Here is a 130,168-nt window from a genome sequence, read left to right as displayed (position 1 = left end):
CTGGAGGCACAGCTGTAACTTGCCTGCCTCAGGTGTGAGTCATTCCCTCTGAGTTCTGTCTGCAAGGTGTGCCCTCACCATCCCTCTCGCCGCCTACCTATGCCCTGGACCAGCCTGCCTCCAAGGCAGCTACGTCCCCTGTCCCTGGCCTCCCACACCCTCTGTCCTCGGTGTGTGTAAGCCACTCTCCCACTAAGAAGTTCCAGGCCTCCTGGTGTGGCCTCTTCGCCTGATGCACCTGTTCTGCCTCCCCAACTAGACTGGAAGTCCCTGAGGGAGCAGGAAGCTGCAGGTAGGGCAGGCACCACTGCCCGGGGGGCCGGGGCTGCCTCAAATGCCGGGTCTGCCTCTTCCCAGCTGTGTGACCTCGGACAGTTTCCTCAGCCCCTCTGGGTCTCAGTTTCCCCTGTGTAAACTGGGGATGGTGCACAGCTTACCCTCCCGTTGTCCACGCTGCCCTCCTTTTAAAGCTGCCTGTTCCTCAGAGGGCAGGGTGGGTTTTGTTCGGTGTGTTGCTCCATTCCTGGAGTGTTCCATAGTATTTTGTTGAAGGGATATTGTTTGAATGATCAAATGGATTCATTTCCCTTTCCTCGCCGCCCATCCCCATCCTGCCAGTTTGTAACAGGGACTCAGTTTTGCACCTCTTTCTGCTCAGACTTTGCCTTGGAGAGTCTCTAGAAAGATCTGCAGGCTCATCGGCAGGATTTCTGCTCTGTGGATTGCGCAGTCACAAAACTCACAGCGAAGACAAAGTCAGCCGACCCCAGGGCATGTCCCTGTGGCACAGAAGGGCATACGGTTCTGCCCTTAGCAACTCTGTGGCCAAGTGACTCACCTCACTGGGATGAGCGTTCCCAGCGACCTAAGGTCCCTTCTGGCTCTGATCCCCCCTCCGCCCCTCCCACCTCATGCCAAGTCAAAGCAGAGAAGGGGTCTTGTACAGGCAGGGCATAGGGTTGATCTGCTGCAGAGGCTCCGGGGCCCCGCCAAAGAGAGGGTGTGGAATTGGTTTCTGCCCTAAGGAAAGGAAGTCTCAACCCTGAGGTCCTTTTTGAGGGCATCAGGCAACTGGAAGAAGCTGAGATGGGGGATCAGGGACAGGCTAGCAGGTTCGTGAGGAATGGTCACTTCCATGGCATGGGCTGGGCCTGCCAACCTAGCAACAGACCATGGTGGGGACCGGGGTGGATGGAGAAGTGAAAGCAGGTCTTGTTCTTCAACCTGCTGTTTAACCAGCAGTGGAGCCTGGGCCGCACGCAGGCACGAGGAGCCTGCCAGGGACGGGCCACAGCCCTGTCATTCACAGGCCTCTCCCACCTGTCCTGATAGAATTAGCCACCCACCTGGGGTGCGGGTGCCCTAGGTGACAGGCCTAGATGACAGGATTGCCAGGAAGAATGTAAGAGAGGCCCAGCCCGGGGCCGCCCCAGGGACCTCACGCGTGACCTTTCTTCTCCAGGGCCTCTGGACAAGGACTGCGCGGGCATCTGGTAGACTGTGCAGAGAGGCAGCAACAGTCATCAGATCTGACTTCAGGTCTATAATGATGTGACCCAATTTCTCTGCCTCAGTCTCTCCTCCTGTAAAATGGACTCATAACCTGCCTGTTGGGATGCTTACATCAGATAACATGTGGGTAACACCGTATGCCCTGCTCATCTCCCAGCAGTGGCCAAGGAATGGAGCTTTTCTTCCCGATTAGAGCGGCCAGGCCCAGACTATGCCCCTACAGGAACCACCAAGCCCCAGAAGAGTCGCCTTGGCTAGCTGTGCCCCACCACTCCCAGCTTCCTGCCATCGATTGCTCAAAAACCCGAGCCCAGAAGAAGAAAGTCAACAAACACACGAGAACTTCGGTGTGGAAATGGAGCACACAGAAGGAAAACATTAGGAGCAGAACAAACAGGAATGCCATTTAGTTCAGCCACCCCACGGCAGCTCCAGAACCAAACAGCCCGCAAACAAGGCCACATTCAGCTCCCATCTCTGGTTTCTCCCCACAGTCAGGCCTTGCCCTCATCCCTGTGACGTTAGTTCTCTCAGCACTGCTTGCCAGACAGCTGCCCAACCCTTGGGGCTGCCCAGTCGTGCCTGACACCTGAGATCTTGAGAGATAATAATGGTTCTTGTGCAGCCTCCCGTTAAACACACACACACACACACACACACACACTCACTCACTCATTCACATCCCACCTGATTCCCTACATTAGAAAGAATTCCCATAACCCTAAGCAGGTGGCGCCCTCTCCCACCACAAAGGAAAAGGACAGGAAGGCAAGGTCCCTGATAGCCAGATTTATTTTACATTCTCTTCCACAGGGGACTTGGCGGGTGGGGGCCGCTGGGCAGGCAGGAGGACAGCACACATCAGTCCCCCTGGAATGCATCTGGGACAGGCCAGTCCTCGGAGGCCCCACCCTTCCTGGGCGCTACAGCAGCAGGAGGATGAGCAGGACCCAGGTCCAGGGCTCGGCAGCCTGTGGGAAGAGGGAGCCTTCGGGCAAGACCTCTTGCCAGGCCTCGAATGCTAAGGAAGTGCTGCATCCATCCTCCATCTCACTCCCAGGCCCAGCTGGAGGCAGGAAGACAAAGGGGATGGCAGGCAAGCTGGAGTGAAAGGGGAGGAATCCCTTCCAGGCGAAGACGGCCTTTGGTCTCTATTAGGTTAGGAAGCTGGTCCTTGTTAGAGGAACCCCATGGGCGTGAAGCTGCGAGCGGGCCCCTGTTAGAGGAAACGCCATAGCAGGGTGGGGTGGCGGACGCGGGGGTCTGGTCTCAATAAGGCCTGGAAATAGTCTCCACTTCAAAGCAGACCTCTATATTTGGGGAGTGGGGTAGGGGAGGAAATAAAAGGGCTGTTAGAGGAATGCTTGTGAATTGTGGGTGGGAATCAGTCCAGGGGGCTTCGAGGGAGGTTCCGTGGGAAAGGCTGCTGAGGTTGTCTGCAGATGCCAGCGGCTCAGGTCCTGGGGGAGGAGGATGGGGGGGCGTCCTCTCTCCCGCCCATAAGTGTTCTGCTCCCCATCCCATCCTGGCTGGGCTCCGAGTTGCCATGGAGACCACTCACACCGGGGCTACATAATTTCCAGGGAACGTCCCAAATTTCTGGGTCCTCCGGGAGACACCTGAAATAGGAAAGACAGAAAGAGCATTCCCCACGTTTTACAAGAGGAATGGGATTGGGGGAAGTGAGAGCCCTGCCCTCTGCTGGCAGAGCCCAGAACTGCAAGTGGAGTCCCGGTCCCAGGGAGGATTTGTTTTTTCTCGCTCCTGCCCCCTAGAGGCAGAAGCTTAGACGGGACAAGCCACACTTCATGATTTCGATAATGATGGACGAAACCTGAGCACTCAACAACTGTGTACAACTCTGCACACAGCACTGAATAACCCCACCCGTCCTTGGGAAAGCAAGGACACAGGAAGATGAATCACAGAACTTAAGCTGGGAGGAATCTCACTGGTCTAGTATGACACCCTAATTTTAGAGATGGGGCAGGTAAGGCCACATGAATTCCCCCAAAGCATTCAGCTGCTTAGAGGCTAAGGCGGGACTAAAATCCAGGCCTCTGTCTGCTACAACCCCAAAGAAACCTGTGTGCTGGGGTAGAGGAGGGGAAATGCTAGAAGACACAGGAATATAAAATGAAATTAAAGTCCTGGACCTTCCCTTCCCGGCAGGCAGCCATTCCATCCTCTCTTCTGAGCAGCCCGGGCCCATCTTGCCCACAGGCCTCGCTGATGCTCCTCCCCTGCCCGGAGTGCCTCCCCTCTCCCCTCTCCTCTCTCCTCCCCAAATCTTTCCCCTGTTCCCCTGCTTCCTCCAGAAAGCCTTCCCTGACCTGCACTGTCCAAAATGATACCCACTAGCCACCCATCCAAGTAAGGACTGTTGACAAGGTGGTGCTTCATAATCACTGGTGTGTCCGCAGCTTAGTCAGCAATGAGGTGCTGGGACTCAGATGAGAAAGGGGGGTGCTGCCAGGTCAAGGGGCCACCCCTCCTCAGGCAGCCAGCCCTCCAACCCCTCAGGCCCTGCAGCCTGCTGAGTGGGAGCTTCGCCAGGATGTCCACTGCTCTCTGAGGACAGCCTCATCCTCTGAAGCTGAGGCCTGGACAGGGCCTGCCCACTCTGGGAAAAAGCCTGCTGGGTTGGTCACCTTGAACCAGGCCAAGGCCAACCTGAGGCTTCCTGCGTTAGTCCTTTGCCTGAGCTGCCCCTGGGAGCCGGGATCTTTCTCCTCTCTCTCCTCTTGGGGGTGGGAGGAGCTAGCTGCTAGCTGGGGGTGGGGATACACAGGTGTGAGACTTGCTCCTTCCCATCGGGGGCTTAGTGTCTCAGGAGATAGGACCCTTCCCCTGCAAGGACTGCTCCAGAGACAGAGGTGTATGATGAAAGGAGCAGGGGCCTGGGGGTTGGGAACCGTGCTGCCCTGAGTCCAGCTGGCTTCGCCAATGACCCTGAGCTGGTCTGCTTTCCTCCCAGGCCTCACCCGTCTTCAGGGAACGAAGGCAGGCAACAGAAGTGCTGGCTTTGGGAAAGCAGCCAGTGCCCGGCCGGAAGGGTGGGGGATGGTCAGTCCGTGAACCTTTGCTGAACCAGCACTGGCTGCCAGTAGCAGCCACCCCAATCCCCCCAGGGACCCTGAGATACCCTTTCTGAACTGCCCTCAGCCCATCCCCCACAGGACCTGGAGACATCCCTTCTGGCCTGTCCCCCAACGCAGCCCCCTAGCACCCTGAGATACACCTGGCCCCAGCCCACATACCTACAAACCAGCCGTCGTCACACTGCTGCATGACATCCACCCAATCCCCCTCCCGCAGCTCCAGCTCATCCTCATTCTGGGGCCTGTACTGGTACATCGCCCGGTACCTGCGGGAAACATCGCCATGGCAACCGCCAGAGCCCTCACCCCTTCCCCAGACCAGGCCTGGAGTGTCTTAAGACCAAGGTAGACACATCCTCTGAATTTCCCAGCGTCTCTCCAGGCTCCCATTAGCCCCTGGCCCAGTTCCAGGGATGGCGACTGTGTCTGGCTTTAGTGCATTCTTCCCCAGGCCTGCTCCCTGCTCCCCGAGCCCTAATCACCCAAACCCCACCTCCTCTGAGTTCCCAGTGCCTTCAAATCTGTCCTACCACTTCCCACACTTTGCGCACACACGCGCTGACCTCAGGGCTGGAAACGCAGTGAGGAGACGGAGGTCAGGGGACCCAGTGTGGGAGGCTTGCTTTAAGGCCCAGGGCTGGCAGGGACAGGTCAGGAACACCGCAGACAAGCACCCTCCCGCCCCCGCACCCCCCCCAACCCACCAAAATCACCCGTAAGCACTGTAAGGACAAGCACTCTTCAGTAGGAATTTACCAACTCCATCCTGGGATGGGGGGAAGAGCAGGTTAGGGGGTCCGTGTGCTCAACACTCCCTGCGGGGCCGCCCCCCCACCCTGACCAAGCACCCCAGACAGTACTCACAGGGTCCAGTGTATCTGAGTGGTGTTGGGGGGTGAGGTCCCCAGCTCCAGGGTACGGCTGGAGCCTCCAGGATGGGACAGAGCTGACCCAAGGGTGCTGAGACTCTGGGGTCCACGGGAAGGCAGGCAGACACATGCAAGCATGAAGGAGGAGAAGTGAACGGGCCTGCCCACCTCACCAGGAGCAGCTTCCCACGATGCCTCATCTTATCTCGCAATCCCCACAGCACAGGGAGATCTGTCTGACTGTTTCCCTTCACAAGTGCTGGGAAGTTGGGCCCAGCAGGGTAGATGGCTGATTTGAACACGTGCACGGACAAAGCCGGGAGCAGGAGAAGTCCTATGCGCTGGCTCTGTCTGCCCATAACAGTTTGCTGAGTGAGTGGATGAACCCAGGAGCAGATGCACTTGTCTGTGGGCTATGTCAGCACGAGGACCAATGGCTATCATTTACCCATCAGCTACTACCTACCAACTACCCTCTGCACCTCTGCAGTGGGGATGACTATCCCCATTCTACAGGCGAGGAAACCCAGAACCAGAGAGGGCAAGTCATCTGCCCAAGGTCACACAGCAGGTGAATGGCAGACCCCCGACTCATGGCACACCCTGTCCCAGAGGCTGATTATAGGGAAATCCCAAGAGTGGATTCTGGAAGGTCAGGAGGTTGGTGCTGCCTTTGGGTCCTACCTAGAAACTCCTGCCTCCCTGGGCTGCAGCTCAAGGACAGAACCAAGGGTCTGAGGTCCTCAAGGCCAGGATGGGGCTGCAACACAAGGTTCTGCCCAGTCACCCCACTAGTCTGTCCTGAGCAGTCTGGGAGGGATTCCGAAGCACAGACCATCACAGGAATGGGAGATACAGTGCGCGGAGCAGGGCTCAGCTCTCCGGTCTAAGGCAGGTCACCTTACCTGGGTCTGGGGTCTGGGCTCCTGGGTGGGGAAGGAGAAGCCAGTGCGGCGGGGGGAGGTCCGGCCCCCCCAGTCGGTGGGGTCAAATGGGCTGCGCGGCATTAATGGGGAGCTGGGGTGATGGGCCAGGCGGGCAGTGGTCAGGCGGGGAGATGCAGGGAGCTGGGGGCTGTCGTCGCAGACCCGAATCCGGGGCTCCCGGGTCACTTGCACGTAGCTGGCAGGGAAGATGCCCTGGCGCCCGGTGCCTGAGATGCGGCCCTCGTACCAGTGCTCGTTCACCTTGCGGATCAGGCAGATGCGCTCCCCCTGGTCGCAGAGAGGGAGTTAGCACCTGCAGGGCCCTCCCGGGTGCCACGTACCAGAGGGAGCCTACGTGGAACAGTGTTATTTAAACCTAACACCTTGCACGAAGGGATCAGGTTCAGAGTGTGTCAGCAGGTTATACAGAGGTCACACAGCTCAATGCCAGGCTGGTAAGAAGCACTGGGCAGGCATTAGCCACCCCTGCCGTGACTGGGTCCTTCCCTGCCTCCGCCCTGGGTTATCCGGTCACCACTGCATAAAGCAACAAACTCTCTGAGGGCAGCTGGTGCGTCCTCAAGCCCCCATGCTGACTAGTGTTAGTGGGGCTGCCCTGGGAAGGATGGTCTCTGGCCTCCACCTGCCCCCACCTCTCTCCATCCAGCCACCTCCTTCCCCCTCTCTCCCTGGGCCAGCTCTTCTGGGGAAACATTCGCTAGTGGCAGTCATAGCCTCTGCCCCCAAAATCAGCCAAGGGAGACCCGTTCCCTGCTTTCCAGGACAACATTTTTCAAGGTTTCTGAACCATGATCTATAGTAAAAAATATGTCGCAACAACAATCTAGTACACACGCAAACATATATACATAACTGTCCAAAAGTCTGTAAAACACCTTTCTACATGCAAGGCATTCTAAGATTTCCATTCTATTAAACATGCTGAGGAAATTCCCTGGCAGTCCAGTGGTTAGAACTTGATGCTCTCACTGCCATGGGCCCAGGTTCGATCCCTGGTTGGGGAACTGTGAGGATCCCGCAAGCTATGAGGATCCCACCACCAGAAAAAAAAAAAAAAAAAAAAAAAAAAGCTGACTGTGATCCTCACAGCCTATCAAACTGCAATTTGAACAAAGCACAACTCCTCTAGAAGTTTTGAACATTTAAAAAATGGGCAAAATTAAGGGAAATATATCCAAAGAGACTGAGGAAAAAAATCTGAAATACTACTGAAGATGGGCACACCTGATTTTTTTTTTAATGTTTTTACTGCACATACTTACCTGTGTCTTCACCTGCCCCCGCCCTGCACCCACACTCCCTGCCTGGCCGCACCTTTCGGAAGGAAAGCTCCACCTCCAGATCCCCCTTGAAGTTGTACTGGGCCACGGCTTCTCCATACTCCAGCACCTGGTAGGTCGGAGGCTTGATGGGCTTGGGGATCTCATCTGCAGGCAGCACCTGTGGGAAGACAGGGCATGAGAAAGAGTCACCTTGGGTGTCAACTGGGCACCGACCTGGGGCTCCTGGGAGGGTGAGGCAATATGGGCAAGATCTGTCCCCAGCCCAGAGAGGAGACAGACACCAGACACAAGACTGAGGGTGGCCAGGGGTGAGCACAGGCAAGGGGGTGGTCGGTCCCAGAGCGCTCCTGGAGGAAGAATTTCCATCGGAGGTATGTGGAGTGGGCATTATTAGAGTGGACCACAGCAGTGCAAATAGGAGACAGTTTACATTGGAGCACAGAAGGACATGAGGAGTTCCAAGGAGCAGGGAACTCCTGGTTACCTAAAAGTGAGGCTCTACCATTTCACCGCTGCTGAGAACCAAGTGTCCCTCCTCCTCCTCCTCCTCCCCTTCTACCCCACCAGGTGCCCTGAGTCCCCACACTCTCTCTGCTTCACCCTACCCAGGAAATCAAGACACTAATAAACTAGTTCCTACTAAGATATAAATGACTGATGACATAGAATACTATATATGCTTTGTGGAACTTCAGAATCAGGGACATCGTTCTGAGGATACGGGAGGTCTACTGATGCCTATGAGATGAAGAGCCTGAATTAGATGACCCAATCCATGAGTCAAAAAGGAAGCCACAGGGCTTCCCTGGTGGCGCAGTGGTTGAGAGTCCGCCTGCCGAGGCAGGGGACACAGGTCCGTGCCCTGGTCCGGGAAGATCCCACATGCCGCGGAGCGGCTGGGCCCGTGAGCCATAGCCGCTGAGCCTGCGCGTCCGGAGCCTGTGCTCCGCAACGGGAGAGGCCACAGCAGTGAGAGGCCGGCGTACCGCAAAAAAAAAAAAAAATAGAAAACCAATGAGTTGAAGTATTTCCAGCAGTAAGAGGCCTGTGTACCGTGGGGAAAAGAAAAAAAAAAAGAAGCCACAAAGGAAATGAGAATAGTTTGAGTTGAGTGAAAAAAACAAAATATCAAAATCTGTGGGATGTAGTTAAAGCAGTGCTTAGAGGAAAATTTATAGCATTACATGTTTCCATTAGGGGAAAAAGGTTTCAAATCAATAATCTGAACTACCACCCTAAAAAACTAGAAAAAGAACCTAATGCAAGCTGAAGGAAGGAAATAACGAAGTGGCAGAAATCAATGAAACTGAAAACAAAAATAGAGAAAAATCAGTGAAATCAAAAGTTGGTTCTTTGAAAAGATCAATAAAGTTAACAAATCTCTAGCCAGGATAAGGAAAGATACAGATTACCAATATCGTGAATGAAAGAAAGGACATCACTCTGCATTTTACTGACATTAAAAGGATAATTAGGGGACTTCCCTGGTGGCACAGTGGTTAAGAATCCGCCTGCCAATGCAGGGGACACAGGTTCGATCCCTGGTCCAGGAAGATCCCACATGCCGCGGAACAACTAAGCCAGTGTGCCACAACTACAGAGCCTGTCCTTTAGAGCCCATGTGCCACAACTACTGGAGCTCGTGCTCCACAACAAGAGAAGCCACTGCAATGAAGACGGAATGCAGCCAAAAATAAATAAATTTTTTTAGAAAAAGGATAATCAGAAAACATTATGAACAACTTTATGCCAATAAATTAGATAATTTAAAATTCCTTAAAAGATGCAAATACCAGAGATAACCTGTAGCCCTATATTTATCAAATCCAGAACCTGTCTCTGGATTCAGATTCTAGATCTTCTACTTAACGACTTGTCTCTGAACCTTAGCAAGTGCATCTGCAAAATGGGGATGATTTATCACTTTCCCACGTTAATGAGGGGAACAAGGGAAGTAATAACACGTGAAGAAGGTGATGCAAGTATATGTGATTTGTGAACTGTCACACGATTCGTACTCTTGCCAGTTGCAATTAGAATTCTTCCCAAAGATAGCTTGAGAGAGGTAGACTCTGAGTGGTGAAAGTGGGGGAGGCCGACAGGGCTGGTGGCCTCTGGTACAGGAACTGAGTTGTTTGGTTCTTCCCCCCTGGGCTGGGCTCCACCTTTAGCCCTCATTTAACAAACATTTCCTGAGGGCATGAATGAGGCTGAGACTTGGCCCCTGCCCGGAGCTCACAGTTTTACGGAGCTCACAGTTTTACGTCTTAGGAAACTTGCCATTTGTGAGGGAGCAGCCAGCTCCAGAGAGAGGGGCCCTGGATGGTTAAAGGGGTCTTCACTCTCTGCAAGCCCATCTGCCCGCCCAGCCAGGCCCCTGCTTGTTGTTGCCCTGCTCACCTCCACGTAATTAGCAGGGAAGATGCCCAGCCGGCCGTGGTGCTCCCCCTCCAGCCAGTTCTTGTCCACCTCCTTGTGGATGTAGACAATGTCACCCTTCTTTAGAGTCAGCTCCCTGAAGGCCAGAGCAAGGACATCTAGCAACCTGAGGGCCTCCGGGTCCTCCTTCCGTTCGGACCCTGCGCAGGGCACCCAGAGTCCCCTCCGCCCTCTGGGGGGCCCACTGCAGCTCTGTCCTCCCAGAGACTGCCCCAGAGGGAAGGGGAGGGAAGAGAAGGGCACTTACTTCGGGGACTGTGCCTGGAAGTCAAACTTGAGCCGCGCGGCCTTCCTCTGGGCAGGGGGAGAGGACAGAGGGACTGACCTCAGTCAAGCAGCTGGCAGGTCGGGAAGAGCAGCCACCGGGACCCACCCCAGGCCCTCCTTGCACCCTGACCCTAACGCTCCCACCCCCCTTACCTTCTTCTCTTCCTTCCTGGCAGGGCTGCCCCCTGGTTCAGAGGCACTAGGGTCTGTGGAGAAGCACTACCTCAGCTTGGGAAGGCCATGTCTGGGGGGCAGGGTTGGGATGGGGTTCTGCTCCCCCTCCCCGCCCAGGACAGGAACCAGTGGAAGCAGGGGGCTCCATGACCTTCCTGCCACCTCCCCCTGGGCCCCAGCATATCTGGTGCCTGGTGGTGGTGGTGGGCGTCTGCCTGGGTGACAACAAGAGCAAGATCTGGTTCTTACCTCGGGTTGAGGAAGGGTACTCGAAGTCCCTCCGACCTAGGAACGGGCTTCCTCCGTCCGCCATCCTGTGGGCGCTCAGGGAGGAACCCTGGTAAAGTGCATTCGGGGAACTGGAGCTCCAGGCGGAGGCCGGGCTGCGCGGGGGCACACGAGTGAGCCACCTGTCTGGAGCTTCACAGCCTACCCGGCTCACCCCTGACCACCCAGATGTCCCACCCACCCCCTTCTCCCATCTCCCGCCGCCTCCTCCCAAGGCGTCTCCCAGATCCCGGGCTCTCAGCAGGATGTCCTACTTCCCGAGCGGTAAAGGCCTGGAAAGGGTGCGGCCCGGGGTGGGGAGGCGGGAGTGCGCGGCAGGATCCCCTCGCCGCCACTACCCGAGTCCCGAGCTGGGGTTAGGCTTCCCTCTGCGGGCCAGGGACGGCCCCCCTGGCGGCGAGCGGTGGATCGGGCCCCCGCCGGCCACTTTCCGCGCTCCGGGCCCCTCCTCCCGCCGTCAGTGTCCCGGGCTCGCCCCCTCCCCGCGCCACGTCCCCGCCGGCGGCCCTCCCGCCCCGCCCCGCTCCGCCGCCACTCACCGCGCGGGGGGCCGCGGCTCCCGGGACCGTCGGGGCGCCTGCGAGCTCTGTGCGGGAGACGGGCGCGGTCAGGGCCCGGGACGCCGGTGCGCGACACAGCCGAGGCCGCCGCCTCCGGAAAAGTTTGCGGCTCGTAGGAGAGCGGGAGGGGGAGGAGAGGGGCGGGAGGGGGAGGGGTCCTAGAGTCGCCTGCGCGGGCGGCGGGCTGGGAACTGGAGGAGCGAGGAGCCGGGGGAGGAACCGCGGGTGCGGAAGGGGGAGGGAGGCCGGGAAATCGGGGCCTGGTTGGGGTTGGGGTCCCAGCGGGCTGAGGTCTAGGGGGCGGGGCGAGGCGGGGGACCCCTCCGGCTCCCGTACGGCAGGCTGCCGTGGAGTCGGCCTGGGAGGGTTCTTAGGGGTCACTAGGAACAGTGAACGCCCTGCATTTTAGGAAGGAGAGAGCAAACAGGGATGAAGTCTCCCAAGGTCGCGAGTGCAGCTGGAGGCGACGCCTCTCGTCGGCCTGCGCCTCCCACCCAAGCCCGGCAGCCGCGGCTCCGGGTTCCTGCGTACCCACCCCCCCGGGAGGGGCCTGGGAGGCCGGTACCTTGGGGGATGGCTGCCCGGTCTCAATGGCACGCAGGTCCTTGTCCAGCTCGGCGCTCAGCTTGGCCAGCTCTCTCTCCAGCAGGACCTGGCGGCGGGTTATGGGGGGAGACTTGGACAGCGGGGAGGGGCGGGGGGCAGTGCACCGTGGGGGCCACTGGTCAAAGGTCAGATGTGCGAAGCCCAGTGGGCAGCGGGACAAAGCACACGGTGCTTGGGTAAAGGGCACAGGGCCAGGCCAGGCTGCCTACTTTTGGGCCTGCCAGGAGGTGCGTCTCAGGGTGTCAGGAGGGCCCTGCCCGCTGACCAAGCTCACCCATCCCCTACTCCCATAGTAATACTTTAGTACTTCCTGATGTGCCTCAGTACCATTTTCTGTTGTATTAGTTCTCTGTTCAAGAGCCTACAGGACTCCCTACTTCCTCGCCCATCAAGTCTTCTACGGCTTTCCACAGCCTGGCTTCACTCTACGCAACCTGCTTTCCCTCCCACTGCCCGTCCAGCAGGCTGTTACACACACACACACACACACACACACAGACACACACACACAGACACACACACACACACACACACACACGCCCCTCCAGCCTTTGCCTGTGTCTCCCCCATCCTGAGCCCCTCTCTCTGCCTGTCCTCCAAGCTCCACCTCCAAGAACATTTCCTGACAATTCCAGTCCACACTAATCACTCCCTTCTCAGCTCCTGCTTTGATCAACACACAGTTTTCAACACACGTTTACTGAGCGCCTACTGTACGCCAGGCACTGTCCTGGGTGCTGGGGGTATAGAGGTAAACTGTATGGGACTGGAGAGGGTCAGAGTTTTGGGTCCGTGGCCTTTGCCCACGGTCACTGGGACCAACACCACCCATGATCTCCCTCGTTGTTCCCCCAACATGCTGTCTCCCCTCCTGCCCACCTGCCCGCAACACTCACCTCGATGGGCTGGGAAGGCTTCTCAACAGGGTCATCTACCAGTGGTTTCTTGGGCTAAGAGTGGGACGAGTGAGTCAGAGGGGGTGAACTTGCTCCCCAAATGCACTAGCTGAGGGTGCATCCTATTCCAGAGAACCAGGCCCACACTCACCTTCTTCCCAGTCTCTAGTTCTTGCAGAAACTGGTTCCAAGATTCTTCCGTCCAGACATTGTCTGCTTTGTCTCGGTGTCTGGACACCTGCATAGGGGTGGGTAGGCATCAGCCTGAGTAGAGAGGTACTGGGACACTGGCCAGGCTCAAAAAGCAGGCTTTCAGGCCACTGTCCCACCCCATCAGTGCCCTCCTAAGGATTCTGGGCTCTTCTGGCTGCACAGCCCCCAAGCTGAAAAAAAAGCCTTATCTGTGCTATTGCAGCCGAGGGCCTGGCCAAAGAGTGTGGTGGCCGGAGAAGTGGGGAGGCGGGGGACGAGGGGGGGGATGGAGGGGACGGGGAGGGCGGTGGGGGGGATGCTGGGCGAGCTACCTGATTTGGGGTCTGGTGCAGGGAGGAGGATGCTCCAGCATTGCAATTGAAGGTGTTTCTAAGAAACTCTTCGGAGATATCCCAGCTTCTTCTAAAAGAAGGGAAGGACATCTCTTCAGTTTCCTTTTAGGGAAACTGAGGCATGCGTGAGCACACAATCCTGGGGAGGGAGCTGCACCCCCTCCCCACCTGCCTCCGGGCTGTGGAAGCAGTGTTAAATAGTAAAACGTTATAAGCTCTGAGTTCGAATCCCAGCTGGCCCCACCACTTAGCTGTGTCACCTTTTGGCAAGTTAATGAATTCTCAGAGTCTCTGATTCAACACCTATAATATGAGAATGATTCCCACCTTCGTAAGGGTGTGGTAAAGCTTAGGTGGGGGAACATAATGTGAGACACCCAGGAGAAGGGCTGACACACACATCTGCTCCAGGAGTGGCCAGTCCCTTTCCTGCTGGCCTTGGAATACCCCGCATTTGTGTTCCGTCTGGCCCCGTGACTGTGGGTGTGTATGTTTGGGCAGCTTCGATGAAGCTGGTCGCCATGACTAAGTGCCTTGCACCAATGCCCAACGGTGTGGGACTATGTCTTAGCCCCAGGAAAACCCAGGACAGGGCAGAGAGCCTGCAGGCCTGACCCTGGAGCTCTGAGCAAGTTACTTCTGATCCGTGGGCCTCAGTTCCCTGAGGTGCTGGATCAGCGATGTCATCTGTCACATTTGCCTTAGTTCCCCTCCAGGGCTTCCTTCTTGGCTGGCTGAAATGTTCTAGCCTCTGCTGCGTTTAAATGTTTCCACCAAGTAGAACCATTGTACCAAGGTTATCAAATGATGGAATGTCTGATGGGAGGGTCAGTATTTGTTGGCTGTAACTATGACTCGATTCTCTATTTTAGAAAGAACATCAGTCATAACCCTGATAATGAGAATGGAATACATTGTTCCTAATTTAAGGAAGCTCTAGTCATAACTAAGCCTGTATAATAATGTTTGTGGAGACTTGCAATGTACCTTGATCTTCACGACCACCCTCTGATGCCCACTTAACAGATGGGGCTAGTGAGGCGTAGACTGGTTACCTCGGTCAAGGTCACATGGCTAGTGGCCGCACACCGGCTTTAATCCAGAACTCTGGGTCCAAATCTTGAGCAAATCTTAGTCTCTACCTTATCGATGATGCCAAGAGCCACAGCCCAGTTAAGACCGTGCTGATGAGGTCACCCCCTCCCCATAAAGGAATCAGAAACTCATTGATTACACTGTGACAGACAAGCTCCTGATTCTTAAGCTTGGGCCAAGCTCCTATAGGGCCCTGCAGCCCGGGCTGGGCTCAGGTGGTTTGCACAGAGAAAAGGAACTCCGTCCTTGACCTATCTGGAGGGTTCCTCTCTCAGCGGCATCTGGGAGAAAGCTTGGGATCCTCTGTGCCCCTTGTTTTCTTCCAGGCTTCCGAGTGGATGGCCACAGGTCCCAGGTCCACGCCTAGTCATGGGCTGCCCCACTCTCCACCCCATATGATGAGTGGATCTTTGGGGTGATGAGTTCCTGCTGCCAACCACAAAGGCATCACAGGCGGTCCTGACCAGGAATGGCGCAAAGTCCATCCCTGCCCGCCATTCCCCTTTGGCTCTGGCGGGGAGGGGAGCATCTGGAGCCGTGGGGACCCCCGAGAAGGGGCAGAGCCATGGAGGGGAGCCAGCCGCCCTGCTCCAAGACTGTGCCAGCTGTGGCCACCAGGGGGCGCCAATCCCCACAAGGAAGCCAGCGCCCCTCTGCAGCTCCTCCCCACGTTGGCTCACCCGCTCAGAGACGACGTCTGGCCTGGCCTGGCAGCAGGTCTTTGCTGGGGCCCTGGATGCCTTGAATCTGCTGAGGTGGCACAAGAAGAAGCCACTGAAAGTGGGAGAAAACAAGCAGGGGTGGCGGCAGGTGACAGCTGGGGTTGAGGGCACCTGGGTGACCCTTGAAGGTTCTGGCCCACACCCACCCGTGCTCCTGGATGGCTGATGGGAATGGGGGTGATAGTCTGGACCACGAAATATGGGCTTGGGGCCAAGAGCTTTACATTCTTCACTGAACCTTCCAAACATCTCTGGGGTGTTCCCGTTTTACACGTGAGGAAAGAGAGGCCCAGAGAAATCACGGCCAGGGCTAGGCGTCCGCTGGACAGTGAAGCAGAGGCTCTTAATTACCATCTACCAGGGCATTTGGAGCTCGTGGAAATGGGCTATATAAACTTCTCAAGCTGAGCTCAGCCAACTGGGGAGCCCCAAAGCCAGGTGTGGCTGCAGGGAGGGGCAGATGCAGGCGCCAGGCTGGGGTGGGACACCCGCACCCCCTCACCTTTGGGGGCTTCCTTGAAGGTCCGGTCCAGCTGCAGGTCTGTGGGAGCAGAAAGGACCAGGTCAGGGCTGGGGTAACAAGCGAGGATGGTGAGCCCCATGAGGCTGCCCCAGAGGCTCCCAGCACCCCTCCTGCCTAGAGCAGGGGCCAAGGGGCTGAGTCAGAGCCTGAAGAATGTCCCGAGGGAGGGAAGGAATTAGGTTTCTGGGAGGGCTTGAAATGCCTCTGGCCGACTTAGGGCCTGAGCGAGCCAACAGGGGCAGTGGCCTCGCCCAAACCCTCCTGCCCCTCCCTCCCGGCGTTCCCACACACACCCTCTCCCTGACCTTTGCTGACCTGCCCTCACCAGGTCAGTTTGGGGAATCCCACTTCCCCTTCGCCCTCTTTCCCTTTCTGCACCCTCTTCTAAACACCTGTCCTTCCCCCTTTGCCCAGACCCACTCCTCAAGGTGCTCAGGACTTTCTGGGGCCTCCTAGGAAGAGCTACTGACCAGGCAACCCACTTGATCCCCTTGGCACGCAGACACACGACCACAGTTCTGACCTTAAACGCAAACCAAAATGCCCCTCTCCGGATCCCACACCTTCCTCCAGCTCCCGCAGTTTTCTGCTTTCCTTTGCAGCAAACTGCTGGCCGTAGGGAACTCAGTGTCTCCAGTTCCCCTTCCCGTTAAGCAGGCTTTCAGCCTGAGCTACCCTCCTCAAGTACCCCAGTGACCTCCGCCTTACCAGGTCAAAGGGCAGTCCCGCCTGACCATCAGCAGCATCTGTCACAGTGGATCACTTCCTCCTTTTGAAATTCCTTTTCACTTGGCTTCAGGGAGACCACTCTGGTTTTCCTCCTGCCTCCCCCCGGGCTGCCCCTTCCCAGGCTGCATAGCTGATGCCTGCCCATCTCTCAAACCAAGTGCGTCAGGGCTCAGTCCCTGGGCCTCTGTCTCTCTGTCTCCCTGGGTGCTCTGGTCTAGTCTTCTACCTTAAAGATCACTGTCTATTCCAGGGACTCATAACCTTAGCTGCGCATCGGAGTTACTTGGGGGAACCTTTAAATCAAAATCTCTTTGAGTGGGTCCCGGGTATTAACATCTGCAGCTGAAGCCTCGCCTCTGAACTGCAGACTTGTATGTCAGTTGCCACTTTGGGTGAACCTTATCGAAAACTGAACGCCCCTTAGACCCGCACCTCTCGCAGCCTCCCCTGTGTGTGTACATGCATTTACAAAGGGCAACTCCATCAACTCACTCAGGTTTAAAGTCACCCCTGACTCACCTCTTTGAATCCATCAGCAAATTCCCATGACTCTGTCTCCGGAATCCCACCAGGCCCGCTGCTACTGCCCTGGTCCGAGACTCTTTACTGGTCCCCCACCTCCGCCCAGCCCCACCTCTTCGCCGCCTGGCAGCCAGAGGGAGCCTCTTCAGCCATCCCTTGTCAGAGCCTGTCACTCACTCTTCCGCTCAGAGCCTCTGGGTGGCTCCTCAGTTCTCACAGAGTAAAAGCCAAAGGCTCTGGGCCACCAGATCCCAGCACCTCTGTGACCCATCTCCTGACACATGCCCCTCTCACTGTGGTCCAGCCCCTCCCTGCGGCTCCAGAACATGCCGGCCTGCTCTGCCTCTGGGTGTCTGGTGCTCCCCAAGCGGCAACGCTCCTCCCCCAGCCCTGCAGGCCAACTCCTTCACACCCTTAGCTCTCCGCTCAGATGCCGCTTCTCAGGGGCCTTTCCCGACCAACCTGCGTGAGGTGGCAGCCTCCCTGCACTGGGCACTCCCCCGGCTTTTTTTCCCTAGCCCTTCCCACCACCTGCCATGTTAAATACTTATCTGTTTATTCTGTGACCCCCCCCCCACCCCGCCTTAAGCTTCGCTGGGCAGAGACATTCTCTTTTGCTCCCTGTTTTGTCCTCAGCACCTAGAATAGTGCTTAGCACACAGCAAGTGCTCAACAGTTGGTTAAGGGACTGACTGAACAAACGTGTGACCTCATGGCTTCCCAGGTCCTCAGAGGACACCAGGAACAGTGTCTGGTCATTGTACCCCGAGTACAGAGAGGAGATTGGCGGCTCCTTCCTTGGGCCTGTTTTAGCAACCACTCAACACAGAGCCTGGGGTGGGTGGAGAGACTTCCCTGGGCAGGTAAGTTCCCTTTTCTTCCCCTTACTCCCCAAGCCCCAGGGGTCCGAGCCCATGTAGGCAGAGAGAGGGCTCTGGAAGGGTGTCTCACCCGGCATTTTCCGGTGAATCTGCTGGAACATTCTCCGGTACCAGTCCCTGGGGCTGTCAACACTCTGGGATGAGAGAAGGCGAAGTCAGGCTACCCTCCCAATATCAAACCACAGAAGTTTTCTCCTCCCTGAGTCCTTTCTCTGGCCACCCTTGAAGCCCCAGTGGGTGGGCTGCGGTGACATCTTTAACAACCATAACTTCGTGTAGCGTGTTACGTTTGAACAAGATATATGGAAGGATCTCCACCAGTGATGGTCCCTAAGCTGTGAGATTTGGGTAGTTTCCATTTTTTTCTCTTAGCTTTTCTGTATTTCTGATGATTCCACACAGAACATGTGTTTCTATGTAATGAAAAATAAATGCAACAGTATCGGTGGGGGGATGGGGTGGGAATGGTATTTCACATCCTCTGCCTCACCTGTGACGCAAAAGAACCCTGGGAGGCAGAAGGGTATGTTACCAACTTGAGTTTCACTTGAGGGCGAGGAGGTGGAGAACTAGAGGAGGCGACTGGCTCAGGACAGGCCTGGGGGTGGAGGAAGGGCAGGTCCCCCACGCCTGGACCCCACCCCCGGATCCTCCCACGCCTGCCACCCCTTGAGGCCTTCTCAATCAGGACTCTCCCGTTCATCCCTTCAGCCGGTAACTTACTCAGCACCTGTTTCACGAGTGCCGTGCCAGGTCCTGGGGCCGTGAAAATGGGGGTTCCTGCCAGGGTCAACCCTTACACTAGTGGCGCTCTACCACTGAGAACCTGGTGGGCAGTCTAGAACCCCCCCAAAAAAACCACTGTGCAACTCAGACGTGCAAGAGTGCCTGTAATTTTATGGGGCTCATGATCCCCCAAACCCATCATGGTTGAACCCCTGCTTTAGTCGGGCACGGCTTGGGTACAGCCTTTGTTGTCAGAGGTGGAGCTCAGCGTGGGTCCCTGGGCCCCATCGATCAGTGGCCCCAACCCTGGACTCACAGATCGGGGTGCAATAGGCATGCCGCTCTCATCCACAGGCCCGATTCCCTCATACTTGACCCAGCGCTTGTTCAGACGTTTGCTATCCTTGGTCCACGTGGCTGACCAGTTCTGGAGATGCTGGGAGGCAGGGGTCTTCTGGTTCCCAGAAGGCCGGCTCCCAGGACCTGGCCAGGTCTGATACCAGGCAGGGTCTGTGGGGCATGTACAGGGGAGCTTTAGCAAAGAGCAGGGGTCCCACCTGGGCTTGTTTGTCCCTTAGCTTCTCAGAACGCTGATCCCTGTGGGTTCAAAAGTTTCAACATCTCCTTGTCTGTCTGAGTTGACGACACAGATTGTCCAAATGTCCCCATCCCCAGCAGGACCACAGGCCTCTGTTTATTTTTTAGTAGTTAAAGTGAATGAAAATGGATTTTATCTTGAGAAATCTGTGCCCGTCCCCACTCCACCCTGCTTTGCTGGGGATGTCCTAAAAGTTTTCAGAATGAGAGCCAGGATCGTCACTTGCAGAGGATGCTGGGGGGAGACAGTCCAGGTGAGGAGGCAGCGGGGTGTGGCAGAAAAGGCCCTGGGGCCGGGGGCGAAGACTGAAACCGGACCTGGGCTCTGCCACCTACCGGCTGTGTGACCATGGGCACAGCAGTCAACCTCTCAGTGCCTGTTTCCACTTCTGTAAAATGAGGGTAGTCATGGCAGAGATGCAGGGAGAGCTAGTGCGTATGACTGTATTCAGGACAGTGCCTGACACACAGTCAACGGGCAAGGGACAGAAACTCATTCACCAGAACTTTCAGCCCCCAGGTGTAAAAACGTAAGGGCTTCAGGGCAGGATGGACGAGGGTTTGAATCTCAGTTCAGCCTCTGTGACTGAACATCCCTGAGACTCAGGTTCTTCAACGGGGAAGATGTTGATAATCACACCTTACCTTGTCAGGATATCAAGGGATGACGTGAGATAAGGCCTGTAGAGTGCCTGTACAGTGTCACAGAATTCTCTACGTGCTTAACAGCTATTTGTTAAATGAATGAACTACTTGACACAGGGCCTGCCTCAAGGGAATGCTCAGTAAAGGTTGCCACCCGCCTCAGGAGAGGGGCCCTTGGGATGGGCCTGCACCCAGGAGGCCCCAGGATCTCCCAGACCCCGTGGCCCAGGCGGGGCTGACTCACAGGATCCCGGGAGCTGGCAGGCTCCCAGAGCTGCTTCTCCGGCCTTCTGCTGGGCCAACGAGTACAGACCGGAGCAGCCCTTAGGGGGCCTGTCTTGAGTTCAGCCCCCTCCCCTTCTATTGGCAACACACACTCCCATTCCTTCACCCTCCATCCCCAGTCCAAGCTATCTCCTGGCCATCTAGAGGTCCGCCGGACCCCTGAGGCTATGTCCCCTGCACAGGGCCTTCCCCTGGCACTGGGTGGGGCAGGCAGGGGAAGGGATGTGTCAGCCGGGTCTCTCCCACAGCAGTTTCCCTCTCACAGGCCAGCAGGCTCACACGGGAGGGGCAGCTGGCTGAGCTAACTGGCCCCAGGCCCTCGAGAGGCCTCCATCCACCTCCTGCCCCTCCAGCCTGACCCAGGGTGGATCCGTAAGGCAGGGCCCAGGAAGCTCTGACCCCCACCTCCACGGCGCTCCTGGAGCACGTTTTCCTGAGCAGACCCACCTGGGTGCCTGGAAGCATCTCTCCTTGGTGGGAAGTACCCATTGCACACGGTCCTGGGCGCAGGGTCATGGAACTGGAAATTAAGGGTGTTGGAGCCACCATTCCGGATCACGGGCACCTGTGGGGAGGGGCCGGGAGCAGCAGGCAGCTCAGGCCCAGAGGGCTCTGCAGAGGGGTGGGAGGGATGGCTACCAGGGCACAGCCATACCCCATGGGGACGGCTTGACCCTCTCCAGGAAACCAGCGAGGCTCTCTAGAGCGATCACCCACCTCCTTCCCTCCCTCCATCCCTTTAATCCTCCCTCTGCTCCCCAACCTGTCCTGAGAGCCCTCCACCAACTACAGGCCCCCAGTAACGCTCTCTCTCTCTGTTTCACTCACCCGTGTCCCCCGGGGGGATGACCCTACATGGGCCCGGAGGTGGCTGGGGATGAAGTCATCCAGGCTGAGCGCAGCTGGGAGGCTGCGGGCTGAGGCCTGCATGCTTGGGTCAAGGCGGGGGGACCCCGGGGGTACCAGCTGCTCCTCTGCGTGTCCTGTGTGGGGAAGGGAGGGGGAAGGGAGAGCCCTGCTGGATCCAGGCTGCCCGTGCCCTCTGGGCCCGACCTCGGGGTCGGGCCAGCTGGGTGGGAGCTCACGGACCCGGGAGAAAGGCCAGTGCGGGCACCCGCCTGCAGGCTTCCCGGGCCGGCTCCCAAAGGCACAATGGACCGCTTGTTAGGCCGCGGGCAGGAGCTCCGGGTGGGAGTGGGGGAGGGGAGGCCGGGCCGGTAGGAGGGGAGGCTGGCTGGGAGCGCGCCTGCTGGCCAGCCTCTCTGGGGCTCTCAGTGCACAGCGGGGCCCTCTCCCCCGGAGCGAAGGCACAGGGAACTGGGGCAGCTGGCAGGGAAGGGCCTGGGCACTGGGACTTTGTTTCAGTTCCCTCTGCCACCCCCAGGCCCTGTGTGGGCATCTGCTTGTCAATGGGCACAAGGGGCTACTCAGGCGGGGAGGGGGCGGAGAGGCCCCGGGCCACGGTGAGGCCATCCGCGCACTGCCCAACAGGGCCAAGGTTCCGGGGCGGCGGAGCGCGCCGAGCATTTCCAGGCCGCGGGAACCATTCCTTCTGAGCTCAGTGGAGTATCAGCTCTCTTCTTTGGCCTCTTTGCTCGGGCGGAAGCCTCAGAGGGCTCAGGGTGCCCGTGAGGGGTGGGGCGGGAGCAGAGCAGCGGGGGAGCAGGAAGGTGGACCTGCTCACGCGCAGGCGGTACTGAGTGTCACGCACATGCACGCACACGCACAGATGTGCGCACACGACCCTCTTTCTCCTACACCTCCAGGCTGGTTTTTGAACAGAGGGTCTTCCTGGGAGTACCATGCCTGACTGGTCAGCTGGGTTCTTCTGCCCCGGGCAAAGGTTAGGTCAGGGGAAAGGGCTCCCAGCAGCCGGGAGAGGAGCCGGTGGGGTTTTCCACCAGAGAGCTCAGCTGTCCCGCCTCACCTGTCCTATTGGACATGGCCAAAGGCTGAGCCAACCTCTGCCACCTTCCGGCGCTGGACCAATTCTGGCACTTTTGTTCAGAGTTAAGGCTTGCGCGTGCCTGTGTGGTCTGGGGACTCACAGGAGGGCGGCGAGGGCCTTGTGAGGTGCTGTGTGTGCGGGGTGGAGTGTAAGCACAGTGCTCCGAATGTGACTTGTGCAGGGGGTACCATGAGGGGGGTGATGTGAGCAGCATGGGCATTGTGGGTACAGAGGGGGGTCAGCTGAATAGTAGGCGGGGGGGTGCAGTGGAGGTGTGTGTGTGCAGTGGAGGTGTGTGTGTGTGTAGTGGGGTGTGTGTGTGCAGTGCAGGGGTGTGTGTGCCGTGGAGGTGTGTGTGTGTAGTGGGGTGTGTGTGTGCGGTGCAGGGGTGTGTGTGCCGTGGAGGTGTGTGTGTGCAGTGGAGGTGTGTGTGTGTTGTAGTGGGGTGTGTGTGTGCAGTGCAGGAGTGTGTGTGCCGTGGAGGTGTGTGTGTGCAGTGGGGGTGTGTGCAGTGGAGGTGTGCAGTGGAGATGTGTGTGCAGTGCAGGTGTGTGTGCAATGGGGGTGTGTGTGCAGTGGAGATGTGTGCGCATTGCAGGTGTGTGTGTGCAGTGTGTGTGTGTGCAGTGCAGGTGTGTTGTGCAGTGGGGGTGTATGTGTGCAGTGCAGGTGTGTGTGCAGTGGGGGTGCAGTGGAGATGTGTGTGTGCAGTGAAGGTGTGTGCAGTGCGGGTGTGTGTGCAGTGGGGGTACGTGTGTGCAGTGGGGGTATATGTGTGCAGTGCAGGTGTGTGTGCAAAGTGTGTGCGCAGTGTGGGTGTGTGTGTGCAGTGTGGGTGTATGTGTGCAGTGCAGGTGCATGTGCAGTGTGGGTGGGTGTGCAGTGCAGGTGTGTGTGTGCAGTGGAGATGTGTGTGTGCAGTGCAGGTGTGTGTGTGCAGTGGGTGTATGTGTGTGCAGTGGGGGGCTCATATGAGCAGCACAAGTGTTGTGGAGGCCAGAGAGGATGAAGGTGCAATGGGGGCTGTGATTACTGCTGTACCCAGTTCCTGCTCAGCCATGGTAGGGGGGCGGTGCTGCAGGGTACACACTAGGCTGGGGGCAGCTCCCTGACTCTAGTCTGAGTGGGGATTCCCTCTGACATTCGAAAAGACCTGCTGGGACCCAGCTTCTCCGGGCCCACCTCTAGCTGTGAGGGGAGTAGAGGGCTGAGGCTGGAGGAGGGGCCTTTCACCAGCTGGATCCAATTAGGACTCCTACCAAAACCGAAACAGGCAGACACACCCCTGTTCCTGCTGCTCTCCCTCCCTTTGCGGGGGAAATTGAGGCGGGGGAGAGCGGGAGATCCGAGGGCTGGGGCAGGCTGGTTCCTAGCCGCAACCCCTCCCCCGCCAGCTGACCACCGGAGGCCAAGTTGCGAGGTCAGCACTGGCAGTCCTGCCCATCAGCTGACCCAGCCTGCTTCCCTCTCCCTGAGGCCCACCCTGCTGTGCTCACTGAGAAGGGCCCTCCAGTAAGGAAGGGGCGGGCAGGAGCTCTGCCCACACCACCTGATTTTCCAGGGTCTGCTGATCCTTGGTGGCCCAGCCTGACCCTCCCCAACACAGCTCCCGGGGACGCACGTCTCAGGATATGCAGGGGTGGGTGGGGAAGGGTGGGCTGAGTTTTCCTCCTGGCGGCTGCACCAGGAGACGATAAGGAGGACTTCTCGCAGGGAAGATGGAGGCACGGGGGTCAATGGGTCCAGCATCTGGCAGGGGACAGGGGTGCCAGGAAATTCCTGGGGTCCTCCCAGGATTCAGGCAGCCTTTCACCCCGGCAGCCAGCTCCAAAGGGCTAGAAGAGGTGAAGTAGCCCTGCTGTAGCTGGCAGACGCCTTCCTCCCTCTAAGTACTGCCCTGACCTTGGGGGCCTGGCCCTAGGCGCATTCCGGGGTATTTTCCAGCTACAAGTCCACGTGGACAAGGACAGGTTTTCTCGAATTTCACCTTATCTGGATTGAGGGGGGGACTTCTCACCTCTCTCCTCCCCGGAGTTTGGGACCAGGACCCCGGGGGGAGGGGCTCCTTGCCTTCCCCTCGTGTTGGATGCGGGTCCCTCCTCGACTGCGCCCCCCCGCCGCGTCTCCTCTCCACCGCCTCTCCTTCCCGGCACCTACCTTCCCAGGCGAGCAGGTGGCGGGGACTGAGGACGCCCGAGAAGACAGGAGCATCTCTGCGCGGCTCCTGCCTGGCGCAGCCGCGACGGGCCCTCGGGGAGGGAGGGCGGGCAGGGAGAAGTCCGGGCTGTGCCGTCCGCCCTCGTGACCGGGTCAGGACAGGCTCCGCTAGGCCGGCCCCAGAGGAGGAAGAGGGGAATCGACGGAGCCGGAGTTGGGGGAGGGGGGCGAGGGCCAGCGCTGGGAGGAAGGACCGTGAGAGGCGCGCGCGCGGCGTAATGTGTCTCCCTGCAATCTGGTCCGTGGGCCGGGCTGGAGTGGAGGGCGGGGGCTCGGGCCGGTCGGCCCGGAGCGGGCGAGTGCTCCCCGTCGGGCCGCGGGCGGGCGGGCGGGCAGCGAGGACGGCGTGGGCCCTGCCGGGGGCCGGGCCGGCCGCGAGGCGGCGCCGGGAGGAACCGCCCAGGGTCCCCGGGGAGCCCGCTCCGGTTTCCCAGCTGCTTCCCCGGCCCCCACCGCAGGGCGGGGGCCAGCGAGCGCCACTCAGAGTTTCCAGCGACATTTCCAGCGAGTGGGAAGGGAGCCGCTGCACGGCGGAGCCAGGACAGAGGGCAGGAATGATTAAAGAACCCGGGTCAGCCAGCAACTGATACGGAGCCGGCGGCCTCGGAAACGGGACCGGCATGCAGACAGGCTGGGTCCGTGATAAAGGCGCCGCACAGGCAGAGTGGCCTAGCGGGCCGAGTTTAGGCCCTGCCGCCTCTCTGCCCACTTGGGGAGAGAGTTTGTGATTGCGTGAGCGCGCGTCCGGGCGAGTGCAAACACACACACATGCGCGCATGCACTGGCAAACGGGCGGATGCTCACACACGTGCAAGGCCCGCGGAGGACAGCGCGGGAGGAAATCGGCCTAAAACAGCGACTCGCTGGGCGTGCCGCGCCCCTGAAGAGGACGAGGGCGGGGTCCCCTTGGCGGGGATGGGGTTACCAGGGTCCTGGTGTTCCCATACACCGTCCTTGTTTTGATCTTGCTGCTTTTCCGCTGTTCCTGCTGCTCTGACAACAGGTCCCAAGAGCCCACGCGCGCCAGTTGGCTCCCAACCCCTCTGGCCATCCCATCTTCCCCTTCTCCCCCAAGCCTCTGTGCCGGCATAGGGCCTGTTACAGCGAGGGTACTTAATGAATGCTTAACTGCTAGTGGACAGACTCTGGGGTACCACTTCTTAGCCCCTGGCTTGGCTCTGGGACCCCAAGCCCACCAGATAGCAAATACCTGCTGGACAATCTCAGATCTATTTTGGGAGTGATCAATTATAGATTATGAAAATATGAAAATGTTTATCGCAGACCTACTGGGAGTTAGATTGGTGCCCTAAGGTCACCATGCACTTCAGAGTGTTTCCCAAGCACATCGTTCAACTCAAAAGTTGAGAAAAAAGGGAATGGAGAAAGATGAAACCGTATTTTTAAATCCCTACCATCACTGATGCTATCAGCTATATCTTTTCCCAGTTCAGGTAAAAGAGCTATCCGGGTTGTGGGGAACCAGCTCGAAACAGTCTCACGTGTGAAAAGCGGAAGGAGAGGCTTAGGTTGAGAAGAGGCTTGAGAGAGAGAGGCATGCCACCTAGCTTCCAGTGTCTGCAGGGCTGTCAGTGTGGCAACAGACTGGCTGCACTAGCAGACTGGCTGCATGCTCCGAAGCAGATCCAAGGTCTCCAAGAAAGAGATTTCAGAGGTTCCAAGTCTGCCACTTGCGGGGCATCTTCATAAAGGCAACTATTGCACTGAATAAGGGAACTGAACCAGATCCCCCTTTAAGGCCCCTTCCAAGAATCTCTGATTCACCAGGAAAGCTGAAGGGATGGGGGTGGGATGGGTAGCCCCTGCCCACAGAAGTCAGCTTCAGAAAGGAGGGAGGAGATCTGGGACTACCTGAGGGCAGGCAGCAGTGCATCTCCCCTCTCCTAAAGCTTGGATACCTGCCCACCCTTAGGCGCCATCCTCTTCCCTCCCTCAGGGACAAAGTATGTGCCTGCCTAGCCCGTCACCAGTTTTTTTCCCCACCTGTCAGGATCCTTGTGATTAAGGGCCACATCTCTTTCATGTTCTTCCTTTTCTCCAAAGATGGTGAAGCTGAAATCTTCCAACTCCAGGAATCCTGGCCATACCCCCTCTCACCAGCAGTGAGCTTCTCTTATTCTCTAGGGCTCTGACCTGGACTCCAAGATAAATATTTAATGTAGAGGGTGCAGCTGAGCCGACAAAGGTCCCAACTTCCTGTTTCTCACAAGGGGAGGTGGCAGCCATGGGCGAAGAGCTGGGGACTGGCTACCAGCCTCATCTCTATGGGGGTGGGGAGTCCGGTAAACAGCTTTGTAGGAGGAGGTGTGGTAGGCCCCGCTGGAGCCTTCCTCCTAAGCTGCTTTGACTTCTTCCCGTCCGCTTAGGCCCTGCTGGGCTCATCACCTTCTCTCTCAGGTCAGAACCTGCTTTGCCCTGGCACCACTGGAAATAACTCTCCCTCTCAGGAGTCACAGGCTGTGTGCTTGGACCAAGGAGGAGCTCTAACAGGATCCCTCCCACACACAGCCTCACAGGAGACAGGATGAGAGACCGGTGGGAGCACAGAGCCTAAGGAACCTGGACCGACGACTCCTTTTCTGCCCATGTTTAGGGAGAAGAATCCCTCCTCTTTGAAAAGTGGGAGATTAAAGGAAAAAGAGGAGTGAAATCCGGAGATTCAGCCAAAAACCAGGTGTCTGATTTCTCTGCTCCTCCCCCCAGCCTCAGCTCTGCTTGCGGCTGGCCTGACCGGGCAGAGAGCTGGCATGGCTTAGGGAGAAGCTGAAGATAGGGAAGGCCGTGCTAGGTGACCTAGCTGTTGTCAACAACAGAGCAGATTCCTTTCATCCCAATGCACTATCTCCTCTGGCCAACTCGCTTATCGCCTGACAGGGACCTCTGTTCCTGTGAGTCTTCCCCATCTCTGGCACGGCCTTTTGTCAGGGGACTGCCTCTGCCTTCTCAGGGCCACCTGAGCCATAGTAAACACTGTTACATAACCGCTGTGTTTTTTCTAGCTATCTGATCCTGGTCGCAGCGGGCCCTACCCTCACCCTGCTCCTTGAGGCCGCCACCTTTTGTTCCACGGATTATCCCCCAGGGGCCCCCGTGTCAACTCAGGTCCGTCCACGCCCACCACACTACAGGATGATTAGCCAAGGGACTAGCAATAGATGTGGTGGCTCTTCACACGGAGGGGGAGAGGCGTGCTGGCTGTTCATACAGGAATGTGGGTCGCTCTGAACACCAGCCTCCGTCACCAAGAGGAAGGATGAATGGAAAGAGCACTTAGGTAGCTTTTTATTTAAGTGAGTAGGGTGAGCAGAGAATTCAGTTTCATTTCTCCAATGGGAAAAAGGAAGCCAGGGATCCCAGAAGACGCAAACCTGAACTCTCAGTTCTTGAGAAGTGTCTGTGTCTGGTGCTGGGGGTCTGGCATTTGAATGTCACACTCAGATGGACCCTGAGCAGGCAAGTGGCTCCCCGGCTCTGTGCCTCAGTCCCCCCCACGTTAGACAAAGGAAGAGCATCTGCTATTCCTTCTTTTCTCCTCCACAGGAATGAACGAACTCTCGTATATTCTTTAGTTAGGCTATGAGCGGGTGTTTAATTTGTGCTCTCAGAAGAGTGTTTTCTCCCCACCAGGGATACTGAGCAAAGTCCACCCGAATGGACTAGCAAAGAAAGCACTGTCCCATTTGAGGATTTTGGACTTCTCTACAGGGGGAGACCACAGTGACCCATTAGTGAGGAACTGAAACCAAGTCCCATCAGAGACAGGAGTACAGATCTGGACTGTTTCATCCCCTGGGCTCCATCCCTTTTTCCTGGGTCCACTCCTGATTCCAGCTCTTGCTAATGTTGCCAGCCAAGTTCTACCCAAGGTCCTCATCAGGCCAAACACTCATGGGAACAGGAGCAACAGAAGGGGAACACAAGTGACCCACTGTGGGTCTTGGAAGACCCTCTGAAGCTGACAATGGCATGGCCTAACCCAAGTGTTTTGGTGTAGTTGCTGTAAAGCAAGGGATCTCTGTGAGTGAAAAAATACCCATTACAGGTCAGGGATAGTCAGTGTTGGAGGCTGGCAGCCAGGGTGAGTGGATCCCCATGGGATACAGAATGAGGCCTTCAGGCCTGCCTGGCACAGATCTCTCCATAGCACACACATGATGTAACAGCAGTCTATTCAAGGTTCTCAGAGTCAGCCGCATCCAAACCCCGAAGACTGGGAGAGAACTCAGCCTTTTGACCAACTATCTAGTCTATCTTCAAGGAGGCCTTTACACTGACATCACACCAGCCACTGTTCTCTCTCCCCCTCCTTTTATAGATGAGCAAACAAGCACAATGTGCAGATGGGGTGTCTTTGAGAAGAACTGGGCTACAGATGAACCTCTTTTAGTTCTCAGGAGAGAAAGAAAGAGCAAGTGGCTGTCAGCTCTTCAGAAAGCAGATTTTATAAGGGAAAGATAAATAAGCAATGACCTCAGAGGGAAAACCCAGCCAAGTTAACTCAGCCACAAAGAAGGGCACACAGACCAAGAGCTGGAAAACTAGGTCTGCATCACCCTTTCCTAGCAGGTAAACTGAGATAAGGAAGATAAGACGGCTTGATTTGCTAGCCAGTGGACACCACGAGGTCTGGCCTCCAAACAAAGAATGACCTTGTCTTCCCACCTCCTTGAATTCTAAAATGAACCTTCTCCTGAACTGCAGCAACGTTAAAAAGGATAATTTACCATTATTAATCCACTGTATCAAAATTGAACCGACTTTCTAAAACCTGAAAGTTGTGATAGAAAAACAAAAAGACCAGGCGATTACACATAGCAGGCAAGAAAGTAGGGATTGGATCTAGATGTAGTGAGAGGTAAATATGACTTTGCATTTGAGTTCTTAATTTCCAGGCTTAAATTTTTTTTTTTCACAACTCTGAAATAAGGGCAAATATGACCTCGTTTTACTGAAGCTTTAGCTGAGGTATAAGGACATTGCTAAGTTAGGATGCTATTGGGATAAACAAAGATCCCAAAATGCACACTTAACCATTTGGAATGAGAAATCTGGGCTCGTTTTTGAGCCTGTATGTGGCCCTTGGTGTGTCTGTACCGATGGTGAAATTGCCTTACTTAGGCCTGGCTGCTCCTGATTTAGACTTTCTGCCTCTACTGCCATAGCTCATAGAATCCCCTCACTGATGCATTTTCCTCTCTGAAGAGCCTATCCCCTAACCCCCACCTGCCCAGAGGAGTTATTTTTCCTTGTGAGTCCACAGCATCTCATGGTATTTCGACTTTCCAGAGGAATCAAGGCTGGTCTGACACTTCCTTTCTTGGGGGGTTCAACTCCACATTCAATTCCTCTCTGGCTTCTTCTTCTTCAACTTCTCCCAAGATGGAATTTATCTGTGTCTATTATTAGGACCATGTGCAGAGTTATTAAATTGCTCTAATAAAAATTATTTTTATCTTTTGTAAAGACTGTACATTTTCTGGGATGTCTTTCTTCCTTTTCTTCAAGTAGCGGCCTCTGCCGGAGAAACCACAGAAGGAGCTAGGACTTGAGTGTGATTTCGTGGTGGGCAAAGTGCCAGGAATGAGGCCAGGGCAAGGGAACGGGTTCTGAGTGGGAAAAATAGAACCACCACCGCAGCCAGCAAAGCAGATTGAAAACTAGGGAGCTGAAGACGTGAAGAAAAGAGGTTCCTTTTATTGTGATGGGATTCCTTTCCTTGAGGGGAGAATTCCTTGGCATTGTCAGGGACCAGACCAGACATCAAACATCAGGCTTTCCCTTGACTTCCAGAATTACTGAATGGGTAAGAGCCAAATACAAGTGTGCTCCACAAGGAAATAAAGACACAGGGAGCCAATAAAGTTATCATTTAATTTCTTCTTTTTTTCAAGATGACTTCTAATGTACAGTAAGAAAGTTTTAACAAATTCATTTCTTGTTCACAAAAAAGACTTATGATTTCTGCCAATAAATAACATTTCCACCATTTGCCTTAACATAACTGAAACAAGAAAAAGCCAGTAACCTCTAAGCACAAGCAAATAATTCATCATTCAGAAACGCCTTAAAAAATTTACACCACTAGCTAGTCTCATGTGTCTGACCCCCTCATTTAGGAAGCAAAACCAGGATCCTTTCTTGGAAAATGCCTGCTGACATTTCTGTTAGGAAACAGAGCTATTGGTCACAGTACACTGAGAAAGGAAAAGTGGGGCATTCATGATGGTATCTTCAAAAAGTTTCTTTGACAGACAAAACCCACATCTTTATTGCCACAAATCAAAATGTACAGTAGAGCTCCTTCTTATTACATGCACTTCACTTTAACATGAACACACACACACACACACACACAAGTTATTTGGAGACAGCTATGTTAAGGGAGTGAAGGGAATTTGGGCAAGAACTTACAAGAAGGCAGCGTACGTGGCCCTCCTTTAGAGCTGCTCAGAGGGACGATCCACATCCACTCCTCACTTCTTGATCTTAAACCACCTCGGCTTGTCATGGGGGTGTAGAAGACGAGAAGATGCATAACCCCGTCTTGGACAAAGGTGTTATTTAGCAAGTCTTGCCAAGGTTGATGGGGCGTGAGGCCACGGCCGCCCGGGAGGGAATATAGTCTCCAGTATCATCTTTACCTTTGTGACTGCATAGATGAAGGCAGCTAACCCTGACCCCATTCACTTTGGCTGGCTAGACATAGGCAGGTCAGGTCACAAGTCTCAGAGTAATATAGGTTTCCTCTTTCACACTCTATCAGTGGCACAAAGCTCTACTGTGAATGCAGTTCTCTGCTGGACTCAAGATAAGAGTAACAACCACGTTTTTCGACTACACAACTTGCTCTATGCGCGTCTGCCCTTTCTTATGGCTTTCCTCTGAGTGTTTGATCACAGCAGTGCTGAAGAGGGACTGTGGCATTACAATGCTTCGGAGGTGTCCTCCAGGTAATCCAAACCCTCCTCCAGCTATTGTTGGGCTCCCTAGACTGCCCTTTACTCTCTGCTATAGCAGATTTCAGAAAAGATATGGACCTGGGTGCCAGACAAGGTGGTATCCATGTTTATAACCACAAGTGATTTAGGAAATTGGAGCCTCATTCCCACAACTGGGGCTCTGGGTTCACGCTCCCTCTGAAGTCTTTTCTCCCAGGGTAGGGAAAGCTGAATAATGCTTTGAAAAACACTTGGGTTCCACTGTTACTATAACAACTATAATAAATATCGGAGATTCTAGAATGATATCTCAACAAGTCTTTCTGGGTACGAAAGTAATTTTCAATACAAAAACTGGAGGAAAAACCCTGAAAATTAATACAAAGAAAAACTATGAATCAGTCAATCTGGTACAAGCTCTTCCTAAACCATTTTAACTAACTGGTCACCCAGATTGGTCAGGATGAACGTAACTCTCAAGAGCTTGAGTTTTGTATTTCTAGATATGGTACAGTCAAAACTTCTGGAGATCAGCTACAATATTTACATAAAACAAGGGAGGGTAGAGGGAACAGATTTCAGCCTTACTTACTCCAAGAGGCTAGAGGGACTATTGAGTAATGACCATGAGCAGTAAGTCTGGCTGTATCTCATGTAGGCATGGTTTGCAATATTTTTCTTACAGAGAGCAGCTGCCTCAAACTTTGTTTTGTTTTTTAATCTTTTGGCCGCACCCCAAGGCATGTGGGATCTTAGTTCCCCGACCAGGGATCGAACCCACGTCCCCTGTGTTGGAAGTGTGGAGTCTTAACCACTGGACCACCAGGGAAGTCCCAAACTTTGTGTTTTAAAATTACTCAGAAGAGGATCTAAGGGACAATGCCAAGGCCCCAAGTTATCCAATTTGAAGAAATCCCACCCTTGCTCCATAATGACATTAAATAATAATAATCTGTTTACAAAACAATTAAGAGCTTTCCTTTTCCTATTCTGAATAGTGTCACGAAGTCAGTTATCCTGTTATCAGGATAAGAAAGCAAATCTTTGCTATTGAGAAAAACTTGATTCATGGAACTGCAAATGTTCTGTAGGAACAGAAAAGGCAAGGTAAATATAGATAAAAGGGTATGAAAAATACTGATATTCCTGGAGAGTCTGATTCTTCTATCCCTAGGCAAGAAGCCACATCATACCCATCCATAAGCCATTTTCACCCTGCTGGTCAATATCTAGTCAAAAAAGGCCAGCGAATCAGCAATGTCTGTACCCATAACCTAAGTGTTACCTTGAGGTTTTAAAGAAAACAGGCTGCTTTTGTTTTAGCATTCCGTCTCTCTCTCTCTCTCTCACACACACTACACACACACGCACATGCACACACACGCGGCTTATTCTTTTACTTTTTCTCTAAATATTCAGAACACAGAGATTAAAAAAAGATGTATGTTTTGAACTTGTATTAGATGAGTTCTAAAATTTTTATTAACAAGAACTGTCATCTGATCAATTTGTAACTTCATATGACGTGGATGTAAACAAAATTGGGAAAACTGGTCTTCGGGAAGTGTCATTTCTAAACTGGTATTTCAGAAAAGTTTACAAAGGAGCCCTCTGATGCGTCCCCCCAACCCCCATGAGAGAAGTTGAATAACGTCTCTGTGGACTTTAAAGTGAAGGAGAACAAGAGAAAAGTATTTTTAGTATCTTTAGAACATTCAAGGGGGAAGATTTAGTAAAAACAGAAGAGGCTTTGAAAACAGCAACACCACAGAGCGCTGACAGCAGTCAAAATGTTTGTTTGAAATGATGGCCCCAGTCAGACTATCAGGCCCCAGGCAGTTTTATGGCAAACTCAGGGCAGGCCACCAGCCATCTCGGGAGCTACTATTCAGATTAAAACATTAAAAAATGTTAAAACCCTCCAATGAAGTCTAAAGGGAAGAACAAGTGCTGTTATATCAATATATTCCTAAGGTTCACGCCTTCTATTATTATCTATTTATTTTTACCTTTTAAAAAAATTTATCTATTTTAATTATTTATTTTTGGCTGCATTGGGTCTTCGTTGCTGCGCACAGGCTTTCTCTAGTTGCAGCGAGCGGGGGCTACTCTTCATTGTGGTGCGCGGGCTTCTCTCATTGTGGTGGCTTCTCTTGTTGCGGAGCACAGGCTCTAGGTGCGCAGGCTTCAGTCGTTGTGGCACGTGGGCTCAGTAGTTGTGGCTCATGGGCTGTAGAGTGCAGGCTCGGTAGTTGTGGCGCACGGGCTTAGTTGCTCCGCGGCATGTGGGATCTTCCTGGACCAGGGCTCAAACGCGTGTCCCCTGCATTGGCAGGAGGATTCTTAACCACTGCGCCACCAGGGAAGCACCGGTTTATGCCTTCTAAACTGTCTTGAATCACAGGTACAAATGCATATATAGGTGCACTGCCTGCTGGTCTGGCTTTAAGAAGCTACTTGTAGGACTTCCCTGGTGGGGCAGTGGATAAGAATCTGCCTGCCAATACAGGGGACACGCGTTCGAGCCCTGGTCCGGGAATATCCCACATGACGTGGAGCAACTAAGCATGTGAGCCACAACTACTGAGCCTGCGCTCTAGAGCCCGCGTGCCACAACTACTGAGCCTGCGTGCCACAAATACTGAAGCCCGCGCGCCTAGAGCCCGTGCTCCACAACAAGAGAAGCCACCGCAGTGAGAAGCCTGCGCACCGCAACGAAGAGTGGCCCCCGCTCACCGCAACTAGAGAGAGCCCAGGCGCAGCAACCAAGACCCAACGCAGCCAAAAATAAATAAATAAATAAATAAATTAAAAAAAAAAAAAGCTACTTATACCAGACAGACACACTCACCACACAACTTTCTAAAGTGCTGAAATACACACCCCAGCTTTCTACAGAACATAAGAAATGCCTTTACCTTTAGAATTCAACAGGATCTTCAAACCTAACTTCCTTCCAGAGCTGCTGCTATGCTCTTTTAAACCCCCTCCAATTTTCTTGAATCGTGACCACTTAACTCTCTACTCCGGCTGAACCTTCAACAGCTCAAAAGTTACCTGTAAAATACATCTTTTCACATGGCTCTGTCAAGGAAAATTGCTTTATCGTACTACTTCATTTTGGGAAGAAAATGAAGACCTTCCTAAGTAATTGTCTTTTTTTTTTTTTTCCTAATACTATTTTTTGCTTATAAGGATTTGTAGTAACTATTTCACTACTTGCCTGCTGATTGAAGTCCTTAAGATTGAAGTCCACGGTTTCTACCTGTGGACTGTGTGTGTATAACAATAGCCTCAATGGAAAAGAGAAAGGAATCAGGGACTCCCATCTATCAAACCTGTCCTGTGAACTGACTGTCACATTAGGTGAGATTTCCAAAACAGTGGCTCTTTCCCTATTGGGATTGGGGGAGGGAGGAGTATGAGGATATCCAGGTGATGAATTCCTCTTTGATTATAAAGAAATGATGATCAGTAAAGACAGCTACTGGAGACTCTTTCTCTCCTCTTTCAAAGATTTTACTCACAACCCAGTAAGAGATCTTTTATCTCCTTCCCAATATCCTTCCTATCTTTTTTGTTAACAGAGCACTCTACGCCACCAGATTCCAATCTCCAAAGTGCTTTGATCTCTGTCATAAACAAATTGGGAACTGTTAGCAAGGCATAGGAAAAACAGATAGATGGGCTAAATCCTCATTCTTCTAATGAAATTATGTTTTGTTTTGAACCGTGCCACACGGCTTGTGGGATCCTAGTTCCCCGACCAGGGACTGAACCTGGGCCCTCAGCAGTGAAAGCCTAGAGTCCTAACCACTGGACTGCCAGGGAATTCCCTGAAATTATGTTTTTTGAAAAAAGGTTTCTGGTGTTCTTGAAGCTCCAAACATAAAGTACTACTGTCTGGGATACTTGCTTTAATGCTGGACTCCTATATCCCAAATGACATTAAGGAATTCCACAAATATGCAGTTTGATGTAGTGTGGCCCAGACATGCACTTTCACTACAGGCTGACCAATGAGTATTATGACATGGCACCTGTCATCAGGCTAAACCAAAAATGGGAGCCTAAGGATCCCTGAAATTTCCTTCACTAGTTGGCTGTGACTTGAAAAACTAAGGAAAGATTATTCAAACCTTGTATTTGATCACTTGTTTTTGTATTCCAAAATACGCTGACAGAGACCGACACACAGTTCAATATAATGAGTGTTGAAACATGGAGGAACATTCCAGTAATTGATAGACAGGAAATCCTCACTCATCCAATGCCCTTTAGCAAGACTTCCAGTTCACAGGGGGACCATTTTAACCTAGTCAGTTTCCATTACCCCTGTTGGTTTCAAAAATGCTGACACAGAAAAACAGATGGACGACAGGGAGGATAGATGTGAGAGCTGATGCAGTAACACAGAAGGGCATAAACACTTCCTACCATCGAAGGCTCTACAGAGGGCATTTATATTTAGAAATGTCGCTTCCTTTGCAGATGGGGTAAATCACCTAGTGTTCAAAAATAAAAGCAAGGGTGCTTCCCTGGTGGCGTGGTGGTTGAGAGTCCGCCTGCCGATGCAGGGTACACGGGTTCGTGCCCCGGTCCGGGAAGATCCCACATGCCGCGGAGCGGCTGGGCCCGTGAGCCATGGCCGCTGAGCCTGCGCGTCCGGAGCCTGTGCTCCGCAACGGGAGAGGCCACAGCAGTGAGAGGCCCGCGTACCGCAAAAAATTAAAAAAAAAAAAAAAAAAAAGCAAAAGGATCTGGCAACAGTTAAGAAACCTCCAAAGTTCTAAGGGAAGTTTAAACCAATCATGCCCACGGTTAGATGAACAAATTTTAAGTAATTCTACGAAAATCCCTCATTATTTTTTATTTCGCCATACTAGAATACATTGAGTAATTGAGAGTCCAGAAGAAAGTAGGTTATCATGGAAAACATTTCCCTTGGCCCTTAAAATCACTGGGTTTGGGTTATTCACTTAGGAGTTCTACTATAATCAAGTTTTCCATAAGAAGAGAAGTTTTAGCCACTGAAATCTAAGAGATCTTCAATGGTACCCTGTAGAAAGGAAAAAAAAAAATAGAAAAGAAAAAACCCTTTTGTGTTTGAAAAATGATTAGTCTGAAATTAAAGATATTACCCTCCAAAAACAAGAGAAAAGGCTGGCTAGTTCAAGTCAGAAACCCAGGGTAGAGGTTTCCAAGGCCCTTTTATTAGGGGGAAGGTCCCCTTTATAGCACAAGACTTCACTATGTATCAGACAATCAGATCAGTTCCTAAAAATTAGGGGGGGGAAAAAAGGAAAAACAAAACACATTCACTTTTTATGTATATATTAAACATAAATTAAAAGAATTTATAAAATGGTCACCTTTCTTACAGAGTAAATGCAGAGTGTATTATGAATGCACCTCCAGGTTTAAGTTGTTTCAGTTGTTTTTGTTTTGTTTTCCAATAATAAATAAATAAAATTGATTGTTAAGTCTTGGATCCACCTGTGCCACAGCAGGGCTCTGAGTCATTACTGGCTCTTCTCCCCTTGTCACTCCTGTGCGCAGCATTTGGTTGGACTAATTTCACCGGCCCATCAAAGTACTGGCTATCTTTGCGGGGTGGCATCCGCTCATTAATTCGGTCCAGACCTCGGGCTTCTTCAAAACTCCGGATCCTGTGCTGAAGCGAAAACCCTCTGATGGCTACAGAAAAACAGGAAAGGGAGGAGCTCAATTAGACAGTAAAGCGACCAGCTTTAAGTTTCTTAGCATACAGCAACCTCCTAGAGAAAAACACAGAAGGGTGGCTGTGGAGCACATGTCTGGTGAAGGGATTGAGCAATATTTGATTTCAATTAGCCTGGTCTGAAGCTACTGCTTCCTTAAGGCCCAAAGGGCCATGGAAACTGTGAAAGTCATTTTCATAGCTCAATTAATCATAGCAGAAGTAGACCTGACAAAAAGCCCCAATACATTTGAAAGAGTCTCTTATGGGCCAGAAACGTGCTCAGTGAGAGAGAAAAAAAGGCAACACTAGAATAACAGAACAAGTTAAGCAGAGTAGCTGCTCTAACACAAACATCACATAGACCACACAAAAAAGTTTGTTTAGAAGGACAGCTTTTTATCTTGCACAACCAGGAGCTGAATGTAAGTTAAAAGCCATCTAAAAAATAGTTCCTAGATATTTTCTTTCTGATTGAACTTTTGTATTACCAAGGAAAGGCATTCCCATTGTGAACCATCTTATCTAACAGAACAATTAAATTTATAACACAAGCATATCGATTCCAATGGTTTTCATCCTCAGAATTCATAGATAATTTGTTACTTAAAATTTGTTTTCATAGAAACAAAGATAATTTAGCTTGACTGACTTAGGGCAACCTCAAAAACAAATCAAACTAAATCCTATCTACTTTTGCCTCCACTTTTGATGTCATTTGGAATCATTAGATAAAGAGGCTGAGGGTTTGAATTTCTGATAATCAAATGGATGCCTCTTGGATATGGAAGGGCTATGAGATTACACCATTTGAACCCCCATGACCAGTTGCTTAAGCTTCAGTCATTGCATTAAAACTGAGAGAGCCCAGAAAGGACTTCAGCTGTGTAGAAGATCATTTAAATTAATACAAATACAGGACACAAAGGAAATACTTTGTGAGCACGCCTGGAGATATCTCTTCCTTTCCTCACTGTTACAGTTCTGGTGATGCAATAATAACAGATTTCGAATGTTGACAAAGCTTTTAAAACCAGTAGACAGACACATGATCACATCTATCATAGGAATATGGCCATACCTTCCCGGGCCTCTACCGCTTCTACTGTGGCTGTAAGAGGCAGGAGCAGTGGCATGCAAAAATGAAGGCAGAAAAAGAGTGAGTAAACCAACAGCACTGCTGCCAGCACAGACATCCCAGCGTCCCACCTTTAAGCCTATTCCCATCCCTAATAAAAGTCGACTAGTTAGAGAAGCGACAGGATTACTGCGAAAAACTAAATTGGGGGGAAATATGAGGTGGGGAGAGTTTCTAAGATTGTTCACATTGTGAGTGGCACGAGAACCTTTTAGCTAATGTCATCCATAGCTAAGACAATGGGGTCAATCAAGCTGACTAGAAGAAACAAGAGTTACGACGTTTTCCTCATTTTAAATAGCCAGCTGCTAATCTACGTCTTAACGTTCACATATCAAAATATGTCCAGTCAAATCATTTAATATTACAACTGTTCTTTAGTTTGTGATAGTTCAGATGATATTAGATCTGTAGCTGCTGTGTCCTATTTTAAAAAGTTATTTAAAACTATTTCTTAATGATTTCAAGCAACTTGTGTGGGGTCCAACTGTCCTTAATGAAAAGGAGTGGCCGTTGAATAACAGACTGGCATTTGGAAGGAGAGAAAAGTGGGTTATAAGTGAAGGGTTATTTCTTTTCCGGGGGTGGAGTAGTAAGCTGGCAAAGGCATAAATCTATTCAATTCTGAATACAAATTCATGTACCATCTGGGAGGAGAGACACAGCAGAGGCTGACATTTCCAACCCACATGGCTTCCATTCGCTGTGCAAGACAGCAGGCCAATTACTAAGAAGGCCCTCTTCTCCCTCACTTTTGGAAAAGGAAGCTATTTAAGAATTAGTATCAACAGGTAAACTTTCTTGCATCTTCATTTTAAGACAGTAAAAGCGCTAATATATGAAAAGGTTACCAGTTGTAGCAAGAAAGATCTTATTAGGAGAACCCTGTTAGTTCCTCCAATACCAATTTTTTAAAAGAAGGCAGGGAAGAATAATGAACAGTAACAGTTTGCTGTTCCTGAGGCTTTTTATATCCATCAGAGAGGAGAAACTGGAAGAACTGAAAATTAACTTCCCAAGGCAATGGGGAAAATGGAAACTTGGAATCAACTTATCAACTGCTTACATTTGTCAACCATGTGTTGGCATGTGTTAAGGCAATGTCACACCCTCTCAAACCTCCTCACACAGAACAAATTTTCACAAGAAAACAATAATGCCTTCAAACAGTACATCACAAAAGCAACTGTTAAGAAGTGGGAGAACAAGGCTTTACCTGAAATTGTATACACAGTGTTGGTTAATTAGAATTTAAAAGCTACGTGTGTGGCAAAATGTGTCCTAGTATCACATTGTTTTGGGTCCTCCTAGAATTGCTTTTTGCATTGGGTATTAAGATAGCCTGCACTGAAGGATATTCCTTACAAGAAACAGTCGTATAAAACTGAGAAACTCTTTTTTCTTTTCCTTTACTGAAATATACTTTCCTTTACTGAATGAGATTTCTTTACTGAAACATAATTCACATAACCATAAAATTCACTTGTTCAAAGTGATAGTTCAATGATTTTAAGAGTTGTGCAGCCATTACCACAATCTATGGTTAGAATATTTTCATCACCTCCTAAAACCCCATTTCCCTCCCTCATCCCTTTCCCTAACTTTACCCACTAAAGTACTTTCCGTCTCTACAGATTTGCCTGTTCTGGACATTTCGCATAAGTGGAATCATATAATATGTGGTTTTAGCGATTGGCTTCTTTCACTTAGCATAATGTTTTCAAGGTTCATTCATGTTGAGGATTGTATCAGTACATAATTCCTTTTTATGACTGAATAGTATTCCACTGTATGAATACACCACATTTTGTTTATCCATTCATCAGGTGATAGACATTTGTGTTGTTTCCACTTATTGGCTATTACAGAGCATGTTACTATGAACATTTGTGTACAAGTTTTTGTGTGGCTATGTTTTCATTTCTCTGGGTATGTAACTAGGAGTGTAACTGCTGGGTCATATGATTAACGGTATGTTTAATCATCTAAGAAACTGCCAGATTGGTTTCCAATGTGCTGCTCCATTTTAAATCCCCACCAGCAGTGTATGAGGGTCCTACTTTCTCTCCATTCTCACCAACACTTGTTTCTATCTGCCTTTTTGATTACAACTATCCAGTGGGCTTAAAGTGGTATCTCATTGTGGTTAATGTCTAATGATGTGGAACATCTTTTCACATGCTTATTGGCCATTTGTATGTCTTCTTTGGAAAAATGTCTATTCAATTTTTTACCCATTTTAATTGGGTTATTTGCCTTTTTATTATTCAGTTACAAGAATTCTTTACAGTTTCTAGATACTAGTCTCTTATCAGATATATGCTTTGTAAATATTTTCACCCATGCTGTGGGTTGTGTTTTCACTTTCTTGATGGTTCCATTTTCAGCACAAAACTTTAAAACTTTTGATGGAGTCCAATTTATAACTGACTTGTTTTTTATCTTATGGTCTTTCCTCTTTATTTTGGCTACTAGGAAGCTTGGAGTCAAATCTGTGACTGACTACTGGCTTTCACTGGTTTGTTTTCCTTTGTGCTCCAATTTCCAAGCATATTTATTTCCCTTCACTGTGTTGGATGTATACTGTAGCTTACTCAAATCCCCCTTGGGACAAGGTGGGGTATAAATGAATGTAGGCTATAAGGCCATATAGGATGGGATATTGTTGGTTGAAGGCTCTCCAAGTAAAGTTACATGAACAATAAAAGATCTTTTTCAGCTAATGCTCCAGTTTGCCAGTGAACCTGTGGAACTGAGACTCTGATGGGAAAATGACAAATAAACTCAGTTCTTGTCAATCAATAAGAGAGAATAAGAAGCTCTACTGGCTGCAACTTTAGTTTTGTTCTTACACATTCCTGAGATTTCTATCAATTTTGGAGTACCAATAAACAATCCTATAGTGATTAAACACTCATATTCAAATCAGGAATGAAGAGAAACTGCATATATTTGGGACTGAGAACAAAAGATAGACCAAGGATTATAAACAACAAATCTCCAAATAACACATCCATAGAATTCTCTTTGCTACTTAACTCAGATTTGCAGATTTACTCTTTCAAATCAAGGTCTAGAAAAATTTCATTCAGATTAAAACAACAACTCTGTGGATCAGCAAATTTCCAAAACTTTTCAAGAAAGGAGGTATAGGATGTTCCTTTTTTTCTTTACCCGTATTACTACCCATTAACTCTAAAATGCTTTGTCAGAGCTGCTCTCAGAATACTTCACATGACTAATAAGCAGAGCAATGACAGAAAAGTATTTTGCTTACAAGAAACTGCGCATCTGAGAGGGAAAATTCAGTCTGAAACAGTTTACTGATTCTTCCTATGAAACTACAGAACTTAAGAAAATTAATTTTATACTTCCAAGGAGAAAATGTTCACTCTTCCTTATAAATAACTAAACTCTAATATTTCAGTATTCAATTTGAAAGAGAAGGAGGAAATCAATCCTATAAAAAGAAGAGGGGGATGGGCTTCCCTGGTGGCGCAGTGGTTGAGAGGCCGCCTGCCGATGCAGGGGACACGGGTTCGTGCCCCGGTCCGGGAAGATCCCACATGCCGTGGAGCGGCTGGGCCCATGAGCCATGGCCGCTGAGCCTGTGCGTCCGGAGCCTGTGCTCTGCGATGGGAGAGGCCACAACAGTGAGAGGCCCGCGTACCGCAAAAAAAAAAAAAAGAAGAGGGGGAAAAGGGGCTGTTCCTATTAATCAATAGCCCTGGAATGTTCACAAAATGCAAAGAATTCCTATAAGAGGCAGGGTGACAAGGAAAAGAAAAACTTAAGTAGAAGCAATTCAAAAAACAAGGGGGGCAAAAAAGCACTGAAACTCTACTTTAAGTTGTTGATGCTTCAACTCCAGTTTTCTTGCCTATAATTAGTCATCCAATGACTTGATCTCACGTTTCTTCCCCTTGCTTGACCAGATCTGTTTATTCTGACAAATATCAACCTTATCATTCCTGGGTTCCATAAAGTCCTCTCCTTAAAGTCAACGCCCACGTAATTTTCAGAACTGACACTCTGGTTGAAGCGGTGACTGAGGCACTGTTGTAGGATATGGTTTGCAGGCAAAGAGGCAAACTCCCTTTCTGACTGAGAAACTCTAACCCCCCAAAATTAAGGTATAAAACACACAAGTGAGGCATATGATGTGCATAAATCTGAAGTGTACTCATTAATACATTTTTATATATGCATGCACTTGTGTAACTACCACCTAGGTAGTGATATAGAACATTCCCACTACTCCAGAAGTCCCCTGGGCTCCTTCTGGGTCCATATGCTCCCACCAGAGGACGTGCCATTCTGACTTCTTTTACCATTGATGAGCCTGCCAGTTCCTTTTTTGTTGTTGTTGCTTGTGTTTCTGAGAACAGAAAGCACAAATACCTATCGAGTGTTTCACTTCAGTGCCTGGGACACGGTGAAGCTCTTTTTAAAAAATAATTATTTATTTATTTTTGGCTGCTCTGGGTCTTCGTTGCGGTGCGTGGGCTTTCTCTAATTGGAGCAAGCGGGGGCTACTCTTCGTTGCAGTGTGCAAGCTTCTCATTGCGGTGGATTGTCTTGTTGCAGAGCACGGGCTCTAGGAGCGCGGGCTTCAGTAGTTGCAGCATGCGGGTTCAGCAGCTGTGGCTCGCGGGCTTAGCTGCTCCATGGCATGGGGGATCTTCCTAGACCAGGGCTCAAAACCATGTCCCCTGCATTGACAGGCAGATTTTTAACCACTGTGCCACCAGGAAGTCCCAGTTCTTTTTTTTTTTTTTTGAAAACAGAAAAATAATTTATTCCAAAAGATAGCAGAAATAAATTCATCCTAAAAATATACTTTGGCATAATTCTGGTGGGACAGATCTTCCCTCTGAACGTGTTCTCCTATTGACCGCCCCACTGGAGTCTTCCTGTCTTGTAACAGCTCTTAAACACTTTGCTGATTCCCATGTAGTGAGCAGGCAGGAGCCACCTTCAAATCCACAGGTTCCAAAGAGAGAGTCATATATTTCTCAGAAGAACAGCATTTTCTATCTCAGAGCAGTGCACAGACATTTTATGGAGCCTGCAGTTTAAGTAGGTACATAATTCATCAAAGTGTAAAAAAGGTGATGGGAAAAAAAATACTGCATTGTAGAATAAGATGTTCAAATGTGCTGTGAATGTTTAAGGAAGCTGATGGCCAAAATAGGCAAGTCAATGAAGGTGGTCTAGGTATGGAGGTGATTTAACAACTCTTCGTGACTAGAGATAACAGCAAACTGAACAGGTCACCAACAAGGTGATGATAACTCCCAGTTGGGACCCTCAGGGATGAACCAGGGCTCCAAGAAGCTGACGAAGTCCCAGAACACGCTCATCATGATGAGAGGCACTGTGAGGCCCATATACGCCACGGTTGCTTCCCCGCCGCCTCACTTTGATCCCACCCAGAAATGTTAGTCTGCTTGTTCTTGCACATCATATAAATCAGACAGTCTGTGCTCTTTTCGGTGTAACTTTTTTAGTTTACCATGATGTCTGTGAGATTCAACCACGTTTTGCATGTATTCATAATGTTATTTTTTATTGCTGAGTAAATTCCATTGTATAAATATAACACAATTTATCTATTCTACTATCGATGGACATTTGGTTGTTTCCCATTTTGGACTATTATGAGTAAAGCTAAGGTGAGCATTCTTATGCACGTCCTTCGGTGGACATATGCACTAATTTCTCTTCTATAGAAACCAGGCATGGGGGCTTCCCTGGTGGCGCAGTGTTAAGAATCTGTCTGCCAATGCAGGGGACATGGGCTCGAGCCCTGGTCCGGGAAGATCCCACATGCCACGGAGCAACTGGGCCTGTGAGCCACAACTACTGAGCCCGCGTGCCTAGAGCCCATGCTCCACAACAAGAGAAGCCACTGCAATGAGAAGCCCGTGCACCGGAAGGAAGAGTAGCCCCTGCTCACCGCAACTAGAGAAAGCCCGCGTGCAGCAACAAAGACCCAATGCAGCCAAAAATAAAATAAAATAAACAAAAAAAAAAACAGGCATGGATTTGCTGGGTTGTAGGGTAGACATATGTTTTGCTTTATTGCCCAACAGTTTTCCAAAGTGGTTGAACCAATTTACAAACCCACTAGCAATGTATCTAGTTTTAGTTCTCCACAAACTCATCAACACTTGGTATTGTCACACTTACAAATTTTAGCCATTCTAGAGAATATGTAGTGGTATCTCACTGTGGTTTTATATCCATTTCCCAGATGGGTAACTATTTTAAGCACCTTTTCATATGCTTTTTGGCCATTTTAATACCCTCTTTTGTGAAGTGTCTGTTAAAATCTTTTGACCATTAAAAAAATTTGGTTGTTTTGTGTTTTTCTTATTGAGTTGTACTTTTTTTTTTTTTTGCCACGGGGTGCGGCATGCGGGATCTTAGCTCCCTGACCAAGGATCAAACCCATGCCCCTTGTGATGGAAGCATGGAGTCTTAACCACTGGACCACCAGGAAGTCCCTGAGTTATGGTTCTTTATAGAACTACAGACTTTATAGAACTGTAGACTCTGAATATAAGTCCTTAGTCAGACATATGTACTGCAAAAATCTTCTCCCAGTTTATGGTTTGTCTTTTTCCTTTCTTAATCATGAATTTCTGTGAATACACATTCTTAATTTTCATGAAAGTCATTTATTCAATTTTTCTTTTAAGGTTAGTATTTTTTGTGTCATATTTAAGGACTCTTTATCTACCCCAGTGCCTAGTTTCCATACCTTCTTCTGGGAGTTTTACTGTTTTAGATTTTACATTTAAGTTATAATTCATTTTGATTTAGTTTTTGTGTATGGAGATCCATTTTCCCCCAGAGATAGATATCCAATTGCTTTAGTACCATTTATTGGAAGAAGCCCTAAGTTTCAATTTGACATTGACTGCTAGGTAACGGGAGCACACCTTCCATGAAAGGAGCATTTCTCATACTCACCTGTCTCAATAGTCTGCTTTCCTCCTGAGAGTACACCCAAAGGGAGTGTACCTGTAGGAGTCAGGCCCTTGAGAGTCAGCACACTCTCACTCTCTTCCCTGCAAAGGAAGATCAAAGCCCAGGGTTAATGCTAGGGTGTCTACCTCTCAGTACCTACAAAGATACTTGAAAGAAGTTAAGAAAAGATGTGCAGAGATGGAAGATAGCTTCTCCTTCTCCCTACCCCTTCCCTGACCCAAAGAAAGGGATGTTTTCTGTAAATATTCCAATTAACAACAATTAGCCAGGTCTTGTTTTCAATTAAAGCCATTTAATAATCAGGTGCTGTTCTAACGTTTTCCATATATTACCCCATATAATCCTCCAAAGAACCTTGTAAGGCAGATCTGCTATTATCACTCTTTTACAGACCAGGAAAATGAGGCACAAGATCACACAGCTGAGAAGATGTAGAGCCAGGATCTGAACACAGGCAATCTGGCTCCAGAAGCCACACTAAATCACTGCACTCACTGCACTGTATCTAAGCTCATACCAAATAAATGTTTGCCAGGCGTTTCTAGGCACTTTAACATGTAGGTCTGATTCAAATTGTACTCAACCCAAAGACCAACAGTTCTAATACCAAACTCCAATTCTAAAAAAACTGTTCTGAAATCAACTTCTAAATTACTCTCAAAATGCTTTTATCCCACAGTGTAATGACAGAGTTATCCTTACCGAAGAATTGAAAAGACCCGTGCCATCTTCCCAATGGCTCTGATTTTATTCTTGATGATCTCCTTTCGAACTGTAGTGCCTCCTTAGAGAATACAAAGAATAAGTGAGTTAAAGGAATATGTTAACAGGTTAGTTTTAAAAAATGCAGGACGAAGCGTCTTTCTAAGTTAAAGGAATTGTTTTTAAAAAAGAAATCAAGGCCTAAGTTTGTTTAAACAAACCAAAGTCCCAGGAAGTTGTAAGGAGCAAGAGAAAAAAAAAATAACCCAGAAGAGAGAAAAAAAAAGGTGATGTAAAAAATGGAGGGGCCACAGAAAAGACAGACTGAGTGGATCTATGAGGTAGGAACTTATTTGTGGTTCTGGAATGTAAAACACAGGGAAGAATGAAATACACACATATAAACAAAGACAGTTGCTACAGCAAAGATCTCTTTTGAGAATGCTGTGGGCCACCTCAGGATGCAGGGTTTGGCCTGCCAAATGGCAAGTGATGACTTGAGCAGTTGTCTTCTGCATGTAAACACAACACACAGCTAGCTCTCCTGAACTTACTGAGAGCTGCTTTCATTTTACAGTCCTCACTTACTCACAAACTGGTGAGTTATTTCCTACCATAGACAACTGTGCAGTGTAAATTATGATGATGGGTAAGGTATTTTATAAAGCAACATCAAAAAAGTTAACGTTAAGACTTTATGGCCTTTTCTCATCCAAGATTTAGGAAACAGCTCACACATGAGAAGCCAATGTCCAGGCATGCATCAGGTGACCGCATTCAAACGTCAGAAACTAAGAAATGTGGCCTCTCCTTCCTCACCCCCCAGTTCTAAATATCCTGCAGGATCATACAGCAGGGTTCAGAGAAAACATATACATTGAAACAGAAAGGGAGGATGGAGGGCCTGTCTGAAATTATTCAACTACAACTAAAAAAGTCTAATTAATAGATTGTGGTGGGACAGACAGCGAGTAGTAAGCTCATAGCACATTTTGGTCAGATACCTTTCTGATAGCTTGAAATGTAGTGATCTTCAGGGAGAAGAGACACCAAGAAACAAGGAGATGAAAATAGAAATATGGGAAGAGAAATTTAAGTTTGCATGGAAGAGAGAAAAGAAAAAATCAAAGCGAAATGCAATGAGAGAAGCAGGCTTTTATCTTTATCAGCTCAGAAGAGACATCCTTGGTATCATGATAGAATATTAAATTACAGATTTCTTGCCAGGAGTGTTTCTATTTCTTAAAAGTTTTACATTAATTCACATCTATTATTTTCCAACATGGTCTATCCCCATAGATCATGAAAATAAAATTAGACAAAGAAAAAGATACTATTTGTGGAACAAATAATGCTGAAAACAATGAATAAAAACAAAGGACAGAATGAACAGCTTACAAATCTCTTAAGAAGAGCATCATGCTTTTATATAATGGATTCAATATATTCTCATCTCTTTCTAGAGATATTACAGTTTTTCCATTTTTAAGTTTTATATTTTCTTCAGAATCTCACGTTCATTTGAGTTGTTTTTGCTGCTTTTGTTGTTGTCTCTCTTAGAGACTTTCCCGAAGAGTCCTATAATCCTTGGTGCCTGCTCATCATTAAGAATGAGGGGCTAGAAAGCTTTCAGAGTTGGTAGGTGGGCTGCTGACTTGGAGCTTTACATACACAGAATGACCGGGGGGGGGGTCTTTGTTAGGGAATTCTCTGTATCAGTACTGAGATTGCGTATGGTCACGTAATTCGCCTGTTTTTGGCAAAGTATCGATGCCCTCAGTTGTATCCTGGTCCAGAAATTCTTTGCTTTACGCTTTTTAGAGGTTAGCCTCCAGTCTTGGAGAAGAGGCAGCTAGGACCTCAGCTGCCTTTCAAACAGCTTTTACCTACTCATTTTAGCTCAGCCCCCATCTCCCTCTTCCCCTCAACTCAAGGTCCCCAATTCTAGCAACTGGTGTAGGCTACCAATTCCTTTGCTTTTTGAGGATTCTGTATTGGAACTCGGTATTCCCCATTACTAAACTGGTCTTTAGCTTTCTTGAATCAGCCAAGTCAGTAATACTAATTCATTTGTTTTCCAGCTTCCAAAATCCCTACAGAAATCTCCACATCTTTGTAGGCTTATAAATTTGTAAAAATCTTTTATTGTGAAGTATGATAAACATACAGAAAAGTACACAAAACAAATGTATAACTCAATGATTTATTAAAAGCAAGTGGCCATATAACCAGTCAGGACAATAAACAGAACCCTGCCAGCACCCCAGATTCCCCACCTTGGGCCCTTCCTAATAATTAGAGTCTCCCTCTTCCCAAAGAAAATCATTCTCTTGACTTCTATTGAAATCACTTTCTTGCTCTACTTTATAGTTTTATCATTTAAGCATGTATCCACAAGTACAAGTTTTAATTTTTTTTTAATTTTATGTAATTGGAACAATCAAATAATGTATTTTTGTGTCTGGCTTCTTTTGCTCAACATTATGTTTGTAAGACGCATCCATGTTTTCCCTGTTCCTGTAGTTCACTGTCATGATTGTATACAATTCCACTATATGAATATGCCACAACTTATTTATCCTTTCTTCTGTCAGTGGTCATTTGGGCTGATTCCAATTTTTGGCTATGTTGAATTCAGCTGCTGTGAATATTCCAGTGCATTTCTCTTTGCTGCATATATTTCTCTTAAGTACATTCCTATAATTAGAATGCTCAGTTATAGGGTATGTATATGTTCAATTCTGGATAACAGTTTAGCATTATCTACTGAAGTGGATGTACCAATTTACACTTCAGTATATGAGCATTCCTGTTGCTACACATTCTGGCCAACACTTGATGTTATATACTTTTAGCCAATTTGGTAGGTGTGTAGAATCATCCATTGTGGTTTTAATTTGCATTTTCATGATGACTAATGTGGTTGGATAACTTTTCATATTTTTACTGGCCATTTGGATACCCTCATTTGTGAAGTGCTCATTCAAGTCTCATCTCACTGATCTGTAGTTCTTTATATATTCTGCATGAGTCACTTTTTGGTTGTGTAGCAAATATCCTCTCCCACTCTGTAGCTTGTCTTTTCACACTCTTTTTTAAAATTTTAATTTAATTTTATTTATTTTTTTCCACCCCGCTGCATGCGGGATCTTAGTCTCCTGACCAGGGATCGAACCCATGCCCCCTGCAGTGGAAGCACAGAGTCTTAACCACTGGACTGCCAGGGAAGTCCCTTCACACTCTTTAAATAGAGTCTTTTGATAAATACAAGTTCTAATTATTATTATTATTATTTTTTGCGGTACGCAGGCCTCTCACTGTTGTGGCCTCTCCCGTTGCGGAGCACAGGCACCAGACGCGCAGGCTCAGCGGCCATGGCTCACGGGCCCAGCCGCTCCGCGGCATGTGGCATCTTCCCGGACCGGGGCACAAACCCGTGTCCCCTGCATCTGCAGGCGGACTCTCAACCACTGTGCCACCAGGGAAGCCCCATTGGTTATTTCTGTCTTATCTTTTTTACTTCATAAGTCTTGCCATGGATTTATCAATTTTATTAGTCTCTTGAAAAGAGTACACTCTGGTTTTACTGCTCCTCTATACTATATCTTATTTATTTATTTTGGGGGGCTGCACCGCACAGCTTGTGGGATCTTAGTTCCCTGACCAGGGATCGAACCTGGGCCCTCAGCTGTGAAAGTGTGGAGTCCTAACCACTGGACCACCAGGGAATTCCCTATATTATATTTTATTTTCTGTTTTCTTATGCTGCTCTTAATTTTTTATTTCATTCCACCTCCTTTCTTTAGGTTTAATGTGCTATCCATTTTTTTCCCTTAACTTCCTGAGATAGTTGTTGATTTTTCACCTTTCTTCTTTTCCAATTTATGCATTTAAGGCTATAAATTTTCCTCTATGCATGGCTTTAGATGCATCCCTCAAGTTTTGTTGTTCTATTTTTTTCTTTCAATTTATATCATTTTGTATTTAAGCACTGATTTCACAAAATGTGGTATAAAGGTGAACTAAATTTACAACTTAATTTGTTCAGGTAAATTGCCTTCAAAATACATTGCAGCTAAGATGTGTATAAAATTTTACATACATTTGGAAGAAATCACACAGAAACAGTTGCTTTTTCAACAAACTTGGCTAATTTCACATCCCTTTTGGTCAGTCCCCCACGGACATGTGAGGTGAGGGGCATATGGACCTGTTGTACACACTGAACCATTCTGGTGATGATTCATCTTCTCTGCTTGTAGGGCAACTTGAGACATAAAGCCAGATGCCTGATTACAATATTTGAAAGAGAACTCCTTGTAGATGGCACCTCTCTCACTTAATTCTGACCATCCTGCTGCTTTAAGGTCAACTTGGTTCCTCTCCTCTGCTGTCAACCAGTGAACATCTGCTGAGGTTCTGGTTCCAGCCCCAAACCCAGGCCTGCCTGGTGCACTGCCTGCCCTCAAGTTTTAATATGTACTGCTTTTTGTTTTCATTCAGTTCAAAATATTTTGAAATTTTAATTGTGATATATGACCCATGGGTAATTCATTTCATTTCATTTTATTTTATTTTAATTTTTGGCTGCTCCATGTGGCATGCAGGATCTTAGTTCCCCGACCAGGGATTGAACCCGCATCCTCAGCAGTGAAAGCGTGAAGTCCTAACTACTGGGCCGCCAGGGAATTCCCCATCTTATTTTTGTTTTAGCATTTATTTCATGTAATATTAATCTATCTACAACAGCTTTTCTTTGGTTAGTATTTGGACTATATATTTATTCTCCTTTTACTTTCAAATTTTCTGTATCTTTATGTTTTAGATGTCTCATAAACCATCATAAAATGTTTTTTAAAAAATCTTACCTGACAATCTGTCTTTTATTCATTTACATTTAATGAAGTTGCTGATAAATTTATCAACATAATTTATTCTATTTGTCCTAGTGTTATAGGTACCTTCCCTCCTTTCTTGCCTTCTAGGTTATTTTTTTTATCATGTCATTTTTTCTATAACTTAAAGGGTACATACTTTTTAAAAAGTCCTCCTTTCTTTTTTTTTTTTTTTGCGGTACGCGGGCCTCTCACTGTTGTGGCCTCTCTCATTGCAGAGCACAGGCTCCGGACGCGCAGGTTCAGCGGCCATGGCTCACGGGCCCAGCCGCTCTGCAGCATGTGGGATATTCCCAGACCGGGGCACGAACCCGTGTCCCCTGCTTCAGCAGGCGGACTCTCAACCACTGCGCCACCAGGGAAGCCCAGCCCTCCTTTCTTGAAAATTACTCTTACACCATGCATCTCTTACTTATCAAAGTATAATGTTAACAGGTACTTTTCTCCTCTCCCCAGATAATATAGCGTCCTTACACACTTTAACTCTATCCCACTGCCGACTATTATGGTCATATATTTTAATTGTCTTTTAAATCCAACAAAAATTATTATTGTTTAATAAGGTCTAAATTCACTTGATTTACCCACATATTTTCTACTATTTGTACTCTTTATTTCTTCCTGACTCTCCAAGCTTCCGTCTGGTATTTTCCTTCTGTTTGAATAATATTCTTCAGAATTTCATTTAGTGTGGGTCTCCTGGTAATTCTTAGTACCTTTTTTAAAGGGAAGAATAGCTGAAAAATGCTTATTTCTTCTTCATTTTTGAAGGGTATTTCTGCTAGGTATAGAATTCTAGAGGTACCAATTATTATCTTTCAGTACTTTGAATATGTCATTCCATGGTTTCCTGCTTCCATTGTTTCCATTGAGAATCTACTGTCAGTTTAATTGTTCTCTTTTGAAAGTAATCGATTTTTTTTTTTCCTGGCTGCTTTAAGATTTTTTTCTTTGTCTTTCACCTGAAGCACTTTTACTATGATGTGCTTAGATATTGTTTTCTTTGTATTCATTCTGCTTTGGTTTGAGGGACTTCCTCAATCTGTGGCTTAACTTGTCAGTTTTAGAAAAATTTCAATCCATTATCTCTTCAAATACTGGTTCTACCCCATTCTCTCTCTCTTCTCTAGGATTCCAAACACACAGGTGATACCTATTCACTGTATCCTCCATGTCTCTTATACTTTTTGGGGTATTTTATTTTTTCTCTTTGTGATTTATTCCAGGTTGTTTCTTCTGACTTATATTCTAGTTCATTTATTCTTTGTTTAGCTTTATTGAATCTGCTGTTAATTCATCTGCTGTGTTTTTTATTTTTCATTCCTAGAACTTTCTTTTTGTGCTTTATCAACTCTGCTACATCCCTTCTTATAATTCACAGTTCTCTACCAAAACTTTTAATCTAGTCTTTTATGTTCTTGAATAGTTAGCATTGTTTTATTTTTTAGAATAGTTATTTTAAAGTTTGGTCTGATAAAGCCAGTGTCTGGAGAACCTGAGGGTCTGTTTTTATTTTTTGCTCTTTCTGCTGGTTCTCATTCATTTTGTTATGTCTCCTCATATGCCTAGTTATTTTTGGTTGTGAGCCATGTATTATATTTGAAAGACAGTTTGCAGTAGTTTAAAGTTCTACATAATGCTATCTTCGTCTAAAGAGGTTTGCTTTTGCCAGATGCTTGGGACCACCTTATTTAAATTTCAGAGACTGAAATGACTTGAAGACAGGCTGTAGTCCCTTCCAGGGCATTCTATTTCCAGTTCACCCTTACTCTTACATAGATGCAACCTTTGGGGGTCCCAAACCAATGAGCAGAAGCTTATCAGCACTCAATTCATCTTTGGCAAGTCATGAACCCCAACTTTTTTTAGCTTCTATCAAGAGGGCTGGTCAACCTCTCAGCCCCCTCTTTTGATATTCATGAATGCCTTTAGGAGAAAATTGGTCCCATACGTAACCAAATGTCTTACCTCTCTGGATTTATGCCTTTCTCCAGATCTCTACTTGGTAATTCTTTATTACTTTCTTAGTTTTCTGAATGCCTTTGAAGCAACTTTTTAAAATATTTTGTCTACCTTTTCTAGTTGTCTTAAGAGTCAGGATTGCTTTAAACTATCTGTCTGGCATTACTAAAGTGAAAATCCTTAGTTTATATCACTTAGATAAAACCAAAATTGTACTGTAGTTTTAGTGTGGTTTCAGGAAGGAATGGAATTAGAAGTGTGTTCAATTCACCAGCGTAACCTAAAGGTTATTCTTCATTTCCTTTCAGAAAAAAAGTTTTAAAATCCTGTATCAGTTTATACCCACATACCTTGTAATAAATGGGAATAAGAGGATTCTATCCATTTACTTTTGTACTTAACATCTAATACACTTTCCATATCAGCACCAACAGCTCTACTCCATTCTTTTATTTTTTTAATAGTTGTACTTCATACCACAAATATTTACCTACCATGCTCATTGCACTATACTTGGCTTTAAGGTGATAATGGTAAGCAAGAACGAATTTTGTCCCAGCACTCAGGGAATTTACTGTTGAGTGACTTAACAGTATAAAGTCACTTATTAAATACATTAATACATTAATCTTGTAACAGTATAAATAAATGTAAAATCGCAACTCTATCAAATGCTAAGAAGTTAGCACCATTGATATGAGAGCATGACAGGGGTGTTGGATCTAGTCAGGGAGATCAGAAATATCTTCCATGACGAAGTAACAATAAGCTGAATAGGAACTAACTAGAAGAGAAGGGGAGAAGAAAGGAGGCTTACCGAAGAGAAATAATATTCCATGTGGGGAATCTATCATATGGATATATCGTGATTGATTTACCCAGCTCTCCACTGAGGGATATTTAGATTGTTTGACTCTTTTGCTACTACAGATGATACTTCAATAAATATATCCATATGTAACTTTGGGCATAATTTAGTAAGCATGTCCTTATGATAATCAAGGATACATACACACAATAGAGTTAATACATACAATAGCGTTCACAATAATTTCCATTTCCACTTAGATTTAAATATAAAATTTACTAGATGTATTTCTTACATATTTCATCCTTTCCTAACTTAAATTCTTTGTTTTAATTTTCACTTGGCTGCACTATTTTCTCAAGACCTGGTTCCCTGCAGTGATCTCCTATCCCATTCATAAAGGTAAACACAAGCTATGCTCCATCTGCTCTGCACCTTCAATGTGGAATCTGAAGCATAAGTATGTATAGGACTCTCATCTATATTCTCAAAGTAAGCTAGGCTTTCTCCACTATGTACATAGCTCATCCTAACAGCTGAGTGAATCACCTTAGCATAAGCTTGGGGAGAATGAGACGGTCAGAGGTTTGTGCTAAGGTGCTACCATCTCTCCAGAATCTTCTGCATTCTCAGATAAGTTAGGATCTATCTTTAAAATCAAACCTCCTGAAACATATTAGGGAAAAAATACTTGGCTATGTATACAACAAAATGTAACTATATAAATATCGCTCACAGGCCAATAAGAAGAAAAACAAACAAACATGCACATAACAGTAGAAAAGTGGGCAAAATAAATGAATTGACAACTCATAAAAAGAAATAAGGGTGGTCAATAAATACAAGAAAAAAACTTCATTAGTCATCATAAAAATAAATATTTAAGTTAAAAAAAACAGCAGACTACAAAAATTAAAATAAATAGTATTGGAGAGAACACTGTGAACTATGTATCACATACACAAAATGTAAACTGTTATAGCTTTTCTAGGTCATCTGTATCCAATTTAAAACTGTTAAGTACTAATTGACACCAATTTTCAATTTCTAGAAATTTATCCTATGGAAATAATCAAGAAAGTGTTAATTTTCATTTCCTAGTATTGTTCTCCTTTCTTTCATACCACATATCAATATTTGACTCATATGCATTGTTTGTTTGTTTTCCCACCACCAGAATATAAGCTTTTTGAGAGCTTAGGACCTATACAATTGCTGGCACATATAAGGCGTATAAAAAACATTGGTTGTTGAACAGAACAGGTAAAGATTTATCTATAAAAATTTTCAAAACTGTGGGGTTTTAAAAGAAAATTTGGAACAAATCTAATATCCAACAGCAGGGGATTGGATAAAACAAAGAATGACTGACATGGATAACTATGTAACCATTAAAAAGTAGTCTACAAAAAACCCAGGAAATGTTTGTGAAACTATCACATGACTTCATTTTTGTTTAAAAGAAAAAAGAGGAAAAAAAGACACTAATACAGTATTTATATCAAGATGTTAACAGTGGATATCTATGAGATGGTAGGATTATGGGTGACTTTTTTTTCTTATTTATGGTTTCCTGTATTTTTCAAATTTCATTTTTTCTACAATGAGCAGAATTCTTTTTTTAATTAGACAAAGAAAATTATTCACAACAAACTAAAACCAAAACCAAAACTTCTTCGTTTCTGATTCAAAGGAGGAAACGGCAAGTTTACCTTCAATTTCATCATCGGAAATCAATTCATCATCAGAGCATATGTTGAGAATGTTAACCAGCATCTCTGTGACTAGATGATAAGACAAAATAACCCAAAATTTATATAATTAATAAGGTACTTTCTCTAAAATGATGTGGATATATAAACATACATGTTAAATAAACATAGATAAAAATGATTTGTCATTTTGCTATTCAGAGTAGCTGTAAGGAACAGCATTAAATGCAGACCTTCAAGTTTATATAGATTTGGGGGAGATTATTTGCTCCAGTTAAAGTACGGAGTCTTTGAAGATTCCATTGCATAACTACTACTTGATCTCGTTAGACTGCTGCCAGAGCCTTTTCTTCACTGATATACATATGAAAGGATTTCCTCACATTTTACAAAGAAGTTAAGCCACCAGGCCTATGTACAACAGGCTTATATATTTGCATAGCTTATTTGTATAGGTGCACAAATAAAATTCCAAGAAAAATAATTCCTATTTAAATCTCTTTATCACTGCAGAAATCACTGAAGGAATGGTTATTTTATTGTTACTTATGTTATTTTAACATCTTGATTATAGGACAACAGCTATTTTAAATTGATATTTAGAATAAGAAAAGCATAATCAACTAGAATTACAATTTAAAAACCAATTAAGCGCCACTTAAACATCTTTGTAGAGAACAATGAAAATAGAAAACATTTCTGATAACTTTAAGAAAAACATTTCTGAACCATCAGGGAACTCATGCAAATATAAGGGTGCTCAGTCACTAGTTAGGACAATTGATGGTCCAGATGCTTTAGTTCTCTTACCTTTTTCCCCAACAAAAGGCAAAGACCACGTGAAAACATCCATAAAGTTTGGAAGCCAGTATGGGTGTGGAGAACAGTTAAACTGCCTGATATTCATGACATTGTTTTCATATTTTAACACAGCAGCTAAAAAGGAAAAAGGAGGAAAGTCTGGCACAGAGGAAAATGACATGGCAACTGGTACACTTTGTACAGCTGTGTACCTGTTACACAGAATTCAAGAACTTACTTTCCATTTATAAATTCAAGACAGATGGAAAATCTTAAAGCATGTCACATAGTTCATTCTTTTAAGAATTATCCCAAGAAACAAAGTTACCTGAAGAGCTCTTATATATAATAAAAGTACAAAAGAAACTAAACTCTGAAACTTCAAAGGGTCTTGCACAGTAACTATCTATAGAAATCTCAGATTCCACATGAGAAAAATTTCATCATAATTTCCCTTTATAGGCCAAGTGGTTACAATTACAACTTTCCTCTGAGGGCAAACATTTCTCATTAAATGAACACAGCCTGTTTTCCTAGTCATTAGCCAGAGCCAAAGATTTTATAAGCTTTTTAGTTTATAACATAGCAGTTATTAATTCATAGTGGGGGATACAGATAGATGGTAAACTTGGAGCAATTTAATAAGGTTCAAAGTAGATTAAATCATCTCTGCATACAGTATGTGAAGAAAAAAATGCCCGTCTCTCCTATACACAGTTAGTATATTGCTCACACTCTATAAATGTTTAATATTAACCAGTTCATATATATATTTTGGTACCAAACTGATTTTCTTTATATTTAAAACTTTTTAAAATCCAATCCCTTAGTTTTCATCACCAGAATGCAATGTGGTTTGCATTACTCTTAATTATTCTTACTATGATCATAAATAGAATAGGGTATAATAGTTCTCTAGAAATGACAGTTATAGGTCATCTCCTGATTCCTGTCTCTTTGCTTATTGCAGGATAGCCTAGTATTCTCAAAATTAAAGTCACTGGATGTTTAAAATGTACACCATAGATTATAAAGAAAATATATGAAAATAGGATTTTCAGCTTTTAAGAAGCTTCTAATACTGGTTACAATGTACATGTCCCATTATTTTCAAGTATATGTATTTTACTTAGGTTAGATGATTATGTAAATATTCAACAACTCCCTCAATCTACACAAGAAAAAGAGGTGGGAGGTGGACACAAAATAGAAATAGAGATGTTTAAAAATCATGACTTAAAGGTCTTTCATTTAACCAGTGGAACTAAGAAATGCCTGTTGGTACCAATAAGTCTAAAGAATATACAAGAAAGAAAAACAACAGTAAAAGAAAGAGAAGAAGGAAAGGGGGATAGAGTTGCTTTCGTCAAGAAAAGAGATACTTGTGCGGTGAATAACTGAGTACCACCAGAGATTATTTTAGATGCCACATGCCCCCCTCCCCCCGGCCAAAGGTTAAGAAACAACCAAGGAAAATAAGATTGTTTCAAGGTAAAGTATGTTACCAATTATGTCAAAGCCAACAAAAAACTCAGAATCAACTGTGACTTTAACAGTTTACTAAAGGAATAATCAAGAACAAGACCAGATTAGAATATGGCAAAGAATGAACTGGCAGTTAGTAAGCTAGTAAAGTGATTGCTGATTTAGACGACATGTTTCAGATTAGCACACTGATAAATCCACTGAGCAATCAATAGACACTTTTTTTTTTTTTTTTTTGGCCAACGCTGTGCAGCTTGCAGGATCTTGGTTCTCCAACCAGGGACTGAACCCGGGCCCCTGGCAGTGAAAGTGCCAAGTCCTAACCACTGGACTGCCAGGGAATTCCCTCAATAGACACTTTTAATAGTAAGGTTAATAAAGGAAGTAAGAAGGGAAAATCTTCATCATAGATAAGAGGACTAGGGACACTGTCCTTGAGGAAGTTTGACAACATAAGTGGCACATACTATTCATAAGGGAGGAAACGAGAACAAAAACTAAGTCTCTAATGTATTGGAAATATTAGGAAAAAGGAAATAAGAAAGAATGGAGTTAGGGAGAAGCAGAGTATTATAGGATAGCTAAGACTCAGGAAAGATTGACGAGTAGCAAAAAGAAAATATAAGACTGGAAGAGAATTTAAGTCAAAGAAATGTCTTTTTAAAATGGACAGCAAGTCACTAAGGACATTCAGAGATAACTGTTCCAAAACAGATTGAAATGAGATGTGCCATTTCATAGTCTACTCTGAAATAGAGGAAGTAGTAAATATATTGTGGGCCTCTTTTAAACTTCTCTCCCAAACTGCATATACAAGATATGACTATAAAGTAATGAGACTTAAGAAACCACCAACGACAAACACACCAGACCTTATATATCAGATGAGTGTGGTCCTTTGCTGTAATCACACCAGGCACAATAACAGTAGAATGTTATAATAGTAGAGCAATTTATAGTTTGACCAATGTTTTTAATATTCATTTTGACTATTCCAACTTATCTCCAACAAGCCTATATCACAGTTATTTTAAGGACAAACTGAGGCTCAGAGAAGTTAAGTATCTCATTTACTGTGAATTTAAAAGTGAAGCAGGACTAGACTAGGATTTCTGACTCCTAGCTCAGTGCTCTTATCAATATACCTTGCTGCCTTACCGTATATTTAATCCAAAGATGCTGCCATCACTCAAAACGTTTCTGGAACTCCTCTTTTGGAATTGCCTCCAGAGCCATTTTATAAGCAACACAAGAAAAACCAGTCTCATTACCTTATAATCATACCTTGTTCCTGACCCCAAATGGTATCGTCTAGCTTGATCACTCACCTTATTCATCAGTCTTGACTCCGAATGACTTTTGGCTGTTCCAAAAATCAAATCCACCCTCAAAGGACGAAGATTTCCCATCATTGAGGATAATCAAAAGAATGTGTCGCAGACTCTGAAGGCAATGCCAAAAGAGGAGTTCCAAAAATGTTTGAACAATGGGCAGCATTGTTGGAATAAGTGTATAACCTCCCAAGGTAACTACCTTGAAGGGACAATACTCACTTGGATATATTTGTTCTGGCATGTTTGTTTAAAAGTTCTATTATTTTATAGTCATACAGCAAAATAGTTACAGAGGCATGTTACAGAGGAGGTTTTTAAGTAGACCACTGCCCTGATACAAAACTTATGAACTAGGAATCATAAATGTTAAATTTAAAAAAATGACTAAAATAGACTAAAAGTCTTAGAAGTAGAATTTCTGGATCAAAAGGCATGTTATATCCAATTATCTTTTTTATATGGGAAACTGAGGTTAAGAAAGATTATATGACTTACCTAAAGTCACACTATTAGTTTCTGGCAGGGCTTGGACTAAAATGAAGATTTTTCTGACTTTTTGTAGAGTATTCATTCTAACAGTATTATTTCTTAATAGCAAAAACAGCTTAACAGACAGACATTAAAACACTAAACAGTGACATTTTATTGAGGTAGTACTGTTATAAATAAATTAAATTCACCAAAACCAATAATTTATGCTGACTTTTCTAACCTGAACCTGAAGTAATTTATTCTTCTTATATTTTGATTCAGTAGTATAAATCAGACCTATTGTAATCATTATTTATACTCACAAAGAGCCCAATAATCCTTAGGAGATGAAAACCAAGCAGAAGCCCAAATTCTAAGTTTCTTGGCCTTTGTTTCAATTAAGACCCTTTTTTTTCTTATTTAAAATTTATATATATTCAGAAAATTACCTATGCACATACATATTCAACTAGAGCTCACATATACTCACTCACAAATTCAAACTCAAGTATTGCTGGTCTCCTTTACCTTTATTGTTATAGACATCTAGGTAATTGGGGGCAGAGAAAATAGTAATGAGTGATGGAAAGCCTGTCGTTTGGCTCTTCCTGTACATTCGATACCTGGAAGAGAAATGACAGCCCGTCTGTCTTGATGTTAAAGGCAAAAACTTTTCAGTGCTGTTTGGTACAGTTGGTTGTTTTTGTTTGTTTGTTTTTGGTTTTGGCCACGCCACACCATAAGTAGGATCTTACTTCCCTGACCAGGGATTGAACCCGTGCCCCCCTGCAGTGGAATGTGGAGTCTTAACCGCTGGACCACCAGGGAAGTCATGGTACAGTTTTAATATAACTTACCCAGCATCTTGGGCTTCATGGGCTCTGATTATTGATAACAGATTATTGTTCTGCAAAAATTCACAAACTGCAGGGTAACTGAAAAAGAAAATAGAAAACACAAATCCAGAATTAAAACACTTGTTTTTTAATAGGAGAAAGGGGAAAAGTCAAGATGAAATGAGTTGAACTTGTTTCAAAATTATAGGTTTTCATTACCACTGAACTTTTATTAATAGCTTAGCAATCATCACTCTCGTTTTTCCATGTCACTGATATTCCTCATTCCAGATCAAGGACACAGATAACAGACAACCCTAGGACAGAAGCAGAGTTCCCCCACCTTTTTTTTTTTCTTAACCCACACAATAATAATACAACACCAAAACTTTTCTTGGTATCTTGATATAAAAAAAAGTATCACAGCAGTGTGTGTGTGTGTGTGTGTGTGTGTGTGTGTAGTAGGTGCTAAAAACCGAACACACAATTTTCAAATTGTAAAACTGTTAGAAAAGTTAAAGAACCTACTTATAGCTTCACAGGTAATATCAATATCAAGATGATATTATGCAGGAATATTTCAGGAGCAAATACAAATACTATATCCAACCTTATTCAAATGAAAGGTATGATATTTGCATCTCTCCTATCGTATTCTCTTAGCACTAGTACCTTTCTGAATGGCAAATGTTTGATACGAAGAACTGGAGAATACAAAATTATCCTGGAATTATCCAAGTGTTAATTATTTAATTTATGTTTAATCTTTGTTTCTTATGTTCACTAGAAAAAGTAAGTTTTAAAATAGGCTGCACATTCACGTGGCATAAAATTAAAAGATATAAAAAGTTATACAGTGAAATGTCTCCCTCCATCTTACCTCTATCTTCCAGCTACCCTGGAAGCAACCAATGTTCTTGGTTTCTTTGAGTGCCCTTTCAGAGATACCATATTCAATTTCAAGCAATTATGCACACACATATGCACACCCCCCCTTTCAGAAATGTCATCAGACGGTACACATAGCTTTTTACTATGTCTTTTTTTTCACTTTACACTAGTGATTATTCCAACCAGTATACAAAGGATTTGTTTTCTTTTTTTCATTTTTAAAAAACAGCCTCATTGCATTGTCTGGTACATTCCATTGTCTGGATGTACAAGCATTTATTTAACTAGTCTCCTATTGAACGTTTAGGTTGTTTAAAACCATCATCATAAATAATGCAACAATGAAAAACTTGTACATGCATTTTACACCTTTTCAAGTACAGCTGATTCCTATCATTTGCAGTAGCTGTGTTCTATAAAGTTGCTGCAAAAACTGAGTTAGTGAATACTGAACGACTGCTCCTAGGGGAAATACAGGGTTTCGGTTCTGTGAGCCTCTGGTCACAACGTTTTCGTCAACTAATCAACACATAACCTTGTTTTATGTGTGTTTCTGTGTAAAATCACCTTATTTAATGTATAGTGTTGATTCATTAACATGGGCCTCATGGCCAACAGTGCCCCAACTCATTCCTGAATGGAGCTTATATAACACATCACAGCCTTCTTGCACATAGGAACACTAGATAGCACTTCAGCAGTATGCTTGGGGCCATTTTAAACAGCAAAACACCAACAAAAAATGTGGGAAATGTTTCACTAAATAGACCACAAAAAGAATACTTGCTTACAGTATGAGAGCTGAAACAAGAGGCAGAGCAGCTGCACGTTCAACCTCAGCCGGAACGTGCACAGGGTGTCTCAAATTTTCCGTTGCTCTGTACACTTGAATGTCTGTGAATGACTGGAAGTGTTGTGAGTATTGATTCCAGGGTTACAAATAAATCTTAGCAAGTAGGCAAATTTGCAAATCAGAATTCTTGAATAATGAGGACTGACTATATAGCCACAGGATTACATTTTAGAAGTAGAAATTCTGGAACAAAAGCCATGGCCATTTATAATTGAGAGATGTTGTCAAGCTCACTGCCATAGAAATTGTACCAATTTATAATGTGCTAAAAATAAAAGTTTTATGTTCCTTATTTTAAGCAATGTAAAGAGAAGTAAAATTTAAATGACTTCATCATATTAGTCACTGCTAAAGTTGGCAGAATGGAATGAAAAAAGTTTACTTAGAAGAATGTTAAAACTATGGCAAAACTGAGGCTTCCTTTTGTGTGCAGGATTTCATTTAATGAATGCATTATCTTAGGCAATTATCAAAGATTTTTCAGGGTACTAAATACAGGTATTATTTATCAGAATAAAATATTTGGATTTTTAAAAAATTCAGGCTTCAAACTTCCCTGAATCTCCCTAATTTGGAGTGGCAAAGCACAATGAAAGCTCACATATGAGATTTAAGACAACAACCAACTTCCAGGAAATGTCCTGGGCTTAGTTCACAATGTCCTGTTCTTTTTATATCTTTGCCAATACCGGTGGTTCCAAAAGCTGGAGAGCTTTCTAAAAAAATAAAAGGATTCCCTTGTCTCAGGCTTACTGAATCAGAATCTCTGAGGGAAGAGCCAAGAAATCTTTATTTTTAAAAAAGTCAATAGATGATGTTTGGGAACAAATAATCTAGATCATTTAAAGTCAGACAACAATATTTAAGCACTGCAAGATGTTCTATTCAGTCGTGTTCAGTATATTACACTTATTAGGGCATAATACTGAGTAAAATATAAAAAACAAAACAGAGTTTTCTGCCTTCAATTAATCAAAAAATTAAATAGAAGTCCCTGAGCGACACAAATTCAAGATACAAAATATGTAGTTAAAAATAATTTGATAAAATATGTTACAATTTCCTTTTTCTAATTTTCTAACTGAGGATTAGCTTACCTGTAAAAATAAGAGCACCCTCGGACCGTGTTGTGGGTATAGTGTTCCAAGGTCTTTTCATTGCCATAATCCTCTGAGGGATCAGACCAAAGCAGGTCACACACTGGCCCAAAGGCTGGAGGTTCTTTAAACCTGTCTAACTAGAAGACACGTAAAAGCCAAAAGAAGAAAAATCATGAAAGCAAAAGAGCTTTTGGAAAATGGTATGGGTCAAAAAACACCTTTCCACCCATAAGAATGTATTAGGAGAGTGGGCGGTAAGCCCCTAAAGAATTTTCCTTTAGGAAGAAAATGAACATTTAATAAATGTAGATACAATTTTTATTTGTTTTTGGTATTAAATTTTAATAAATATCCCTATCCCTACAGTAGAAAAGGACCTCCTTACATCCTAATCTTAAAAGCGGTGCTCATTTAATTTGAATGTGAAATCAATCACTATAGAAACATACTATTTATTAGAAAGACCCTGTAAAGTTTATTTCAATTGCCTAGGTGAGCCAATGTTACCATGACAGCAGGAAGGGTTTTGAGTGTTTCTGTTCATTGTTTATCTCATTCCAATGGAGATTTCTTTATTTTAAAGAATGCTAGTTTTATTTTGCAAAAGGCTTTCATCCTTTCCATTCTATTCAGTGGAGGCATTTCAATATGTTATTAATTCAAGCCTTTAGTCACTGCTGCTTTGGTTAACGCATGAAAGCCAAGAGAAAACAAGTAACTAGGATAACTGAATGCCAAGAAGAGAACCTCTACTAAGTGAAAAGGGAGCTTTATATTAATACAATTGATTCAGAATTGTAAAATTCAAGATTTACTATGTAAAAGAGAAATGTTGTTTATTTAATAACAACACGGCAGCAGAAAAGGCTGTGCATACAGGCATACACCCTCTTACCTTGAGGACAGTAACTTTAATTCAGAGAAATTTTACAAACAGAAAATTTTTTAGTTTCAGTACCTATATAAGAGAGGTAAGAGAATACAAGGTACAGAAGAGAAGATGGTGATGTAGAACAATATAAATGAAAAAAGACTGATCACCTTTTTTCAGTCATGAAGATACATAATCCTGAAAAATCACAATTACCAACTAAGGCAAGTGTAGCAATTAAACTCTATCATCTGAAATGTCAAAGTCAATGAATTTCAGAGCTGGGAGAGTCCTCAGACCATCCATTTCAACGTCCTCATTTTACAGAGAAGAAAATCTAAGAGGTTAAGTGATTTGGTAAAGGTTACACAATTAATGGCAGTACAGGGATTAGAACCCTGGCTTTTTTCCTTCCTATTGCTACATAATTTAAAGTTTCAGGGTTATACTCAAAATATGTTTCTAGTTGGTAAAAGCACAGACTTCGTTAAAAATTAGACATTTTCTGGGCTTCCCTGGTGGAGCAGTCGTTAAGAATCCGCCTGCCAATGCAGGGGACATGGGTTCGAACCCTGCTCCAGAAAGATCCCACATGCTGGGGAGCAACTAAGTCCGTGAGCCATAACTACTGAGCCTGCACTCTAGAGCTCGCGAGCCACAACTACTGAGCCTGCATGCCACAACTACTGAAGCCTGCATGCCTAGAGCCCGTGCTCCACAACAAGAGAAGCCACCGCAATGAGAAGCTTGCGCACTGCAATGAGGAGTGGCCCCCGCTCGCTGCAACTGGAGAAAGCCCGTGCGCAGCAACGAAGACCCAATGCAGCCAAAAATAAATAAATAAATAAAATAAATTTATTTAAAAAAATTAGACATTTTCTGGAAGATATATAGGAAAATGTTAACAGTAGTTATTGCCCAATGACAAGATCACAGGTGATTTCCATTTTCTTACTTTTAATTATCTGTATTTAAAAATTTTCAGCAATAAAGACATATTAGTTGACTGTAATAAAAAACAAAATTAAAAGCATATTTACTCCATGAGACTAATGAAAGATTACTTACTTTCCGAATGTCATCTAAACAAGTAATTTCAGGTGACATTCCTCCATGTACACACAGAAACTGCTGGTTTAAGAGGGCAGCAAGAGGAAGACAGTCAAATGTTTCCATACACGCATCATACACCTGTTCAGAATATTTGATTCGACCTATCAAAAAAGGAAAAACAAAGGAAGAGAGTTAAAATTTATCATACATGAAAAAGGATATATGCCAGTTGATTATGAAGCTACTCCAAAGCCATTTGTTACAGGCAAATTTGAAAACACAATCATCTTTGTACAGATATTTCTGAAAAGTTGTGGATAAAGGGCAAACAAAATCTCCCTCTTTTTCTACAAGTGTGACCTTGGATTAACTTTCTAGCTCTGTTGTCCTGGAAACCTGATAAGGTGAATGTAATCAGCTGTGTTATTAGGCAACATTTCTTATGGTAAAAATTACCCAATTACCTGGCGGAAGCTATAGCTTTGGGCTTCTCTGAGTGCGGTGACTCGTAAGGTATGTCCCTCGTGGGATCCTGGAAGCTATGCCAATAAAACTTTTACAAGAGATACTGGCATTTGTGATGCATGAGGCTTCTAAGCCAGGGTGGCTCCCTAATCTGCCCAATGTGGATACTGTTTCCTTGCACCTGAGCTGTGACTAGGAGAGGGTGGGAGAAATGGAGGCAAAAGGCAGAAAAGCTCCAGACTGCGGCATGTACTTCTATGACGACTACTCCATGAAAAGGGATGCCTGATGCTGCCCTTCCTGAACTGTACTCTTCTAGGATGGACGCCATGTATGCCCCATGGTCTCTCGTGAGTCTGCATTGGGTCTAAAAAGACTTCCTGGTGGTATTGAAGATATATAAATAGAAACTGAAGTTTTAGGCGTCATCAATAAAATGTCAATAATGTTTTTGCTCATGATTTTTAAGGTCTTCAACCAAATTATGTCCTGATTTTATTTTATGTAAAAATGTTCATCTCAGTGAACTGTATTTTGATGTGGTTGTCATTTTGAGGCTACAGAACAAAAAGCACTCCAGTGGGCAGACAGTGGGTTGGCTTCCACAATTATCTAAAAAGAACAGGTCATGAAATAGTAGTTGGCAGATGGCTTTAGTTTAAAGAGAAAGGGAGCGTTTTCTTCTTTGGCCTTGGGTTCAAAAAGCCAATATGCTAGGAGGTGCATACTGGTGGAGACGGCCACAAGTTATACAGGCAGGCAGCCCTACAGAACTGTGAGCTCCTTCTCTTCCAAGATTCTGTGAAGATGAGACAAAGCCTACAGGCCCCAGAGAACAACACTATAGCAAGTGAGTCAGATTATCTAGTTGGTAATTATTTCTGTGTTTATTTTCTTCTTGTAATCTCCATGCTTTTAGAAAAGACATGTTCAAGTATCAGAGCCTGGTCTTGGCAAGGCTCTGGGGAATAATGTGAAGGGTGATGTGTCCAGATTTGGGCCAGAGTGCAGTACATGGGTAGCAGGAATGACTGGAGAGAGATCCCTAAAGGGAAGGTGTAACCAGTGGACCACACTTAAGGTGCTTCATCCCAGAAGGTGAAGACTGTCTACTGCCAATACTGATCAGGATTTGAGGGCATTAAGGGAGGCGTGAGTTCCTTTATAAACTTTTAGAGCATTCTGTATTACCACAAAGGCAGTTAAGATCATCTATTTCACAATATATGCTAACTCTATTATGACATTCAAGTTAATAAGAGCCATATCTTCTGCATCTTTCTATCTCCTTGCAATTACATCCTTATATTCTGCTTTGTATCTGAGCACTACACGTTTGGCTATCTCTGAAGTAGACCCAGCACTGGCCAAAAAGTGTGTTAAAGGAAAAAAAATCAAGGGGAAAAAACCCTTTCATTTGTGGCCAGTGATTTGACTTTTTCTCCTGTAAATCCATGGAGCCAGAGTTCCCCCTGTTGCCAACATCAATAAGGAATTCCTTTGTAAGAGTCCTAAGGTTGCATATAGGCAGGGATTTTAATTAGTTATTAATTCATGCTCCAAATACCATTTTACATCAATAAGATGCCTTTCAACCCAAAGAATGACTCAAAGGAGTTCCTTAGCCTACTTCCAGAAGACTACCAAGTCTGGAGAAAGACAGAAAGTAATACAGTGTCCTAACCCATTTTGTAAATTAAAACAGAAAGTCACAAATCAAATTAAACAAAGTGCACAACCAAAATGGGTTACAGAATGTTACCATTTTAATTTTCTTAAAGTTTATGAATATGTATATAAATACCAACATTTTTATTTTCTGAGGGGTTAGATTGAAGATGACTTAGTTTAGCCGTATTTTCTAGGATGGATATATAATCCTTGTATAGTAATATTTATTGTTATATCACCTTTATTTTTGAAATCTGTTGAAGGCTCACAATGTACCTGTGCCATCAGTGAGTTAAGTGTTCAACACAGTGGAATGGAGTCTGGAACCTGACTGCCTGGATTCGAACCTCAGCTCCGCCACTTACTAGCAATAGTACTTTGGACGAATTACTTGACTCTCTGTGCCTTTACTTCCTCATCTATAATACAGGCCTAATAATAATACCCACCTACATTACAAGATTGCTGTGAGGATTAAATGAATTCACATATGTAAAATGCTTTGAATAATGTATGACACAAAGTTGGTTCTATATAAGTGTTAACCAATAAAATTACCTTATTTTATCCTCACTGAAACCCTGTGAAGTAGGTACATAATCTTCATTAAAAAGCTGGGGAAGGGCTTCCCTGGTGGCGCAGTGGTTGAGAGTCCACCTGCCGATGCAGGGGATGCGGGTTCGTGGCCCTGTCCGGGAAGATCCCACATGCCGCGGAGCGGCTGGGCCCGTGAGCCATGGCCGCTGAGCCTGCGGGTCCAGAGCCTGTGCTCCGCAACGGGAGAGGCCACAACAGTGAGAGGCCCGCGTACCGCAAAAAAATAAAATAAAATAAAAATAAAAAGCTGAGGAAACTGGGCTCACTTGTCCAAAGCTGCAACTAGTAAGTGGCAGAACTAGAACCTGTTCATGCTCTTAACATGATGCAATACTCCTCCCAATCATTACTTTTAAATTAAATATTTAGTAGGAGAATCTAAAGAGCCAAATATATAATTACCAAAGGTTAAATTAGCTGACTCAAGTGTTTTATTTTCATGATAAATTGTAAGATATATCCCACAATGAAGGAAACATGCACCTCAGTCATAGGTTCACACTGATACAAGTTCTAACTAGTATCAATAATATAACATTAACAAAACAAAATTTTCAACAATATTCTTTGAACGTAATTTTGAGAGTCAGCACTATTTGCAGGAAACCATGACCCGGTCTAAACAGTGATTATATATTTGTTTTAATTTTTATTTGCTTTCACTGTTTTTTTAAAACAAAGGTAATAGGTTCAAAAAAAGAAAGGTTCAGAATTAGTGCCTCCTCCCCCTCTTTGCAGGCAATTAGCTTCCTGGGTGTCTTTATAAAGATATTCTACGCATACATATGCAGATATGTATATTTATTCCATTTTCACAACATCCTTTTGTTTTTTAACATAAATGTAGAATATGTACACTGTTTTCACTTGCTCTTTGGACTTCTTTTTTTAAATAAATTTATTTATTTTGTTTTATTTATTTTACTTTTGGCTGCGTTGAGTCTTCATTGCTGCACGTGGGCTTTTCTCTGGTTGCAGCGAGCGGGGCCTACTCTTCGTTGCGGTGTGCAGGCCTCTTATTGTGGTGGCTTCTGTTGCAGAGCATGGGCTCTAGGCGTGCGGGCTTCAGTAGTTGTGGCTTGCAGGCTCAGTAGTTGTGGCTCTCGGGCTCAAGAGCACAAGCTCAGTAGATGTGCCGCACGGGCTTAGTTGCTCCGCTGCTCGAACCCGTGTCTCCTGCATTGGCAGGCGAATTCTTAACCACTGCGCCACCAGGGATGCCCCTTTTTGTACTTTTCTTTTTTGGCTGCGCTGTGCAGCACGAGGGGTCTTAGTTCCCGGATCAGGGATTGAACCCAGGCACCTGGCAGTGAGAGCACGGAGTCCTAACCACTGCACCGCCAGGGAATTCCTATTTTTTGGACTTAGTAACATATTTTGGAGATCATGCCATATAGTTATATGAAGAGTTTTGGTTTTTTTTAATATCTATATAATATTTCACTTTATGGATATACCACAATCTAACCACACCAATCTCTTGCTACTATAAGTAATGAACAATGGCAAACATTTGTTTATTTCAAAAAAAAAAATCAACCTGTCATAACAATACTGTTTTCATTAACAAAATTACAGGAGTTTCTGGAACCTCCTGTAATTTCAGTAAGCTGTTTAACTACACATCAAAAAAGGGGCCCTTGGAAATAAGAAATTAATTTACTTTAGAAATATGGACCCAGAGCTATGAGATGGAATCACAAAACCACTAGGTTTCTTGCTTTCCAAGTACATAACAATAAAGAGATGTTTTTGCAAAGATAAATGATATGTCAGAAATTAACTGTTATACTTTGCTACTCAAATTATCTCTGGATTTGAAAGCAATTTTAAAAATCTCTGCAATATAAAGCACTTTAAAACTTGATATAAGAAAAGAAAAGCCTCCACCTGCCCCTCCTAGAAATATTAACAAGATTGCAGCTGCACAATTTGGAACTAAGCATCACTTAACAGTAGTTATAAGGTGCTGATTCTAAATGTTACAGTGGCCCTTTAAGAAAGATCAGCTTATCAGTAAAAACACTCATGCAAAGTGGCACACATGCTCTTTCCTTATATAGGAACAAAATTTGAAATTGTACTTGAATTTGTGTGCTTATTCCAAGATTTATTAACATTTCGGATGCAGCATTAGAATGAAACAGGAGTATATTGGCAGATAAGAGAAAAAGAAAGAAACGTGGTTTAACTAAATTACAGCTGTGAAAAGCAAAGAAAAACCTGAGATAAGAAATCCTGTGCAAAATGACACACTCAAAATGTTTCCCAAACCTATTGTTCTATTTTCTGAAAACAGTCTGAACCAATTATACTAATCAAAAAAAGAACTCTGAAAAAACAGAGGAAGAATCACATAGAATGTTACCGAAAAAACATGAATCTTAATTCAGAGGCATCCATACACAGTTTTTTCTTCATTACTTATCTATTGCCAAATATTGAGCATTCCAGGGCCTTTGTTAACTGCTTGATAGGCACTGTTTAATTTTCCCAAGTAAGGAAACAGAGGTGTAATGAGGACCACCTTAATATTTGGCTTAGAAAAACAATGCAAAATATTTCCAATTTTTAAAGTACTTGATGAAGTGGTTCTCAAATGACAAACAGTAGATACTTTCCAAGCCTCTGGAAGAGGTGTTCTTAACCAGCAGTGTGCTACAGAATTACCTGGGATGCTTTAAAAAGCCTTTTAAATGCTTGGCCCTAAATGGATAATTTGAAAGTTACCAGTTTAAAAAATTGGTATAATAGTATTACATGGTGGTGGTGAAAAGCTAATTCACGGAGTCCTATGGGAAGATAAAAAATTAAAAGTACTAGTCCTCCTGATCCAGTTTCCCACAGGTAATCACTGTTACCAATTACTTCTGCACCTTATATATTTTTAATTTACAAAGGAGATCACACTATACGTGTTCTGCAAATGGCTTCCATCACCTAACAATATATCTGAACAGCTCTCCATATCAGTACATCTAGATCCACCTTGATCTTACAACAGCTGCCTACCATTCCATTTTTTAGATATATTATCCCTTATTATTTTTTTTTTGCTATTACAATTAACACTATAATGAACATCCTTATACATCCATATCTTCTTATCTTTTTGAGTATATAGTGTGGTAGGCAGAATTCTAAAATGACCTGCAATGACCTATACCTTTGTATAATCTGTGCCCCTTTGAGTGGGTGGAACTTGGAAATACACTGAGACTCCCATGATTATGTATCATTATGGCAAAAGGGAGATTTTCCTGGATGGGCCTGACCTAATCAGGTGAGCCTCTGAAAAGCAGAGGGTTTTCTCCAGCTGGCTGATCACAGAAGAGGAAGGCAGAGAGAGGCATTTGGGCTCTAGAAACTGAGGGCAGTTTCTAGCCAACAGCTAGCAGGAAAATAGGGGCCTTAATCCTACAGTCAATAAGGACCACCAACAACTAGTGAGCTTGGAAGACACCAAGCTCCAAATGAGAACACAGCCCTTGGTGACACCTTAATTTTGGCCCATTGAGACCCAGAGCAGCAAATTTAGCCATACTGTGCCTGGACTTCTGACCTGCAGTAACTATGAGATAACAAATGTGCTGTTTTAAGCAGCTGAATTTGTGGTAATTTGTTATGCAGTATTAAAAAATAAAGATACAGGGCTTCCCTGGTGGTGCAGCGGTTAAGAATCCGCCTGCCAATGCAGGGGACACGGGTTCGAGCCCTGGTCCAGGAAGATCCCACGTGCCACAGAGCAACTAAGCCAGTGCGCCACAACTGAAGCCTGCACACCTAGAGCCTGTGCTGCACAGCAAGAGAAGCCACCACAATGAGAAGACCGTGCACCACAACGAAGAGTAGCCCCCGCTCTCCGCAGCTAGAGAAAGCCCGCATGCAGCAACAAAGACCCGACGCAGCCAAAAATAAATAAAAATAAAAATAAATAAATTAAAAAAAGAAAAGATACAATCTGCATGATAAACTCCTAGAAGCCAAACTGCTGGGTCAGAAATTTTTACGGATATTGCAAAATTACTCTTCAAGTACTTTACACCAATTTAAACACTCACCAACAGTAGATCTAATTTGTTTTAAACTTCCTGGTTAATTACTGATTTAAAGTGTTTATTTCAATAAGTTCCAAGGCCTGGAATGATCTATATCTTGCCCATTTGTAGCTGACTTTTCTCTCACAGGGTTTTTAAGTGTTCACACTCTAAAATTTCTTTCAATAAGAAAGACCTTTCATTTCAGGCATTACTAGGAGGAAGGCTGTCATCACAACTGCTAACTTCAATGTAGGAAGCTACTGGTAACGAGTTAAAATGAGCATTGGGAACATTCTCAAGTTGTAAGTAGAGGGATTTTGTGGCAGCTGAATAAACTGAGTCTCTGAAAACAAATTTCAAAGTTTTTTTCAACTTTGAATATTCTTTTGGTAATAAAACTTCAAATATAATATATTCCTCCAAGATGATAATCTGAAGAGAAATCTGAATAGGACACAAAGTAAAATCCATGATCAAAATATCAATTATATGAACAATAAAGGTTTTTTTTTTTTTTTTGCCACACCACATGGCAGGTGGGATCTTACTTCCCTGACCAGGGGAGGAACCCTTGGCCCCTCGCAGTGGAAGTGCAGTCTTAACCAGTCGATCGCCAGGGAAGTCCCAAAGCATTTTTATATATTCAGGATTATGGGGGGAAAGAGGTAGACTTTAGAGCTAGACAAGAGATTATTCTACCTTTCTTGTTTTATAAAGAATGTACTAACACTTTAGAAATAAAAAAGGTATAATTCTGTTTTTTATTTCACTATTTTCCTTTCACTATAACAAAGGAATAGTGAATTTTGTATAGTAATACAAAAATTCCATGTAGTATAAACTGATATATAATTTTTCTGAGTGCTAGAGTATGTACCAAAAGTCTTTAAAATGTTCATGCCCTGACACCTAGTAATTCTTTTCTGAGAGTCTATTCTAAAGATATAAATCACAAAGAATCATTCATTCAACAATTTAATTCAACCAATATTTGTTAAGCATCTACTATGACTTATTAGATAGTGTTCTGGAAAAACAACAGAGAACAAAACACCTCCCTGCTGTCATGCAGCTTAAATTCTGGTGGGAGAGAAAGACAGTAAATAAATAAATATATTAAAAATATATAAATTATATATATATATAGGATATATAAAAATTTCAGGTATTGATAGATGCTATGGGAAAAAAAAGTAGGGTATGAGAATAAAGTGATGAGATTTTAATTTAGAAAAAGCAACCAGGGAAGAAAATCTCTGAGGCTATGACACGAATGAAGTAAGGATGTAGGTCTTCTAAGCAGATAGACACCTGGGGAAACAAGAGATGATACGGGCAAATGTCCAGAGGCAAGTTCTCCCAAACAAGCCCAATATAGTCACCATCATGCTGCATGTTACTTAGAGCCAATTGTGAGTACCTAGATTCTGGTCAAAGAAATCTGTGAGGTTTTTGTTTTTGTTTTTGCTTCGCCTCACGGCTTGAGGCTTTGCAGGATCTTAGTTGGGCCTCGTGGAAGTGGAAGTGGAAGCACGGCATCCTGACCACTGGACCACCAGGGAATTCCCTGTTTTTGTTTTTTAAATCAGCTTGTAATGTTTTGAGTTTCAAAAAAATTCTACCTTTAATAATAATTTTTTTTTTACTATTACAGTATTATTTATAGTTGGAATCAACCTAAATGCCCTACAGTTGCTACTAAATTGGCCACACACGATAGTACATTCATGAGATGGAATACTTTAAAAACATTAATATTATATTTTAAAGTCATGTTAAAAAATATTTAATAAAATGGAAAAATGCTATTACATAACATGAAAAGAGCAGTTTATTAAACAGTACATATACTATGAGCCCAACTTTATTGCAAAAATATATACAGTTGGCTCTCCATAGCCACAGGTTCTGCATCCACGGATTCAACCAACTGCGGAACTAAAATATTTGGGGGGGGCTTCCCTGGTGGCGCAGTGGTTGAGAGTCCGCCTGCCGATGCAGGGGACACGGGTTCGTGCCCCGGTCCGGGAAGATCCCACATGCCACGGAGCGGCTGGGCCCGTGAGCCATGGCCGCTGAGCCTGCGCGTCCGGAGCCTGGGCTCCGCAACGGGAGAGGCCACAACAGTGAGAGGCCCGCGTACCGCAAAAAAATAAAAAATAAAAAAAATAAATAAAATAAAATAAAATATTTGGGGGAAAAAAAATTCCAGAAAGTTCCAATATGCAAAACTTAAATTTGCAGTGGGCCAGCAACTATTTACATAACATTTACATTGTATTTACAACTATTTACATGGCATTTGTATTAGGTATTATGAATAATCTAGAGATGACTTAAAGAATACAGGAGAATACATGAAGGTTATATGGAAATACTATATACCATTTTAGATAAGAGACTTGAGAATCTGCGGATGTGGGTATCTGTGGGGGTCCTGGAACCAATTCCCCGGAAATCAAGGGAGGATTGTATGGATATAGATATATCTGAACTATTTCATGACAGGTTTGTTTTTTTTTGGTTTTTTTTTTGCAGTACGCGGGCCTCTCACTGCTGTGGTCTCTCCCGTTGCAGAGCACAGGCTCCAGACGCACAGGCTCAGCGGCCATGGCTCACAGGCCCAGCCCCTCCGCGGCATGTGGGATCTTCCCGGACCGGGGCACGAACCCACGTCCCCTGCATTGGCAGGTGGACTCTCAATCACTGCGCCACCAAGGAAGCCCAATGATAGGTTTTTATGTATACAGAAAAGAATAGAAGACTATATGCCAAATAGTGAGATAATAGTGATTAATTTTAAGTGGTGTAATTGTGGACAATTTATATCTTTGGACTTTTTAACGTTTTCCAAATATCCTAAATGTATTACTTATAGACCCAGGGGGATACTCAAAAGTTATTTTCAAAACAAGTGTTAAAAAGTGGAATCTAGGTTCTCACCAGAAAACAAAACAAAACAAAAACAAAAACAGAACAGGAAGCATTTGAGGTCCATTAGTTTCTTTTCTTTGTGTTTAATTCGCTGGGACTGGCTAAAGGATAACTTAAAAAGTTCTGGAGGAGTGATTATACTTACATTCCTGTTTGAAGGTGAAATATTCTGTAAGATGCCTGCATTCATGATTTCCTCGAAGCAGAAACAATGTTTTGGGATGATTAATCTTTAAACTCCATAAAAACAGCACACACTACAAGACAAACACAAGGATAAAACTTTTATTTTTGAACACAATAACACATAAAGACAATTTATACAAATTCAAATGACTTGCTATAATGGCGTATCTCTTTGATATTCCCAAGTTGAAACATGAAGAATTCCAGCTTTTGAGTGTGTTGTGTTGTTGCCCTAGAATTTGTCTTTTTTGTTGTTTTTGGTTTTGTGGGTTTTTTTTTTTTTTTTTTGGCTGTGCCACATGGCATGTGGGATCTTAGTTCCCCGACCAGGGATTGAATCCGTGCCCCCTGAAGTGGAAGCACAGAGTCCCAACCACTAGACCTCCAGGGAACTCCCTGCCCTAGAATTTGAAAGAACGTAAGAGCGTAGCCTTCATAGAAATCTCTTAATTTCTGTTCCCATGTTCCATCCAAATATCTAGATCTCTACAATAAAGTCACCCACACACATACCTTAGTCCTAAAACCTGTATTTTATTTAGTGGAGAAACAGTAGAGACATTTCCACTAAAATCAGGAACAAGGCAAGGATATCCACTAATACCACTACTATTCAACACTGTACTAGAGGTATTAGCCAACTGAATTAGACAAATCAGTTAGAGGCTTAACAATGAGTAAAGAAAAACAAAAACTATCTGTATTTGCAGATGATATAATAGCATACCTGATAAACTCCAGAAGAATCAATGATACAACTAACTAAACTAATAAAAAATTCAGTAACATGCAAGGATATAAAATTAACATACAAAATAGCCTTCATATACACAAACAATAAGTGGGACACAATGCTAGACAAAACTCCATTTACAATAGCAGCAAAGAAGATTAACTACATAGGAATAAATTTAACAAGAAATGTATAAAACTCATACCAGGAAAAAGTTAAAAAAACACTCCTGAAAGACACAAAAGTAGACATGAACAAATGGAAAGACATTCCCTGTTTTTGGATAGGATGATTCAGCATTAAAAGATTACAGTTCTTGGGACTTCCCTGGCGGTCCAGTGGTTAAGCCTCTGCGCTCCCACTGCAGGGGGCGAGGGTTCTATCCCTGGTCGGGGAACTAAGATCCCACATGCTGCACAGTGCAGCCAAAAAAAAGAAAAAAGAAAAGATTATAGTTTTTCCTAGTTTATAAACCCATTACATTTCCAATAAAAATACCATAAGCTATTTTATGGAGTTAGACAAGTTGATAATAAAATTTATATGGCAAAATAAACATGTAAGAACAGCCAGGAAACAGCCAGAAAAACACTGAAAAAGATGGTTAAAACATACTATAAACTTCCTAAATTAAAATAGTGGTCCTGGCACTATATGTAGATAAATATACCAGTGGAATAAAATGGGTCAGAAATTAATGCACGTACATATAAAAATTTGAGATATAAGAAAGGTGGCACCCTAAATCACTGGAGAAATGATGAGCTTCTTAAGAAATGTCTCTGGGACAACTGGTGCTATTTCAAAAAAAAAATTAGAACCATATCTCACATAATGAATAACAAATGGATAAGGGATCTAAATATCAAAATGCAACCATACAAGTTCTAGAAGAAAACATGAGGTGAGTTTTCTTTAGCTTTAGTGTATGGAAAAACTTTAAAACTAATGACTAAAAGTTCAAAGGCAAGAAAAGAAAAGATGGGTAAATCTGACTACATAAAAATAATTTGCATGGTATAAAACAATTCGGCAAGAACTGACAAAACCACATATACATTTAACTTTTGACCACATCTAGGAGCCTACCCTGAAGATACACTTCCAACAATAAGAAAATACATACACACAGGCTGCAGTGTTGTTTGTAATAGCAAAGTATTTGAAACAACCTAAATGACCATACAAAGGAGAGAGGCTGAGCAAATTATGATACATCCACACAATGAAGTACTATGAAGCTATGAAAAAAAACATGAGAAAGATCTCTCTATAAACTTATTTGGGGCAATTTCTAGGATACACTGTTAAGAAAAAAGCAAAATGAAAGAGTATCTACAGTATGCTACTGTTTATGTAATAAAGAAGGGGTATAAGAAAAACATATATTAGCTGCTCATTTGTGCATAAGAAATAAGGGAAAGATAAATCATAAACTAAAGAGACTGGTTACCTAGAGCAGGCATAGAGGAAATGGGTGGAAAGAAGTGGGGACTGGGAACAGGTTAGGAGGGATGAGGCCGGAGTGACACTTCTCAAAGCATACCTCTTCAGATAGGTTTGACCTCTAGAACCACAGTAATTAAAATTATTTGGGTATTAAAATTACTCAAAATAAGTATTTAAATCAACCAGCATGTGATAGAAACCCCAAATATAATATGAACAGTAACAAATGAGCCTAACTGTATTATAAATGGATAACAAAGTAACAAAGAAAGGGATGGGATGGGGGAGAACTAACCCAAGTTATATATGTATATAATATATAATATATATATATATATATACACACGCTATATATAACCAAGCTACATATATATATATATAGTGTGTGTGTACATATATATACGTATGCGTGTATATATATATATATATATATATATATATATACACGCATACGTATATATATCTCCTAGATTCTTCTGCTGAGAGGGCCTAGGACCTCAAAATCACTATGTGTATTGATTTGGGGATTACAAATAAATTTTAGTAGGGAGGCATATATACAAATACAGAATCCGTGAATAATGAAAATCAATCGTATAGTCTAATCATAAAATATACATATCTCATTCATATACAGCTTCAAAACATAAGCAAAAATTGACAGAACTATTGTGAGAAACAGATAAATCAATAACTGTAGCTGGAGATTTTGACGCAGACCCAAAAAATCATAGTTCAAGCAAACAAAAATAATCAAACTTATAGAGAACAAGTGAACAAGTACAGAATGCATTATTTTCAAGTATATATGGGATAGTCACAAAAATCTACTGGGTACCACAATAAATTCCAAAGGGAGTCTCAATAAATTCCAAAGAATGAATATTATTCAGATTATGTTCTCTAATTAAATTATGCTAATTAGAATCAGTAACAAAATACTAACTCTAAAAAAATCCCACATGACTGGAAACAAAAAACATACTGCTTCATTGTGTTAGGGTTTAAAGATAATTCTTTAAAAAATGCTGAATGATAATAAAAACAATACATGTCAAAATCTGTGGGACCCAGATAAAGCAGCACTTAAAGGGCAATGTACCTTAATAAGTACATTTATTTTTTAAAACAGATATGCAAATATGTTTGTATATGCTTAACCTATCTCTGAAATGTCATACAAGAAACTCTTAACAGTGATTGTATGGGTGGAATGGCTAATATATGAGAAGATGCTCAGTGTCATTAGTAATTAAAGAAATATTAATTGAAATGACAATAAGATACTACTTTATCATTTTGGTAAATATTAGAAAATGAGATAAAACCAAATTCTGGAAGAGGGACAGGAGGAAATATGAACTCTTAGGTGCTACTGGTAGGAGTATAAACTGGTACAGCTGTTCTGAAGACTGATCTACAATAATCAGTTCAAGTGTTATATGAAGGTAGGTACCCTTTTCCCTAGCAATCCCACTCTTGTTCATAAACCATAGAGAAACTAAAACATGGGACCATAAGTGGATTTATATAAGGGTGTGCTTCACAGCAGTGTTCATGATAGAAAGAAACTGGAGGCAACCTAGTGTCCACCACTGAGAACAGAGAACTAAAATGTCATAGATGTATACTATGGGATACTATGGAGCAGACAGAAACCCAGATAGATCTTAAAAACATACTGACATGTAAAAACAAAAATCAACAGAAAGACAGCTACAGCAGTGATTCTCAGGGTGGTCACATTCATATCAAAGTGTGGTACATCAGCATCACACAGGAACTTGTTAGAATATACATTCTCAGGGTCTATTCCAGACCTAAAGAATCAGAAATTCTGGGTGGGCTCCAGCAATCTGTTTTTGAACAAGCCCTCCAGGTAATTATGATGCATGCTAAAGTTTGAGAACGACTGAATAGCACCATAACATTTATGTAAAATTAAAATATTTTTCCCACCAAAACGTTATATATTAAAAAATTAATAATATATGTATTCTGAGGCATATACTAAATACAATAGCAACATGTATAGTTGGGAGAGGGAGTAAGGAAAATAGAGGTCACAGATAAGAAAAACAAAACAAAACAATAGAGGGACTTAGAAAAGACTAGTAATAAATGTGCCATGACCTTAAGAGCTTAATTCAACCAAGATTTCCCTCCTTTTTGAAAGGAAAGACTTCAAAATCCTGAATCCAAATGCTTCTCAAAATGCCTACTCTAAGTCACCAACATTTCCTGCCTATGCTTACTGGATAAGATTACTAACTAGTCTTTCTGGGCTCCCATAGTCAGTCCACCACGTAACAGCCAGAGTAATTGTTTTAAAACATAAATAAATGTGAATATGTCACTTCCATGCTTAACAAACAAATAAACAAACAAAAAAGCTCTAATGGCTTCCCACTGCATTCAGAATAAAACCCAAACTCTACCATGGTTTGCAAGGCCTGACATCCTGTAAACCCTGCCTATGTCTCTGATACACTGTCTACATTGTCCCCTTACTCATTCTGTCTAGCCACACTGACCTTGTTTCTATTCCTGGGCTGCCTTAGGCTTGCTCCTTCCTCAGAGCTTTTACACTTGATATGCCCTTTGCCTGAGATGTACTCACCCCACCCCTCCATCTATGCATGGCTCATTCCCTCAGGTCATTCAAGTTTTTGTTCAAATATTACCTCTTCAGATAGGACTTCCTTGATCTCCAACTAAATTAGCTACTCCTGTCCCCCTTTTGTCCCTTACTCTGATTTGATTTTCATAGACACTAAGCAAATATAAGATGCCATCTCTCTCACTAGGAAACACAGTAGGGACTTCCCTGGTGTCGCAGTGGTTAAGACTCCGCACTTCCAATGCAGGGGGCCCGAGTTCGATCTCTGGTCAGGAACTAGATCCCACATGCATGCCACAACTAAGAAGCCTGACTGCCGCAACTAAGGAGCCCACCTGACACAACTTAAGACCCGGTGCAACCAAATAAATAAATAAATATTAAAAAAACAAAACAAAATAATAAAGGACTTGGCTTTGCTTGTTTATCTCCGCATCCCCAGAATTTAACAATGCCTCTCAACTTAGGTACTATTAACAAGCATAATTCTTTGTTGCAGGATGTTTTGTATTCCTGAACCCTGCTCATTAAATGCCAGTAGAACTTCTCAACTATTGTGGCAAACCATTCATATGTCATTGTACATAATTATGAGTACATCTGCAGTATAGTTTCTCAAAAATGAAATTGTTGGATCAAAATAATGTACATTTTGAGACACACCTTGCAAAATAAACACTATAAAATGTAAATATATAGACACATACGAATATAATTGGATGGCTTTTTCCTTTTTTTGGTTGACTTTTGTTTTCAACATAATATTTCAAATTTCACAAAATATTCCAAGGAAAAATTACATTAAATTCATATATAAACATAGAAAGCACTTTCTCTCTTCCTACTTACCTTTCCCAACCAAGAACATGATATATCTTTTGAATTATTTGGTCTTTATCTCTGCCTCCTGTAATGATCAACTAAACTTTTTGAAGTAATGAGTTATAATGCCCATCCACACTACAATGTAATTTGGTTGATATACTTCTCAGCCTCTAATCTCAAGTTTTATTTCCTCGTATTATACATTAGTATGCAACTGTACAATTATCTTGTACACATCAATTAAAGGTCATGATTATCAAAAAATCTGTTCGATACTGTTTGTATTCCTATGTGAACAGAATTTTTACTCCATCTCAAGAATCATTTCTATATGTCAACAACTGTTCATTAGTTGTCCGTCTGATAACACTTACATCACCTAAACATCTGATAACATTTTCTCTTTGGTGGCTCCTATGCATTTAGTACAACACATCCTATGCTGAAAAGGTTCCCTTTAATCCTTTCTCTTATTATAAAATCAATGAAAGGAAACTAAAATTTAGCTTCCCCTACCACAGAGGAAGTACTTTATAATGGGTGCAAATGAAGAAGGAATATCAAAAGGCTCAGACAAAAATGAAACTTTACTATTCTGTTTTATCAGTCACATTTGGACCAGTCCCTGGTGTACTACCAAAGCCCACGTTGCTTCAGGAAAGATCAATGCTTGCTCTGGGCATGGAAAAAAAAAATATCATCATGCCTTGATTCTCTCATACAGGCTCAAGGAAAGAGAAATTATTAAGTATGGCAGAGAAAATAAAGTTCTGTGAAAACGATTTGGCAATACATATCAAAAGTCTTAGAAATGCTCACATTCTTAAAAATACTCATTCTATTATAAGAATCCAATCTAAGGAAATATCAGAAATGCTATTAAAGATGTATTCAAAAAGATGTTAATTGCAGCAATATGCAGAATGGAAACAACTGGAAAACAACCTTGTACCACTTACAGTACAAGTGATACAATATCCAATTAACTGCTGCTTAAGCCATAAAGACATTTAAACATCTCAGAAAACAAACAGTCTGGAGGCAAGATGTCTAGGTTTAGTGTACCAGCTCAACATCTTCACCAAGAAATCATGCCCTCTCTCCCTCTTTGATCTGCTATTCACAGCAGGTCTGCTTTTCATTCTTAGTTATAGCACCTCCTCATGGTCACAAAATGGCTGCTACAGTACACACACCCACATTTGACATGACATAGGGGAATGGGGGTCCAAAAGCTTTCACCTTGCAAGAGTCTTTTCATCTGGAAAGAAAAAATTTCAAAACACACACAAATAACAATGACAACACAACATGCAGAAGTCCCTTTATATATTACTGGGCAAAAGAGGATCTCATGTTTACCCTGGACTAGTCACTGGTAACAGGGAATGGATTGCCATGACTAGTTCAAACCAACCAGAATTCATTCCCTTGGGCTGGGATAAGGGCCTTCCCTCTCTGAAATTAAAAGTTCTCCCTGAGAACTTTTAAATAGGTAGAGTGTGCAATGTTACAATCTGCAAGTATGATCTCCACCCATCCCAGGTACCTATTTAGTTATCCCTGACAACCCCCAATCCTATTTATCTGAACAAAACAGGGATTTGATAGTAAGGAAGGAGGAGAGAAAAGGTAGGCAAATAAGCAGTACCTGCTACAAACCAAATTATCCAAAGAGAAATGGTGAAATAAACTACGGTATTTATACCACTAATCATACTTTTGGAGAAATTTTAATGATAGAGAAAAGTGCTCTCAAGACAATGATGAGTGGGGGGGAAAGACTACAAAAGAGAATGCACACAACGATCTCAACTTTCTTTAAAAAATATACACATGTAAAAGAAGAAAAAGACTGTGAGGAAATACAACAAAATGTTAACAGTAATTTCATTATAATTCATTTATAACTTTATTTGTAAGAATTTTTTTCTTAGATTCTGCATTTCCCAATTTTTCTACAAAAAAATGACTCTTTATAACAAAAAATTATAATAGGGACACCATCACCTTATTTTCATCTGTTTGACAAAAACATCACCACTCATGCTTATCAAGCACATTGATAAAAATTTATTGTTCAAGTATATACTTGTATCATGTTAGACTAAGTTGTAGCTTACAGAAATCTATATAATCTTAGTGGTCTATAAGTGGCTTCCAACAAACATGAGATATATCCTACAGTTCAGTTTTAAAACTGGTATAATACAGCATTGTCAATTTAAAGTTTTGATTCATTTATCTCTTAAGCTGTTCCAGAAAAACGCTTTGTTAGCCAAACATCAAATAGCATGATAAAGCCAAATATAAACTATGATTTATTAATATTCATTCAGTCAACAAATATTGAGTGCCTACTATGTGTCAGGCACTGTGCTCAGTCCTAATATGAGAATATTGCTAATAATTAAATAAGTACTTTTGGGGACTTCCCTGGTGGTTCAGTGGGTAAGACTCCATGCTCCCAAGGCAGGGGACTGGGGTTCAACCCCTGGTCGGGGAACTAGATCCCGTATGCATGCCGCAACTAAGAGTTCACACGCTACAACTGAGAACCCACATGCTGCAACTAAGAAGTCTGCATGCCACAACTAAAAGATACCGCATGCTGCAACAAAGACCCGGCACAGCCAAAATACATAAATAAATATTAAAATAAATAAATATTTTCATATCATACTGAGCGATCTATTCATAAGTAATCTTTTCTATTAGACTGTCAGCTCCCATAGAGACCATGAATCCTACTCATTATTTGATGCTCAGAGCCTGCCATAAAGTTGGCACTCAGGAAACATTTGTTGATGAGTGACAGAAAAAATATGTTAACACAAAATATTCTGAATATGGCATATGTGTATAAAACTCATCGTGGGTCTGTGTGTGTGTGTGTGTGTGTGTGTGTGTGTATTGTGAATATACTGATGCATTGAAACTATTTTTAAAGTATGTAATCAGAGGATGATTTGGCACAATATTTATCCTTTTAAAAAGTTATTTCTGGGCTTCCCTGTAGGCGCAGTAGTTGAGAATCTGCCTGCCAATGCAGGGGACACGGGTTCGAGTCCTGGTCTGGGAAGATCCCACATGCCGCGGAGCAACTGGGCCCATGAGCCACAACTACTGAGCCTGTGCGTCTGGAGCTTGTGCTCCACAACAAGAGACGCCGCGACAGTGAGAGGCCTGCGAACCGCGATGTAGAGTGGCCCCCGCTTGCCGCAACTAGAGGAAGCCAAAGCACAGAAACGAAGACCCAACACAGCCAAAAATAAAAATAAATAAATAAAATTTTTTAAAAAAGTTATTTCATTAAATAAAATTAATTACAAATTCAGTAAGTTCTGTATTCTTTTCTTCAGCCTCTAAAACTTCCTCATGCTACTAAACACAAAGAACTAAGCATTCAGTGAGTCTTTCAAACACCCATACTTTTGACATACTGTCTATTAAAATAGGATGTGGATAGGAATGTGGGAAGCTTTTAATGTTACAGTCTGCAAGTATGATCTCCACCCATCCCAGGTACCTATTTAGAAATCTTGGGAAATTACTGAGCAGCAGGGAGAATGTGCTTATTTCCTTAGCTTCTAGCATTAACTTTCGAACTCATAGATGACACTAAATGAATTTGAGACACTGGCAAGATAACACTGAACTTTTCTGATTCATGCACTTAGACTATCTATCTAACTAAAGAGTAAGATATATTTCTCTTGTTGTTTATTTTTCTGGCAGCTTTAGTATCACAGCTGCTTTTTTGGTTGAGTACCAGGTGAGAGGGTTGACTTGTATTTAGGAGTGATGCTGCATGAACAATAAACCTTTAACCACATAGTACAGTGAGGGTCCCACACTACGAGGGAGAGGCAGAACTAAAGATTGCAAGAACAGCAAGCAGACTCAATTTCTCATCTCATGCTTATTCTGGGGATATTATAAATTCGATTACCTGCACTATTTCAAAAGTTACTTCTCTTTTATTTGCCAAGCATGTACAGCTGAATCAACGGACATTAAATATGAATGTACTGTGGTTCCACTGTACTCAAGTCATTCCGTTAGGTTTTGAAATAGTTTTATCTTTTGTACATAAAAACTTACTTTGTTTTAAATCTAACCATTTTCCTGTCATCATACAATTTTCAAAATATATAAATTGTGAGTTTTCATTAACTTCATTAACTGTAATCATTTTTTCCTTCAATGAACATGTACTTCCTATGTGTAACAGTATCATAAATTATTCCTACAAGAGGCTAAGTGCCTGATTATTCAGCATTGGCAGTTAATCTAAGCGTTCAATGTAGCTCAGCAGCTTATAGTTTTATAATTAAGGTGAGCTAATCCAAACCCCACTTAGGGTGAACAGCAATTTATATCATTTATATACAGCCTGTACACTATCTACAAAGAGGAAAGGCTGGTAAACACTTAAGTTATTTGCAAAGCAGGGTTAACATAGCCTTCTATATGTCAGATTTTTACTGGCTAATAAAAGGAATAGTTCTTTTTATATCAATTAAAACGTATCTCTATCACTTTAATTATTGAAAGTAACAAAGTTTATAAATTCTGCCAGTGTGTTCTCATTTTAATTTCTTCTACTGAAGAATGGAAAGAAATTTTTTTAAAAAGATAATATGATAGTTCCAACACACCAGTTTAATATTTACCTCTATACTGAAATAGCCTCTGTCCACATAGTCACCCAGAAAGAGGTAGCGTGTATTACTAGGTGATCCTCCAACTTCAAACAACTTCATCAGGTCAAAAAACTGTCCATGAATGTCACCACATACTAGGAAAAAAAACAGACCTAGGGTGAGGTGAAAAATTATGTCTTAGAAGAGAAAGGGCATTACACCAATAGGACCACAGTTTAACTTTTAACTTAAATCAGTCTAGCTTTTGACTGGACTGCTCGATAATTGCAGGCAATCTATCAATACGAAATAGTCCTACTGGAAATATTAGACATTTTAAATTGTATTTCTTCAATGAATAACACATACTAAACAACCCTAAGACTGCTCACAATTCCTAGAATAATGATCACACATTTTAGTTGGTTATTTGTAATCACTTCTCAAATTAGCTCAAATCTAAGTACCACCATGCGAATACTTCTCATACCTGTGATTGGAGCATCTACTTCTATCATAGTCTTCTCTTGTCTCAGGATGGCAGCCCCATCATTGATTATCTTTAAGGCTACTTCCTCTTCCAGTCGCCCTTCCTTCACCAAATGGTTTTTCAAAACATCAATTTTAGGTTTCCCATTCTCAAATACTTCCTTCAAAGTAAGCCGCTGTGTTGGAGGAAAAGGGACAGCTAGGAAGAGAGAAAAAAAATTTTTTTTAACAGTTAAAGGTATAGAGAAAAACCATAAACACATTACTTTTATGTAACAGATTAAACCTAATGCATCACCACGATTTCACATCCACAGCACGAGAACTACATAGGAAAACAAATCGAAGATACTATATATTATAGATGATCGATTCTAATTTTTTAAAAGGCCACAGTTAAAGTCATTTAAAAGATATATGTGTGTGTGCGTGTATATATTATGTTATACATATAAAGATGAAAGACTTGAAGTTGATTCAGTAGATAAGCTAAAAGTGAGACAAGGGACTAGATGATATGAGTATCTTTTATCTATGGAAAATGTGTTAAAAATGAAACTATGGTTTAAAAAAATGAAGGAAAATAAATCACAACACTAAAAGGGTATTTATTTCTTCCAAAGAACAGACCTAATGAAACCACGTCTTGGAAGTTTGACTTCAGTTCCTGATCAGGGGAATCAGATGTTTTTTATGTACGTACGTACGTATTAATAAAAGGTAGTTGCTTAAAATATTACTAATAACAAGAACACAACTAACAGGATGGAGCTCTTTCACAGAATAACTTGCTCTAGTAACAGAGCATAAACTTGAGAAAAATAGGTATGGGAGGTCTAGCTGTGTTTTCTAATCTCGAAATTCTAACAACTAACTTCAGTGTACACTGGATATAAAGTTTATATACAACATCATGGTAAATTAGCAACTTGAACAGAAAAAATTTTTTGACATTTTAAAATTGGCTATCACCTCTTCTTTTACCTATCTTATAATGTAGTCTACTTTAGATTCCCTGTGACCTAATAGCCACAAGTCTATAAACCATAAGTTTTAAAGGAGGGATTCATTTCAATTTGTGGTTACTGTCTGATTATTCCACTTCTAGCTTTATGGAAGTATTATTAAGAACCAAGTTGAAATCTACAGGCACTTAAACAATTTTAGACTTGATCTAGCCATTCCATTTTGTATTTTTTACAAGTAAAGAAAGTCCTATGGTAAGTTTTATAATGCTCTTAGCTATAATTTGACTCATTTTGACTATTCAAAGCCCATTGAAAATATCATAGTAGCTATCCAACCAGCAAATATTATCCTGAGATGGGGACCATACACATCCCAGTTTACTCAGGACAGTCCTAGGTTTCAGCTGCTCTCCTAGTATAACTGTTAATAGCATCCCCTTTCCCTCTTAAAACTGTCTCAATTTAAAGGACAAATTAGTCTTAATTTGTGTAATTCATATGGAATATCAATATACTATTTTAGTAGGATAATCTAAATCTAAAATAAGACAAAAATAAAATATTATGATGAGTCTTTTATTCATTCATCTGGTGAGTCTATAAGACAGGGTGAAGGTTAGTCCTGAACAAGTTTACTTAAATTTTTACTAAATTGTTTTTAATTGCCCACTTTGTAAATCAAAGAAATTGGTCAAAAAACTAAAAACAGGGCTTCCCTGGTGGTGCAGTGGTTGAGAGTCCGCCTGCCGATGCAGGGGACACGGGTTTGTGCCCCGGTCCGGGAAGATCCCACATGCCACGGAGCAGCTGGGCCCATGAGCCATGGCCACTGAGCCTGCGCGTCTGGAGCCTGTGCTCCGCAACAGGAGAGGCCACAACAGTGAGAGGCCCGCATACCGCAAAAAAAAAAAAAAAAAAACTAAAAACAAGATGAAATAATACAAAATCAAATATGTTGGAATTGACAAAAATGTATCATAACAGAGGTAGTATGAGAGACAAGAGATCCACAGATATTACTTGACTTCTACCAGTAGTATTATTACTTACTAATAAAAATCATTTTCCTCCAACCTCAGTTGTAATCAGAGAACAGCTTACAAAACAGGAAACCCGTTTTTCTTATATATCATAAAAGTTACGTAAGTAAAGGTGACAACAACCTAAAGAGCTCCTGAGGAGGAAATTTAGAAAGATATTTTTTCTTTCTCTCAAATTCTTCAGTTGTAATTTATTTAAAACAAGTAAATAAGTCAGTTAAATGAAAGTAAGGATGAAATGGATCAAGGGGATTATGCCTAGCTAAGAGAAATGGGACACAGCTGAGCCAGGAACACTAAGAGGAATTAAGATTGGCTTGGGACAACATGCATAAAAGAAAGTTCCAGGAGAGTCCTAAGTTTTTAGGTAAGGGTTATTTTTTTTTTAATTTTTGAATTTTATTTTATTTTTATACAGCAAGTTATTAGTCATCAATTTTATACACATCAGTGTATATATGTCACTCCCAATCGCCCAGTTCAGCACACCACCACCCCCACCCCACTGCGGCTTTCCCCCCTTGGTGTCCATATGTTTGTTCTCTACATCTGTGTCTAAACTTCTGCCCTGCAAACTGGTTCATCTGTCCCATTTTTCCAGGTTCCACATACATGCGTTAATATACGATACTTGTTTTTCTCTTTCTGACTTACTTCACTTGGTATGGCAGTCTCTAGATCCATCCGTGTCTCAACAAATGACTTAATTTCATTCCTTTTTATGGCTGAGTAATATTCCAGTGTATATATGTACCACAACTTCTTTATCCATTCGTATGTCGATGGGCATTTAGGTTGCTTCCATGACCTGGCTATTGTAAACAGTGCTGCAATGAACATTGGGGTGCATGTGTCTTTTTGAATTATGGTTTTCTCTGGGTATATGCCCAGTAGTGGGATTGCTGGATCATATGGTAATTCTATTTTTAGTTTTTTAAGGAACCTCCATACTATTCTCCATAGTGGCTGTATCAATTTACATTCCCACCAACAATGCAAAAGGGTTCCCTTTTCTCCACACCCCCTCCAGCATTTGTTGTTTGTAGATTTTCTGATGATGCCCTTTCTAACTGGTGTGAGGGGATACCTCATTGTAGTTTTGATTTGCATTTCTCTAATAATTAGTGATGTTGAGAAGCTTTTCATGTGCTTCTTGGCCATCTGTACGTCTTCTTTGGAGAAATGTCTATTTAGGTCTTCTGCCCATTTTTGGATTAGCTTGTTTATTTGTTTAATATTGAGCTGCATGAGCTGTTTATATACTTTGGAGATTAATCCTTTGTCCGTTGATTTGTTTGCAAATATTTTCTCCCATTCTGAGGGGTGTCTTTTGGTCTTGTTTATGGTTTCCTTTGCTGTGCAAAAGCTTTGAAGTTTCATTAGGTCCCATTTGCTTATTTTTGTTTTTATTTCCATTACTCTAGGAGGTGGATCAAAAAAGATCTTGCTGTGATTTATGTCAAAGAGTGTTCTTCCTATGTTTTCCTCTAAGAGTTTTATAGTGTCCGGTCTTACATTTAGGTCTCAAATCCATTTTGAGTTTATTTTTGTGCATGGTGTTAGGGAGTGTTCTAATTTCATGCTTTTACATGCAGCTGTCCAGTTTTCCCAGCACCACTTATTGAAGAGACTGTCTTTTCTCCATTGTATATCCGTGCCTCCTTTGTCATAGATTAGTTGACCATAGGTGCGTGGGTTTATCTCTGGGCTTTCTATCTTGTTCCATTGATCTATGTTTCTGTTTTTGTGCCAGTACCATATTGTCTTGATTACTGTAGCTTTGTAGTACAGTCTGAATTCAGGGAGTCTGATCCTCCAGCTCTGTTTTTCTCCCTCAGGACTGCTTTGGCTATTCAGGGTCTTTTTTGCCTCCATACAAATTGTAAGATTTTTTGTTCTAGTTCCGTAAAAAATGCCATTGGTAATTTGATAAGAATTGCATTGAATCTGTAGATTGCTTTGGGTAGTGTAGTCATTTTCACAATATTGTTTCTTCCAATCCAAGAACATGGTATATCTCTCCATCTGTTGGTATCATCTTTAATTTCTTTCATCAGTGTCGCATAGTTTTCTGCATACAGGTCTTTTGTCTCCCTAGGTAGGTTTATTCCTAGGTATTTTATTCTTTTTGTTGCAGTGGTAAATGGGAGTGTTTCCTTAATTTCTCTTTCAGATTTTTCATCGTTAGTGTACAGGAATGCAAGAGATTTCTGTGCATTAATTTTGTATCCTGCAACTTTACCAAATTCATTGATTAGCTCTAGTAGTTTTCTGGTGGCATTTTTAGGATTCTCTATGTATAGTATCATGTCATCTGTAAACAGTTACAGTTCTTCTTTTCCAAATTGTATTCCTTTTATTTCTTTTTCTTCTCTGATTGCCGTGGCTAGGACTTCCAAAACTCTGTTGAATAATAGTGGTGAGAGTGGACATCCTTGTCTTGTTCCTGATCTTAGAGGAAATGCTTTCAGTTTTTCACCATTGAGAATGATGTTTGCTGTGGGTCTGTCGTATATGGCCTTTATTATGTTGAGGTAGGTTCCCTCTATGCCCACTTTCTGGAGAGTTTTATCATAAATGGTAAGGGTTATTTAAAAAATCAATACCCTTCAAATCAGAATAAAAGCATCTTCAACTTTAAAGGAGTGGGTCTTACCACCCTCTAAGTTACCCCTAGCTATGTTTAGAGCCCTGAATTCCATTTCCCTTCTTGTACTGGATAGTTCTATACATACGTTAGCTGAGATTGATTCACAGAAGACTGGGAAGAGCCACAATCCAGAGAAGACTAAAGGAAATCGAGCTAAGTTTGCTAATGAAAGGAAACAGTAGAAACTTTCCAAGTAAACTTTAAACGTCTGTGTAAAAAAATATGCCCCAGACAAGAGTGACCATTATGTCTGAGTATCCTGGTTTATTTATTTTGTCCTGATGTAATTATTAATAATGCTTCCTTTTACTCTCAAGTATCCTGATTTAAACAACCTATCCAGAAACAAAATTAATCAGAATCAACTGATCAGAGGCATTTGTTTAGAGCATAGATTCTTAGGTCTCATACGTGTGGAATCAGGATCTTTGGAGATCTACACAGACCTCCGCATGGTTAACAAGTACCCCAGGCAAATCTCATGCTCACTAATCTCAGATAATCAGCACCTGTATTCCCAGTCATCACATAGTCATAGTTTACTGGTCTTCATGTCCCTTGCCCCAGCCCCTATGTGGCCACATGAATACACGGAGTTCAGAATTTCTGAGTGAAAAATAGAGGATCTAGAGTAGTGCTTTGTAAACTGTCTGTTGGAACTGCCCCCACCCCAGCATCAACAAGTGGAAAACTATACTTTGTAAAATGCAATAAAAATAAATTACTAGAAAAATGATCACATGCATAGATGTTGTGCCAATGTCAAGCTGCTATAAAAGTTTTTAAATGCTAACTCTCTGTATTTACTGCAGTTAGTAACAATTCGTGGACAGACATTGGTCCACGGACCATACTTTTGGGTAACACTGGTTTGGATAAACGTGGATTTGGGGGAACAAGAATAAGACTAGAGGGCTTCCCTGGTGGCGCAGTGGTTAAGAGTCCGCCTGCCGATGCAGGGGACATGGGTTTGTGCCCCGGTCCGGAAGGATCCCACATGCTGCGGAGCGGCTGGGCCCGTGAGCCATGGCCGCTGAGCCTGCGCGTCTGGAGCCTATGCTCTGCAACGGGAGAGGCCACAACAGTGAGAGGCCCACGTACCGCAAAAAAAAAAAAAAAAAAAGAATAAGACTAGAATCAAAACTTAAATACTACGCATATACATGTCTCTAAGCCCAAGTTTGGAGATTTTATTATGTCTTATGTCTAATGTATACAAAAGATGATATTCAACTGGCTTCACTTCTCACTTCACAGTGGATGATAATCTAAACCCAAATCTCTGACAAGTTCATTTCAAACTGCCTTTAATGGCACACAGGATTTCATTAATAAGAAATACAACTTAAACACTTGGACTCTGAAGTTGTAGCCTCTAACATCTTATCCATGCTTTAAACTATGAAGTATTTGAACTGTAACACAGAGGTTCAATTCTTGCATCCTTTCAAATTATAAATAAACCACTCACCACCACACATGGAAGTTTCCCTTCATTTCTGTGGCTGTGTGTTGCCTCTCTAAATACTCCATTTATAAAGCTGTCATCCTTCCAAAATCATGTCTTAGCACAATTTTTCAAATTTCAAAGAAAAGGTACTCAAGTGATTACAAGGCTAATAAGTAATTCCAGACATTTTATTTGTTCAAAAAATTAAATAGGCATTTTTAAATAAAAGAGTCAAAATGTCAGTAGTGTCAGAGCTCAAGTTACTACTTTATTGGTTTCTTCATATTGTCACTTGGGGTTCCTGGTTCCTTCATTTTTAATATAGGCATGTTATTTTATAAACTATAATCATTACCAACAAGAAAGTAGGGTTAACAGAGGGATTAAAGGGTCTCAAAACACGAGCATAGAGTTAAAAATATTTTTTGACTATGAATCAAAAGGCCATTTATCCAGAAATGTGATCATTTAGGGGTTATAAAACTACAGTACTTCTTTTTAAGAGTAGAGGAGGTTCTTGTTACTCAAAGATGATTGGTGGGCTTCCCTGGTGGTGCAGTGGTTGGGAGTCCGCCTGCCGAGGCAGGGGACACGGGTTCGTGCCCCGGTCCGGGAGGATCCCACATGCCGCAGAGCGGCTGGGCCCGTGAGCCATGGCTGCTGAGCCTTCGCATCCGGAGCCCGTGATCCGCAACGGGAGAGGCCACAACGGCGAGAGGCCCGCGTACAGCCAAAAAAAAAAAAAAAAAAAGATGATTGGTGATAGAAAAGGCCACTTTAAGTGTATCCACATTAAAAAAAACAAAACAAAACAGTCATTCTAACAGGTCTGAGGTGATATCTTGCTATGATTTTAATTTGCATTTCCCTGATGATTAGTGATGTTGAGCACCTTTTCATGTACCTGTTGGCCATCTGTAATGTCTCCTTTGGGAAAATGTCTATTCAGTTCCTCTTTCCATTTTTAAATTGGATTGTTTGGGTTTTTTGCTATTGAGTTGTATGAGTTTATTATATACTTTGGATATTAACCTCTTATCAGACATATGATTTATAAATACTTTCTCCCATTCTGTAGGTTGCCTTTTCACTTGGTTGATGGTTTCTTTTTCTCTGCAGAAGTTTTTTAGTTTGATGTAGTCCCAGTTATTTTTGCTTTTGATGTCATACCCCCAAAATTGTCACCAAGACCAATGTCAAACAGCTTTTTCCCTATGTTTCCTTCTAGGAGTTTTACAGTTTCAGGTCTTATGTTTAAGTCTTTAATCCATTTTGAGTTAATTTTTGTGAGTGGTCTAATTTCATTCTTCTGCACTGTAGTTATACAGCTTTCCCAACACCACTTATTGAAAAGATTATCCTTTCCCTCATTGAATATTCTTGGCTCCCTTGTCAAATATTAGTTGACTGTATATGTGAGGGTTTATTTCTGAGCTCTTGATTCTGTTCCATTGGCCTGTGTGTCTGTTTTTATTTTATGCCAATACCATACCGTTTTGACTACTAGAGGTTTGCAGTATAGTTTGAAATCAGGATGTATGATGCCTCAAACTTTGTTCTTCTTTCTCCAGATTGCTTTGGTTATTCAGGGTCTTTTGTGGCTCCACACAAACTTTAGGATTGTTTTTTCTATTTCTGTGAAAAAAACCATTGGCTTTTTTTTTTTTTTTTTTTTGTGGTATGAGGGCCTCTCACTGTTGTGGCCTCTCCCGTTGTGGGGCACAGGCTCCGGACGCGCAGGCTCAGTGGCCATGGTTCATGGGCCCAGCCGCTCCGCGGCATGTGGGATCTTCCCGGACCGGGGCACGAACCCATGCCCCTGCATCGGCAGGCGGACTCTCAACCACTGTGCCACCAGGGAAGCCCAAAACCATTGGCATTTTGATAGGAATTGGATTGAATCTCCAGACAACTTTGGGTAGTATAGACATTTTAAAAATATTAATTCTTCTGATCTATGAATATAGGATGTCTTTCCATTTGTTTATGTCTTCTTCAATTTCATCAAAATCTTGGAGTTTTCAGCGTACAGATCTTTCACCTCCTTGATTAAATTTATTCCTAAGTATTTTATTGTTTTTGATGTTATTGTAAATGGAATTGTTTTATTTCTTTTTCAGATATTGCATTGTTAGTGTATAGCAACACAAGTTATTTCTGTATGTTGATTTTGTATCCTCAAACAACTGAATTTGTTTATTAGTTCTAACAGTTTGTTTGTTTTTTGTTTTGGTGGAGTCTTTAGGATTTTCTCTATGTAAGACCATGTCATCTGCAAACTAAGACAATTTTACATCTTACTTTCTGAACTGGATTGATTGATTTTCTTACCTGATTGCTCTGGCTAGGACTTCAAGTACTATGTTGAATAAGAAAGGTGAGAGTAAGCACCCTTATTTTACTCCTGATCTTAGACGAAAAGCTTTCAACCTTTCATTGATGAATATGATGTTGGCTGTGGGCTGGTCATATATGGCTTTTATTAAGTTGAGGTATGTTCCTTCTATATGCAATTTGTTGGGTGTATTTATCAAGAAAAGATGCTGTATTTTGTCAAATGCTTTTTTTGCATCTATTGAGATGATCATATGATTTTTATCTTTTATCCCATTAATGTGATGTATATCACATTTGTTGATTTGCATATGTTGAATTACCCTTGCATCCTAGGGATAAATATCACTTGATTGTGGTGAATGATCTTTCTAACATGCTGTTAATTAGGTTTGCTAATATTTTGTTGAGAAGTTTTGCATCTCTATTCATCAGGGATATTGGTCTGCAGTTTTCTTTTCTTATAGTTTCCTTATCTGGCCTTTGTATCAGAGTAATGCTGGCCTCAAAAAAAATGAGTTTGGGAGCATTCCCTCCCCCTCAATTTTTTGGAAGAGTTTGAGAAGGATTGGTATGAATTCTTTTTTTAAATGTTTGATAGATTTCACCAATGAAACCATCTGGTCTTGGGCTTTTCTTTGTTGGGAGGTTTTAGATTACTGATTCAGTCTCCTTATTTGTTATTGGTCTGTTCAGAGTTTTCCACTTCTTCATAATTCAGCCTTCATAGGTTAAATGTGTCTAGAAATTTATCCATTTCTTCTAGGCTACCCAATTTGTAGTGGATAATTGTTCACAGTAGTCTCTTATAATCCTTTATATTTCTGTGGCATCAGTTGTAATGTCTCCTTTTTTCATTTCTTATTTATTTGTCTTTTCTCTTTTATTCTCAGTCTAAAGTCTGTCAATTATGTTAATCATTTCAAAAACCAATTCTTAATTCTGTTAATCTTTTCTATTGTTTTCCTGGTCCCTATTTCACTTACTTCTACTCTTATCTTTGTTATTTCAGTGGTGAAAGCTGCTGGGTTATCTGTTGAGCTGGTTGCCATGAACCTCATTCACGCCCACTGCATACCTGCCATGGTAGCCCCTTCATTCTACTCAATTCTCTGCTCAAATGTTACTTCTTCAGAGAGCTCTTCCCTATTTTATCCAAACAAAACAAAACAAAACAAAACCTCTTCCCTAGACACTGATCAGAGAAAAGGTTTGGTTCTTCATCAATTTCTAATTAAGTACTTTGAGGTATATATTATGTATACACCATTGTTGAGACATATAGAAACTAAGTCTGAGCCAGATATCAACTGTTGAATTCGACAATTATGCCACCAAATGTTCATTTCAGATATGGTAAACTCCTGCTCAACCTTTCATCCTAAAATTCTTTCCTCCTCAAAGTTTAGTCTGGGGATCAAAAATATCAGAATCACCCAGGAGCTTGTTAGAAGTGCAGGATACCTGGCCTAACTCAGATATATTGAAATCAGAATCTGCATTTTAACAAGATGTTCAGGTGCACATTAAGAAGCACTACTATAATTTACTGATTTTTAACTCCAATTGTACATTAGCATAACCTAGGAAGTTTCTGAAAATATAATGCCCTCATCCATTTCTAGAAATCTGGATTCAACTGGTTTTAGATTAGTGTCCCAGAAACTGGTAGTTTCAAAAAGCTCTCCAGGTAATCCTAACATGCAGCCTAATGTGCAGATTGAGAACCAATGTTCTAAGTTAAATGATAAATGCATTTTTTCCTAATTTCATATCATTCTAAATTCTTGTCTTTTTCTCAATTCATTCTTCTTAACTCTAGAGCTACACTGTCTAATAAGGTAGCTACTAGCCACATGTGGCCATTTAGACTTAAATTTAAATTAATTAAAATTAAATAAAATTTAAAATTTAGTTCCTCAGTTGCACTGACCACATTTCAATGCTCAATAACCTCATGTGCTCAGTGACTGCCATATTGGAGAGCATAAATACACAACATTTCTATCAGTTCAGAAAGTTATATTGAACAGCACTGCTCTTTAGTATTTATTCAAAAAATGAAACAGCATTAACAAGTTAATCTGAGCAAGCAACTAGTGCAGTGAGCAATAAATAAATAAATAAATGCACCATTCAAATGGGAAAGTAACGTGTAAGATTCAAAAAGCAGTTAAAATTAATGAAACTTAAGAATGATCCAAGAATAAAAGAGTATTTGGGCTAAATGCAGACCAAAAGTTGGCATTTTTATAATTGGTGCTCTAGGCTATCTGTGCAACAAATTTTCTTTTAGTGCTCCAAAATCAAACTAGTTTAAAGAAAAAAGTTTTAAGAAATTTGAAAAACATTTCAAAAATTAGAAAATTGGGGGGGGATACCCTACATAAATTTTCATTAATAGCACATATTAAACTAAAAGCAGATTGCTACATGTTTAGCACGACTGCATTAATAAGGCTAGGGGCAGCAAAATGTGTTAGGTAACCTTTCCAATTCTGAGCCACTATGAATAATGTTGCTATGAACATTCTTCTATCTGTCTTATGGTGGATGTAAGCACCCGTTTTACCCAGGATTGGGAATGCAAGGTTAGGGGGGTAGGCATAGGTTTCATCAAACAGTTCACTGAAGTCTTATACCATTTTAGCCACACCAGCAAGGTGTGAGGGTTCCAGTTACTCCTTGCCAACACTTAGTATTGGTCACTTTTAAATTTTACTCCATTATAGTGAGTGTCTACTTCTCTTTGTGGTTCTAATTTACATTTCATTGGTGAATAGTGATGCTGAGCACGCTTCCACTTGTTTACTGGCTATCTTCCTTTCGGGACATGCCTAATCAACCAATTTTTTGTCCATTTAACAATTTATTCAGGGGGCTTCCCTGGTGGCGCAGTGGTTGAGAGTCTGCCTGCTGATGCGGGGGACACGGGTTCGTGCCCCGGTCAGGGAGGATCCCACGTGCCGCGGAGCGGCTGGGCCCGTGAGCCATGGCCGCTGAGCCAGTGCGTCCGGAGCCTGTGCTCCGCAACGGGAGAGGCCACAATGGTGAGAGGCCCGTGTACGGCAAAAAAAAAAAAAATTCTTCAATATATTTTTTCCATTGACTGATAAAAGTTCTTATATATTCTGAGTATGTCCTTTATCAGATATATGCTTTTTTTCTTAATCATCTTTACATAGCATACAATTCAATGAATTTTGACAATCATTACAACAGAACTGACTGTGTAACAATTCTAGGAGAACGCTAGGAGAGAGCAAAGAACAGAAATGAAACTGATAAAAATAAAGTATGTAATATGTAAGACAAACTAGAAAAGTTCTTTTGGAATACAAAGGAAAAGGACAAATATGAAAATGGTGAGAGACAATGACATACAGAGAATAGAGGATGGAGAGCCAAAATAAGAGGTTAATGATATTCCTGAAAAACTAAACTAGAAAAAATGTAACAGGAAAAATACTCAAAACAAATTAGAAAACTTTTCTGAGCTATATAGAAAGGTTTGCTTAAACACACTGAATCATTGCATTTCAGGAAAAACTAATCAAGAGGCACATTCTTGAAAAAATTCTGAATTATAAGGATAAAGAAGAAACTTAAATCATGATGGTCTACAGTTTTTTTTTCTAGAATATTAGATTTCTAACATCACTGGAATATGTGTAGAACTCTAAGGAGAAAAGGTTGTAACTTGTAAGTTTTGTACTCAGCCAAATACTTTATATTATCTGTGAAGGTCATAGAATGACATTCAGAAAATCAAAGGGACTCAGAAAATATATCACCTACAGAGCCTTCTTGAAAGAAAATTACCTCAACACTTACTGTAGGTAATGTTGTGTTTTCTTGATTTGAATACTGTCTACACAAGTATGTTTCCTTTGTGAAAATTTATCAAGCTGTACAGTTAGGATCTGTGCACTTTTGTATATTATACGTCAATAATTTTTTAAAAACCTTTTTAATGCAAAAACACTTGAGCCTAGCTGACCCCAGTCAGAGTTGAATTAAAATTAAGGAAAAAACTGCAAAAGTCATGATACCAAAGATTTTCAAGTCTAGCTTTATTCACTTTGAACCCCAGACTCAGAAGTCTAGGTTGATTTCAGGAAGATTATGTAACTCAGAGATCAAATTTCCACTCATGTGCAAATTCTATGTTTCAGTTCCTTCCCAGTCCTAAGAAATGTGTTTCTAGAATGATTTTTTCATGCCGCTGTTAAAATAGAATCATTCTTGACATGGTTGATGACCACATCCAAATCACATTTTGGACACTTTGCAAGGAACATTACAAAACAAAATATTTGTCTTTACCTCACCTCTCTCCTCAAAAACAGAAGGATAGTAAGTAATAAAACAAACTATTTTCATTAACAAGTAACTCAAATAATGATTTTCTGTATTCTTTAAAAATTCATATAGCGAGTGCCCAGTCTATCAATGTTTCAGCAGGGAAATACTGCCCGATATCAGTCTGCACCTTCAGCTGAGACATTTTGGCATTCTAGTCAGTATGAGAAGCCAAGAGAAGACGGGAAAGGAGGCACAAGGTGCTCTCTTTCACTCTCTAAGTCTGGAATGTTCTTTAAAGACCTCTTTTCAAAGCATTTTCTTCTCCTGAGCTGCTGTTCCCCACAGGGAGGCCAGAGCCATGGTATTTTGTCTCAAAAAGCAAGAGGGAAGAAGAGCCAATGGAAACGCTGATGTCCTTGGTCCACTGATAATATTAAAATATAAGGTATCGTGAAAACTCAGCTGTCAGGGACCCTGAGGGAGTGAGTCAATTTGAACAGACAATGGAATGCTTTGTCTATTTTTTTCCCTCTCTATTTTTTCCCCCATAAGATACTGATCATAAATATACATATATGTACATACACACGTAAAATTTTAAAAATAAAAGGCATATTTATGAATCTAAAATTCACACAGAATTAAAGAAGTCACTTTTAAAGGTTAGGATACAAAAAACTCATAGGTGATGAGTAATATGCCAAATACCTTTTATTTAAAATTGACAAGTGGTCCAGTGTTTAACTCTGTTTAAAAATAAATCTAAATAAATAAATAAATCCATACGATATGATCTAAATTGTGACTAAATAATGCATTAGAAAAGGCAATAAGGAAATATACCCAAGTATTAGTGCTAGGTAACAAGATTCTAAATTATCTTATTCTTCCGACTTGCCTATTTTTAAACTTTCTCTGATTACCCTGTATCACTTTTATAATCAGAAAAAAAGTATATAAGAAGTCAGTATACAATTATTTTGTACACTATATGATCATAATGATATTCTTTTAATTGAACAATAAAAATTGGAAGAAAAGGATGAAAGTATAAGCAAGAGTGTTTGGACTACAGACAGTTTTTTTTTTTTCCTATCTGCTCTGCCCTACATTTTTCCAAGTTTTTATAAAAAACTTTATTAAAAGAAAAGTAACAGATGCCAAGGGCAAAAAGAAAGGCAATCCCACTGGCAATAACTTTCCTTATGTTAATCCGTTTTATACATAAATAAGACTTCTCTCAAATCAGCAGAGCTATACCCCAAACTGACTCTTACCAGCAACATTAAAATTTAAGTTACACCTATAAGCAACCAAGAGTTACTAAGATGACAAAGAGGAAATTCTGTGGCTTATGCTTCAAAACACACAAAGGCACTGTGGTTAGCAGAAGGCAGACCCCACAGGATGCCTGGTCCATGGTATACACACACCTTCTCCCAGTTACTCCATCAATCATCTAGGTACTGCTGGAAGGAAGTCTGCAAGCATAATTAAGGTCCCATATTAGATGACCTTAAAATAGGGAGACTGTCCAGGTGCACCTGACCTAATCACAGAAGACCTTTTAATCTGGATTTAGAGGTCAGATATAGGAGTTCAGAGAGCTGAAGCATGAGAGGGATTTGATGTGCAATTTCTCCATTGTTAGCTTGAAGATAGAGTAGGCCACGGAGCAAGGAATGAAGGCAGACTCTAGGAGCTGGGAGTGGCCCCCAGCTAAAAATAAGGACTTCACTCCTACCACCACAAGGAACTGCCAGCAACCTGAATGTGCTAAAGATCAGATTCTTCCCCCAGCCTCCACATGTAAACTCAGCCTGGTAGGCACCTTGATTTCAGCCTTTGAGCCCTGAGAAGTCTATGCCATGAATCTACCTCTGACCCACAAAACTAGGAGCTAAAAAAACGTTGTTTTAAGCCACTAAGTTTGTGGTAATTTGTTACACAGAAATAGAAAACTAATACTGAATTCTTGAAGTCAAAGTTTTTTCCTAAAGCCGTTCAACAATTACAAATATACTTTTATACACATAAGAAACTAACACCAGCAGCCTCTCAGAATCAAAACAGAAGTCCCAACTTATAACTGTACTATGACTCATAAAACATGAAGTGAACCAAACCAAACCACAACATGCATCACAGACTATCTAAGCTCAAATTCTTTTTAATACCAGATACTTCAGATCCATGTTTCAAGATAAGACCTCAGGCAAACTAATTTAACAGTAACTCTGCATAGACACTAGATCTGATCTAACACTAGAACTTCATGAGTTCTAGCAACTCATCTAGTCTACAAATTCTAACTAGTCCTTGCCCAGATTACAAACTTCCACCCTAAAATCCAACAATAGTCCTTCATCTAACAAGAGTATCCAATGAGTAGCCTTCCTAACTGCCACCCCCTATAGAGAAGATCCCTATTTCCTCTAGTTCTCTGCTTGTTGCAGCAAGTTAAACAAACCTAACTTTTTTTTCTTTAACTATAAATAAATCCTTCAGCTGACCTTGTTTCTAGGGAGACCCATGACTTTGTAACAGTGTGCACATATGAGGCCACTTGATTTCCACCTGCTCAAGGCCACTCTGCCTACTAGAGTGAGTTACCTGATCTTCAATAATTTTCTCAAGCACTTCAGGGTTAAGGTGATACGGTGGGTCCTCTGACTTTCAGTCTTATCAGATTGTTCTGTTCAGGAGTGAAATCTGGCTTCTACCCAATTAACAGCATTCCTATCATCTGTCTGCTTGTTCAGTATCTTGAGTGTCATTCATCTATAAGAGGAAGCCCATAGGCAGAGGACAGACTAGGACCTAATAAGTGTATTTTCCAGCCAGCCCCAAAGGCTGACAAGTTCAGAAGGTCTCATTAGACCAGTATCTTTAGGCAAACTCTGCATTGGGTCAATTTTTCTAAAACTTCCTAAGGACCTTCCTTAGTCCTTACAATCCTGAGAAGTGTTTTGCTTAGTTCTGTCTAGCTGGGGCTGAGGCTCTGATCGGCCCTCAATTGATGACGGCTTATCTTTGGTGTCACTTCATGTCTTCTGGAGACATATGGTTGCAAAAGTGCCACCCTTAACAATCGTTGCAGGTCACATGGTGTTTTCTCAACCTGAATCTCTGTCTCCTCTGTGCCTCCTCTATCTGCTTCCTTCACATTTTCAGATTATGAATATACTCAATAAACGGCATAATTTCACCAAGGAAAAATTTCAAATTACAAATGGCCTCTTGGGGACTTTTTTTTTTTTAATTTATTTTTGGCTGCACTGGGCCTTTGTTGCTGCGCGCGGGCTTTCTCTAGTTGTGGCGAATGGGGGGCTACTCTTCATTGCGGTTCACGGGCTTCTCTTGATGCGGAGCACGGGCTCTAGGCGCATGGGCTTCAGTAGTTGTGGCTTGGAGCTCTAGAGTGCAGTCTCAGTAGTTGTGGCACACGGGCTCAGTAGTTGTGTCTCACGGGCTCTTAAGCACAGGCTCAGTAGTTGTGGCACATGGGCTTAGTTGCTCCGCAGCATGTGGGATCTTCTCACACCAGGGCTTGAACCTATGTCCCCTGCATTGGCAGGTGGATTCTTTTTTTTTTCTTCAATACGCGGGCCTCTCACTGCTGTGGCCTCTCCCGTTGCGGAGCACAGGCTCAGGACGCGCAGGCTCAGCGGCCATGGCTCATGGGCCCAGCCGCTCCGCAGCATGTGGGATCTTCCCAGACCAGGGCACGAACCCACGTCCCCTGCCTCGGCAGGCGGACTCTCAACGACTGCGCCACCAGGGAAGCCCTGGCAGGTGGATTCTTAACCACTGTGCCACCAGGTAAGTCCTCTTGGGGAACTTTTAACATGAACAAAGTTGTTTATTTGAGAGGCACCTTAAAACAAGATAGGAAACAGAATTCTAAATACCCAGTGGTCTGCATTCTTTAATATGAGGAGGCTTCCAAATGCAATTCAAATTCTAAAAGTGCCTCCCTGAAAGACTTCCCAAACACCAGGAAAAAAGAACATTTATTGAAGAAATCAGGCTTATGTAGGCTTCCCCGATCTCTAGCAATTAGTCCCTATTTTGATGTGCCTAGGAGATACAAAACCTGGAAAAGACTAATTGGCCTCACCCTAAAGAGAATTTAGAGATTAATTAATGCTTAAGAAACAAGGAAAGCCCTTACAATTTGTAACTCTCTGGAAGTTATAAGATTACTCATTTCTAACGCCCTCAGAATTTCCCTCTCATTCAACCTTTAACTCTTTTTTTTTTTTTTTTGCGGTACACGGGCCTCTCACTGTTGTGGCCTCTCCCGTTGCGGAGCACAGGCTCTGGACGCGCAGGCTTCGTGGCCATGGCTCACGGGCCCAGCTGCTCCACGGCATGTGGGATCTTCCCAGACCGGGGCACGAACACGTGTCCCCTGCATCGGCAGGCGGACTCTCAACCACTGCACCACCAGGGAAGCCCTTAACTCTTTTTTTATATATACATATATTTTAATATTAATTTATTTGGCTGTGTCAGATTTTAGTTGCGGCAGGCGGCATGTGGGGTCTTTCATTGAGGCATGCGGGTTTCTCTCTACTCGTGGCGCACGGGCTCAGTAGTTGCAGCTCGCGGGTATAGTTGCCCTGTGGCATGTGGGATCCCAGGTCCTCGACCAGGGATTGAACCCGTGTCCCCTGCATTGGAAGGCGGATTCCTAACCACTGGACCATGGGGAAGTCCCTCAACTTTTAACTCTTAACAATGTCTTCTGTTATTGATTTTGAATGAATGTAAAAGAATGTGTGTGAAGACAGGGGAATGTGAATGTATGGTATCAGATGTGCTTTTGCTCAACTAGAAATAGAGAGAATAATTTGGTCTTCAAATAAGAAATGTCTGTCTCACCACAAGAAAGAAATGGTAATTATATGGTGTTACACATTGTTAGCTAATGCTATTGTGGTAATCATTTTGCAAAATATATCAAATCAACACATTGTACACCTTAAACTCACACAATGTTATATGTCAATTATACCTCAATAAAGCTGGGGGAAAAAAGAGAAATTTCTGGTCGTGCCAAAATGTGACAGAATATAGTGAAAGACAAATGAGACAGCATACCATAAGGGTAGACAGTATGAGACTTAGTATACTTTATTTGTCTGGGTTTGTAGTAGCTACAAAAACCAAACCAGAACAAACCAAACAAAAAAAAACCTTTGAAGGGAGAAAGAAAATACGTTAAAATTTCTGACAAAACTGGTCAGATGTGAGGGATTTTTCATAAGGAATAATGGCTTATAAATCCTTTTAATGCAAATTCTTTCATGAATAATAAACAGAGTAAAACTAGAATTTGATTTTCTTTCTGTTAAAAGAGCAAAGTTATTCTGTGCCCAGGGAAGACATTCCTTAAATCATCAAAATATTCTATTAACTCTGTGCTTTTTCACAAACTCATAAATCTTCTTTTTTTAAGTTCCTTACTTTTGGAAACAAGTTGACATTCCTAATAAACAGTCACTTATTGTTGTGCTTTTAAAGATACTGCCTGTAACTACTTCTCACCTTTGGATAGTCACAGCTAATATTTTGTCACATAACAATTCTCTTTGATTTTGTTTTTCTCCAAATTCAGAATAATAAAACTGTGAAGATGTTTCTCACACCTACAATATCTTTGGGTTTACACTAAATGACCATTAGGTTACACAAAGACTTGATCCTTTACCTTATTAAAAATATTTTTGAAGGATTACAGAAATTATTAGCTCTGTTTGGCATTCTCCAACTTTTAGCTAACTCAAACTATTGTGAGAGCTCTTTGCTTTATTAAAATGGGGTAAAAGGAAAAAAAAACCTAATGGATGAAAAGAGTACAGCCTTCCTAAGGCAATCATGTGTAAGTAAAATGTGTTAAAAGTAGATATGCTTCAATGTTTGTACATCTTTCAGGTTAAAGATACATTTATACACAAAGACTGACACAATAGCTGTCTACAAAAAGATTTTATCTCTAGGTTTAAATAAGCTTGTATTGGTGAAATTCTTAATACATTTTATAGGATAAATCAAAGGCCTGGAGATGTGTCAATGTCCTCTGTTCAGAACATATTCTTACTTTCAGAATAATCAATGACTGACTCCTTATAAAACTGATTATGTACTTTAACAGAAGATTCCACTCTCTTCCATTCTGATAAGGCTGGTTAATAATAATAAATTAACTAAAACCTACAGACTCAACATCAACAAGTAGTTTCTGCTTCCTCCTTACATTCACCTAAAGCTCCCAGTGATAATCTAAAGATCAAGAATTGAGCCTTGTGGAGACATGTCAAAAGAACTTCTGTTAAGGTATGTATCATGTACTTGTAACTATTAACACTACGGAGAAAAAATTAATTATGTGTATTACTGACATCATTGCTATGGCCAGACACTGTGTCTGAGCTAGGATTTCCAGAATTGTTTTGGTCCAAAAGCAGAAGATAATGTGAATAGACCATTTACGGCCAAGATCAACAGAACACAATCTCTCAGACGCCAGAAGCCACTGATTACCATGCAGTTTCCATGATTTTGCCCTTTATTCTTTTGGCTATTTCTTCTCTCTCTGCTGGTTCAAGATTCTAGACTGTCAATAAACACCCTGTCCTTTATTCCTAGTACTACCAAGACCTTTATCCTTGATAATCACCAAATGCAAGACTAATTCTTCAGACACAGGCAAAGGTGAATAATCCATATCCAAATTAAAGGGGAAAAAATGATTTGGTTACCAAAGGAAGATCCAAATAGATATGGGATATATGGGACATTATTTGAAACTTTAATAATAATTCTTGTTTGAGGTTTTGTCTGCTACAGATGCCATGTGTGTGATCGCCAGAGCCTTAAATGCTGCAGTCAGCCATTACCATGCCAGGTGATTCAAAAAACAATCATCTAGGGCTTCCCTGGTGGCGCAGTGGTTGGGAGTCTGCCTGCCAATGCAGAGGACACGTGTTCGTGCCCCGGTCCGGGAAGATCCCACATGCCGCAGAGCGGCTGGGCCCGTGAGCCATGGCCGCTGAGCCTGCGCGTCCGGAGCCTGTGCTCCGCAACGGGAGAGGCCACAACAGTGAGAGGCCCGTGTACAGCAAAAAAAAAACAAAAAACAAAAACAAAACAAAAAAAACAATCATCTAGGGCTTCCCTGGTGGTGCAGTGGTTGAGAGTCCGCCTGTCGATGCAGGGGACACGGGTTCGCGCCCCGGTCCGGGAAGATCCCACATGCCGCGGAGCGGCTAGGCCTGTGAGCCATGGCCGCTGAGCCTGCGCGTCCGGAGCCTGTGCTCCGCAACGGGAGAGGCCACAACAGTGAGAGGCCTGCGCGTACCGCAAAAAAAAAAAAACCCAATCATCTAAGAAAAAGAAAAAAATGGCTTGGTGCTTACAGAGGTCAAAATTACTACCATCAAAAGCTTGATAAACACTCACAGCCTATCTAACAAAGATACAGATCTTGATTGATCACTTACCCTAAATGGTAAATCCCCCAGCTTAGTTAACAAATGATCAGAAGCAAAGAGTAAAAATTGAAACAGAAACTACAAATTGCTCCCAAACGCTCAGAAAAACACTATGACTTAAAAGTCAGATAGGGCTTTCCTGCTGGCACAGGGCTTAAGAATCCGCCTGCCAATGCAGAGGACATGGGTTCAAGCCCTGGTCCAGGAAGATCCCACATGCCGCGGAGCAACTAAGCCCGTGCACCGCAACTACTGAGCCTGTGCTCTAGAGCCTGCGAGCCACAACTACTGAAGCCCACATATCTAGAGCCCATGCTCCACAACAAGAGAAGCCACTACAGTGAGAAGCCCTCGCGCCGCAACTAAAGAAAGCCCGCAGCAACGAAGACCCAGCACAGCCAAAAAAAAAAAAAAAAAGTCAGCGTGAACCAAACCAAACCACAATATGCATTACAGACTATCTAAGTTCTAACTTTATTTTTTTAACATCGGCTCATTATGTTCCAGTACCACAGACAAACTGATCTGACAGTAACTCCTCAGGGACTCAGTTGTACCAAAGATAAAACCATTGACCATTCCAGCAATTCACCTAAATTACATATTCTAGCCAGTCCCTGCCCAGACTACTAACTTCCACCCTAAAATCACTCTATGACCAGTCTCAGTTCTAGAGCCTCTTTTCTAACTCCTTCCTTCTGAGATGCCCCACAGTTATTCTAGTATATGTTATTCCTTGCTGCAACAAGCTAAATGTAACTTATTTTTCTTAAGATACAGATGTGTTCCTGGTGGTCGGCTTTAACATCCCCAAGGCAGGGAACTGGTGGCCCAGAGTCAGGGAATAGAAGAAGACTTTTTGCTACACACCTTTTAAAATTTTATACCATATTATTTATTCAAAAAATAAATAAAATTAGAATTTAGAAATGTATATAACTATTATAAATGAATTAATCAAGAGAAATACTACCAATATCCAATTTGGCTGCAACTCACCTAGGAATCAGAGTATTGCTGGATGTCAAAGAGGAAAATTCACCATCTGTTTCTACAAGGCTAGAAAGATTACTGACTTTTTGGGGCGGGGGGCGCGGATGCCATGCCGCATGGCTTGCGGGATCTTAGTTCCCCGACCAGGGATTGAACCCAGGCCCAGGCAGTGAAAGCACCGAGTCCTAACCACTGGACAGCCAGGGAATTCCCAAAGATTACTGACCATTAATGGATCATCAATACATCATCAACAGATCTTTGTGTCCAAACTCAAAATCTCTTCCTGTTTGGAAGTTAAATCTAAATCAGCCAGCAGTTAGAGGTGATAATTTGCTTTGTATTTAATGTGAATAAATTTTTATTATACTATGCATTTATTAAAATCAAGCTTAAAGACCTTTAACCTGCCATTAAATAGCCTCATAAATGGAGTTATGCTTGATAAATATGGCTCATACAGTGCTGTAAATAAAACGAAGGTTTTCAAGCTATTTTAAAACTTTTTTAACATTCTCAAAGAATTTACAAAAATAGAAAGAACAGTATAATGAATACTATAGTATTAATGTTCAACCTTCTGCTAATCTTCAAGCTACTCTTTATTTCTCTACATCGAAGAAACTATATACTCAATGCAGAAGAATTTTTTTAATAGCAGATACAAACTACTATACATAAAATAGATAAGCAATAAGGATTTACTGTAGGGCTTCCCTGGTAGCACAGTAGTTAAGAATCCACCTGCCAATGCAGGGGACACGGGCTTGATCCCTGGTCCAGGAAGATCCCACATGCTGCGGAGCAACTAAGCCCATGCGCGACAACTACTGAGCCTGCGCTCTACAGCCCGCGAGCCACAACTACTGAGCCCACGTGCCACAGCTACTGAAGCCCGTGAGCCTAGAGCCTGTGCTCCGCAACAAGAGAAGCCACCGCAATGAGAAGCCCTTGCACTGCAACGAAGAGTAGCCCTGCTCGCCACAACTAGAGAAAGCCCACGCACAGCAACGAAGACCCAACACAGCCAAAAATAAAATAAATAAAATTTTTTTAAAAAATAAGGATTTACTGTATAGCACAGGGAACTATATTTAATATCTTATAATAACGTATAATGGAAAACAATATAAAAATATAAATATATTATATATAACTGAATCACTTTGCTAGACACCTGAAACTAACAAAATATTGTAAATCAACTATACTTCAATTTAAAAATTTTTTTAAAACTGCACAAAAAACAATAACTACCATAAAAACAAAAACAAATTTCTTAGAATGCCATCAACCAAAGATAACCACTGTTAAAATTCTGGTGTGTATCTTAAAATTTTTAATATTGAAATATATTATTTTATAATCAGTTGTAGTATACAATCTAGTAATCTGTCTTTTGGAAAATATTCCAGAATCCTTCAATGGTAATCTGTCTTTTGAATTTTGTATTACACTACTAAAATTTTCTCACACCAACAAACATTCTTCTACAATATAATTCTCAAAGTTTGCATCATGGAAATAATATAATTCACCTAATTAATCTGCTATTATTAAACATTGCAGTTATTCTTATTTATTTTTGCTATTATGAATAATGTGGGGACAAATATCTTTGTCCATACATCTATAATCTCACATGTTCACTGGCCATTTGAATTTATTCATTTATAAATTATCTATACACATCATATCCCTTGTTCATTTCTTTTGTCCTTCTGTGTGATTTGCAGTTCTTTAGTAAGTATAAAAGATGACTAAAAATACATCCATGTATTGAAGCTAGCCATAAAGTGCAAATATTTTATCCCTAAAGCATACTTTTAAAAGGAGGCATTTCAACTCTAGGCAATATTTCAAAGTAAATTGTATCCTTCTAAAGCAAACTACTAATCCCTAGTTCAGAGGGAGTCTCTATTTCCTTCTTTCAGGTTTTCAATTCAATTTTGCAGTAGTCTATCAACCTGCAATCTTGTTTTAGCCAAAGTAAGTCATCTGCACTAAATCCTGTGTTAATTTTAGGGTACAGCTTCCATAACTTCTTTTTTAAAAATAAGCTTTATTGAGGTACTTAGGTACAATAAACTGTATCCACTGAAGTGTACAATTTGATAAAATTTGACGTCTCTATTTGTCAAACCACAACTACGATCAAGATATAAAACATTTCTATTACTCCTGAAGAATCCTGTCCTCTGCCTCCAGCACCAGGCAACCACTGATCTGTCAGTACACATAAATTTGCACTTTCTAGTTTTATATGAATGGAACTGTCCAGTGTATAGTCTTTTGTGTCTGGTGTTTTGTTTTGTTTTGTTTTGTTTTGCGTCACGCGGGCCTGTCACTGTTTTGGCCTCTCCCGTTGCGGAGCACAGGCTCCAGACGCGCAGGCCCAGCGGCCACGGCTCACGGGCCCAGCTGCTCCGCGGCATGTGGGATCTTCCCGGACCGGGGTACGAACCCATGTCCCCTGCATCGGCAGGCGGACTCTCAGCCACTGCGCCACCAGGGAAGCCCGTGTCTGGTGTTTTTCATAAGCATAATGATTTTGTCATTCACCTGTGCTATTGCATATATCAGTAGTTTATATCTTTTTATTGCTGAGTAGTACTCCATTGTGAGGATATACCATATGGTTATCCATTTACCTGTTCAATATTTCCTGGTTTTGGCTATTATGACTAAAGCTGCTATAAACATTTGTGTATAAATCTTATTTTCATTTCTCTTGGGTAAATACCTAGGGGTGGAAAGCCAGGGATGTATGACAGGTGTATAATTAACATATGAGGAGACTGTCAAGCAATTTTCCCAAGTAGTTTTACAACTTCACATTCCCACCAGCAGTGCCTGAGAGTTCCAGTCACTCCACATCCTTGTTAAAACTTGTTAACTGTCTTTTTAATTTCAGCCATTCTAATGGGTGTGTAGCGGTAGTTCATTGTGGGTTTTTTTTTTAATTTTTATTTATTTATTTGTTTTTGGCTGTGTTGGGTCTTTGTTGCTGCGCATGGGCTTTCTCTAGTTGCAGTGAGCGGGGGCTACTCTTCGTTGAGGTGTGCAGGCTTCTCATTGCAGTGGCTTCTCTTGTTGCGGAGCACGGGCTCTAGGCGCGCAGGCTTCAGTAGTTGTGGCTCGCGGGCTCTAGAGTGCAGGCTCAGTAGTTGTGGCGCACGGGCTTAGTTGATCCGCGGCATGTGGGATCTTCCTGGACCAGGGCTCGAACCCGTGTCCCCTGCATTGGCAGGCGGATTCTTAACCACTGCGCCACCAGGGAAGCCCTCATTGTGGTTTTAATTTGTACTTCCCTAATAGTTAATGATGTCGAATATCCTCTTTTATGCTACTAGCTATTTGTTATATCTTCATTTGGGACTTGTCTGTTCAAATCTTTTGTCCATTTTAAAATTCTGCTGGTTGGCTTATTAGTGAATTGTAAGTTCTTTATATATTCTTGACACAAGTCCTTTGTAAGACACATAGAGTGTGAATATTTTCTCCCAGTCCATGGCTTGTCTTTTCATTCTCTTAACAAAACATATTTAGAAGAACAAAAGATTTTAATTTTGACGATGTCCAATTATCAGTTTTTATAGTTCATGCTTTTTGTGACTTAAGAAAAGTCTGTCCACCCCAAGGTCACAAAGATTTCTTCTATGTTTTCTTCTAGAAGTTTATAAAAATGGTAACGTTTAGCTTTTACATTTAAGTCTATAATGCATTATTAATTAAGTTTTGTGTAGGGTATGTGTCAGATTTCACTTTTTTCCATATGGATAGCCAGCTGTTCCAACACCATTTGTTGTAAAGTTTTTCTTTTCACTGCTGAATTGCTTTGTCAAAAATCAAGTGACCATTTATGTGTGGGTCTATTTCTGGACTCTACTCCTTTCCATTTATCTATAAGTCTATCCTTTTACCTTTACCACACTGTCTTGATTACTGTAGCTTTATAGTGAGTCCTGAAACCAGGTAATATGAGTTCTTCAACCTCGTTCTTCCCTTTTAAAATTGGTTTACTTACTATTTACAGTAGCCAAGTCATGGAAGCAACCTAAACGTCCATCAACAGATGAATGGATAAAGATATGGTACATGCACGTGCACACACACACACACACATACACACACACACATGATGGAATACTACTCAGCTATGAAAAAGAATGAAATAATGCCATTTGCAGCAACATGAATGGACGTAGAGATAATCATACTAAGTGAAGTCAGAAAGAGAAAGACAAATGTCATATGATATCACTTATATGTGGAAACTAAAATATGATACAAATGAATTTATTTACAAAACAGAAGCAGACACACAGACAGACAATAAACTTAGGGTTACAAAAGTGGGAAGGGGGGGATAAATTAGGAGTTTGGGAATAGCAGATACAAACTACTATGTATAAAACAGATAAACAATAAGGTCCTACTGTATAGCACAGGGAACTGTACTCAAAATCTTGTAATATGGGTTTCCCTGGTGGTGCCAGTGGTTGAGAGTCCACCTGCCGATGCAGGGGACATGGGTTCGTGCCCTGGTCCGGGAAGATCCCACATGCCGCAGAGCGGCTGGGCCCGGGAGCCATGGCCGCTGAGCCTGCGCGTCTGGAGCCTGTGCTCCGCAACGGGAGAGGCCGCAACAGTGAGAGGCCCACGTACGGCAAAAAAAAAAAAAAAATCTTGTAATAAACCATTAGAAAAGAATATAAAAAAGAATATATAGATAATATATATGTATAACTGAATAACTTTGCTGTACACCAGAAACTAAATTGTAACTTAACTATAATTAAAAATTAAGAAAAAAATTTCAATTGTCCTCCCCCTACAAAAAAATAATAAAACAAAATAATTGGTTTGCTTTTCTCAGCCTTTTTTATTTTCATATAAATTTTAGAATCAGCTTACCAAATGCTATTAAAAAATCCTTTTAGGGGATTTCCCTGGTGGCGCAGTAGTTAACAATCCGCCTGCCAATGTAGGGGACACGGGTTCGATCCCAGGTCTGGGAAGATTCCCACATGCCACGAAGCAACTTAGCCTGTGCGCCACAACTACTCAGCTCTGCGCTCCAGAGGCCGCAAGCCACAACTACGAAGCCCGCGGGCCTAGAGGCCGTGCTCTGCAACAAGAGAAGCCACTGCAATGAGAAGCCTGTGCACCGCAACGAAGAGTAGCCCCTGCTCACCGCAACTAGAGAAAGCCCATGCGCAGCAACGAAGACCGAATGCAGCCAAAAATAAAAAAATAAACTTATTTTTTTAAAAAAAATCCTTTTAGGATTTTGATTGAGATTGCATTGTATCTATAAATCAGTTTGGGGAACTGACATCTTAACTATATTGTATGGTCTGATTCATGAACATAATATAACTCTCCCTATATTTAGGTTTTAAATTTCTCCTAGCAATGTCCTGTGGTTTTCAATGAAGAGATCTGACATATTTTTGTCAAATTTATTCCTAAGTATTTTACGTTTTTTGGTTGATATTCTAAGTAAAATTTTTAAAAATTTCATTTATGAATTGTTTGCTGATGGTATATAAAAATGCAATTCATCTTTGTATATTCACTGTTTCCCTTGACCTTGCTAAATTCAATTACTAATGATTATTTTGTAGATTCCTTTGTATTTTCTATATAAACAATCTCGCAGTTTGCAAATGAGACGGTTTTACTTCTTTTCAATCTGTGTGCATTTTAGTTTAATTTCTTGCCTTATTTCAATAGCTAGGACTATTAGTTAGAATGCTGAACAGAAGTGGCAAGATAGGCCATTCTTATATTATTCCTAACCTTAGGGGAAAGACATCCAATAGTTTACCATTAAGTATGACATTGGCTATAGGTTTTTCATAGATGATCATCAGTTAAGGAAGTTTCCCCTATTCCTAGTTTTCTAGAGGTATGTTTGTTTAAATCATGAATGGGGTGTTGAATTTTTGTCAAAGTTTTTCTGAATTTATTGAAGTAATCATATACATTTTCTCCTTTATTGTTAATATGTAGATTATATTCATTGATTTTCAAATGTTAACACAACTTTGCATTCCTGGGATAAACACTACTTGGTAATAATGTGTTATTCTTCTTATTAATAAATTTGCTAATACAAGTTAGCTAAAGTCTCTGATGCTAAATTATATATGTTGTGCTAAGTTGTCCAAAGCATCTAAAAAACGCTTTTTAATATAGGTTTCAGATTTCAACTTTCGTAACTGGAGTCGCAATAATACTAGCGACCATAATGTTTATTGGTTGTGTGCTAACTACATAACAGGCATTGCTAAGGGCTTTACATACATAGTCTCATCTAACCTAATAACACTCTATGAAGTATTACTATCCCCATTTGACAGATGTGGAAACCAAGGTTTAGGGAAGTTAGAAACTCTGTCCAAAATCTCACAACTAGTAACTGGAGGAGCTGGAATTTGACCCCAGGTCAACTGATTCCAAGATTAAGTTCTTTTGCTATAGTGCTTCACCAAATAATCTGTAATACTTTTTCTTAACACATAAATCAAAGTAAAATAAGACAGGTTAGAATGAAAATAATCTCTCTGAGAAGCCACTAAAATTTAAGTTCAAATGAGAACTACGTAGACATAAGACAAATAACATTCATACACAAGGTATGAGCAAAAGCAAAAGAATTTTTCACAATCCAGGATTTTACACAATTCTAGATTTTACGGAATTCATGGTTATACAATGTTACTAACTGAAAAATAAAACATTCAATACCTGGATAGATCTAAGTTCCTATATCTAGCCTTCCTAAAATCCTGGATAATAGTGATATTTGTTAAAACCTGAAGTTCTGAAAGCTATAGCAGACAAAGAACTGGAAGGGTTCTTTGAGGAAAATTCAAAAATACTAGGGAGGTAATTATATTCTAAGTTAAATAATTCAATATTTATCTGGCATCTACTACATGCTCATACTGTGTAGGTAAGGTATAGCTTATATAATTTTAACATATGGAGTCTACCTTAAAGAAATTTATGTTCTATTTAAGTAGACAAAATAATTCATATAAAACAAGATGTAATATCAACACAGAACAGTTAAGCAATACACTGTACGGTACAGACTGTATGGAAGATTATAAAGGGGATTATCAGTAGATGGCTACAGAAATCATGGAAGGGCATCAGAAAGTTGAAATTTGAGCTGGATCTTCTGGAAGTTACAAAGCCACTTTCTCATTTTTGGGTATTTGTTATAGAAGCACTCCACTCTTGGCACCAAAATAAAATTAAATAGAAGGTATAGTAAAAGGGAGAAAAGAGGAAATTCCAGACACATGTAATATACTACATGTATACAAATTTTAATGAAATATTTCAAAAAATAATTTTACATAAAATGATATAGGAAATAATACAAATAGTACAAACACCCATGTACCTACCATGTAGATTTAAAATATTAAGTTTGCCATATCTGTTTCAAATATTTTTCAAGAACTAAAATGTTACAGATATAATTGAAGAGAACCTTCATCCTTTTCCTTCATCCCAGGGGTAATTAGTACCTTTAAGTACTTGTGTATCCTTCCCACATGTATATAATTTTTTGTTATAAATATATCTATACACAATATTAAAATTTTTACATATGTGGTGTCATACTGTGTAACCATTTTTAAAAATTTTATTTATTATTTATTTTTGGCTGTGTTGGGTCTTTGTTGCTGCACACGGGCTTTCTTTTTTTTTTTTTGCGTTACGCGGGCCTCTCACCGTTGTGGCCTCTCCCGTTGCGGAGCACAAGCTCCGGACGCGCAGGCTCAGTGGCCATGGCTCACGGGCCCAGCCGCTCTGCGGCATGTGGGATCTTCCCGGACCGGGGCACAAACCCGTGTCCCCTGCCTCGGCAGGCGGACTCTCAACCACTGCGCCACCAGGGAAGCCCCGGGCTTTCTTTAGTTGCCGCGAGTGGGGGCTACTCTTCGTTGCGGTGCGCAGGCTTCTCATTGCCATGGCTTCTCTTGCTGCAGAGCACGGGCTCTAGGTGAGCGGGCTCAGTAGTTGTGGCTCACGGGCTCTAGAGCACAGGCTCAGTAGTTGTAGCACACGGGCTTAGTTGCTCCGTGGCATGTGGGATCTTCCCGGACCAGGGCTCGAACCCGTGTCACCAGCATTGACAGGCAGATCTTAACCTCTGCGCCACCAGGGAAGTCCCTGTGTATCCTTTTGTAACTTGCATTTTTATATTCAACATTGCTTGCCAGATTTATCTGGAATGAGGCCAAGGTACCCATGTTTTCTTCATGTTTTTTTTAAGCTCCACAGGTGATTCTGGTTGGTAACCAGAGTTCAGAATCATCATTCTAAGTCTATATATATTTAGCCAAGAAAGTTTTCAGTGTTTCCAAACTGCTAACACATTTTAACCTAGTTTTTACCATGAGTCAGTTGCTGTTAGACTACCTGTATTGCAATAAAGATTACTTTACAATGCTTCCAACTCAGAAGCAAAAACCCTCATCAAATTAGGTTTGCACATGATTCAAAACAATAACCAAACTATAAAAATGAGTTTCTGAAGGGGATGGGTGTGGCTACAAAGGGGTAGTAACACAAGAGTCTTGTGGTGATGATACAGTTGAGTATCTTGATTGTGGTGGTAGTTATACACATGTGAAATTGCACAGAGCTACACACACACACACACACACACACACAAGTCCATGTATAACTGGTGAAACTTGAATAAGCTATCTGGATAGTGCCAATGTCAATTTCTTGATTTTTGTATAGTACTGTGGTAGTGTGGGATACTGACATTGTGGAACAGACCTAGGGGAGGATGTATAGGACCTTCCTGTACCTTTCTCTGCAATATCCTGTGAATCTATAATTATCAAAATAAAAATTTAATAAATTTTTAAAACTAAGTTCCTAAAGTACACTGAAGAAATTCTGCAGCCTTTCCATGGTCAAATTCAATTCAATTCAGTATACTGCTTCAATATACATCCAATACATAAATGACACATATTTTCATACACCTAACATCTGATGCAGAACTGCATTAAAGAGAAAGACCACATTGGTGACAACCACTTTAATCCTACAGTAAGTATAAAAGATAACCCTTAAAAGTTATTGGCCTATAAGCTATTATTTTTAGATTACTGTGTGGTCTTATCCTCACGGGACACTAGGATTTACCTAAATAGCTATCTCTGTTCACTCCAAATAACCCTGCTTTCATTCCTATTTTAAGCCAGCAAGCCTGCCCTACTTTTGCAGACTTATTTCCTAATCTACTCACCTGCGTTTCCAATCATGAACCAGTTAAACACTGCTTAAGAGGTTATATTAGATATTATTAGTGAAAGTCATACGTACCTTTCAGGTCCTTTCATAACTGATCAGAACAAATAATTTTATTTCAATAATCTGAAATAGCTCTTTCAGATTATTCCCTCTGTTCTTTGATAGTCACAGAACTCACTAGTCTGACAGAAACAATAACTTTATAGTGATCATATGTGTTCAATAAAACAATGCACAATAGTAAAAAACAACTAACTTGCTTTCGTGAATAAATCCACCAATTACCGTTATTACTCTGGCCATTCATTAAAACTATCTTATTTTATTTTTAAACTTCCACAAAGCCTTAGGTCACAAGAATAAAATGTACCTAGGCATACACACAAAAAAACACAAATTAAGTCTTACCTCTTTAGGCCACTGATCAAACATTAAAGTTTAAACCTGAAAGGATTATCAATTTATAGAGTGAAGGAGCAAACATTTCTTACAAGATATAGTCTACGGTTTAGTCATCTGCTCTTCCCGGTGGTTATTAGTCATAGGAAGCTCCAGAGTTCTAATTTTCTGTCGCATTTTTGGGAAGTTATCATATGCTATACTGAGTACTTTTCAAGACAGTATTTAAGCTTCTGAGTATAACCACAAATGTGTTGCTTGTAGTGGGAACTCATCAAATATCTGTTTCTGAATACATGATTTCCAAAATTCTATCTATACTATAGAAAAGGAAATGTTCACCATTTTTATTAAGGATTTTATGTTCACGTCCTTTCAAAAGCTAAGGAGATTAAGGTTGGAAAATATAAAATATAACACTGTTAAACTATCATTGCACATATGCCACTTAAAGTCAAACAGACCTGCTGTCAGATCTCACCAAGATTCAAGAAGAATTCATTTAATAAAGAACAGCTAACATTTATTAAGCACCCACTATGGGCACTATGCTAAGCACTCTACATAATATTGTACAATATGAAATACAATCTTTAAATTCTGAGGTAGGTACTGTAATCTCCCATTTTAAACTTGAAGCAAGGAAAACAAATGACAAAAGTCACACAACTAGTAATTAGCAGCGCCTGTGCTCTTTCCTACACCGTCTTCAATAAAATAAGCTTCTTATGCTTTCACTTAAACAATTACTAAGCGCCTATGTGCTAGGCACTGTATTCAACATTAAGAACACACAGTTCTTGGACTTCTTTGGAGGTCCAGTGGTTAAGACTCCACGCTTCCAATGCAGGGAGCGTGGGTTTGATCCCTGGTGGGGGAACTAAGGTCCCACACACCCCACAGTGCGGCCAGATAAATAAAGTAAAATAAAAATATTTAAAGAAATTCGTAAAGCAATAAGACTGCTCATGGGAGCACATGGGAGGCAATATCTAATTCTTCTTCTGATGATGATAGCAGCTAACATGTACTGAGCACTTACTATGTGCCTGTCACTGTACTTTGTGGAGTTTATTTCATCCTTACAACTATCCTGCAAGCTAAGTTTTATTATCCCTCTCCCTCAAATAGGGAAACGGAGGTAAAACAAAGTTAAGTGATTTGTCCAAGGTCACACAGATACCAAAAAGAGGCAGAATTTGAATCCAGCTTCACCTGACTTCAAAGCCCATGTTCTAAAACCATTACTCATACAACCTCCTAGTAAAGGGGAAAAAGCTTCTCAGATGTCCTCTTGGCTAAATCTTGAAAGATAGATAGGAGCTAGTCAAGTTGGGGGACAAGATTCTTCAGAGAAGTAAGGCAAAGAGCCCATTCACAGATACAACATGACATGGCATTCTGGGGAACCACAAGAAGTAGGAAAGTAGGTTTGGGAATGGGGGTGTGAAACGAGGAGGAACTAACACAAGGTTAGAGGTTTAGCACGAAGGAACTTCTACATCAACAAAGTTAGAGTTTATCCTACAGGCTGGAAACGTTCATGAAGGATTTCAAGCACAAGAATGATCCTTTACATTATCCAAAGATCATGATGGCAGCATGGAGATTAGATTAAAGAGCCCTAGCAAGTGGCTACTGCAATAATACAAGCAAGAAGTAAGAGAGGGAGATGAAGCAGAAGTTTATGCAGAAACCAGAAGTCCACAGAACTGATTCTGGTAGAACGGGATATGAAGTGAAAGGGATAGGAGAGTCTGGCCTGACTCCCAGGCTTGTCATGTGAGCCAGTGACTAAATGGGTAAGTGGTATGATTAACAGGGATGGGAAATATACTTAGGAAATCCTTTCCATCTTCTCTCCTTATTAGTGCTTTTTAATATTTATTTTATCCCTCTACCGCCTTACTCACTTGAATCTCTCCAAAAAACAAGAACAAGTCTGTCACCATATCTGTTTGGGTAATGTTTGCATTTTCCATAATTTTGGATTACATTTATAAGCCAACTAAGCCTCAGTTGTTTGTTTGTTTTTAACATATAGCCATCAAAATAATCTTGCTATCTCCTCAATGGGATCACTGTCAACTGATCACTGATAGATTTCAGCTATTCCTCTTCCTTCTCCTTTGCTTCATTTAACCTCTTCCCATTCTCTGACACTTCTAGTTTAACCACCCTCTCAAGTCCTTAGTCAAGTATACTTGCTTTCTCCATCCTTACTTCTGCATGTTCTTCCAAGACCCATCATGTAGCTGCAACAACCTCTTTTCCTACTAAGCAAGTTGCCTTCACGCCACATCAGCTATAATATACTTTAAAACTCATGTTCTTCTCTTTAGCTTGCCTTCACTAAGACACCACTGAATCCTCAAATATGACAGTGCCTTTCCTGAGTCTGGTTATGTGAGGCATTTCTTAACTGTACTCCTTTTTCTCTCAACTTTATATTTTGAAAAACTGAAATCCTATCAAAAAGTGAAAGAATAGTAAAATGAATATCCATTTGCTCTTTACCCATATTCACCATGGTAAACATTTTGCCACTTTTGCTTTCTCTCTTAACAAGTACATTTTTTTTTTCCTGAACCATTTGAAAACAAATTGCAGACATCATGACATTTCAACCTAAATACTTCATCAGGTATTACCTAAGAATAAGAACATTCTCCTTTATAACCACAATACCACATCACACACCCAAGACATTTCCCATTGATATACTATATCTAATATATACTCCATATTCAAATTTCCCCAGTTGTCCCCAAAATGTCCTCTATGACTTTTTTTATTTTCCCAATCCAGGCTTGGCACTGTACTTGACTGTCATTTCTCTTTCATCTTCTCTCATCAAGAATAGTCCTCTTGCCTTTTGAATTTTTCATCACTTTGACATTTTTTTAAGTAAAATTAAAAATGTAGCTCTGCAATACCATTAGCCACATTTCAACTGATCAGTAGTCACATTTGACTAGTGCCTACTCTATTGGACAGTGTGGAGAACACTGTTGCCATTGTTATAAGATCTATTGGACAGCCACAGAATTCTACCATTAAAATTGATGTTTACTGTTATCACTTTGACACTTTTGAAGAGTTCAGACCATTTGTCTTGTAGAAAGTCCCATAAACTGGATTTGTCTTATCATTTACTATAACTAGATACAAGTTAAACATTTTTAGCAAGGATTCCATTGGCAATTCTTGAATGAATTCTTAAATTATCTCCTAGTGTTTACTTCATTCAGAATTTCACTCTCTTGGGCTGACATTGTCTAGACACTGCACAAAAACATCATGAATTCTTAGTATTCAATAAATCTAATAATGATCACCAAAGATACACATTCCCTTGGCCAGCTAATATAGCATATTTTTCTGTCACCCAGTCTAGAGAGCCTAATTACCAAGTTATACCCTCTTCTAATAATAAACAAAGACTCAAGAAACTAAAAGATTTCATGATAAAAATGTAGTTTGCCAACAAAATAAAACTGAATATAGGAAACTAAAAGTTCTCTCTGCATACATCTGAATAATTAGGTAGACTATAAAGATAACTAAGTCAGATATCACTTAGGTTAGGTTGAAATTTTTAGACCTCAGTTTTGCAATTTCAAATGAAGCTAAAATTTAACATGAAAACTTAAAACAGTGTTATATTCTATTAATGATTGCACCAAAGGATGAAAAGATTAAAAGACACCTCTTTATTGTCATTAGTAGCAGCAAAGCTCTGAAATGACCACAAATATGAGAATTAGCTGAATAATTCTCTCTCTCATAGACGTATGTCTAAAAATTAGCTTTTCCCCAAAATGTCACTTTAATGGAAAAATACTCTATTATCAAATACTGCTTAGGAAAAGTGTTTTAATTAATTCTTTTTAAAAAAATTTTATTGAAGTATAGTTGATTTACAATGTGTTTAATTTCTGCTGTACAGCAAAGTGACTCAGTTATACATATACATATTCTTTTTCATATTCTTTTCCATTATAGTTTATCACAGGATATTGAATATAGTCCCCTGTGTTAAATAATTCTTTAATTCACTTTAAGTAATGAGTCCTTAGCACTTGTCTCTCCAATAATCCGATAGCTTTTTTTTTTTTAATTTTACAGTAAAATGTGATAATGTTACTTTACGGAAGAAAGCTTTATTACCAAATGTCTGATATACATAAGGCTTCAATCACAACCATTATCACACGGGTAAAAAAGAACACCTTATTCCTGCTTGGAAAAAAAAAAATTAAGTGTTTAAATTAAGATGTCCTTTCTGAGGTTTGAGACTTTCACTCAGAGGTGTGAATCTCAAAAAGCATCAATTTCCAGTGTTTAAATATTATAGTTTGTACAATGAGATATCATCTCACACCAGTCAGAATGGCCATCATCAAAAAATCTAGAAACAATAAATGCTGGAGAGGGTGTGGAGAAAAGGGAACCCTCTTGCACTGTTGGTGGGAATGTAAATTGATACAGCCACTATGGAGAACAGTATGGAGGTTCCTTAAAAAACTGCAAATAGAACTACCATACGACCCAGCAATCCCACTACTGGGCATATACCCTGAGAAAACCATAATTCAAAAAGAGTCATGCACCACAATGTTCGCTGCAGCTCTATTTACAATAGCCAGGACATGGAACCAATCTAAGTGTCCATCGACAGATGAATGGATAAAGAAGATGTGGCACATACATACAATGGAATATTACTCAGCCATAAAAAGAAACGAAATTGAGTTGTTTGTAGTGAGGTGGATGGACTTAGAGTCTGTCATACAGAGTGAAGTAAGTCAGAAAGAGAAAAACAAATACCGTATGCTAACACATATATATGGAATCTAAAAAAAAAAAAAAAGGTCATGAAGAACCTAGGGGCAGGACAGGAATAAAGACACAGACCTACTAGAGAATGGACTTGAGGACACGGGGAGAGGGAAGGGTAAGGTGGGACAAAGTAAGAGAGTGGCATGGACATATATACACTACCAAATGTAAATCCGATAGCTAGTGGGAAGCAGCCACATAGCACAGGGAGACCAGCTCGGTGCTCTGTGACCACCTAGAGGGGTGGGATAGGGAGGGTGGGAGGGAGGGAGCTGCAAGAGGGAAGAGATACAGGGATATATATGTATAGCTGATTCACTTTCTTATAAAGCAGAAACTAACACACCATTGTAAAGCAATTATACTCCAATAAAGATGTAAAAAAAAAAAAAAAGAAATGTATAGACCAAAAAAAATTAAAAAATAAATATTATAGTTTGGCAGTTGTTAATTACAATGGTAAACTAAGTACAACTTAAATAATGTTAACAAATTCAACAGATGTGTGCTATATGACTTGCTCACATCGAAAATTTATACTTGAAAATGTTTCTTCTGGGTTGGCATTGTATCAAATGACTGAAAATATAAAGGACCAAAATATGAATACAGGGCTTCCCTGGTGGCGCAGTGGTTGAGAGTCCGCCTGCCGATGCAGGGGACACGGGTTCGTGCCCCGGTCCGGGAAGATCCCACATGCCGCGGAGCGGCTAGGCCCGTGAGCCATGGCCGCTGAGCCTGCGTGTCCGGAGCCTGTGCTCCGCAACGGGAGAGGCCACAACAGTGAGAGGCCCACGTACCGAGGAAAAAAAAAAAAAAAAAAGAATACAAGCACTTTCAAATCATTTTCATGCTGATTGAAACCAATATGAAAGAATTTAGGTAAAATTACAATATTTATGTTAAAATAATATGAGATATTTGAATAATAAAAGGTTTAATATATGTCATCCATTTTCCTTTTAATTTAAAATATACCAGTAGATGGAAATACAGTTGACCCTTGAATAAAGAGGTGGTTAGAGGTGCTAACCTTCCACACAATAGAAAATCCAAGTACTTCTTACAATCAGCCCTCTGTATATACACGGGTGGTTCCCCGATACCTAAAGTTCCTCCCTATGCGTGGTTCCACATCCTTAGATTCAACCATCCTCAGATCATGTAGTACTGTAGTATTTACTATTGAAAAAAAATCCACGTATAAATGGGCCCACAGTTCAAACCTGTATTGTTCAAGGGTCAACTGTATTGAAAAGTATTAATGAAAGTATAGTAATGAAAAGTATTAAGAGTAGTTTCTGGAAGGAAGGAATATGAAACCTTTGTTTTCTTCCCTTTTGCCTTTCAAATTTTATAATTAGCAGGGTTAAGCTTACATTTAAAAGAAAAAAAAATTTTTTTAATCCTTGGTAAATCCATTCTCATAATATGAAAAACGGAGAGAGGGGACAGAGGGGAAATAAATGAGGTATAGGTACCAGAGACTGAAATGGGGTTCAGGATATACTTGTGGAAATAGCCATTTCTGTCCATACTACTCTAAGTAAAATTTTTTAAGAAAGCTATAGCCACACTATTCCCACTGCCAGGATATCAAAGAACCAGCAGCCTTCAATGCTGTGCTACAAATGGCAGTACATTCTACATTTGAATTCCAAGAGAATGGGAGAACTCTATAAGTATCCTCCTGAAAAGAAGTCTGGAGCTTCCCTAGTGGTGCAGTGGTTAAGAATCCCCCTGCCAATGCAGGGAACATGGGTTTGAGCCCTGGCCCGGGAAGTTCCCGCATGCCGCGCGCAGAGCAACTAAGCCCGTGCGCCACAACTACCAAGCCCGCGAGCCACAACTACTGAGCCAGCGTGCCTAGAGTCCGTGCTCCGCAACAAGAGAAGCCACCGCAATGAGATGCCCGCGTACCACAACAAAGAGTAGCCCCCGCTCACCACAACTAGAGAAAGCCCACGCACAGCAACAAAGACCCAACACAGCCAAAAATAAATAAATAAAATAAATTTATTTTTAAAATAAATAAAAATAAAGTGCACATACATTTGTAAGTTGAGAAGGCGTACTGAACTGCTTTCTTGAAAAACTCCACTAAGTGGCAGAATACCTATTGAATATTGGTTGCTGTATTTTGCTGTTTGTCATTAAAACTTATCTGTCCATATTCTAGAAAATATTTATATTTTAATAAAGAAGATAGATCGCAGTCAGATGTTTCCATTCTTGAAAGAAAACGGAAAGGTAATATAAATCATAACAAAGTCAAGGATATAAACAAAGAGTAAGAGGGGTGTGAACATTGCTGTTTCATATATAGACAACTAAGCATAGACTGTGGGCATCCGTCTAACTCTTGGGAAGCTAAATTGAGAGTACCATTTCTTTCTTTTTCTTTACCTCTTTTTTGAGAACTTCCAGTTGTACAGTGTTTAACATGTGGGGATCAAATGTATCTATACTTTAAGATATTCTAAATATGGATAATTTCTAACCTAGGAAAACATGTAGTTTAAGTAAGTGAAAAGTTCAGGAAAATTTTTTTCTTGTAATCCTTCATTTGGCATTTGATTTATTAATTGAAAGTTTTATTTTAATACTTATTAAAAGTATGTGCTTTATAATATATAGAAAATAGCCACAAGAAAAAATAGAAAATTACTATATTTTATCTTGTTCTACCACTCTTTGTCTAGTAGTATGTGTACATGTATGTTCTAATGTATCATAATTTTTCATTTTCATTTAAAAATCTAATGTCCCCAATTCTATTCAGTTTTAAACTATAACAACTTTAACTTCGTATTTTGTAAAGGGCTAAAAGTATGATTTAAACTACAAATGGATATTATATTTTAAACCTAAATGAAAGATAATGTAAATAATAAGTATAGATCTGATTTGAATAAAGATTTTTAAATAGTAAAAATAAATAAATAAATAAAGTGCACAATTCAATGATTAAAAAAAAAAAAAAGAAGTCTGACTTCTGTTAAAACCCCTTCGGCCACCAAAGAGCAAACTCAGACAATGGATTCTCTATATTTGTTATGTAATGCCTAGTGAAATTTCCTTGCTGTTTCTGAAAAGATTCAGCTTACAGGAATAAACTTTTTATAAAAATCACTGTCAAAGAAAAAAAATTCCTTCAAACAGGAAAAGAAACTTGGAAACCAGAAAAAAAAATCAAGCTGAAAGATTTTCAAAATGCAGTTATCTGGGTTTCTCGTTTTCTGCTCCAGATACGAGTAGTGTTGCCTGCCCCCAGTGTATATGGACTGTTCTGGAGGCTCATACAAATTTTAATTTTTAAAACAAAGAAGCAGCAAATGAGCACCAATTGGGAATACATTACAGATGGCTTTCCATAAACATTTAATAAATGAGTGAAATCATAAGAATGTTTATATTTTTAAACACAAAATAAATACCTTCAACTGCTAGAGAAGAAACCAGCTGCCAGAGAAGTACTAGACAGACTGTATTATTGGTTTGTATGCTGTTATCCATGGGATTCCACCCAGATATCCTTTATATTGTAGAAGAGGTATTTTCCTGACTGGGAACAGTTTCCTAACTTATAATTTCATATGCTTTCCGATTCTGATATTTTTTGAATGTTAATGATTTCTCTATTATCCACTTATGAAGCAGCTGATTTATTCTCACACTACTATCATGTTTCATAATACTACCTTGTCTTAAGCTTTTCACATCCATTATGTCATTTGCGTGGCTGAGATGCTTGACAAAGAAGGTATTATTAACCCTATTTTGCAGATGAGATTATTGAAGCAAAAAAAGAGAGAGTTTAAGTAAAAAGGCAAGGTTAAAAAAAAAAGGCAAGGTCACAAGTAAGCCCGAGAAGTAGGAGTAAAACCTCCAATCTAGTCCTTCATTTTAGGAAGGCTGCTATTTAAAAGACACAAAATACAAATCACTCCCACCCACCCACTCTTCTCCAAGATTTGCTCAAGCAAAACAATTAAGCAGAATTTAAAGTTAACAGGAAATGACAAAACCAAGAATAACTGGGGTGTGGTCTCACCTCTGAAAAAGATTTCCAGCTGTTAATAAATGCAAACAACTCTGGCCAGAAAAGATAATATTAGATCAGGATTTAGAACCCAGTACAGTACAACCGGACCTTAGCTATATATACAGTGACACCTTACTTTCTTAGAATAAACCTCAATATTTCAAACTCAGGAAAACCCAGGAAAAAAAAGCAACGTAAGTCACCAGGAAGCCAAAATTGCTGTGTTCAAGTTCTTATACTAAAGTTTTTATATATGAGACAAATCCACCCATTCTAAGGGCTTGAAATCATTTATGTTTCATTTTTTTAAGGGTAATCTTATAATAACATGCAGTAATTTATAAAATTTCACCAAAAAACAAATTTAAATCATATAGACTATGAGGGTATTCACTTAACTGTGGGCATGCCTAGCAATAAGCCAGCACCTGCATTTTAGCTACATATTGTTTTACTTTCCTTCTATATTTAAGGGTCTGAAAGGGTCATTTAAAAATTTCCTTGATATCTTACGGCACGTTATGGTAGAAATTACATACTACAATGGCGATCAGAATTTGAGATTCACAAAGGTCTGAGGACTACCACCACTAAGCTTCACTCAGATCCTATTTATTCTGACTTGACACACTATTCTGGTTTATCTGGTTTCCCTGCCTACTTCAGCTTAGAAGTGGCAGATTAGAAGGGCATATTTTGACAGATAGAGAGCAGTACTGCAGCAGATAAACTAAGAACAGACAAAAGCACTAAACTGGTATAGCAGTGAGGAGTCATTTCAGCACAGGAGGAAACTGCCAACACCCTTATACAGCAGAATGCACCGGCCATATTAACTGCATAGGACAGAAATTAATGTACATAATGATGACCTTGATTTATCAAAAAAGATTATGTTTAGTAGATTCTGAATCTTAAGAGAGGGTTATATACTCTTCATGGGTTATATACTATAAAGACTGACATTAAAATGGTCAAAAGAATTTAGCAGTTAAAGGGCTGTCAGTTCTATGAACAATTCTCTTAAATCCCTAATGATACCACACAAATGCTGAGTAGATAAATCTCAAAAACCTCATTACATTTAGTAAATATTATACAGTGTAGATAATTAACATTTATGATCAACACTTATGATGATGACTTTTTTGGGGGGAAAACTACATTACACACTAAAATTACATACTGCAGGCAATCAACATTTATGATGCTTAATTTTTTAGGGGAAAAAAAACACCTAAGTTATAAACTAAAATTCTCTCCCTTCATTGAACATTCAATAATTTTTCTCCACTTAAAAAAAAAGTTTTCTTGTCACCAATCCTGGTTTCCTTTCTCCTTCTAATTACCAGAATGAAAAAATAAAAGTATTTTAATAGTTTTCCCCACTTACAATTAACCCCTTTATTCAGAGGTCACTAACACACCTGGTCTCGGTATATTCCCTTCTTACAAAATAGTGCTTTCAAACCGAGTATTAAAACTCAGAAGAGTTGTACTTGTCTTATGTCTGAACAAAAGAGGCACATAAATTAGTGGTTATATTTAAACCACTATTCTTAGTTTAAGGGCAGAAACAACTACAATGTAAAACCCTGTATGTATTAGTAAGGAACACTGTAGTTTATTTTGGACATCTGAAATAGGGAACATCATTCTCCAAGTCTCTATGGCCAAAAGGAAAATAAAACACCAAAAATCATGTCAAGAGATCTGTAGATCCCTTTCAAATATCACAATATGAATTTATTTGCATTTATTTCACTATATTGTTTCTTTTACTAACAGCAGTGACTTGTGATGATCTGAAGAAAGTGGGCTAAAAGGTACGTGGTATCCATCCTTAAAAAAAGGGTGGGGAAGAGGCAAGAAAGATCTGATCCTACAGAAGAGGAGCGGCAGAAAGATCCAACTTGGAAGGGTCTACTCAACTCCCTACCCACATCACCCTAGATGGTTTCCCCCAGGTAAGAGCCTAGAAAAGAGGAATCGTTTCTTTTTAAAAATATGTGGATCCAGACTCTTTGGGGGTGGTGGGAGAAGAAATCGCCACCCTGCCTGGAAATCCGACACTACGGGAGATAAATAAGCAATCTCCAGCTAGCTACTGGTCCAGGTGCAACAGAAAACGCCCGGCGCCCCCGCGGGGGAGCCCCGGTGGAGATCCCGGCCTCCCGTCTCCCACACCCCCTCCAGGTCCTCCTCTGGGATGGGCGCCGCCAGGGATCCCGCCGCCCTCCTGCCTCCTGTCCTCGGCTCCCTCCCTCCGGCCCCGAGCCTTCGCCCGGCCGAGGGCCGTTTCCCGCTGGTCGACTGGAAGGCCCGGCCCGCTTGGCACCTTTGATGACGCGTTCGGTGGTGGAGAGGTGGAGGTTCCTCCCGGACATGGTCCCCTCGGCCTCCTCCCGGTCCAGGAGACCGCCAGACGTGCGCCTCCGCCTTCGCCTCCAGCGGTCTCGGCTCCCCGGGGCCGGTCAGTCAGCCGTGCCCCGGCCCGGCTCCTCAGGGCGGCCCAGGCACCAGAAGGAGGCGGCCGCGGCAGCCCAGCCTCGAACCCCACGGACAGGATGCGGGCCCTCCGGCCGCTCCCTCCTGAGGCGCGGAGTCGCGAGCGCCCGCGACCGCAGTTGAGGGAGGCAACCCCAGCGGCCGCGGCTGCGCGCGGCCCGCCCCCGCGTGCGCGCGTGTGCGCGTTCCCGCTCGACGCCCTCCTAACTTCCCGGCGGCCCGCGCGCCGCCGGCGCCGCGCCGAGGCCCAGTGCGCGGCCCCGCTGCCTCAGTCGGCTCGGCCGCCTGACCTCCCACTGCCGGGCTGTCAGCGACGCCGGCTTTACCCCTCGCGCGGAGGCTCTCGGCCCGCGCGGCCGCCCTCCGCGCACGCGCGCTTCCTTCCGCTTTAGCTTCCGAGAGTAGTGTTCCCTTCTCTGCCTGCCCCTCCTGCAGCTGACTCCTTCTCGGCTGCCTGCGTCGCCTGGGCCTGGAGCACCTAACAGCGGGCCCTCGGTCCTGCACCAAAAGCCCCAGTGGAGCAGCGGCCATCTTGTGACCCGGCCCGAGCGACCCAGCAGCCTCTCGGCGGAGCAGTGCACCTCCTGTCCGCTTGGGGCCACCTTGCAGGGAGCCCTTGTCTTCCCAGACCTTCCCCACGGGTGACCTCCCTCCCTTTCCTCGGGGTCTCCCCCCCACTCTGTCTAGGAGACGTTATCAAGTTGATCAGGCTCCTTCCCACAGTTTACCCTCCCCCCAGTCAGCAAACCCATTTCAACCCCTGGTTTAAGTTGTTACATTTGTCGAGGGCGGTTAGTATAGTAAGAAGGACGATCGCGTCCATCCTAGTTCTAATCCAGTAGTGCGCGGGGAGGGGCGGTTTCCGAGTGGGTGGATAAGACCCTCCGCTAGGTGCCGTGGCCTCCTCTCTGCCTTTGCACTTGTCAGAAAGGGGACGGCAGCCGGCTCCATGGAGCCCCTGGGCCAGACCTCCTCTGTGCAAGGAACTGACCTTTTCATAAGTTCTGCGTGTCACCTACACAGCTAGGAGCGATCCCTTCTTCCCCTCTGACGCAGTGACACACTACCTGCCTCCCCCGGTCATCCTTACTGTGGAACACGATGGGCAAGTCTCCGTAGAGTAAGCAATCTGACTCCTCTCCAGCTTAAAAACTGACCTTTTCTCTCCTTAAATTGTAAACCTAGAATAGAAACTGTCTTCCCTCATCGAGTATAGTGCCTGGTAAAGTCAAAAGTATTTTGATTTTAGCCGTGATAGTGGAATATTGAAACTGAGATCCAAGGAAGTATATGCAAATTACAGGCAAACCGGTCTTAACAGTTACTGTGGTGGCCAATGAGTAGTCATAGGTGGCTCTGTACATTTAAATTTAATAAAATTTAAATATTCATTTCTTTAAGTGCACTAGCCACGTAAGTGCTTGATAGCTACCTGTGGCTAGTGGCTAACTAATTGGATGTGGTAGAATAGGACACTTCCATCATAGCAGAAAGTTCTTTTGTACAGCTTCCAGGTAAAATATTATAGGAGTTAAACCAAATCTCCTTTACTATAGATTTATGTATTGGGAGGAGATCTGGGGTTACACACTGGAGTCAGATCCTGAATTATGCCTTGCAGTTTTGGCCTAAGGCCATTCATAGCAATCCCAGCAAGGCAGGAGCACCTGAGGGAGCTGAATAGATTTTGGTCCTGTTTTCTTGGGTCTTGACTTCAGGCTTCCACCCAAGAGAATTGTTCAGATATCCTGAGGAAGTTCTTCACTTAGGAAGTAATCAGAGCTCCACACGTCTATCAAACAGAGCAAATTTCTAATGGTCAAAAATAAATTGGTCCCTGCAGCGTAGTAGAGGCTAAATGTCATCTGGAAGAACAAACAGAATGGCTAAAAACAAAGAGTTTAGGAAAACATTGCAAACCAATGTGAAGAGATGGATTATCCAATAATAGTTGTGGAAGAAGTAACCAACTATCTGGATCTCAGATATATCTTTGTTTTTTTGGCCACACTGGGCAGCATGCAGGATCTTAGTTCCCCAACCAGGGATTGAACCTATGCCCCCTGCAGTGGAAGCACAGAGGTTTTTTTTTGTTTTTTTTTTTTGCGGTATGCAGGCCTCTCACTGCTGTGGCCTCTCACGTTGCAGAGCACAGGCTCCGGACACGCAGGCTCAGCGGCCATGGCTCACGGGCCCAGCCGCTCCGCGGCATGTGGG

General features: G+C 42.3%; 2 protein-coding genes across 9 annotated transcripts; both read right to left on the bottom strand.

Moving 5' to 3' along the window:
* Positions 1-2,293: 2,293 nt before the first annotated feature.
* Positions 2,294-24,698, bottom strand: SORBS3 (sorbin and SH3 domain containing 3). 7 transcript variants are annotated; one of them, XM_060301256.2, is made up of 21 exons: positions 24,318-24,698; positions 21,041-21,195; positions 20,660-20,777; positions 19,002-19,195; positions 18,030-18,093; positions 15,807-15,845; positions 15,263-15,356; positions 13,467-13,557; positions 13,094-13,180; positions 12,943-12,996; positions 12,006-12,092; positions 11,420-11,466; positions 10,842-10,975; positions 10,572-10,624; positions 10,399-10,445; positions 10,113-10,227; positions 7,744-7,869; positions 6,388-6,696; positions 5,478-5,581; positions 4,773-4,879; positions 2,294-3,131 (listed from the first exon to the last, which is right to left on the bottom strand). In XM_060301256.2, exons 2-21 carry the CDS (start codon positions 21,140-21,142, stop codon positions 3,070-3,072), a joined length of 2,034 nt encoding a protein of 677 aa, XP_060157239.1. In that variant the 5' UTR covers positions 21,143-21,195; positions 24,318-24,698; the 3' UTR covers positions 2,294-3,069. The 7 variants fall into 7 exon arrangements, 6 of the variants coding, with proteins under 6 accessions (XP_060157239.1, XP_060157241.1, XP_060157242.1 ...); XM_060301258.2 differs by having other exon boundaries at positions 15,263-15,332; positions 24,318-24,452; XM_060301259.2 differs by having other exon boundaries at positions 15,263-15,329; positions 24,318-24,452.
* A 9,789-nt stretch (positions 24,699-34,487) lies between these two features.
* On the bottom strand, positions 34,488-128,112 carry PPP3CC (protein phosphatase 3 catalytic subunit gamma). 2 transcript variants are annotated; one of them, XM_060301255.2, is made up of 14 exons: positions 127,782-128,112; positions 85,620-85,817; positions 85,160-85,284; positions 74,816-74,927; positions 64,979-65,124; positions 63,037-63,176; positions 60,217-60,294; positions 59,888-59,982; positions 56,079-56,204; positions 55,269-55,340; positions 45,892-45,973; positions 45,172-45,269; positions 38,137-38,166; positions 34,488-37,033 (listed from the first exon to the last, which is right to left on the bottom strand). In XM_060301255.2, exons 1-14 carry the CDS (start codon positions 127,828-127,830, stop codon positions 36,816-36,818), a joined length of 1,569 nt encoding a protein of 522 aa, XP_060157238.1. In that variant the 5' UTR covers positions 127,831-128,112; the 3' UTR covers positions 34,488-36,815. The 2 variants fall into 2 exon arrangements, with proteins under 2 accessions (XP_060157238.1, XP_030688464.1); XM_030832604.3 differs by lacking the exon at positions 38,137-38,166.
* Positions 128,113-130,168: the final 2,056 nt, after the last annotated feature.

Source organism: Globicephala melas, chromosome 6 (genome assembly GCF_963455315.2).
Source record: "Globicephala melas chromosome 6, mGloMel1.2, whole genome shotgun sequence".
In the NCBI taxonomy this organism is placed as follows: Eukaryota; Metazoa; Chordata; class Mammalia; order Artiodactyla; family Delphinidae; genus Globicephala; species Globicephala melas.
This window is presented reverse-complemented; position numbering and strand designations above follow the sequence as displayed.

Coding starts and splice junctions, on each gene's coding strand:
- PPP3CC (XM_060301255.2), bottom strand. CDS start 127,830: ATGTCCGGGAGGAACCTCCACCTCTCCACCACCGAACGCGTCATCAAA. Junction 65,125..74,815: donor TTTCACCTTCAAACAGGAAT/GTAAGTATAATC, acceptor CTTTTTTGATAG/GTCGAATCAAATATTCTGAA. Junction 56,205..59,887: donor AGATGTCTATAACAATAAAG/GTAAAGGAGACC, acceptor TTTCCTTTTTAG/CTGCTGTGTTAAAATATGAA.
- SORBS3 (XM_060301256.2), bottom strand. CDS start 21,142: ATGCAGGCCTCAGCCCGCAGCCTCCCAGCTGCGCTCAGCCTGGATGAC. Junction 13,558..15,262: donor CAGACGTCGTCTCTGAGCGG/GTGAGCCAACGT, acceptor CCCTTCTTTTAG/AAGAAGCTGGGATATCTCCG. Junction 6,697..7,743: donor TGGAGCTTTCCTTCCGAAAG/GTGCGGCCAGGC, acceptor CTCTGCGACCAG/GGGGAGCGCATCTGCCTGAT.